This window comes from Paramisgurnus dabryanus, chromosome 10 (genome assembly GCF_030506205.2).
Source record: "Paramisgurnus dabryanus chromosome 10, PD_genome_1.1, whole genome shotgun sequence".
Classification (NCBI taxonomy): domain Eukaryota; kingdom Metazoa; phylum Chordata; class Actinopteri; order Cypriniformes; family Cobitidae; genus Paramisgurnus; species Paramisgurnus dabryanus.
The window spans coordinates 36,762,230-36,906,249 of NC_133346.1; the positions used below are offsets into that span (position 1 = coordinate 36,762,230).

General features: G+C 38.4%; 3 protein-coding genes across 3 annotated transcripts; 2 read left to right on the forward strand and 1 right to left on the reverse strand.

The window, feature by feature from the left end:
- The first annotated feature begins 28,344 nt into the window (after positions 1-28,344).
- Positions 28,345-83,770, forward strand: LOC135718173 (N-acylneuraminate cytidylyltransferase B-like). Its single transcript, XM_065240443.2, has 9 exons — positions 28,345-28,403; positions 31,553-31,756; positions 55,871-56,013; positions 56,121-56,276; positions 56,743-56,876; positions 71,892-71,986; positions 72,087-72,258; positions 78,368-78,527; positions 83,083-83,770. Exons 1-9 carry the CDS (start codon positions 28,360-28,362, stop codon positions 83,295-83,297), a joined length of 1,323 nt encoding a protein of 440 aa, XP_065096515.2. The 5' UTR covers positions 28,345-28,359; the 3' UTR covers positions 83,298-83,770.
- A 34,991-nt stretch (positions 83,771-118,761) lies between these two features.
- Positions 118,762-121,548, forward strand: LOC135718325 (uncharacterized). Its single transcript, XM_065240671.1, has 4 exons — positions 118,762-118,843; positions 119,503-119,810; positions 120,117-120,287; positions 120,521-121,548. The coding sequence occupies exons 2-4, from the start codon at positions 119,516-119,518 to the stop codon at positions 121,546-121,548; spliced, it is 1,494 nt and encodes a 497-aa protein (XP_065096743.1). The 5' UTR covers positions 118,762-118,843; positions 119,503-119,515.
- Positions 121,549-122,538: 990 nt separating this feature from the next.
- Positions 122,539-124,249, reverse strand: LOC135718324 (uncharacterized). Its single transcript, XM_065240670.1, has 3 exons — positions 123,939-124,249; positions 123,730-123,838; positions 122,539-123,473 (listed from the first exon to the last, which is right to left on the reverse strand). Exons 1-3 carry the CDS (start codon positions 124,092-124,094, stop codon positions 122,539-122,541), a joined length of 1,200 nt encoding a protein of 399 aa, XP_065096742.1. The 5' UTR covers positions 124,095-124,249.
- Between the last annotated feature and the right edge of the window lie 19,771 nt (positions 124,250-144,020).

Consider the following 144,020-nt stretch of genomic DNA (forward strand, 5'->3'; position numbering starts at 1 on the left):
AACATGATGGGCATTTTGTTCTCTCTCCCTCAGTGAAGTCCTTTCAGAAACACGTCAGAAAAATTAACTGTAACTTAACGAATACTTGTCATATAAACAAAAGATAAATGTCTACATAATGCTTGGAATGTCTCCTTTTAAATGATGTAAGTGAAATCGAAAATATATTTGATTATAATATTGTAATTAGTTGTTTACTGTATTAGAAGAGGGCGATGTACCGTCTTTCTTCTGTTGCTTCATTATCTATAATGAGCCACGCCCCGCTCCATTGAAGAGAAGAGCAGAGATCATCCATATTCATTAGTCAACCCCACAGTCAATGGACATTCCGTCTCTGCAGCCATTCACTGCTGTGTTGAGTTTTAATCCGAGTGCTGGAAACATGACATGTACTTGTTTACTCGTGACTGTAACTAAAGTTATCTCCAGACGCGAGTGTGACTCGATCGACGTCCAAACGCACACACAAACACACAATGCCTCATATTTGAAGCGCTTTGTGGTATCATTATAAAATATGTGATTGCACACATCACATACTTGTTTACTCGCGCCTAAATCTCCAGACAGACGCGAGTGTGTGTGCTTCATCAGTGTGACGGGATCGATGTCCAAACTCACACACAAACACGCGATGCAGACCTGCCAACCTGTATGCATTTTGCGTAGCAGGTACTCATTTTGACCTCAAAGTACAGTGGTACAATTTGTCACTCTAAACTACGCAAAAACCTGATGACGCCCTTTGCCGTGCGAAGTACTCAAAAGAAGCAACAGAAAAAAGAAAAATATGTCCAATCATAGCACTGGGCTCATCCACCACATAGAAAGTGCGTATGATTGACAAGTCGTATGGCCAATCAGTAACAAGAGTCTGCTATCGATGGAATCACAAAATCCAGCGTGATCTCCTCCCTCCACCCGCAGTTTCTGACCATCTTTTTCAACGGAGAGTCAAGACGTCTGACCCGCTAAGGTAAACTGGTCAAGGTGGATGTGCAAATAATGAAATAATGCATCAGCTTAATCCTATGAAGTCGACGGTCGAGCGGGCTCCATTTCATAACGTGCACTTGACCGCAAGATGCGCTAACATTACTTCTGATTTGTAAATGGGCATCATTTATAATTGAGCGCTTACGAAAAAGTACAATGATTTTACCATGGGAAGAGCATCCAGTTTTAGTCAAATAAAAACGGAAAGTTCACTCTCAGTGAAGGGAATCTGACATCCGAGTGAAGCGGATTAAATGCGTTCTGAAATAACGCGCTCTTGATAATTGTCAATAAAATAAAACGTCATATACAAACCAACCACATCAAATAAAGTTTTATATGGAGAATATCTCGTGTCTCGAGCGCCCACGTGATAGGTGCCTATGCCGTACTGTACTGTACTGTAAACAAAGCTACAATAAATTACAGACAAACATACAGTTAACAGCACTACTGTCACAGTTATGGTTGAATTTAAAGCAGTGTTAACTCTAAAATACTGTCTTAAAGGTATAGTTAACTTAAAACATGTAAGTCATAGTTTACATAACAGAACAGACCATCCAAACATTTATGAGTTTCTTTATTGTGTGATACACAAGTTATTTTAAAGAGTGTTGATAACCACAGTGTCTGGTCCCCACTCCATTGTATTTTTTGCTAGTCAGGGGAAAATATTTTTTTTGTGTGTGTGTTTCACTCAAGAAAGAAATCATGAAGGTTAGACACAATATAAGGTTGAGTAAATGATAACAGAATGTCATTTGTGGGTTAACCATCTCCCACTATTTAACAGTAATATCACTTTTAACAGTGTTTGTGCAGACATGCTAAACTTTGGAGAATACAGTATTTAACATTAATAATGTTATTAATCACCATGTATGGCAAATTTAGTTAAACATGATTTTATTCACATTTATAATTATTTTTAAAGCAAATTATGGCAGGATGGGGAAAAAAGTGAGTGCAATGTGCAGCATGTTACCTTGAAAGTTACCAAGAGGTGTGTGTGTGTGTGTGCATGTGCGCGTGCATGTGTTAAATTATATGTTAAAAACCCGTGTTCTGTCCTTTCGGCCGATGCTTCTGTACTCAAAAAATTTTTTCCACGGTTGCCAGGTCTGGCGATGCCTCATATTTGACGCGCTTTGTGGTATTCTTATAAAAGATGCAACTGTGTGTGCTTCGTCTTTGTGACGCGATGTCCAAATGCACACACAAACACACGATGCCTCATTTGACGTGCTTTTTGGTATTCTTATAAAAGATGATTGCAAACATAACAACTACTTGGTTACTCTCGCCTGTAAATAAAAGTTATCTCCATGCGCTAATGTTTTCTTTGTGCTTCCGTCAGACGCGATCAACGGCCAAACGCACACACAAACACACAATGCCTCATATTTGACACACTTTGTCTTAAGACGCATCTAAACACAGCTAAAACCCAGTTTACTCGCGAATATCTCTGCACAGTAAGTTTATTTAACGCAGGATCGTGCATGGGAAGGCATTTCTTTTGTGTTGCTTTCACAAACACACACGTAACAATAATGGCGTCTTCACATTCCTGCCTAAAGGCTCATTATGCAGCTCATTATGCAATTGTTTTCCACTCCTTCCAGCCTCCTTGCATATTGCCTTCCTATCCAAAACGTGACTTTGAAATTGTAAATCAATATACTGTGTTATGTGAATGAGTAAGCAGAATGATTTTCACATCATTTTAAAGAAAAAACTCTAGACTACTGGATCCTGTTTTGAAAAGTCTTGGGAAAACATGTTTAGAATGAGTTTTGTGAAGTTATATCAGTCACTTAAATTTTTTTCTTTTTCAAAAACCACGCATAAACATTTTTCTCTCAAAAATACAAACATACATGTTAATCATATAATATAGTAGCCCAGTTTGTGCTGAATGCAGTGTTATAAGACTTTTGCCATTATATTGTTTTTAAGCAACTGAAAAAAGCACAAATGTCAGTGCAGGTCAAAACTTCTCCAGGGCCCTAAAAACCCCTTAGACCCCAGAGGCTTAAGTATGAATGGAATGCTAACAACTCTGTCTCCGAACCAGTCCATATCATGATAATGTCATCTATATATGAAGAGTTTGGTTCCAAAACGCAATAAACGCCATTTTTGAAAAAAATGAGTTACTGCCAAAATCAGTATTATATCAGGTCAGTAGTTAAAAGTAAATAATTAATTTTACGCAAAATCCAATACCCGCCGTGATATTCTGTCATCTTTTCTCCCTTTGTTCCCAAAATGCGACAAACGCCACTCCTCCTTTTTTACAGAACGCAATAAATCCATTCCTGATATTACAGCGGACCATTCACGCAATGTAAACAAACATGGCGGCGCGCTGAGTACACGGAATCCTAATTTTCCTCATCTACTTTGTACTTCGTGATCAACAAACAAAACAAAATAATACTTTAATAGCATTGCTAAACCTGTGATGGTTTTCTGTGACGGGAAAGAAACGTAAGCCATCAACATCTAATAATTTCCGCGAGAGGCACTCGGCTGCTTGTTCTCCAGACAGCATCAAGCTTCTCATGCTAAAACATTGACCCCAGAGGATCTTATGAAAACTTTACATTATTTTACTCAAAGTCAACGAAAATCGAGCGGGACCAAAACATTTTTAAATGTAAAAAGACGACGTCAAATATAACCGCAGCAATGTGTTCTTAATATAACAAAGTAAGTGTTTTGGTTAATGCCATTTATGTTTATTTTTTAATCATTGTATACCACTAGTCAACTAAATAAATATAAAATGGTAAAGATGAATGCACATTTATACATTGATTTAATAGATTTATAGCATTTTGAAATAAAAAACTGTCATGGATTTATTGCATTTTGTGGAAAAAATAATTAGTTTTTATAATAAATCTTTGAAAATCAAGTTATGGATTTGAATTTCTTATGTTTTTATAACCTAAAGATGCTATGTGAAAGTTTGTAACAGAAAATAGTGGTTTTCATCTTGTCACTTTCTTGGTATAGAAAACACGTTTTTACCGAAATTTGTCAAAATGGATTTATTGCGTTTTGGAACCAAACTCTTCATATCTTCCCCACCACCTCACATACTTTAAATATGGATTTCAATCTGAAATTTCTTTTCCCATAGTCCCAAATACAAATTACAGATGTGGCCTTTAAAAATGCGCGTTTTCTCCCGCGGCATTCGCCAAATCGTCTCGCGGAGTCACGCAGAATTCTGCAAGTGTTTTCGGGGGGGCTACTTTCCCTTTTCCCTTAATGTGTTTCGCTTCACAGAAAATCCACCAGGTGGCGCATAAAAAACTACATTTTTATATGCGTTGTCATTGCGGTTGTTTCCAGAAGTTAATAAGGGCATTGCTGAATATTTAACATTTCTATTAAAACAGCAAAAGACGTCAACCCCTTCTTGCCAGCATAACAGCGCATACAACTATTAAGGTGACTGTACGTGCAATGCGCATTTATACTAAGTGCAACAGAGAATTTAGTGTGAGCCTAATACACGTAACTCTATTTACAATGAATATCTTAATTATTTGTGTTGTCTAATTTTTTGACACCGTTTCATTGTTTGTTCATAATATTAATAATTATGTCCGTTTTTCTTAAAGTATTAAAAGTATTAATATTTTAAAGAGATTAATGTGGTATAAAAAATACATGTTTTAAAGTTAAAAATGTTGTAAAAATATATAAGTATTCTTATATATTAAGAACAATAATATGACACATGTATATAGCGCTTAAATCAGGGCTCTGAACCGGTTCAAGGAACGAAAACGAAAACCGGAAACGAACGAAATTTTAACAGGAAAGAAAACGAAAACAAAATCAATTTTAATTGTTCTGAACAGAAACGTTTATTTAAAATTACCATTAACGGGTTAAAAACGTTATTTTATCGTTTTCTTTAATATTGTACTTTATCAGTGACCAATCATGAATTGAACAGTACAACATGTGACTTTGAAGCATCAAGCGTGAGTGACTTTGACACATAGCGTGAGTGAAATGCCCGCGCCGCAGTCATCGAGTCTCCGGCCCGATAGCATTTGTCTTAAATAACCACAAAGCTACCCATCAAATGTTCAGAGGTATGTTTAAGTTAAAACTTACTTGGAAATATGAAGATACAAACTGTAACTCAAAAAAGCCAGGGGACTTATACCACTGTCAATTACTTTTAAGATGGGTCGCCACCAAGAAATTCCTTTTCGTTATTATTTTTCTTACGACAAGCTGTCTTAACAAGTCTGTCTGCAATATTGAAGGATGTGGGGAAGGGGTACAGTAGCCGGGAATCACTGAGGTAACTTACAGAGGCACATTTAACGTAAACATCCAGCAGAGTATGCTGCGGTTTCAACCAGTAAAAGACCGGCATAAAACGGGTCGTTTTTTTCAGCTGTTTATACTTAAAATTAATGCAGGTATTTCTTTTGTGGTTTTAACAATTAATGAAATGTTGAAGTTTAGTTATATCATGTGTTATGTTATAATTTTTGTGTGAAAATTAGTCCGTATGCATGCATTTGTTAAAGTATAGCCTGAATTTAAATAACGTTATTAACCGGTATTTTTTCTAAGTAAACCGTTTTCGGAACGTAAATGTTCAATGAGGAACGCAAAAACGGAAACGTTAAAATATCGATTCTGCTCGGAGTGAAACGATTGATAAATTTTTTCATTTTTAAGCCCTGGCTAAAATGCTTTACAGATGGAAAGAGGAATTCTTCTCAACCACCACCAATAAAGTTTAAAAATTATTCTTTAGAAAAACGGCGTTTAAACCCACGCAGAGCGAACAAGAAAAAATAGGCCTATGCTTTCATACTGTACAGTGGGCATATGATATCTTTATTTAGTTGTACATATTTATATTTATAATACCTTTAATAATACCTTTCTTGCGCATATAGGCAGTCAGTGTTATGACTTTTTTATCCTTTCAGCCCTAATTCATAACTGTAAAAATATTCAGTGGCTTTGTAAATATCACTAAAATAATGGATTAAAATAACTTTATAAAATGTCTTAATGTCACTTATGTATTTTTTAGTTGGTCAAACCAAAATAAATTAATAGAAATAGAACAGACATTTTAATTTAAAATGTACATATATTATAGGCGTATACTACCTCTAATAAAATAGGGAACAGAGAAACTGCGCCTATATAGACAAACACACCGCGTCTCCTTCCAGGGCCGGGTATCCCAAAAGCATCGTAAGGCTTAGTAGATCGCAAAAACGATCGTACGAATCATCTCAGAATTACGGGCCGTTTCCCAAAAGCTTCGTAACTTAAGTAGCACTTGAAAATCATCGTAGATCTACGAGTGCTCTGGAGTAATCGTTAATTCATAAGTGTATCATAAGACAACAGAGTTACAAGGTCAACTGCAGGACAACCAGCAAATTGCACTCCTGCAATGACGATAATGTAATGTTTTAAATGTATGCTATATTTATTTATGGGGTTCTTCTTTGTTTATTTTATATTAAATATATAATATAATATATAAAAAATTCAAATGGGAAATCACATTTAAACGACTAAACATAAATTAATAAAGAAGAAAAACGTATTTGGTACAAGTTGGTAAAAGTTTTTTTTTTTTTGTATTTTGGTAAAAGTTGGTACTAGCAAATTGATAAATGGTTCCTACCGATTGCTGCTATAATTCATCTAAACAAAAATTTTGAAGGGAAATGGCATCTAATTAAAGAAACCAAATAAATATTTACAGTATATATTATACACCTTTCAGCTTTGTTTGAATTGACAAGCATTTTATTCGCCACTGTCAACATATTTTGTGATTGATTTACTGATTTACTACAGAAAATTGTTGTCAGAAGCAAAGCTATTGTACTAAGCATCTTTATACGTATGTTTTAAAGTTTAAAATGTTGTAAAAAATATATTAGTATTCTTTTATATTAAGAATAACAATATGATACATTTACATTGCACTAAAATGCAATATAAATTATTATACAAAATAAATTATTCTCAACCACCACCAATAAAGTTTAAACATTATTCTTTAGAAAAAAAAGGGGTTTAAACCTGTGGAGCGAACAAGAAAACATATGTGACCCGTCACGGAAACCAGGGACTCAAGTCGGCAGCACAAGTTTCGAGAAAATGAGAAACAAAGTTTTTTTTTCGAAATTTGTGATTTTCGTTTTATTGCAGAATCTGTTAGTTGAGATCACGAAGAAGCCTCTCCATGTTTGAGATAGCAGTTTTTGTATATTTAAAAGCGTACATTTTGCGGTTAAAATAGGCTTGTTTTTCCGGAGATTCTAGCGTGCAGCGGGGGGCGTCATTGTCTGTGTGTATATTTACATACTGTATAAGCTTGTGTTTTCGCCTCCGCCCCAAAGGGAACAGCGTGACTACTAAATAAGGATAGTTCGCCCAAAAATGAAAATAATGTAAGTAATGACTGACCCTTATGTCGTTCTAAACTCGGAAGACCTCCGTTCATCTTCGGAACACAGTTTAAGATGTTTTATCGTTAGATTTAGTCCGAGAGCTTTCCCCTTCATTGAAAATCTATGTATGGTTTCCATGTCCAGAAAGTTAATAAAAACATCATCAAAGTAGTCCATGTGACATCAGTGGGTCAGTAAGATTGTGTTGATGCATCGAAAATACAGTTTGGTCCAAAAATAGCAGAATTACGACTTTATTCAGCATTGTCTTCTCTTCCGGCTCGAGCGTGAAGTCACGTGACTGTAGTGACGCGCTGCCCTGTTCCTCAGACATGTTTGCTAAGTTTTTTTTTTTTTTCAAACTTATAGCCTGCGTCTCCCCAGACTGTAAAGCTCGGGCGCACAAAACAAAAGAAAAATAAAAGAAGCTGGGGCAGAACAAATAACAGTCAGCCGCATCGTACGTCAGCCGCGTCACTGACTTTATGCGGCGCCGCAGTCGGAAGACGTCAAAGTACCGCGAGAGCTCTTCAAGAAATCTTACGGAGTAGTTTAATTTCGACTCGCTCTCGCGGTACTTTGACGTCATCTGTATGTCAGTTCTTGCAGCGCAGCATGAGTCCAAACACACAGAAGTTACACAGATATCGTTGTATTCTTCATATAATTGGCTACATGTTTTGTCTATCAATATTTTCCATGAAGTCATTGGCTGATGGAGGAACGAGCGAGCCATTGGTAACCTCTCTAAAGGATGTCACGTTTTCGACGGCGCTGTTTGGATGATCTATTATACTACTTCCCTATTTTAAATACAAACTTTGAAGGCAGGTTCATGTGTTTAACGGAGTGTAAGCTCATATACCCTTACATGTTACGATTTAAATAGTCTTCAGATTATATATTATATTGTATTACCAGACATTCATGCAAAATCTGATGTAAACAATCTATATTTCACGGATTATACGCATTTGTGGACAAATATGGTCATTGGATAATCTGAAACAGACTGGATTCGACTTGTGATCCCCACAAAGGTAAAAGAGTCATGTTTATTTTTGCGGGTTGTCATTTGGTCATAAAATACTACATATGATGCTAGAACATCTCAAAAAGGGTTTTACAGGGGGCATGGCTTAGCTAAATGAGATGTAAATGAGCCCTATTGTCTCCCCCAGCTGAAAAGAAGAGTCCCTTTCGTCTCGATTTTCTCAGTTTGAGTATTTCTGAGTTCCTATATTCAAATGGCCACAACTTCTCCAAATCTTATCAGATTTCCATGTGTTACACATCGTTGGAAAGCTTAGAAACTGCACTTTCTGAATCTGTGAATAACTCAAAATGCCCAGATCCGACTTGTGTCCCTACTTTCCGTGACTGGTCACATATGCTTACATGCTCATTCGGCACATGATATCTTTTTTATTTAGTTTTACAGTTTTAAAAGTGGCAAAAAAGTTCTTAAGATCCAATGAATACTGGTTTTGTAAAATGTATATAACTGCAGATGATAGCAGATTTTATTCAGTTCACCTACTAAGAAATAGGAGAAGTGATGATTTGTGATTGATTGGGGTTAATAGAATGACTGCCACACTCAAAATACACCAAACCAAATGAGCACTTTATATTAAACTAAAGCAATACAAGCAATGTGCAAGTCATGACCATATAACTTTATTTTGTATATAAATATATTATTGTTAATAGACGTCAAATATCCGTTGATTTTTATATTTTTATTAAAAAGTGTCACAGCAAACATCACGCAGGCTTCTACTACTTACAAACATGCACACACGGGTAAGGGTTAATAAATCTTCCGTTTTCTGAGGGTATCTGCGTGCGTGGGATCCGGGCAGGTATCCTGTTCCTTTTTTAAGTACAAATATTTTGCACAATTTATATATTACTTATGAATATTTAAGGAAATTATTTTTGACACACGTAGGTTATTACGTGTATTTTGGATTTAAATTTCTTTACTGTCTGTGCCTACCCATCCGTGGCCTCATCCGAGCGCACTTTCTTTGCCTTGCGTCTTTTGAAGACATGGGTACGCAGCACCATGACCCAGAAAAGACTCGCATACCTTTCGCTGATGCCCACACAGAAATACTGAACTCCCTGGACATTCGTCCCCTAGCTCATGAGAGACTTTGGACTCTCTATTATACAACCGGCGCAATGGGCGACACGAGTGTCTTTTTTAAGAGCGCGTTGATAATATGCGTATTAACGGAATGACAATGCGGGTTTGTTTATCACATACATGTAAAAAAACGCTTTTTAATATGAAAAATTAAAGGATTAAAATGTAACAGATTATTATTGAGTCTCTTGGACATAAATGATGACCAATTATGAGATGTTAGAAAGCTTAAAGAGCTGCTTCATCTGTAGCTAAGTAAATAAATGCTTTGCCTTAAACAAATGCATCTACTTTTAAATGTTTTTTAAATGCTACCCAATGGATTTATTGTATATAATGACTCTGGACCTGTGCATATGGTGAGATGAGAAAACATTTTAAGTAATGCTTTAAAAAAAAAACATTTTGCTGTCCAAGTGCTGAAATGGCTCTCTGCACGTTTGTAAATTTTTTATCTTTTGTTTGTAACAAATAAAGTATTTTTACAGTACAAACCTTATATAAAGCCTAATATATTCTAAAAAAAAATTATTATACACCATGTATTTCTTTATAAAAGTATACAATATCAGAACTAAACCCATCATTATTTTTGTTCAAATTATGAATTATTTATAAGTTTAAAAAAAGACAGTAATAGTTCTATTTAGTAAAAAAAAGATCTATATAAAAATATACTAGGTATGTTAATGTGAGAATATTTTACCACTGTTAATCGACGTGTGATCCTAACTTAAAAACGAAAGTAAAATATGTTCGTCCGCATGGACATTGAAAATTGTGAAGTTTAATTAATATAATATGTTGTTATAATATTATATGTTGTATGTAAATATATTGTATGTATGTATATCTGAAGTTGTAACGAAAGTAATTCCCCCTGGGATAAGTATTTTTGCTTCTGATTAATAGCGCATATTCATCTGAGAACTGATGATGTCTGTGTGTTTCAGACCCTGGCTGTGTGCACTGAGGTGTATATGACAATAAAGTAGTAAATCTCAATGTATTTATTTTTTAAATATATTTTAAATAGGCCTATAGGCTCATAGGTTTTTTGTTTAAAAATTTCACAGCACCCCCTGTTCAAAAGACTTCCAGCGGCCCTGCCTTGACGCTTTGTGTGTTCGACTTCAAATGGTGCGGTGCTGACTGATCGGCGTATGACATCAGAGTACCACGAGAGCAAAGGTAAAGTCGGAACATTTGTGACATTTCGACTTGCTCTTGCGGTACTGATGTCTTCGTTGCCGATCTGTCTGCGCAGCGCCACATAGAAACGCCCTTTGACTCTTTAACGCAAAGTACCAGCAACATGAGAAGTGGTGGCATGCAAAAGAAAGTGAAGGTACGCAGTACGCTAAACTATAAAGCACTGGTTTAGTTATTTACATTGTGTGTTGCTCTTTCACCATTGTGCACCCGCGCTGTAGTCTGTAAACAATGGCCGTTTCTCAATACCAAGTAGGGGAGAGTGGGGCAAAGTGAACCAGTGGGTAAGTTGACCCACCCCCTTTATCTAGGCAACCATACAGATTTGTAGCCGTGTGACCACAAATACAGGTAGCAACCATAATTTCTATTTGGCTATGTTAAAGAGAAAGACAAATAAAAAGAGTTATGATTAAAGTATGATTTTTTTAACAAAAAAACAGTTTTTATCCTATCAAAGTAAAATTTATACATACCAGGTATAATGGCTGTTATGTCAAAGTAGATTTATCCACGTCTAAATATTTATACCATAAATATTGGTGATAGGCTAATGTATAAAACCATGTGAATGATTTAGCTAAAGATTAGCCTGAAGTACTAAGCTAGGCAGTTTCCCAAAACGGTGGCTGTGGGGCAAAGTGAACCAGATGGGGTAAACTGAACGAGGGGTTCAACCCCACCATGAGGCACTGAAACCATTGAATATGTTTCATTAAAAAAATATTTATGTGTAGTTTCGCACAACTGATTTGTTCATTTTTAAACATTTTAGAAAACATATCATGCTAAGACATTACAATATTAATTAATTTTTATTTTATGCATTTGGCGTTTTGCAGGTCTATACTGAAAAAAACAAACTTACCACTCAGAAACGTCCATTGACAATCTCCAAACAATAAGTTGTTCCTCAAAATCTGTAGGCTATTTTCATCTGATACAGACTCAAACATGAGTGGATGACATCAGAGTACCGCGAGAGCGATTTAAAACCAACCTCCTCCGCTTTATTTCTCACGGTACACTGATGTCATCTGCTTGTCGGCTCTTGCGGTGCTGCGTAAAGTTGACCACACCTAAAAAATGTACTGCTAAACTCGACAGAAATGCTCTGTATATACCAGCACCTCCTTTATTAATTGTATAGCAGGAAAAGTTCAATTTTACTTCTCAGCGTGAAAAAACCTTACGAGGTTTGGCGTGTGAACTGACAGAAAGGCGTGTGTCTCATGGCGAATGCGAGACTTGAGAGCCCAGGTTATATCAACATATGCCAAATTAAGTTACCCGATATCCACTTAATTTTATAAGTTATCAATATTCATTTAAAATAACATACAGCGTATAGTAGACCTAGATTTGCTTAAATTGCATTTTAACAAAGGAACTGCAAGGGTTGGAATTAAAACCCAACACGCTGATGAAAACTGGATAAACCGGTTTTCTTTTGATTCCCTGATGATGAGGTGATCGATTAGCATTGGGGGTTGGAAAAGAATTTGCAGACCTAGGGGTGGGTGGTTTTTGATTTCTTGACTCTGTGTCACTGGTAGCTGCTAAAATAGCAGCTAAACCTTGTAGAATTAATTACATTTTGGAATTAACTTCCTTCATGTCGTTTTATGTATACACTGTAAAAAATATTTTCTGAATTTGTAAGTAAATTTGGCATTAAATATGTTTTACAATCAATTGGTTTACAAACTCTGGGATGTTTGTGATTATCATCATTCAGAAAAGTGGTGCTTGTGTTTAGACTTGTGTTTTACGTGATTAACTCTTTCACCGCCAGCGTTTTTAAAAAAAGTTGCCAGCCAGCGCCAGCGTTTTTCACGATTTTCACCAAAGTTTAATGCCTTCCAGAAAATGTTCTTCTTTAAATATATAAACATACAATATACCAAATGAAAGAACAGACCCTCTGCTTTCAAACAAAAAAAAACCGTTTCATCCTTCCTTTAGTGGTTCTTTTGCAATCAGCTTTTGAATATGGGTAGGTTTTTGCAAAAACACCATATTTTGAGCAAAAAGCAATGATAATTCCATTTTTATTACGGACTTTTCATAGAGATCCCATTCAGAGCGATCTTTAAAACAGACACGGACATGCAGCAGCTTGCCATAGGGCAATACTTCCGGTTTTAAAAAGTTGCGGAAGGGCGCCACCTGGTGGATAATAGCGGTATTGTGGAAAGACGGAAAATCTCGTCATTGGCGGGGAAGCGTTTTCTCTTAATTGACGAGATATCTCGTCAATGGCGGGGAAAGAGTTAAATCAGAAAGATAGTTTCCTAGATTTTTTTTAAGTAGCCTAAATCCTACTCCAATTTATTTCAGTGTAGGTTTCTAATTTTATCGGCTTTCTTTTGCTTTTCAAAGGGCCGTCTACCTTTGCTACCGCCAGTGCTTTAAGTGGGCCGGTAGGCGCCAGTACTCAGTACCGCCACTTCCAAATATAGCTCTTGAGCGTACCACCACCTCTCCCTGCGCCCAGAACTTACTTTTAGCGTACCGGAACGCTCATTTGCACATCTGTTTAAATCAGAGGCTTAATTTAATCCTTTGGCTGCGCTGCCGCTTTTCAAAGCGCCCTTCACAATGCACGCTTCCAAATTCGTCCCACCGAGAGCAGAGACTACATTACCCATACAGCTTTAAGTTTTACAAGTTAAAAACGCCTGCGTAGCTTTTGCTGCTGTCAATAGGCTTGTTCAACTTCATGCGGCGTCGCAAGAATCGACAGCCAGAAGACGTCACAGTATCGCGAGAGCGAGGCGAAATATGATTTCTTGAATCATTCTCGCGGTACTCTGACGTCATCCGGCTGTCGGTTCTTGCGGCTCTCTAACAAGCAAAGTGTTAACAACGTGGTTTGGAGAGGTGTGTGAAACGCGCAACCATAGCTGCTCTGTTAAAATGAAAATACAATGAACACTTAATATGCCCTCCTGGTTTTAGACTCCGAGGAGTAAAAGAACAAGGTCAGAATCAGAGGACTCGCTGGCTGACATCGCACCAAGCTAGAATGATATCGCTGCAGGTCAGATGCAAGCTTTTTCCAATACCCATTTGAAAGTACGTGACAATCTCTGCTGTCGCAGCTGTCAGCTTGGTTCCCCTCGACGCAACTTCGGATTTCCTCAGACGATGTGCAGTGTAAAAACATTATTGAAATTGTATTATACATACTTGCTAAACTACGAAATTTCAATGAATTTGAACGACGCGCACAGGAGTTTTACCACCCGCAAAATGAAAAACAATGGGACAAAATAAAGTGATGACTTTCCAGTTTCAAATGGCCAATATTTTGTTATTCTTGAACCCATAGACATGGTCTTGGTGTCCAGTACGGCTGTCAAATTTTAATTCGAATTTCAAATATTCGTCGAGTGTAAAAAAATATGCATATTCGAACGTAAAACTTTGCATCCGAATTTTACCTGTGTCAGGAAGCCCATCCAACGTGATGATGACGTAACTGACGCGATTGTTATACAGAGCGCGGCTCAGCCAACTATGCGGAGCAAGCCAGCGTTATTCATTTGAAAAATAGCAAGTAAAGACAGTGGGGATTACGAGTCGGACAGAATACATATTAAAAGGGCTGTGTGATGCTGCTTTTGTTTTTGGAGCATCAACTGGAATTCAACCGCAAAGTGAAACTAACTGAGATGAATTATTGTCGTCTGCTTCTAAATGCAGTTTTAAAGTTTAAAATAACTGATCAACACGAAAGTGCCATAATACAGCTGCTTGTTTTGCAACATTAAAACCATATGTGCATCTACATAGTCCACACCGCATATGAGAGAGTTGCAATGTAAAGCCGCGGTGGCTTTATTTTAACTGACTGGAAACTTGACTTTCACCTGGACATTTGATATGCAAGTTTTTCATCAACATTATCTGCGTGAAATATAAACATGATGATCATCTGCCAACTCGACTGTTTCAGCACGTCCTCTATTAATTACGGAGATTCTGCTTTATTAACGGCTTTGCTTTGCGCGTAAGTTAAACATTTCTGTTCTGTACTTTATTACTCCCATATATTTCTACATATTTTCAACCAAGGAACACACAAAATATAATATAAGTTGTTGTGAATAGCGTTTAAGCTTGACAAAATTTAAATGACTAATGATCTTTCCCACTTATTTTGGCTTAAATAAAGATTAATTCGTTTTCATACTTTATTAGAAACACGTTAATTTATCTACTTATATAAAATGCCCTATATTAATATGCATTGTCTATGTATGGCATTCGTTTTGTACATTTACAGGTGCACAACTATACTGGTGAATTTTGATTTCATTAGTAGTGTTTATAACATTCGTTTTAACAAAAAATATGCTGTGCATGATTATATTATTGGGGCTTTGTGCTGCGCCCTCTTGTGGGCTTTTAGGAGTATTTTCTCCAAGATAAAGTAGGTCTTTATAATTCGAATATAATTCGAATTTTATTATTTTTCAAGGACGAATTTCGAATGTACTTGTTCAGCCATTTTGACAGCCCTAGTGTCCAGAGAGTATATTTGCCCGACAGCTACAATATGTTATTTAAAAATAAATTACAACATTATTGAGAAATGAGTGTTTGCAGAATATATATATTTGAAAATGCTTATCAGTACTTTTTTGTTTCTTCAACTTTAAAGATGAATATTCTCCTTTAGAGATGGGAAATTTTCAGCAATAGCACATTATATTCAAAATTTTGAGCTCATAAAAAAGATTTTTCGCTTATTTAAATTACTTTTTTATGTTTTTAGGCGCGTTTAGTTTTGGTGCAATTTCACCAAGCTTATAATTAGGAAATACACACAACACGCTTAACGTATATTTTCTATATGTTACAAATGTTGTAAAAAATACGTATTCTTATATAATAAGAAAAACAATATGATACATTTATATTGCGCTCAAAATGATTTAGAAATGGAAAGAGGAATTCTTCTCAACTACCACCAATAAAGTTTTCAAATTCTTTTTTAGAAAAACGGCATTTAAACCCACGTGGACCGAACAACAAAACGTATGCTTACATACAGTCCGTGTATGATATCTTTTTTATTTAGTTTTACATATTTTTATTTATATGCATTTAATAATAGTCTACCGTAAGGTCATAATGTACACACTGTTAAAAATTATTCAGTGGCTATGTAAATATAAATGATTAAAGTAACTTAATAAAATCTCTTAATGCAGTTATGCGATTTTTTTTAGTTGGAAAAAATTACTAAAACAGAACAGATATTTTGTGTAAAATGTACATATATTATTTGATGTATACGTCTTAATAATATACACTGCAAAAACATGACTTTCTTACTTAGCATTTTTGTCTTGTTTTCAGTAGAATTATCTAAATATTCTTAAATTAAGAAGCTTTTTCTTGATAAGCAAAATTACCTAAGTAAATATGTCTAGTTTTAAGACAAATAATATACAATTTAAGTGAAATTGCCTTTTTACAACAAGCAAAATTATCTGCCAATGGGGTGAGAAAAAAAATTGTGAAATAAGATTTTGTTTTTCTTAAACACTTAATTCAAGTAAAATTTTCTCACCCCATTGGCAGATATTTTTGCTTGTTTTAAGCACAAATTCCCTTAAATTTTATGTTTTTGTCTAAAAATTAGTATTATTTTCTTAGGTTATTTTTCTCATCAAGAAAATACATCTTGATTCAAGAATTTTTAGATATTTCTACTGAAAACAAGACAAAAATACTAAGTAAGAAAGTCATTTTTTGCAGTGTAAGTATTACATTTACAGATTATTTTAATCAATATGTTTAAGAAGGTCAGAGTTATATATTTAAGTTTTTAAAACTATAATAATGGCATATGAATTATTATTATTTATTTTACGTCTAACTTGAAGTATGATTTACTTATATTTTCACATTGATATTATTTGATTAAATGTAGGCAAAAAATAAACTAATAATAAGTAGAACAAATGTCAATTTTAAACAATCACATTCAATCACATTTTGCCGATGACAAACACCTCAGAAACTTCTCAAATTTATGAATATTTACAATCACAATATGATTTTATTTCCTTACTACAAAAGTATAACATATTATACAAATTCTCAGTGAAATTTATTAAACACCATTGCATACTTTTTATCGTGTTTCATACCATGTAAAGGGAAACATGATAATATAAAAAGTAGCCTACTGTTCAGTAATGAAGAAAAGCGCAACACAACCATGTTAAAGCTATTAAAACGTTCAGATGCAAAAATGAACTAAATGTAAAATTAGATAAACTAGTTAATGATATTGCGTAAATGCTCTCAGTCTCTTCAAAGGTCTTCGCGAATTATTTTGTTATAAGAATCGATTATCATACATCACGTCTCTTCTACTGTAAATACAAGGAAAAAATAAGACAAATGATGCGCGTTTGAGTCGGATTTTTATGAAGAATATGTGACTGTTTATGTAACTGGCAAAAGAAAACTTCGCCAACGAAATATTTGCCAAAAAGCATGCATTTGTATAACATCAAAGTCTATCGCCTAAACATCGATAATCCATGTCATGTTACTTCAATATCATACAGTATATGCTCAGCATGAAGTCGAGCACACAAATTGTCGTCAGTATGGCCTACATGAAACCTCTACAGGTTTTTGTATTTCCTGCGTCCCCCACCAAACCCCCCTTCTGCGGGATCTCGCAGAATTTCGGAAGTGCTCGCGGCATTCTGCTCTCAGAGACGCGCATTTTTAAAGGCCACATCTGTAGCATAGTTTGGTGCGAAACATGCACCCATAGCTGTACCTTTAATTTGTTTATAAAAATTCTCTTTTGTTGTTATTCAATGTCCATTCTGCTAGTTGTACAATAAAACATGCAGGTGGCATTTCGGTAGGTAATCTCATATTCAAGTAGTAAGCTAATGCTTCCAGCCCATCTTTATGATCTATATTTGTATATAGCGATTCCACATCCATAGTCACCAATAAAGATGTTTCAATAGTTTCCATTTCTTTAATAATATTCAATACATGGGTTGTATCTTGAATAAATGAAGGTAGTTCACTAACCAATGGTTTAATAAAAAAAATCAACATATTTTGAAGCCGGCTCTGTATTAGACTCATTACGACTAATAATAGGTCTACCTGGTGGGTTTTCTAGATTCTTATGTATTTTGGGGAGCATATAAAAAGTAGGGATTCTAGGATCTTTACAATACAGAAAATCATATTCATTATTTGAAATCCATCCCTCATCTTTAGCATGTGATGAAATATCTTTCAATTCATTTTTAATACTTTCTATTGGATTCAATTTCAGACGTTGGTAGTACTCACAATTCTGTAATTGTTGCAAAGCTTCTTCTACGTACTGATCTCTGCCCCATACCACCACTGCACCTCCCTTGTCCGCTCTTTTTATTACAAGATCATCGTTTTTAGAAATCCAGTCCAAAGCTTCTACTTCATCTTTATGAAGATTGTATTGTTTTCTTCTTTTTGAAACGAAGATCTTATCAATGTCATACTTTACTTTTTTGTAGAATGAATTCAACGTTGGATTAGATACACTTGGCATAAATGTTAACTTAGGTTTAAAAGTTGACATCTTCTTATCTTAGGTGCGGGAAGCTGTTTCAGATGTATAGTACCAAGCTTTTAATTGAAGACTTCGATGAAACTTAAATAAGTCCACTTTAGTCTGGAATTCTTTAGGTGTATTTATAGGGGCATGGGTCAGGCCTTTTGATAAAACTGAAATGCAACTTGTCGGTAGAGTGACGTTTGAAATATTGATCACTTAATTTCCCTGGTTTCGGCTCCTCGTGTATCTGCCTTGAGCCGGGAATCTTGGTCGATTTACTTCTTCCTCGTCTCGTTTTCCGCTTTCTTGTCTTTTGTATCTCCGATTCATTCTGGACCTGTTTTCTAAAAAATCTCTTCTCGGTGAAGTGTCCGTTGCTGAAACATCTTCGTCACTACTCGGTAAGTTAAAAGACACTGATCTTTTTTTTTATATATCTTCACATCTCTTTGTAACCATGTATATACCTTTTGCTCTTTATAATCTTTTTCATCTCTTCTAAACTTTGCCAACTTCTCTTGCTTGAGCTTTTTGGATAGTTGTTCTAAATCTTCTTTAAGTTTTTTCTCAAACTGAGGAAGCATTTCATGCCCATCTAGCAACATCACTTCTTTGATTTTTACAATCTGTTTTTGCATTTCTGTCTTCTGTTTTTTTTTTTTGCTTCTTCAATTAATAACAGCATAAGGTCCTGGGAGCATTTATTTAATATTGCTTCCCACTTTTTCTAAAATCTGTTTCTCCATGACCAAACAAAGGGAATTTTTTAATTCTGAGTCCTCTTGGAATCATGTTTTCTCTCCAATAATCAGATAATGTATCAATATGAAGATGTAATCTCAGTTCTTTTTCCGAATGTCTTTTAAATTCTTGACTCAGTTTTTTAAAATCTGCATGCTGCAGTCCATGGTCTTCACTCAATAGTGTGTCTGTGACAATAATCTTCTCACCTTGTTCTTTAGAGTAGGAAAAATGACTCGTCGTCATCTTACTGGTGAAGAATTATATCAATCTCCAAAAGAACGTACTTGACGGAGCAACTTCTGCACATAACAATCCCTTATCGTCCTTATTTCATCAAAACAAAGAAATGCAAACGAAGTTCTGCATGGGGTGTAAAAAGCTCTTCTCGGTGCTCTTTGGATGCAAGGGATAATTATAATCAATTTATAAGAAAAATCCAAGGCACTCGAATGGTGTAGAAATAGTTAAAAAGCCTTTATTTCACATGGCTTAATATTTAAAAACAGGTGACAAATTCGTGAAAAGCTGTTCAACGACTCTAGTTCAACTTCTAGAATTTTTTTAATGGGGTGGCCAAAGCTACTTTAGGGGGTCCATAGTCTATAAAAGAAATTGACGTGTAACCATGTATCAAGAAAGCATAAATGAATCTTTTGATCGCATTATAAACATAATATGGGTGAATTTTAAATTTTTCTACTGTATTTCTTACATCTGATTTACTGTCTGTTAAAGGGATTCACACAAAAATGAAAATTCTGTCATCATTTACTCACCCTTATGTTGTTCTAAACCTGTATATTATTTTAATAAACACAAAAAAGATATTTTGATAAATGATGGTAAGCACACAATTAATTAATTTGGTATATCCATTGAATTCCATCATGTTGTTTTTATTCCTACTATGGAAGTCAATGGTAACAGCTGTGTGCATACCATTATTTATCAAAATATCTTCTTTTGTGTTCATCAGAAAAAAGAAATTCGTACAGGTTTAGAACAACATAAGGATGTAAAAATTATGACAGAATTTTCATTTTGTGAACTATCCCTTTAATGAAGCAAAAGATCAGGAAATCTAAACTCCATGATAGACCTTAAACTTACTTCAAAGAGCAGAGCTCAACACAAAGGATGTTTGGATTAATCTTTTTTTACGAAGATACAGAAGATGCAAAAGTTGCCTTTTTTCTTTTGATATTTAATTAACTTTAATGACAGAGAGACTTCAACAGGTTAGGCTATGACCGAATGCAATTAAATGTTTATTCGTTTAAGACGTACAGTAACCAAATGTTTAGTATTGAAATCACCAAGACTTTTTTGACATACAGTATGAGCATTTGTCCGTTTAAGCCAAAAAGACGTGAAAATGAAGTCGTTTGCTCGTTCAAGTTCAATGTGGCAATCCAGTCGAATTAACAATCATACAGTAGCCTATAAAGATCACGTCAAGAATGAAAACATGGTGCTGGGTTTTGTTGTAAAAAGAATTGGCAAACTTAGACTTTATTCAGTCCACAAGAAAATTACCACACTTCCAGCATATACTGTGAAATCATGTAGTATTAGCAATGCACGACTTCACTTACATCATTTTAAAGAGATTCCAAACATTATGTAGACATGACATTTATCTTCTGATGGTATGATGGTAGGCGTTTTTAAAAAGACGTCAGTGATGGAGAGATAACATAACGTGCATCATGTATATTTTCTTAATTTTTTGAAAAGCACAACATTCAGTTTTTATAGACACACAAAATATGACACTTTAATGTTTTAAATGATGTATAAATCATATCTGTATGTCCAAAATCAGCAGAGTAATCCAAGTCTCTTTGCGCAGTGATTGAAAAATAAAGAGTTTGCGCCGCGACCGCAGGGAGGGTTAATATTCATAATTTTTGTTTTTAACAATGTGCTGCGCTGCCGCACGTCGAAAATAAACATAGCGATTAAGTGAAAGTAGCGCATTAAATTTGGGGTGGCACACGGGGTGGCCAGTGACATGTCAAGGGTGTCCAGTGCCACCCTGGACACCCATCTGGCTCCGCCACTGCTGATGGAGGAACGAGTGAGTGATTGGTTACATCACTAAAGGACTTCACGTTTTCGACGGCGCTGTTTGGATTATCTATTATACTACCTCTCTATTTTAAATACAAACTTTGAAGGCAGGTTCATGTGTTTAACGGAACGTAAATTACCGGAGTGTAATTTCATATACTTACATGTTACATGTAAATAGTCCTCAGATTGTATATTATATTGTATTACCAGACGTTCATGTGAAATCTGATGTTAACAATAGACTATATATCCATATTTCACGGATTTTATACGCATTTGTGGACAAAAATGGTAATTGGATAATTCACACATCTGAAACAGACTGGATTCAACTTGTGATCCCCACAAATGTAAAAAGAGTCATGTTTATTTTTGCATGTTGTCATTTGGACATCTGTCATAAAATACTACATATTATGCTAGAACATCTGTATCTCAAAACGGCTTTACAGGGGGTATGGCTTAGCTAAATGAGATGTAAATGAGCCCTATTGTCTCCCCCAGATGGAAAGAAGAGCCCCTTTCGTCTCGATTTTCTTGGTTTGAGTATTTCTGAGTTCCTATATTCAAATGGCCACAACTTCTCAAAATCTTATCAGATTTCCATGTGTTACACATCGTTGGAAAGCTTAGAAACTGCACTTTCAGAATCTGTGAATAACTCAAAATGTCCCAGATCCGACTTGTGTCACTACTTTCTGTGACTGGTCACATATCTGCCAAATACTACTGTAATTAAATGTGAATAGTGCTTTCTGCTACATCTAGTATCATTTTAAATGTTAAAATCAATAATTTAAAATGATTTACAAGTTACAGGAAACATTAGTAAATATTAATCATGACAGGGTTTAGGAGAACGTATAATAGGTACATTTGATCAACTAAGTATGCTAAATATTTGTTCTTAATTGCGTAAAACTGTCATAGTAAAAAAGCTTTAGTGTGCAGATGGTTATTTTGGGAATTATGCGCTTGACCGGACTTTTTATGCACATTCCAGGTGCAGAATTGATGCGCCTAAGTCATATACTTGGCTTTCTGGTCGTTTGTGGGCTTTCTGGGTGCAGAATTGATGCCCTTGAATTATCCTCTCATGGGATTCCTCGCACCGCAATGAAAAGTTCATAACTGTTTAAACACAAAGAGAAAAGATGCCCCGTTTGCTAATCACAAAGTGAATTGCATTCATCCAACTGCTTACTGAGACTTTATAAATCAGATCTTTAAAGGAACACGCCCAGATTTTGGGAATTTAGCTTATTCACCATATCCCCTAAAGTTAGATAAGTCCATACATACCTTTCTCATCTCCGTGCATGCTGTAACTCTGTCTGACGCAGCACCTGCTAGCTTAGCTTAGCACAAAGTCTGGAAGTGAATGGCTCCAGCTAGCAAACTGCTCCCAATAAGTGACAAAATAACGCGAACATGAGACACAGCGATCTTTTAACAATATACATACTGGAAACTATATTCTCAGAAGACGAAGCACCGCTACATGGGCGGAGTGATTTGCTCGCAGCACTGTTAAAAGATCGCTGTGTCTCATATCACCTTGTTATTTGTACACGGTGTGATTATACAAATCACAACACATAAATAGGAAAATGTTTGCGTTATTTTGTCACTTATTGGGAGCAGTTTGCTAGCTGGAGCCATTCACTTCCAGACTTTGTGCTAAGCTAAGCTAGCGGGGGCTGCGTCAGACAGAGTTACAGCGCGCACGGAGATGAGAAAGGTATGTATGGACTTATCTAACTCTGGGGGATACGGTGAATAAGCTAAATTCCCAAAATCTGGGCGTGTTCCTTTAAAATAGCCTACAGTTATCTTGTGTGTGTGTGTGTGAATGATGCGTTTCATCCGTCCGCTTCACCAGTGGATTATTAAAGGTGCTCTAAGCAAATTCACGTGTTTTAGACATCTCCTCACTATCTGCTTGCTGCCTGTCCATTGATCAAACTGTAAAAAAACAGGATCTTTGTAGACAGCCCAGGTTCCACAAACTGCTATAAAAACACAGTGGCCAAACCTAGCACCACGAAACAAAACAAAGTTTTCCAGCCAATAAACGACAAAAAGGATTTGGGGGTGGGGGTTGGTTCATGAAAGCACGGAAGGGAGGAGGAGGGGGAGTAGTAAGCTACGCTCCGTTTGTTTGAAAACAGTTCAAACATCAACAAAAAGTGACGTCTCACAGATTCGCTTAGGCAAGGCTGTAGGCGGAGGTTATTATGCAAAGTGTTGGTATTACGAGGATAAAGTCAGGAAGGAGATTCAATCCATATGACGACTCGTTTCAGCGATTCAGAGTCGACTCCCTACTTTAGAAGCCAATAACTTCATTAATCATTCACTTTTTGGTGTAACTACTTTGCACATTGTTTACATTGATGAACAGCTACATGACACACTGCAATACAGGTCATTTTCTATCTGTGTGGCTCTTTAAGGGCGGTTTCACATTTGGTGTGATTGCCTGGTCCGAACCCGGGTTTGATTGCTCACCCCTCCCCATGCCCCCCATGGACTGTGTTCACATATTATTTTTGCATCCGAACCGCAGTACGCTTGCATCATCAAGCTGCAGCCGGCGCGTTTTCATGTTGCTTGGCAACCGCTGTAAACGAGAAGACAACAAGCGTGATTGACGATCTGCAAGCAGAGAGATGATTTCTGAATGCCTCCGCAAAAATTGACGTCGGCGGACAGCCCGTTGTCATCGAAACGACTTTAGTATGTTTGGGGCAGACAGACGCAAGTGCGTTTCTGTTTTATTTCTTTGAAAATAAAACCCCAGGTTTGAAAAATAAGAACAAAAGTCAAGTAAGCATTCTATGCATTTTGGTGTTAAGGAAAGTGCACACACACAAACACACAGGTCTGTTCTGATGGGACATTCCATATATTACGTAATTAACAGCGGTTCTCTTCCGCGATTTGGTACGATTACGCTCACATCAGCAGCGAACCGATCTGGAGTTCACATGAACCGGACCCCAGACCACCCTTTTTAAGCTGACTCGAGTACGTTTCGCGGGTGCGCACCCGAGTTCGGAAGACAGCGTTCACATCATCCAAATGTACCGAACTCTGATGTCAATCGAACCCGGGTGGGCACCAAAAGTGCTAATGTGAAAACGCCCTAAGGCTACTGCTCATTTAATGCTTTTCACTTCATCTGAAACCGTCTTTTACAGACTTTAATTTAACCCTCTGGGGTCTAAGGTGTTTTTAGGGCCCTGGGGAAGTTTTGACATGCACTGACATTTGTGCTTTTTTCAGTTGTTTAAAAACATATTAATGGCAAAAGTCTCATAACACTGTGTTCAGCACAAACTGGGCTACAATATCATATAATCAACATGTATGTAAATGGTTGTATTTTTAAGAGGAAAATGTTTATGTCACTGATATAACTCCACAAAACTCATTCTAAACATGTTTTCCCAAGACTTTTCTAAACAGGATCTAGTAGTCTAGAGTTTTATCTTCTAAATTATGTGAAAATCATTCTGCCTACTCATTCACATAAAACAATACATTGATTTACAATTTCTAAGACACTTTTGCTTGGGAAAGATTGTATGCGTGGAGGCGGGAAAGCTCCAGAATAATCAGTGATTGACAGCTGAGAAACAAAATGTTGAGTTGAATAATGAGCCACATAATGAGCCTTCTAGGAATGTGACTTTATCTGTAGTAAAACCATGATAAGGTTCACTTTTCAATATAATGTAAATACACACACACACACACACACACACACACACACACACACACACACACATATATATTTCTATTGAAATATTTTCTATTAATTTCACAAATATAAGTTACCTTTTAAAAACATAGTAGCCTAATCATGGTAAAGATACTGTTTGGCCATCGTAAAATGAACACAGGGTTAGTGTTTGGTTGGCCAGCGAGAGGTTTACTTTTGTGCAGTAAAAAGCTCAAAAGAACAACTGCCTATTGTTGTCTGGACTCTTATTTGTGTTTTTGTAATCATTATAGTAGAAACACAACAAGGGATACGCGTGTTAAACTTATCAATGTTTGTTTACAGCCGCCGCCATTACCTCACGTGTTAATCATGAAAGCAGTGAATGTGTGCACATGCGAGTGATCCTGTGTTTAATAAACTTGCTGTGCGGAGATATGCGCTTAGACGCAACTAAATAAGGATTGTACTGTTTGCAATCACGTATTTTATAAGAATACCAAAAAGCGCGTCGAGTTTCCTGACTCATGGATCTGTGTATGTGCGTTCCCATCGCGTGATGTGTTTGACGGAAGAACAAAGAAAACACTCGCGTCTGGAGATTCTGATCTTCCTGCTTCGCTAGTGTTCGGACGCTCTTGCTTACTGCTCTGCCCTTTGCTCTATCGCTTTTTATATTTTATCTTATAATTTTAACTTCAGCAAATCAGCATAGTGCTCAAACAACAAAGCTTGGCATCAACGTTAAACTTTTGGGACTGGAGGATTACAAAAAAGTGGAATTTTTCATCTGTCTAGCCTCCCACCGCCATCAGCTTACATTCCAGAAGGAAAAACACAGCTGCCTCCATTCAAAAGGATAAGAAAAAGAAATGCTTCATCAAAAATCTACTTGCTGCACAAACTGCCACAGACTTTTACAAAGGATTGCTGATCTTGAAACAAAGTTACTTACAGGACTACAAAACCAGACGGAACACACAACAGACCTTCGTCATCATGGACGCCCTCAGCATACAGCCGGTGAGTCCCATGAATGTAATGATCAACACACTAATCAATGGTACAAACAGGGAGCAAGACCCAAAATCACTCGAGAAATCAGACTGTCACGAGCATCACATTTTGCCGCAGTAGCTTCCTCTACCCCAGATAAAGCTATGACAAGGATTGAAAACACTGACTTTCTTCCACCACCTATACATCTTGAGAACAGATTTGAAATATTAATGAATATGAGTGAGGAATCTCCAAATGTGATAAATGTGATTGAACACCGATCAAATCAGCCAGCAGCTAACACTGATGCTAACCGCCACTCAAGATCGAGCAGACAGCGGCACTCAGCGCAGAGCGCATCCGAGCCCAGAAATCTGATATTGGGCGACTCACTTATCAGAAACATTATCAACAGGGACTCAACTACGTGCTGCCTTCCACAAGCAACTGTTTCTGATGTAAACTGTGTGTGAACTTCAAAACATTCTGATGAAACATAAGACTGTAAATCGAGTTGTCATTCATGTTGGGAAGAATGATATTCACAAAGAGCAATCTGAACTCCTTAAGAGAGATTTCAACAAACTTTTTTAAACACTCAGAACAGTGAAAGTTCAGCCGTTCATTAGTGGACCACTTCCAGCTTGAGGAACAAATAGGTTTTCACGGTTGCTTGGACTTAATACATGGCTGCAAAAAACCTGCAACATTAAGGGACTGAACTTTATCAACAACTTCAATCTTTTCTGGAGTCAGAGACAACTATTTAAACAGGATGGCATCCACCCACACAGACTGGGTGCAAGAGTGCTAAAGGACAATATCTACTTCTCCCTTCATCATCCTTCATCAGTGTGTGCCAATCCACTCAACCTGAATGGCACACACACACACCTGGACAGAGTATGAATGACCAAAGGACTTCTCTTCAGCACCTTAATGGACATGACGTCGACATATCTCACAAGGACAGAGATAACACCACGCAGCCACAACAACCGCTGCTCATGGACACAATCTCAGCTGAGTCCTGCCCACAGAGCTCACCACAGTCAGACTGTTTCAGATTAGAACAGCACCCAAGGACGACTTTCTGGAAAACAGCCAGGGAAACCAGGACAACATATCACAGCCTCCGGTCACATCAGAGCAACAGGACTCCTCACTAGATATGTCATTCCTCTCTCCAGCATCCCCGCTTTTGACCTTCTCCGGAAAAATGGAGGAACTGGTTTATGCTGGAACTAAACTATCCCACTCTATTGCTGCGAGCCCCCAGCTTTCGACCAGAAAACGGCAAGCCCCACACCCACCAAAACCAGTGGGCCCAGCTCCCCTCCTCGTCCTGTGAGAGCTCTTCGGTCTCAGACACAACGCCAAGACACACACCCTCCTCCATCTACTGTAGGTGAACCAAAAACAACTGATAACGGCTCTCAGTGATGTGTGTCGAGTTTCTGCTATGAAAATACTAATACTTTCAATTGTATACATAAAAAGCAGGAACTCAGTGTGCCTATATCTTTCTCTATTTCTGTTTTAGTACATGATAGAAAGCCTAAGGCTGTATCAAACCGTTTGGCAAATCAATCTAATCTGCTTCCTGTGACATATCAAACTAAGATCTCTGTTAGGGAAAAAATTAGTACTGTTAAGTTAGCACTTTTACACATCTGTTCACTTAAAAATAAATCACTTCTAGTCAGCGACTAAATAACCACAAACAACCTGGATTTTATGTTTCTAAATGAAACATGGCTAGAAGAAAGCTTCAGTGCAACAGTCCTTAATAAAACAGCCCCTCCTAACTTTACTTTTATGAGTGTCTGCAGAACTGCTAGGAGAGGTGAAGGTGTAGCTGCTCTTTTCAGTGCTCCAACAGTAGTCACATTCAAATCCAGACTCAAAACACATCTGTTTAGCTATGCGTTTACTGAATGAGCACTATGCTGCGTCCAAACTGATTGCACTATATTTTATATGCACTATTTTAATTCTTTTTATTTCTCTTGTTTTTATTCTTATTTTTATTTTAACAGTTTTATACTTGTATTCCTGTTTTATTCTTTTCACACATTTAAACAGTTTTTATTAAAATCACATTTATTTTCTCTTAATTGATATTTTTTGTTTTCTCATTTCTATGTAAAGCACTTTGAATGACCTCTGTGTATGAAATGTGCTATACAAATAAACTTGCCTTGCCTTGCCTTGACACACATACGCAAGTAAATAAGGATTAAGATGTCATGTTTGATGCACTCGGATGAAACAACTCAGCATAACAAGGAATAGAGAGACTGGGTTGAGGATTGCGTATCCATTGACTGCAGGAGGCATGAGTTATGCATATGGATGTTTCTGCTCGTTCACTTCAATGGCGCGGGGGTGTGGCGATCTCATCTCATTACAGATAAACAGGTAACAGAAGAAAGATGGTACCTCTCCTCTTTCTCATACAGTTTACACCGAATGACAATATCTGTTTTCAATCTCACTTACATCATTTAAAAGTAGACATTCCAAGCATTATGTAGACATTTATCTTTTATTTCTATGACATGTATTCTTTAAGCTACAGTTTATTTTTCTGACGCGTTTCTGAAAGGACTTCACTGAGGGAGAGAGAACAAAACGCGCATCATGTTTATTTTATTAATTTTGCGAAAAGCACAACATTTTGTTTTTATTGGGAGTGGACAGAAAAAATCTAGACACTTTAACGTTTTAAATGATGTATAAATCATATCTGTATGTCAAAAATCAGCAGAGTAATTTAAGTCTCTTTGCGGAGTGATTGAAAAATAAAGGGTTTGCGGCGCCTGCGCCGCAGTCGACCCCATAGTGTTAAAATAAACACGAAAATTAATTTGTATGTATTTCTCATTGTTTTGGCAATTCAGATCGCATACTAACATAATATTTAGAGTTTTAACGTTGGTTTGTCTATTTTTGTTCACCCGCTTACGTGTTATTTACATGTGTTTCTCCACTGCATCAGCGCGCATCAGGAGAAATTTGTTAGCTGTTATCGTTATATAGCTGAGCTGAGTTTATTTTGTTAACACAGCTAAATGAGTATTTTATTACTCAAAATCAATGTCCTCGTTGGTGTCAGTCAGATGACCTCTGCCAATGATCTGGCTTTTCTTTGAAGCTTAGAATTTCTTCTCTTTATTTCCATTGAACGGGTAAGTCAAAGAAGGCTTCCATCTCTTTCAGCCACATTGAAAACTATAATTGCAGAGAGGAACATACGGCTACCATAGTTGCAACACGCACTTGGAAATGCGAGGCTCTCACTTGGTGTTTCGAGTCTGTTTACATGAAGTTAGCATACTTTATGTCAAGTCCTTAAACTTTTAACTTTACTTGGGGTATAACCTTTGCTATAATATAATTTCTGTAAGATCAAACAGTACTAAATTCGTACTAACGACCAACTTGAAACATCAATGATTTGACTCAGCCTTCATTTAGCGCAGGGTTTTAACGCCATTAAAATGCCCATGGATGTAACCAGCTATAAGCCCAACGTGTTCCAGAAACGCCCGCAGCAAAGGTGAAACTATACCGCAAGATTTGCGTTGGGTCCTGCGGGAGCCCAAACCCATTGCAGCCCTCTAGTTTATACTAAGCTTGCATAATGATACTAGCATTAAGGTTTTGCGATGAATTCCGACTGCTTGACCTCGACTAAAGTATGTTATCCTATCCACAATGTCATAAAAAAGTTTGCTCACAATCTGTTGTATTTTAATAACACCATTTGTAAACTTTACTTAGTGGCAGTTTATTGTTTTGAAAAGGCGTGTCCTGTCGTAATATGTACATCAGCTTCTGCTTTTTCACTTCAGTCTCACAGTGATGGAGGGCAACAGGCAGTGGCGGTCCTGGCTAGATTTACGCCCTGGGCGAACCATCCCTTCGCCGCCCCCAGAAACATTTTTTACCCCCAAATCCCGCCACCAACATGTATTATTTTATTATATATAATCTTAAATACAAAAAGGTAACAAGAACAGAGAAAAACAAGATAAATAAATGTAATAAAGTTTATAAACACACACACACACACACACACACAATCCTCATCAGACTACACAACCATATCTGTTGGCCATGGCTGCTGTGGAAGTATCTGACTCCTCATTTTTGCCAGTGGGTGCTCTAATTCCAAAATATTTCAGAAGTGCCCCTGAATTTACAATTAAGATACAATATGTAAGTTAGATACACTTACATCACACATGCATCAGTTACCCAATTAAAATGACCATAACACATATTTTATAAGTTTATAGGATGTTAACAAATGCTAAGCATACACTACAAATTATTTAAAAAGTTATATCACTGTGTAGCTTACAAAATGGCATGTCAATTTATATTAGAAGTTATTTAAGTTTGCATATAGCGTATATAGCAATAAAAAAGGACACAGTCAGGAGGTCTGTGTGAGTTTGCACTTGTTGTGTTGCAAACACAGACTAGACTGTGTGTTGCCTATGGGTGAATTTAGTTGCATGACATGGTGCCTCAATTCTAATAGTTGCTAGTTCAGCAAAACTAAAACCAAAAAAACCAGTCGTGTTCTGTGGCTAATAGCAACATATTAGCAATAGGGTGAGGCTAATATAAATAACGTTAGCCCATTTCCTACGTCGTCACTTATAGAAATCGGCATACCTTTATATTTATAATTTTTCCTCATCTTCTTTTCTTCTTTTTCTGATCTGGGCAACTTATGGCTTCTTTGGTCTTTTAATTCGATGGCATGATGATGATGAAGACTCGACATCATTAACTTTGCATTACATTTTGCCAACAACAACGTCCGTTCGCCCGTCAATCAACCGGTGTCACGTGACGTGAGTCACGTAGATGACTCTACAGATTTTTTTTTCACAAAATCCAATTGATAACATGTTCGTAGGTATATGGGTCTATGTTCATTTTAGGAATGAAAAATACAATTTATTTGGAAGCAGACGCAGCAGTTTGTGTTGTGTGGCCTCTGGCCTGGGATCAGTCTATCCCTCGCTCGCCCCCTATAAGGTGAGCGAGCGATTTGCAGTCACAAGTTGGCCCGCCCCTTTCTCCTGTTCCTTTTCTGACACACACACAACCTGTGTATATGACTCTCAGCACTAACTTGACATGGAAATGAGCGTTAGTCTAAAAAAACGCTTTGATGTTTTTTTGTTTTTTTTTGAATGCGCTTGTGCGCCCTCACATAGATTGCGCCCTGGGCGTTCGCCCACATTGCCCATAGCAAAAACCGGCCCTGGCAACAGGTGTCAATCCAGGTGTCTGTGACTCGTCCTTCAAACACCCACACCAGGCGGCTTTGATTCTGGCACGCGGTGGCAGTAAAGGAATCGCACTGAAGAACATCAAGGTTCCGCCTGGAGTTCCTCTCATCGGACGGGTCGTGAGAGCTGCTTTGCTCACAATCTGTTGTGTACCTTAATAACACCCTTTGTACACTTTACTTAGTGTCAGTTTCTTGTTTTGAAAAGGTGTGTCCATTTGTAATATGTACATCAGCTTCTGCTTTTTCACTTCAGTCTCACAGTGATGGAGGGCAACAGGTGTGCGCACGTCAATCCAGGTGTCTGTGACCCGTCCTTCAAACACCCACACCGGGCGGCTTTGATTCTGGCACGCGGTGGCAGTAAAGGAATCCCACTGAAGAACATCAAGGTTCTGGCTGGAGTTCCTCTCATCGGATGGGTCGTGAGAGCTGCTTTGGATTCAGACGTCATTGACAGGCAACTATATTTCAAATGTTTAAATTGATTTCAAATTACTCAATTCGTGTTTTTAATGTGACGTATTTTTATAGTGCTTCGATATAACACTTTAAAAGTCACGTTCTTTCTGATCCCATTTTTTGAACCCTAGTTAGTGTGTAATGTTGCTTAGGGATAAGGGAGTACAGCATTATCTGTATCTGTTAACCACATGAATTATCTGTATCTGTACTCGGAGTGGGTGGGGCCTAACCTGGAAATAGGTGGAGTTTGTCTTGAAATGGGCGGGGCTTTAACCGGTATGTTATTTTAAGCATGCAATTGATATATGTTGATCAGAAATTGTTATATTTTTATATTTAACAGGACAGCATCAGGATTGAGCTTTAGATCAATGGTTTTGATCACGATAGCAAACAAACTATATTACAGAAGTTTTGCAACAATGAAAACAAAACAATGCAGTGCTGCAGTATGCAATTATGAAGTAAAATGTAATGAACAACATAACTTTCTTTTTTAACTTTTAAGTTCTTATGATCACACCAGCTGTGTGTGTGTGTGTGAGTGTGTGTGTGTGTGTGTGTGTGTGTGTTTGAGAGAGAGAGAGAGAGAGAGAGTAAGTAAGAGGAAGAGCAAGAGAGAGAGAGAGAAAGAATGTGTGTGTATGTAGCTTAATTAATTTGTAATATATATCACTAGCTTACTACCTTTATTTTTTATGAAATACAGCAAAAACTTGTCAGACACTCAAGTGTCTGGTTACTGGTTAGAGACAGCTAAAGGTTTAAAAAATAAAATCTGACAGGCAGAGACGCAATGCGAGTCGCATTCTACCAAGCAAGCACCACATCTGAACGAACCCATGTTTACTAGAACTCTACTGGTTAGTAAGTACGTATTATTAATGTTACAACTTGAAGTAAAAAGCTGAAGAAACCCTAAACGTTAACGAAAAAGATCAGCAAATCCGAGTGACTGAGGGAGAGACTGAGAGCTGTTCTGTGTGTGAGTGAGCAGAGCGGGACACAGCAACACAATACATCTGTATGTGTGTAGGGGAGGGGCACTTTTACTACTAGCCTATCACAGAAAGCTGAAACAGTCAGCTACCCAATGATGATTTTGATTTAATCCAAGCACAGATATAGACTTGTATTACTCGTATAGTACTCGTACTCGGCAGAAGTGCTTATACTCGTTTCAGCCGAGTATCCGGTACGGATAAAGCTCATCTCTTGTTACTACAATAACATAAATTATACATGTAAAATGATAAAGCTCAAAGTTCATTGCCAGGCGATATATTTTCTTTAACAGAATTTGCCTTTCAAAGCCTACAGTGAACGGCCGGTTTGAACTACAGCCCTCTACTTCCTGCTTTAATGACGTCACTAGAACAGTTTTTTGACTAATCTCCGCCCACAGGAATATGTCAGTCGCCAGCTAAGCTAACGACAAGCTAAGCTGCTATCGAATCACAACACACTAAACAAGCTACACAATCAGAACTTAAAAAGTATTTCTGAAGGAGGGACTTAATAGAACAAAGACAGTGAAAACAGAACTAGATAAGTAAATTGTGTGAAAAATGCCGCATTTTTTTTACAAGTGAAACATGAACACGTTATATTGCGCACTGAAAACACAATCAAAGCTTCTAAAATGCAGAAAGAACAGGACCTTTAAATAATATGTGACCCGTCACCAGTGCTTTAAGTGGCCCAAAAGAGGTGCCGGTACTCTCTCTCTCTCTCTCTCTCTCTCTCTATATTGTAAGGGGGTGAAATTTATGTGCCCCCATCCATCCGTTTGGCCCAATGGCGAAGTCCAAACCGCATGGGAAGGATTGATAGCGCGTTCGGTCTTTTCCGAAGCTTTGCAGATGATGTTTTGGCGTTACGTAATTTAGGTATATTTATCTCTAATCTGACTCCAAAGACAAAGATTTAGTTTATATTATATTACAAATTTGATTGATTATTACTTTTAAAGCTTACAGAATTTAGATGGATGTTTGTTTATTTATTCTGATAAAGCTCTGGTATTACACTCGTTCATTCGGTTCTCACAGTCGCACATGATCCTAGTATGGGCCTCATAATTAATATACTGGTCAACGGTCATAAGCAAATCAGTGTTGGTCGCTGCCAGAGGTTGGACTATACGCTTAAGCGGCCGCTTTCTGCGTGCTCAACTTTAAACATACTTTATTTAGTCCCCTTAGAGGTGACACTTAATTATTACAATTATTATTTCTAATCAAGATTAATGAATAGAATAACATTGAAATAAACAGAGGTTGAGGCTGACCCTACTTAGAGTAATCAGAAATGTTACTCTAAACGGAAACACAGCCTCCACGCTTCTAAGTACACTTAAACTAACGCCAATTGCTATTCGTATCTCACAAATCCTCAGCTGATGTATTATTCACTATCTAACTGGGATTGGGCCGATCCTAGCCTGATTTCAGTCCTTACGGTAACTACGGATACAACGATATTACTTGCAGTGTCAACATTTACCGAGCAACACAGAATAAAATCAAATATAACAATTTATTAACCAGGTAGGTAAAACATAATTCAGAAGCCAATTCACATTCCAATTCAAATACGAGAAAACAAATATAATCAAATGAGAATAATGCATACCTGGCAAGTGATGAATATCTGGTTACAGATTTCTCAAAGTAAAATAAAATACATGATGCTGTATCAAAGATACAGCATCATGGGGGTGAACTTCCATGAACAGAAAGATCCACTGAACCATTTTACATCATTCCCTTAAATATCCAGAGAGACAAAGCATATAGGAGTTTGCTACTGATTGGTTGTTGTAAAATTCAGGGGTGTTGCCTAATATACATACAGTGGGTGATTGGTCAACATCTCTAAGGTAGGAGTTGTCTCCCAACATTAGGTTAAGTTTACTTGTTTATTGTCACAGATTAACATTGAATCCTGTTGTTGTATGGAGATGTTGTGTTTGAAAATCAAGTGTAACTCTCCAGGGAGTCTCCTGTATTCGAGATAAAGTTCTGGTTCCCGAGAGGGGTGTTTTGGGGGTCTTGGTCCCCTGCCGTGAGTCCTGGAGGAAAACTTGTTGTGTTGCAAAAAAGTTCTCTTTTGATGTCCTTGCTGCCTCAGGCACCTACAGGGCACACACACTGCACTCTCGGGCATCCATGCTGTGTTCCCAGGAAGGGCTGACCTTTTGGTCAGGATCAATCAAAATTCTTACAATATATATATATATAATTTTTTTTTTTTTTTTTTTTTGCTGACTCGACTCCTATATTGAAGGGGTTTTATATTCAGCAGTCAACAGACGACCTTGTAAAAAATAATAAATCCTTTTATAAGTTTGTGGATTTGCTTGAGCTAGAAATAGCCACTGAACAAAAATAAAATGTGCAAAAGGATTTTGAAAAAATACCATTAGAAAGAGCTACTGTAGAGCTTTTGAACATAAATAAAATGTGCAAAAGGTAGATATGTGATTAACATTTTCAGCATGGTTAAATGCTAAAACTAGTTGTTCAGATAGAAAGAGCTTAATTTTTTTTAAAAATGACACCAAGACCATGTCTATGGGTTCAAGAATAACAAAATACTGGCCATTTGAAACTCGAAAGTCATTTATTTTGTCCCATTGTTTTCCATTTTGCGGGTGGTAAAACTACTGTGTACGTCGTTCAAATTCATTGAAATTTCGTTCACTTGTAGTTTAGCAATTAAACTAAATGTATATTACAATTTCAAGAATGTTTTCTGCACATCGCCTGAGGAAATCCGAAGTTGCGTCGAGGGGAACCAAACTGACAGCCGCGACAGCGGAGATTATCACGTACCTACAAGGCTTGCGTCTGAACTGCAGCTATCATTCTGGCTTGGTGGGATGTCAGCGAGTCCTCTGATTCTGACTGTGTTCTTTTACTAGTTAGAGTCTAAAACAAGGAGGGCATATTAAGTGTTCATTGTATTTTCATTTTAACCGAGCAGCTGGTTGCGCGTTTCAAACACCTCTCCAGGGCACGTTGACACTGACTGACGGACGCATGCGCTTTTAACTTGTAAACGCAAGGGTGTATGGGGAATGTAGTCTCTGCTCTCGGTGGGATGAATGGACTCTATGCACGCTTAACTTCCGCGTTTGACTCAAGGCTGCTCTTCAGTTTCCGGTACGGGAGATTTAAAGCGGAGTGACGGCAGAATCGCTAAATTTACTCGTTGTTTGCTGGATTTACCCAAATTTACAGCCTGTGATGTGTGAAGAATTGTCCAGATGTGCAAACTCGAGAAAGGTTGCAAGTCGTCTTATCTCTGTAATCATTATGATATGTTCATCATACTAGCAGAGCTTACATTGTGCTGTTTTTATGATTCAGGATTAATGTCTTTGTAATGTTATCTTAAAGTGTCAGGTAAATTAAAAGACGTAAATGAAATCTCACTGCTATATGAGGAAAAAGCAACACGAACTGCAGCAGGACTTATATTAAATGTGACGTTTAATACCTTTTTTTTTGTATATTCACGTCGATTGTCAAAACATTTTTACTTGGATATTTTTGAGTCATATCTTGGAACTTTATAGGATATAAATAACAACGCAAAAAGAACTATTGACTATGGTAAAGTCCATTTAAGAAATCTATTCCATAATTTGTTTATTTCTTGTGCTGTTTGTTTATTTTAATACCCCGTGTATTTAGTTTGTGTGTGTGTTTTATTTTTCTCTGAAGTTATTCTTGTTGTCATTGATATGAATTTTCTATTTGTCTTTTGCATTTGTTATTAATAAAGCATAAATGCGCAAAATACACGTTTTTTACTGTTCTAACATTTTGCTTGTATAACCACAGATGTTATCTTCGCTAGTACTGATGATAACAATTATACAAAATTCATAAGTATATCAACAACAGATGAATAGCACTGTTATCAGTGCAATTTCTTTCTAAAACTAGTGTTAATGCAGATACAGGGTAGCAGTGTAGAAGTTGTCATGCTTGAGTCTAATGCTGTAAACACTATGACACACACCAGTGGTGGCTAGAAGTTCGGTTCTCCCGTCTATAAAAATATACTTTCATACGTTTAAATGTCATTATGGTATTAAATGTGAAGTATAAGTTATTTCTATGTAAATTAAACAACCATCAACAAAATTTGCAGTGTTATTTTGGCTATTTTGGCAACCAACGTTCCTGAATATCATTGAGCTCTATGACTGGCGGAAGTAGTCCAGCATCCTGAGATTTCACCGGAAATACGTCAAGCACCGCCGTGCATAGAGTCCATTAGGAAGCGTACATTAAGGGCGCTCTGAAAAGCCGCAGCGCAGCAAAGGATTAAATTAAACCTCTGATTTTTATACAGATGTGCAAATGAGCGTTCCGGTACGCTAAAAGCACGTTCTGGGCGCACGGAGAGGTGGTGGTACGCTCAAGAGCTATTTTTAGAAGTGGCGGTACTGAGTACCGGGGCGTTCCGGCCCACTTAAAGCACTGCCCGTCACGGAAACCAGTGACACAAGTCAGCAGAACAAGTTTCGAGAAAATGAGAAACAAAGTTTTTTTTTGTGATTTTCGTTTTATTGCAGAATCTGTTAGTTGAGATCATGAAGAAGCCTCTCCATGTTTGAGATAGCAGTTTTTGTATATTTAAAAGCGTACATTTTGCGGTTGAAATCGGCTTGTTTTTCCGGAGATTCTACATACTGTATAAGCTTGTGTTTTTGCCTCTGCCCCCAAAGGGAACAGCATGACTACTGAATAAGGATAGTTCGCCCAAAAAAATAATGTATGAAAATAATGTCATTAATGACTCACCCTTATGTCGTTCTAAATTTGGAAGACCTACGTTCATCATTGGAACACAGTTTAAGATGTTTTAACGTTAGATTTAGTCCGAGAGCTTTTGTCCCAACCATTGAAAATCTATGTACGGTTTCCATGTCCAGAAAGTTAATAAAAACATCATCAAAGTAGTCCATGTGACATCAGTGGGTCAGTAAGAATGTGTTGAAACATCAAAAATACATTTTGGTCCAAAAATGGCAAGAATTACGACTTTATTCAGCATTGTCTTCTCTTCCGGCTGGAGCGTGAAGTCACGTGACTGTAGTGACGCGGCTGCCCTGTTCCTCAGACATGTTTAATAAGTTTTTTTTTTTAAACTTATAGCGTGCGTCTCCCCAGACGAAGCTCGGGCGCACAAAACAAAAGTAAATGAAAAGAAGCTGGGGCGGAACAAATAACAGTCAGCCGCATCGTACGTCAGCTGCGTCACTGACTTTATGCAGCGCCGCAGTCGGGTGACGTCAAAGTAACGCGAGAGCTCTTCAAGAAATCTTACGGAGTAGTTTAATTTCGACTCGCTCTAGTGGTATTTTGACGTCATCTCTCTGTCAGTTCTTGAAGCGCAGCATGAGTCCAAACACACAAAAATACTTTAATGTCTGGGTTTATTTTGGGGTAATGAGATTTATTGTATACTGTATAAATAATTTTGCTGACATACAGTTTTATGTAGGCTTAATAAGATATTTTTTACAGTATAGATAGTTTGTATTAATTTTAGGTTTATTTGATAATGTAATTACATTTTTTATAGATATTAAATTATGCTGCTTAGAATTTAGAATATTTAGAGTTGGCTGATTAAACCAATAATATTAAAACTTTTAGCTGGATTTTGGCTTATTGAACCAACTAAATGGTATTAATATAGTGCTTTTTACTATTGTTTATTCTTCCAAAGCCTATGGAAGGTTTTTTCTGCCATGTTTAAGTTAATTAAAAGTTAAATTAATTAAAAGTTAAATTAAATAATTTTATTTTAATTTTCAAGGTAATAATGCACCTTCCATGCCAAATTGAAAAATAAAAAGTAATTGATGATTTGACATTCCAGTTTCACTACAATCTTGAGGCAAAAAGACCAATATTTTATGCAAATGTTCTCTTAATTCAGTGGTTCTCAATCCTGGTCCTGGAGCCCCACTGCTCTCCACATTTTGTATGTCTCTCTTATCTGATGGACAATAAGATCTTTGCTAATGAGCTGATGATTTGAATCAGCTGTGTTAAACAAGGGAGACATACAAAATGTGCAGAGCAGTGGGGCTCCAGGACCAGGATTGAGAACCACTGTCTTAATTGATGAGATTACTTGTTCATGGCGGGGATAAGTTAATAATCATACACTTATGTGCAATGATGTTTATTGTAATCAATGGCTGCCAGCAATGTCCGAGTCTTGTATACAAACAGTGAGTAGGCCATGCGCTTTGCTGCATACATCAAAATGTGATTTTGGAAAGACTCCAAATCAGATGTGGTCCTGTGTGGGTGGGAGAGATGGATAATTACAACAACACTGGTGGTAATACATGTATTATTTTTGTCTTATATTTTTACATAATAATAAATGAAATCCACATTACAGATTACCTTGAAGTAAGGTCAACTATGCTGCATTTGAAACATGACAAACACTTGAGTGAGGAATACTGGAATTTCAAAAAGAACTTGGGTGAACACAATCATGTCTTACAGATATTTAACTGAAGTTTATGAATTTCTTCACCAAGGTCAGCCATCTCTTCTCAAAGACAACAGCAGTAAGTGCCTTGTGAGCAGCCAAACCTATAGTCATAACCCATTCAGTAAAACACATGCATTCACATACAGTGTTGAATTCTGCACCAGTATTGTTTGAAATAACCTTGTATGATCCAAGGTTTGTCCTGGCTGTCTTCGTCCAGTGGCTCATGTTCGCAGCAACTGGTTGCCCAGTAGTGTTCATTGCAGACATGGTGAAGTACACCAACCACATCATCTGCATAAAAGAAAAGTTATACAGTGAATGGAGCCACAAACATGCTCTGCTAGCATATGAACTAAACTGTCATAATCAACGGAATTAATTTTCATTAACCATAACTTGAACTGCTCCTCTGTGTCAGCATGCTTACTGCAGTACCAAAAGTGGTTGACTATGTCCTTGATCCATGGCTGAATACCAGTCTGACTTTTCACGGTCCCAGCCTGATCAAGGTACACAATAGCTAGCATCTTTAAACAACACCAAGACAACATATAGAAACTGGTCACATGTCTTTAAATGTACTGATGCATACCCGTCGAAGATTCTTGCTCAGGCTCTTGGCTGCATGCCAAATATCTAATGAGTGCTGAATACCCCACGCTTTATATTTGCCATGCTCCGGATCTATAATGAACAGAGACCATGGAAACAATGTAAACAAAAATTATGTTTTTAATTTCTTTTTACGTATTGTTTTTTAAAAATGACGCCCTGTGGGAACAGCAATCAAACTTGAACTTGGGACAGTCTATAGGCTTTATGACTTCAGCGTAACCAAAAGTTCTCCTTACTCAGTAATGCTGTGATTTGTGGGTGGGCATCAGTTACCAATTCCTTTATAGAAAGCTCTGGAAGTAGCGCATCCATTGTGCGAACAAAGCACTCCTTCTCCATGATGACTGAGTTTTTATTTGTTTCGCGTTTATCTACGGAAACAATGTGGACCACATCTCTGGAGTCTTGTTCAATTGTGGTGTATGTGCAGAACTGGGCACAATGACCTGAGGAAAAAGCACAACTGTCAGCATATAACTTGTGCACATTATTACAGAGGCTGTCAGAATAACAGTCAATGAGAAAAGAAGCTATGAGCTATCAATCATGCTCAGGAGAGAGCAGCAGACATAATTTACACATCCAAATTTCTAACCACAGGAAAAATCTAATTTAGATTATGCAATTCACAAAGGGAGGTGTGAGATACAATGGACATATTTTTTGATTGTTAACAATGAGGGTTACACCTTCTACCAGGCAAAATTTTATGCTAAAATAACAGTTTGACAGTCTCTGTGCACGGTGATGCTATTTCAGTCTAAAGGCATCATCAACATAAAATCAAAAATATTAGAAGACAATGATAAAGCAGTACAACAGTACATATATACAAATCTAAATCTCAATTTTGACAGTATGCATACAGAACTTACCAGGAGAATACATTCTGCCATCACCTATTGCAAACAGACATTATAAGCATTAGAATCACAGATTCCAGCGTACAATCATAGCACATAATACAGACTTATCAGTGTAAAAGATGGTCAAACATGTAAGACTGTTCCTAACCCAGGAGAACAACATGGTCCTTCTGCGGTAAACGGTCTATGACTTCTGCTCTAGTTTTATCCCAATTCTCCTGCACGGCTCTATGCAGTAAGCAACCTGGATTCTGTAGAACGTGGTTTCGGTAACCATACCCATCGACATAAACTTGAAGAGTAGGGCTACTTTTCTGTAGTTGTTCCCGGAGAAAAAGAATGTTGGCAGACAGCATAAAGTCACGGCCCTGCATCCCGAATTTCAAGGTTGGCTGTGAATTCCATTTCCATATGGAGTGACCGAAGGGGCATAACTAATGTAAAGAAATGGCAATGTTATTTGAGAAACAATACAAACATACATACAATAGTGACAATAATAGCCCCCTTTTGAAAAGCCAATCCAAGATAACCTTACCCATTCTAAAACTACTCCTGTCCCACGTGTTCTCATGGAAACTTGAAAAGGTTGTGCACCAGAGCATGCTATGCCTAGCACTCTGTCTGCAAAGGTGCACTTTTGCACTGGTAGTTTCAAGTGCATGGCGAGATCAATCAGATTGTTGTTATATGTTATGCTGGCAGTTTTACCGACCAGATCATCCTCAGAGAGTACTCTGCGAGCATGTGCGGCATACTCTGATTCAGGAGCAGGAGGGTCCGGTATGTCAATGTCTATTACGGCCTCATCCACACTGATTTCAGCCAGGTCATTTGCCTTTTCTCCAACCATTCTGAAGAGTTGAATATGCATATTGATAATTTTTAAACAAAATACTTCACATGAAGAATTACATGAGTACATATTCTAAAAATAATGTTGTAGTGCAGTTTAGAAAGAAGCTGCGCTTTACGGCCGACAAATGTAGCTCAACTTCCACCCAAAATTTATTAAAAAAATGCAAACATACCGTAAATGAAGAGAAGGGACAAAATCCTCATCCGAACTGTCTTCCTCCAACCCCAAGAGACTTGGATCTGCCCCAAATTCATCAAACGCAATGCTATTCAAACAACACATACAGATATTTCAGAAAGAGGTCAATGGAAGTAAAAGTCAAAGACTAATGGACTGCACATACATGGTATTCCTAAAATCATTGGCCCCCTCTTGATCTGAAGCCTCGTGGTGGTGTTCTTCAATGATCATAGAGTGCATGCTGCAAGCAGAAAAATAGAGACTCCAAAACATAAGCCAACAGCCACAAAAAAGCAGATCAAGAAAACCTCTATGAAAACAATAAACCATACTATCATATGGCGGTGAACTTCACCTCGTTTCCAAATCGCCAACTTCTCCCTCTCTAAACAACGGCTGCACACAAAGCTTAGGAAGATATACAGGAACATCCCTGAAATGTAAAACAGTGCAGAAGTAACTGGAACTACAAAATGACAGGCAGGACTAATAAAGCCTGGAAAAGAAAACTTACTGGTCTCAATCAGAGTCTTCTGTGATACTGGAAACGGGTGGTTTTGGTAGTCTGGAGTGTGTCTTCCTTTGTGTGGATGTTACCTGCCAGCGCTTGTAACTAGAAAAAAATACGACATCATTTTTGCAACATTTCTAACAGAACATTGTAAAATTGTATGCATATTGGCAATTGTTGTGGAATGCTTTGAAATTAGGCAATATTTGTCTGTTGACTACACTTGTGTGTCTATTGACTACACATTGATGTGTGTGTTTGGAGGGTGGGAGGGGGTTGGGTTGTCACTAACAGTAACTTGGTCAGCCCACGTAATTTTTATATTTACAAACAAGACGGTCACGGAAAATAGTTTGAGTTTAGGCTTCATTGTAATTAACGAGGGATTGTAACATACAGAATGCGATCGGTGAGCCATCGGCTTCTACACTATGTAGCGCACTGCAAACAAGCTACACCTGCGCCAAATAAAAGCAAAGTAGCACCTGGATGCAATGTGCAAGCTAAATTAGCCACATAGCAGGGCAGCATCCAGCTATATAAAGCCAAAATCTCCCCTAGCCACTTAACGTGCTGAGAACTGCGACAATCATAGAAAATCTTAGAATACATCTTTTTACCAACCAAACACTATGACGCGCGGCAACACAAAAAATAAAAGAGGTGTAAGAACTGACTACCTATAAAACTATACCCATGTTTGCTACCAAACAAATGATCTCTGCTAGCCACCTAGCTACCCCGTAATATACATTTATAGAAATACCAAAAAACTTCATCGACCGTTTCTGGAAATACAGTAAACAACACATTTACAGATTATAATGAAAGTACAACCATACACAAAATAAAAAATAAAATTGTTACTTATGCGAGGTTTGCTTCTGACATGGAGTCTTCATTGTCTTTTAACTCTCGCCATTCAGAAAACGCTTAACCAATATTTATACGTGTTCGAGCCCTCGCTCGGTCTGAAGCTCTTTTCTTTTTCTTGGACTCTTCAGTCAAGGGTTTTCGCTGCTTCTTCCCCGGCTCTGCCATTTGAAACAATCACTAGCCGCGTTCCGTGTTTCTCTCCACCACCTCAAAGAGTATAGAAGCACCGCCTCCTCTGGCTCTGTGTTGTTTGCCGTAAAGTGATCCTGCTTCTCGCGATATCTGAGACTTTGCGAGACTAAAGGACACCGGGTCGGATACAGCGAACTTGCAAGTGGGGTATTCTGCCTACAGATGGTAGGGGCGGGCGAGAGAGTCTTCATTCGTCATGTAATGAGTCGTGTAACCATATACCGACTTTCGAAGACGATTTATTAAATTAAAATCCTGCCTTGTGTCCCTTTAAGTCAGACTTATTGTCAGTCGATTCGGTTCCATTAAGCAAACTTGAAAAAGTTGGAACTCAGTCACTATGGCAACTTATGCTTGGAAACTAGCCTGGTCCGGGGAAGGCTAGTCTCAGCCTCAGACGCCACGCCCACAGACTGTTGGCTAAACATCTTATGTTTTTCGTACACTTTTCTGGAAACCCTGCGAGAATTTTGAAGTCGTTTTGATTAGTTGAAATAAACCAGATTTCCAGGAGAAGCGAGTGTCGCGTTTAGTTTTGGTCCCTGGATAACAAAGCTCTGACGTTCCATTGAGGAAGAGAATCAGTCGTGTTCACGTGGATAACCACCACCAGTTATCATGATCAGCTAAACATTGGATTCTCAAAAATATGCAAAGTTCGCGACATAGACTCTCTAAAAGACGTCCAAGAGTTTTGCTTGAGGTAGTTAGTGGAATCAAAAAGTTTGGTTCTCCTGAATTGCTTGTAGGTGTTAAACAGTGGAGAGATATGCTTCAAACAGACGTTTAACGGGAGCGTCTTATTGGTGTGGCTGTTGATGAAGTGCATAACGTTGTTCTATGGTGAGTAATGTTGTTTATTTAGATGCTATTCGGTTGCGGCTGGTTATTTTAATAACTGACTTGTTACAAGCCGGCTCGTTATTGTGGGGAGTCCGAGACGTGATGCTAGACGAAACAAACTGTGATTGGTTGTTTGACATGTCGGTCAAACAGCTCGTGGGCGGCCTTTGTCCAGAAAAAGCAGCGAAAAACACCAGACCTTCAGTATAAACATTAATTACATCTAGATCCTCAGAACTAGAGTAATTCACAGCACTCTCGGTTAAAACGGGTGAAGCCGACTCACGGGCACCCGTTGAAACACGAGCTTGCGGGTTTGTTTGATTAAACAAAACCATCGAGAGCGGAGCATTTGAATGACATTTTCTCCCTAGGGGAAAGCGTGCGTGTAGTCCGCACCAAACACACACACACAAAGCTTGTGCTATCCCCGTCAATAATAATCTAGGACAGGGGGTAACACACTTCTAAATTCCTTTCTCTATCCATGTTTTCCTAGTTTTTTAAACTAATCTAATCTAATCTCACTAGATATAGAATTAGACACATTCACACAAGCGTTCGCTGAAAATAGCAAAAGCTGTTTGACCTACATTATCTCCGCCTATTTATAGCCTCGGGTTGCAACGTCACATGACGTCATCTGCCGGCGTCTATATATAGACCTAGTTTGAAAGAATATTCATGTGCGTCACGCTGCATAGCGTTCCCCATAATGTCATTACGACACAGTGTCAAGTATCCCTTGAAAGGGAATTCCTAGTTCCACAGCAAATGTTCTTTCATGCAAGTAAGATGGAAAACAGAGAAAATGAAAGCATGATGAGCCGCTTGTCTTGATTAGTCTTTGACGGAGATTAAAATACTACGAGCTGTGGGAGTCAAAGTTTTTGGGCTATTTGACTATTTTAAGCGAGTCTTTTGAGTAAGACGAGGAAGAAAAACGCCGAAACCTATGCAGAGCTGGGGCAGTTCCTGGATGACAAAAGTTTGTCGCTGGTTATGAGGGAACCAGCAATTTCATAATCGATTTGTTGTGTCGTTCAAACGGAAATGTTTGAGTATGAAAAAACTGTTTAACGCGGAGCAAAGTGAACACACTCGGTATCTCACGTGCACTGATTCCCCAGGGTCTTAATGCCCATAAGGCTTTTGCATGTGCACTTTTCTAATGTCTGGCTACGTGAGACTAGGGGCAAGCTAACTGTCAGGCTAAGCCTCAGTTGTTGTTTAACTAGATTTCCACTAACACTGAGCTGTAAATACTATGATATTATCACTGACTCTCTTTTATTTGACCACTATCAGTGTAAAACATAACTTAATTTAAAAACAAAATTGAACACAATTTGTTACAATAATAATTAATACAATAAATAGACATGTAAAAAAAAATGTTGTATCTAAATCCATATAATTACAGTGTATTGACATACAATTCAAAAGAAATGCTGATTGTCTGTCATGTAATTTAAATATACACACAAGTCAAGTACAGTCATTTAATTGTTTTATTTTTTTATTGGTGCAGTTGAGTGTTGTCTCTTTAGTCAAGGCAAGTTATTTTAAGGATCTACAGTAGCTTATTGTATCTTTCTCCAATTGTTACATTTCCAGTTCCAACTTTTTCATATGTAAATAGGGAGGAATTGTACAATGTCTTTGTTATCTGCATTTTGTAGGAACAGAAAGTGTAATTATTTGATGGTACTGTATGCACTTGGCATTTTGTTTTAAGTATCATTGTTCTGCAAACAATATATGTCGGTAAATTCACACTATGGGCACCTCACCACACAAGTAGGGCTTCAGACTTATAATATGCTTATACCGCAGGCCTCTCTTCAACTAAGCCTTACCCTAAAACCACTGATGAAACTTTATCTATCAACACTTTAACACAGAGAATAAACCAGTGGTTTAAAATTTCTCATACTCCCATGGTTTAACATAATGAATTGTGGCATTATAACTCACACATAATTTGCCCTCACTATAAAATAGAAATGTTACGTATAACATGTCATGTAGTAGTGATTGGTCAAGAATATGTTTAACATATCAACCTTTTACACAGTCATTCCTTGTACTACTGTAGATGATGTGAATTCAGAGCTGTCCACCCACCATTCGATCAGTGACCTCTTGATTTTTTTATAAGGCACACAGTTGATCTCAGTGCCAGTCAACTTCAGTCTTCTTTGGCAACTAGCATCATGAAATTAGACATTTCTAACAGTTGATTATGCTTTAATGCTTATGTAGACTACTTACCATTATAAACAATATGTTTATATTTATGTTTTATTTTCACCTGTTTCTTTTTTGTCAACTCAAATTGCTGCTTTTTAATGTGCCCCCACACAAAGTACTTTTTTTAATCATTCCTTAGCTAAATATAGGTTACACAGTTTATTATAAATAATAAAAAAGTGAAGGGCAGTATGCACTGACATTTGTGCTTTTTTCAGTTGCTTAAAAACATATTAATGGCAAAAGTCTCATAACACTGTGTTCTGCACAAACTGGGCTTCAATATCATATAATCAACATGTATGTACATGTTTGTATTTTTGAGAGAAAAATGTTTATGCGTGGTTTTTGAAAAAGCAAAATTTTTAAGTCACTGATATAAGTCCACAAAACTAATTCTAAACATGCTTTCCCAAGACTTTTCAAAACAGGATCTAGTAGTCTAGAGTTTTTTTCTTCAAAATGATGTGAAAATCATTCGGCCTACTCATTCACATAAAGCAATATATTGATTTACAATTTCTAAGACACTTTTGCTTGGGAAAGGCTGTATGCGTGGAGGCGGGAAAGCTCCTGAATAATCAGTGATTGACAGCTGAAAGACAAAAGAGTTGCATAATGAGCCACATAATGAGCCTTGTGGGGATGTTCAACAGGAATGTAACTTTCTCTGTAGTAAAACCATGATAAGGTTTACTTTTCATTATAATGTAAATACACACACACACACACACACACACACACACACACACACAATATATATTACCTCACATGTTGATAATGAATGCAGTGAACGTGTGCACATGCGAGTGATCCTGTGTTTAATAAACTTGCTGTGCGGAGATATGCGCTTTGACGCAACTAAATAAGGATTGTACTGTTTGCAATCGCATATTTTATAAGAATACCAAAAAGCGCGTAGAGTTTCCTGACTCGTGTGTTTGTGTATGTGCGTTCCAATCGCGTCAACTGTTTGACGGAAGAACAAAGAAAACACTCGCGTCTGGAGACACTGACACACATACGCAAGTAAATAAGGATTTAGATGTCACGTTTGGTGCAATTGGATGAAACAACAAGGAATGGAGAGACTGGATTGTGGATTTCGTATCCATTGACTGCAGGAGGCACGAGTCATGCATATGGATGTTTTTGCTCGTTCACTTCAATGGCGCGGGGGTGTGGCGATCTCATCTCATTACAGTTAAACAGGTAACAGGAGAAAGACTGTACCTCTCCTCCATCTCATACAGTTTACACCGAATGACAATATCTGTTTTCAATCTCACTTACATCATTTAAAATGAGACATTCCAAGCATTATGTAGACATGTATCTTTTGTTTCTATGAGAAGTATTTGTTAAGTTACAGTTAACACTCTGGGGTCGACGGCGGCGCGGGCGCCGCAAACTCTTTATTTTTGAATCACTCCGCAAAGAGACTTAAATTACTCTGCTGATTTTTGACATACAGATATGATTTATACATCATTTAAAACGTTAAAGTGTCTAGTTTTTTTCTGTCCACTCCCAATAAAAACAGAATGTTGTGCTTTTCACAAAATTAAGAAAATAAACATGATGCGCGTTTTGTTCTCTCTCCCTCAGTGAAGTCCTTTCAGAAACGCGTCAGAAAAATAAACTGTAACTTAACAAATACTTGTCGTAGAAACAAAAGATAAATGTCTACATAATGCTTGGAATGTCTCCTTTTAAATGATGTAAGTGAGATTGAAAACCGATACTAGACTACTAGATCCTGTTTTGAAAAGTCTTGGGAAAACATGTTTAGAAATAGTTTTGTGGAGTTAATCAGTGACTTAAAAATTTAGCTTTTTCAAAAACCATGCATAAACATTTTTCTCTCAAAAATACAAACATGTATATACATGTTGATTATATGATATTGTAGCCCAGTTTGTGATGAACACAGTGTTATGAGACTTTTGCCATTAATATGTTTTTAAGCAACTGAAAAAAGCACAAATGTAGTGCATGTAAAAACTTCCCCAGGGCCCTAAAAACCCCTTAGACCCCAGAGGGTTAATTTTTCTGACGCGTTTCTGAAAGGACTTCACTGAGGGAGAGAGAACAAAATGCGCATCATGTTTATTTTCTTAATTTTGCTAAAAGCACAACATTCTGTTTATATTGGGAGTGGACAGAAAAAAACTAGACACATAAACGTTTTAAATGATGTATAAATCATATCTGTATGTCAAAAATCAGCAGAGTAATTTAAGTCTCTTTGCGGAGTGATTGAAAAATAAAGAGTTTGCGGCGCCTGCGTCGACCCCAGAGTGTTAAATTTAGTTGCTGCATGAAAGTATTTAGTCCGTATGACTTCCCAGCCTTTTATATGGTTTTGTTTACTGCAACAGTATTATCATTTTTAGTCAATAGTTCTGTATACATTTATACATTCTTTATACATTTCTATTACAAATCACAGCTCTCTCTTTAACCTTTCTCGATTTGATACACACTCGACCCCTAGGGCTGCTCAAGAATAGCGTGCACACGCAATTATGTTGACTTCACGAGCCTCGTTCAAATTAGTAGGACTGCTTAAACCTCAACTAATCGTTATGGAACTAATTTAAGCGGGACTGATACATTTGGTTAATTCAAGTCAGGTTTTTAATTTTAAGGCACAGAGTTACAAACACAAAGACCTTAAATAGGGGAGAACTAATGAATACAACAGGTGACATGGATCAAACAATGAGGATGACAAGGGAGCGAGGTAAAAGTGACAAGACACCGGGAGCATGTGGTCTAGTAAAACCAATACTCCGACCACGTGATCTCACACAGAACATGGGCATGTCATGATCCTGCCACAAGACTAGATTAAACAAAGAATAAGCTGGCAGAATCATGACAATATTTGGGAGCAGGAACAAAGAGAGGTGGTTAGAAGGACCCAGGTGGGGCAACGATGTGACTTTGTAGGCATCAGTCACATTAGTATATCCATGGTCCAAAGTTTTATGCCCCCTTGTAGTGCAGGAGACATTTTGGTTAAATTTAGCAACCCAGTCTCACCCCATGGCGTCAATATTTGACGACACTTGACCATGCGTCAATATGTTGACGCGGAGGGTATACCTTTCGCGTCACTTTTTGACGAACTGGGGACTTCAATACTATCAGGTACGCGAAATTCTCTTTCCTATTTTCTTACCATTTTCTACCATTTTTGCGTCGGTTTAGGGTTAGATTTACATAATGACATCCCTACCCAAACCTATCCCTAACCCCAATGTCAGTTGACAACTGTTTAATTTCGCGTACCTAATAGTATTGAAGTCCCCAGTTCGTCAAAAAGTGACGCGAAAGGTATACCCTCCGCGTCAACATATTGACGCATGGTCAAGTGTCGTCAAATATTGACGCCATGGGTGTGAGACTGTGTTGAATTTAGGGAGAACAGATCTGAAAGTGCAGTGATTAAAGTCCCCAGCAACAATAAAGGCCCCATCCGGGAGCAAGGTTTGTAATTTTCTAATAGCAGCCCAAAGCTCTTTTATAGCCACATTAGCATTAGCGTCCGGCAGTACATAAACTGCTGCAGGAACAACGCAGGTAAACTCACGTGGTCGGTAGAATAGAATTTGAAAATCAGGAACTCCAAATCAGCAGAGCTGTGGGTACCTACAGTGACAGAGTCTATACAACATGATTTGTTTACATAAATGCATACTCCACCACCTTTGTTTTTACCAGTAGCTGCTTAGCAACTTTGTCAACCCTGTAGAAGGAGCGGCCCTCCATATTCACTATGCTGTTTGGAAAATTGTTGCAGAGCCATGTTTCAGTGTAGAACATAACATTGCAGTCCATAAGCCATTTCTGTGTGAGGGTCCAGATCTTTAGTTCATCCGTCATGTTCATCAGAGACCGTACGTTGGCAAGGAAGATGCTGAGCAAAGCTGGTTGATGTGAGTTTAGCCTAAGCTTAGGACCCAGTGCGAGTGATCTGCTTGTCCGTGGTGATTTCAGTAACTCCAGGGGAAGTTCGTTAAAGTCAAAAGGATGATCCAAAACTATGGCACACCCTTTCTTGATGTCCAAAAGTGACTGTTTACTGTAGCTGTAGAAGGAAATAACCAGGTAAATTAACACTAATTTCTGAAATCTGGTAAGACACTGAGCCTCGCGATATACACACCGCCATTTTCCACGGGTTAATGTGCTTATAGTTAACGTGCTTACAGTTAATTATAGCTTTTGTCACTATTATTGCGTGAGCATTAATAAAATGCCTTTTAAAAATGTATTTGTTGGTTCTTTTATCATGGTTGCCTTTTAATTTTAATATTGGCAGTCTTCTCTCAAGATAATGAAATGTCAAATCATCAGTTGCTTTTTATTTTTCAATTTGGCAAGGAAGATGCATTTTCACCTTGAAAATTTTAATGAAAATAAAGGTGCTGGTAATATAATTAGAATATCATCAAAAAGTTGATTTATTTAACTAATTCCATTCAAAAACTGAAACTTTTATATTATATAAGATTGTGTATCTTACATAACTAGATTGAGAGGCCATTAAAAGGCCTTTCCGGGTTTTTGAGTTAATTTACTGATTAGAGGATTTTCCTTAGTTGTCAGTTATAATCATCAAAACTATAACAATTAAACATTTGAAATATGTGTAATGTGTGTAATGAATGAATATAATATACAAGTTTCAATTTTTGAATGGAATTCAAAAAACTTTTTGATGATATTCTAATTATATGACCAGCACCTGTAAAATATTTGCATTTAAAGGTGGTGTGAGTAAATAATAAAGGTAAAGAAATCCAGTTCATTATGTAAGGTCTTTATACACCACTGATAAAACAGTTATGACACATCATATCACATTTCTTTCAAGAGATCAAAGAAAGTGTCTTGTGTCTTAACTTTAAGAGACTTTCTCCTCACTGCTCTTGAAACTAAAAATCATGGATTTGATCAACTGGTCTCTCAACGCAATTGACACCATATTCTCGACGAGAAGCTTGGGTTCGGGGGAACCTGTCTGCCCTGCCGGAACGTTCGCAGCTGGCTACACAATGGACGCATGGGAGAGGTGGCAGGTCGTGTGTCTGGCGGCTCTTTCCGTGGAGGACATTGAAGATATCTATCTATTCGGAACCATGATAACATGGGGTTTGCTGACTGGATTATGCTTTGCCCTGGTTTATCGAGAAATTAGGAAGATGGTGACAGCTACCTAAAGCTAAAAAAAGCTGCCCGGGATGATTGAAGCAGTGGACAGAGCGGTCAGCATTCAGGCTGGGACTATTAACCGCATTTTGGATAATAACTTGGAAATGACCCGCCATATGGATAACATCAAGGAGATGCTCACGGATTTGAAAAAGGTGATGGACCAGAATGGACTAAGAGAGTAGTCGTGTAAAGGAATGCGGCTACTCGCCCCAAGACCAAATAATTCCAATCTTATCTGCTTTCGGCCCCCCTTATTCAGCACTGGCCTCGGCCAAGGTCGCTGCTAGAACAACAACTCCCCCGGAAGAGCACTGCAGCGAGACGCTCTTGCATTCCCTTCCCCGTCTCCCACAGACACCTGATGATTGTTGACTCTGTTTGGACCTAATCAAGGTTGTCTCCACAGCAATCTGCTATTTTAACGCTTTAACATCCGGCGGACTGAGGCACCGAGATTTGGATGCCAAGCGAAGCGACTCTCTCAAGGCCCACACACACACGAACTCTTACACACAGACACACACACATATGCAATCACCAACCAGTACCCAAATCCCTAGCCTTTGCCGCTTTGTAACCCCCAGCCGGACAGGCGGGACTGTGACCAGCGCCCTATGGCTACAGGACCGGATGGCTGCTTGCCTGCGCTGGGCTATCTCAAACCCCCACTCCCCCCTATCGTGTTGCAAGTGGTGTGTTGTTTGTGTTGCAAGTGGTGTGTTGTTTATGTTGTAAGGTATACTGACTATGTGTTTATGTTGCTGAGGTATTTTTTTCCTTGTTCCCAAACTGTACTCCTTTTGGAGCATAGTCTGAGGGTTTGTTTTTTTGTCCTCCCATACCTCATGTAATGCTGTACTTCTTCTTAATGCTCTGTCGACCTGTTCTGTCTACCCCCTTGTTTTTGTGTATTGTATGTATGGACAGGTTGATGGCTGTAATTTCGTTGTACTTGTACAATGACAAATAAAGCTTTAGCATTGCTACTTTACCATTTAATATTCAATTTTGGCAGATATTTTGCGGTTTTAATTTTAATTTTATCATTTAATGAATGAATTAAAAATGTACATAAAAAAACCTTCTATACAAAGAAAACAGAAAACCCAGAAAAGAAAAACAACAACAACAAAAGCATATAAAACAAATAAGATAATAATATACTGTATGTTCCTTTTGAGGGAACTCAATGCTGCATCATGAAATGACACTTGGGGAATGTCACAAGAGTTTGTGCATCCAAATAATTTATTAAAGAAACCATGGGCTCTATCTTACACCCGGCGCAATAGAGCGCATGTGTCTTTCGCTAGTTTTCACCCTGCGCAATTATCATTTTCACGTTTAGCGCCACGTTGTTTAAATAGCAAATGCATTTGTGCCCCCTATGGTGGGCCAGAGCACTGCAATAGTTTAGCTCCAACCCTGATCAAACACACCTTAGCAAGCTAATCAAGGTCTTCATGATCACTAGACAATCACAGGAGGTTAAGTTTGATTAGGGTTGGAGCTAAACTATGCAGTGCTCTGGCCCTCCAGGGTAAGATTTGAATAGTACTGGACTACGCCATTGACCAACAAAAACTTGGTCTAAAGTTAATGTGCGCCAATATGCGCCTATAAACAGGGCGACAACATGGGTTTGCTTATTACATACATGCTTTAAAACAGAAAAATTAAAGGATTGAACATAAAAGATTATTATTTAGTCTCTTGAACATAAATGAGGACCGATGATGAGACGTTAGAAGGCGTAAGGAGTTGCTTTACCTGTAGCCTGGTAAGTAAATAAATGCTTTGCTTTAAACAAATGCATCTGTTTTTAAATGTTTTTTTAAAATGCTACCTAAACAGATTTATTGTATATGATGACTCTGTACCTGTGGATATGGTGGGATGAGAAACATTTTTAAGTAATGCTTTAAAAAAAACTGACGCTGACCGAGTGCTGAAACGTGTGGAGAGCCACTTGTAAATTCTTTATCTCCTGTTTGTTACAAATAAAGTATTTTTTCAGTACAAACCTTTTCTTACATACTTGTAAATTAATTTTGATGATATTGGATAGCCATACATTTAAAGCAATTAAGAGCCTGCTTTTTTACTTCCATGACTAAAAGAAAACGGGTTTTAAGGGTTTTAATAAAAAAAAACAATTTCAATACAAGTGAAAAACAACACAATTATTTAACATTAATCTTAAACTGTGGATCTTCTTCCTCCACTTAGTTTTTCAGTTTACAAAGTCCGTCATCTAAATAGGGATTAAACATAGAGCCAGTGCAACTGGCTTTTAAAGGGGATGAGAGCTGAGACTCTCATTGGTTTATTGCACGTTACGCCCAAAATACTCCCATTGCTCATAAAAAAAATAAGACCAACCCTTTTCGACCATGCGCTTGGCGCATAAACCATTTTTCCCGTCGTTAAATTAGCAAAAGTGGATTCGGACACGCCAATTTAGATGTTGCGCTGTGCGCTTTAGACAATGCGCTTGGATCGTTAAAATAGGGCCCTATATCATCCATCAAATTAGATGAAAGCGATTTCTTACAAAATGAGTTCAATCTCAAAACTGGAGGCTTCCTTTCTTTCCTGATTTCCTTTCTTTCCTGATGCTTATTATGCAAATCATGTAAAAGGCCATTCTCAAGTGCCCAAGTTTACACAAGCACTTCATCAAGTTTTTAAAACATAATAGGCTATAAAGAGAATAGTTATGGGATGTTGCCACAAGTGGAAGATTCTCTTACTTCATATTATCTCTCATCCCTGAAGCCTCCAACTAAGCAGCTCCTTATAGCAGCCTTGGGGGTTAGAACAGCAGCCACAGATTAATGATGTAAAACTGACCTTGAATGGTAATTACAGCTAACTCTAAGGCTGCCGCTAAGAGGCCCTGGTGGTCAGTCAGGGCTCTAAAAGGTGCGCCCCTCCAGGGGACAGAGCAAATCTGCGCCCCCAAGGAGCCCACAGAAAATCAATGCATTAACCCTGCCGTTAATGACGCCTTGGGGCATGTTGACTTACAGCAGCATTTCTTAAAGTGTGGGGTGGGCCTCACTGGTCAGGAATGGGAGCATTACAAGTTTGGTGTGACAAACAGGAGGAAATTTTGGCAATTTTTGTTCCCATTAGGGCTGTGACGGTTGTCATAACCACCGCACAACCTCGGTGGTGAAGTGCAACCTGTGGTGGTGTGCACGTCACAAACTATGAAAAATATAAAGTACAATCTCGCCCAGGAAGATTATCAAGTTGATGTGAATGCAAATGGCCTGCAGACTCAGAGTTAGTGCGCTATTTGCAAGGGGAGCCAACTGAAATCAGTAGGTATGTTTACATGCAGCTAGGGCTGAAAATTACAACTATTTTTTATATTGACTAATCTATCGACTAATTTATAGATAAATCGATTATTCTAACGACTAATTTACCACCAAAAATAAACAAACATTCAACAGGGCTCAACGCAAATAATTTTTTATACTGGCCCGGTCGGGCCACTGGTTCAGGTTTTCACTTGCCCTGACAAAATTTTCACTGGCCCCAGTAAAAAATGTCAGTGTTACATACTTAAAAATAATAATTCAAAAGTCAAATAATTGTGTACATATACAACAGATATGTTCCAACGAAAAAAGGCTCCCAACTTTTCTGCTTTATCTGTAAACTGACAGCAAACTGTGCAAAATATTGAATTGTTTATTTCGTCGTGTTTTATCTAAGTAAATGTCTGCTTCCAAGATAAATAATAATACATTGAGGAAAACATATTTTAGTGACTGAGGGTGAAGCACTGGCCCGATAGGGCAAGTTACAACACTTTTTACTGGCCCGAACGTTATCACCACATACTGATGGTTCCTGTTTTAACATTAATGAAAATGTGAGAATTCACAATGGGACAGACACAATCCTCGTGGCATAGTGAGCATTCGTTCCCCAAAGTGTCTTTTCATGATACAACATTGAGTTCCCTTGAAAGGGAATGTCTCTGTTATGACTGTAGCCTCTGTTCCCTGAGATAGCAGCATCTCATTTTCAGTTGTAACTGAGACGTTTTGTGTTGTTTGTCTGACAGTTAATTGCTCTGGCTTAAAAACAGTACAGTTTCAGTAATTAAATGGCTGATGTGATGTTTGGCAGTGTTTGGGTGTCTACTGATCACGATGAGATTGAACGTGTTGCTAGAATCTGGGGAGCAAAAGTTCATCGGCGCAGTCCTGAAGTTTCCAGAGACTCCTCCAGCTCACTGGAGACCATCCAAGAGTTCATCCGGCTAAGACCTGGTGAAAATACCCTTTTCTCTACATACCTAATACTTTTAGCATAAGGACTTTATCATGAAAGTCTGATGAATGAGTTACATATTCATTTTATTTTTATATTTTTATAGAGGTGGACATTGTTTGTCATATTCAGGCAACCTCTCCATGTCTGCACCCGTATCATATCAGAGAAGCTCTGCAGATGATCACTGAACAGGGTTATGAATATGTGTTCTCAGCAGTACGCAGACATCAGTTTCGCTGGAGTGAAGTAAACAAGAAAGGTAAACAAAATATTTAAAATACTAATTATTTTTGTTATTACAATGCAGTTAGTGATGTCTAATTGTGAGATTCTATTTGTCATATTAAATCACTTGAATGTAATGTGTTTCAGAAAGATTTATTAATCTTATGTGCTAAACATAAAGTTGCCCAAACTCTTTGGGGCGGTTTCCCGGACAGGGATTAGACTAGTCCTAGACTTAAACAAAGAGCTCTCCAAACTGAAAACAACTTGCACTGACATATCTTAAAATACCTCTGTCCCGTTTGTTTTACCTCAAAATGCACACAGGTAATGTTTTTAGTAAGGCATGTTTGTTAAAACTAGTTATATTTCCTAATTAAACTAAGGCCTAGTCCTGGATTAAGCTAATCCTGGTCCGGGAAACCGCCCCTTTATAGCTTTTGTCAAAAACTTCTGTTCAGAAACATAAAAAAAATCACCTTTTCTTTGATTGTTATTAGAGGGTAAAAGCACGTCTCCCATCAACATCGACCCAGCATACAGACCACGACGTCAAGACTGGGCCGGAGAGCTCTATGAAAATGGATCTTTCTACTTTTACACGAGAGAAGTTCTGGAAAGAAGCCTTCATCAGGTAAAAACGTCTCAGCCTAGGCCCTCCCAGATTGACAGCTTGCTAGGCTTGTTGCAGTAGATGGTGTAACAGGTGATACATGGTGCTTTAGCCCTGGTAAGGCAAGGCAAGGCAAGTTTATTTGTATAGCACATTTCATACACAAAGATCATTCAAAGTGCTTTACATAGAAATGAGAAAACAAAAATCAAAGATACATGAATTTAAAATATCAATTAAAAGAAAATAAATGTGATTTTAATAAAAACTGTTTAAATGTGTGAAAAAGAATAAAACAGGAAAAGTATAAAACAGTTAAAAATAAGAATAAAAACAAGAGAAATAGAAAATAATTAAAATAGTGCATATATAATATAGTGCAATCAGTTCGGACGCAGCATAGTGCTCATTCAGTAAATGCATAGCTAAACAGATGTGTTTTGAGTCTGGATTTGAATGTGACTACTGTTGGAGCACATCTGATCTCTTCTGGAAGCTGGTTCCAGCTGCGACTGGCATAATAGCTAAAAGCTGACTCTCCTTGCTTTGAGTGAACCCTTGGTATTTCTAGCTGATGTGATCCTAATGATCTGAGTGATCTGTTGGGTTTATATTCAATGAGCATATCAGTAATGTATTGAGGTCCTAGTCCACTGAGTGATTTATATACCATTAATAATACTTTAAAATCAATCCTAAATGTAACTGGTAGCCAGTGTAGAGACCTGAGGACTGGTGTGATATGTTCATATTTTCTGGTTCTGCTCAGAATCCTGGCAGCAGCGTTCTGAATGAGCTGGAGCTGTCTAATGGTCTTTTTGGGAAGGCCAGTGAGGAGGCCATTACAATAATCCACCCTGCTGGTGATGAAAGCATGCACAAGTTTCTCTAAGTCTTGTCTGGAAACAAAGCATCTAATTCTTGCGATATTTTTGAGATGATAGTGTGCTGATTTAGTTATTGCTTTGACATGACTACTGAAACAAAGGTCAGACTCAAGAATCACACCAAGATTCCTGACTTGATTTTTAGTTGTTTGACCCCTAGCGTCAAGGTATGCATTCACCTTGAGCACTTCATCTTTGTTTCCAAACGCAATGACTTCAGTTTTCTCTTTGTTTAACTGAAGAAAGTTTTGGCACATCCAACTGTCAACTTCATCAATGCATTTGCACAGGGAGTCAATGGGGCTGTAGTCATTAGGGGATAGAGCTAAGTAGATCTGAGTGTCATCTGCATAACTGTGATAGGCAATTTGGTTCTCTCTCATTATTTGGCTTAGTGGGAGCATATACAGGTTGAACAGGAGTGGCGCTAGAATTGAGCCTTGCGGGACTCCGCATGTCATGGATGTCCACTCAGATTTATGGCCACCTATACTTACATAATAACCTCTCCCTTCTAAGTATGACGTGATCGACAGTGTCAAAAGCAGCACTTAGGTCGAGTAGCACCAGCACTGATAGTTTGCCTGTGTCTGTATTGAGGCGAATATCATTTATTATCTTTATGAGCGCTGTCTCTGTACTGTGGTGTGGTCGGAAACCAGATTGAAAAATGTCAAAGTAACCATTAGAAATTAAGAATTTGTTCAGCTGATTGAAAACAACTTTTTCAATGATCTTGCCTATGAAAGGAAGATTTGAGATTGGTCAGTAGTTGCTCAATACAGTGTTATCCAGGTTGCTCTTTTTCAGGAGGGGCTTAACAACTGCAGTTTTAAGGGACTTTGGAAAAGTCCCGGAGATAAGTGATGAATTTACCACTTTTAGGAGATCTGCTTCTAAACAGTTAAAGACACTTTTGAAAAAAGATGTTGGGAGTGTGTCAAGGGCGCAGGTTGATGTTTTAAGATGCTGTACTGTTTTTTCCAAAATTTTACCATCAACTGCTTCGAAATCAGACATCGTAACTACTTTCTGATGTTGTGGTCTGATTTGTCTGACCCCGGCGCAGCTCAAGGATGTGCTGATCACCTTTCTGATATTATTGATTTTCTCAGAGAAGAAGTTAACAAACTCACTACATTTGCTGTCTAAGAGCATTTCACTTGGAATGTGACTTGGGGGGGTTGTTAGTCTCTCTATAGTAGCAAAAAGAGTGCGTGTGTTATTTATGTTTTTGTTTATAATATTTGAAAAGAAGGTCTGTCTAGCTTTGCCTAGTTCCACACTAAAAGCACGAAGGCTGTCTTTATAGATATTATAATGGACTACAAGTTTTGTCTTCCGCCACATGCGCTCAGCTTTTCTGCATTGTCTCTTCATATTCTGCACCGCTGTTGAGTTTCTCCAAGGTGATTTTTGCCTGCCATTCTTCTTCCTGACTTTTACAGGAGCAATATCATCGATTGCACTCTTAACTTTCGAATTAAAGGAATCAAGGAGAAAATCAACAGAGTCTGCAGATATGCTTGGTGTTAAAGATATAGCCTTCATAAATAGCACACTGGTGTTCTCATTTAAGGATCTCTTTTTGACAGACACAGATTTAGTTTCAATAGTAGGAGAGATTAATATATCAAAGAAAAGACAGAAATGATCAGACAGTGCTACATCCTTAATAACAATTGATGAAATGTTTACACCCTTACTGATAATTAAATCTAGAGTGTGTCCACGATTGTGTGTGGGTCCATGTACATGTTGAGTCAGATCAAAAGTATTTAAAACAGCTGTGACATCTTTTGTCATACTGCTTTCTGGCTTATCTATGTGAATGTTAAAATCTCCAGCAATAGCAAAACAGTCAAACTCTGAGGAAATCATTGATAACAGTTCTGTAAAGTCCTCAACAAATGCTGGAGAGTATTTTGGGGGCCTGTAAATAATGATCAGTAGAATGCGTGGGTTACCTTTCAACACAATACCTAGATGTTCAAAAGACGGGTAATTCCCAAAGGACACTTGCTTACATTGATAGACATCTTTAAAAAGAGCAGCTAGACCTCCACCTCTCCTGGCAGTTCTGCAGACACTCATAAAAGTAAAGTTAGGAGGGGTTTCATTAAGGACTGTTGCACTGTAGCTTTCTTCTAGCCATGTTTCATTTAGAAACATAAAATCCAGGTTGTTTGTGGCTATTAAATCGCTGACTAGAAGTGATTTGTTTTTAAGTGAACAGATATTTAAAAGTGCTAACTTAACAGTACAATTTTTTTCCCTAACAGAGATCTTAGTTTGACAAGTCCCAGGCAGCAGATAAGATTGATTTGCCACACGATTTGATCTAGCCTTACACTTTCTATCATGTACTAAAACAGAAATAGAGAAAGATATAGGCACACTGAGTTCCTGCTTTTGTAAACATTTGATAAAAGTATTAGTATTTTCATAGCAGGAACTCGACACACATCACTGAGAACCATTATCAGTTGTTTTCGGTTCACCTACAGTAGATGGAGGAGGGTGTGTGGCTTGGCTTTGTGTCTGAGACCGAAGAGCTCTCACAGGACGAGGAGGGGGAACTGGGCCCACTGGCTTTGGTGGTTTTGGGGCTTGCCGTTTTCTGGTTGAAAGCTGGGGGCTTGCAGCACTAGAGTGGGATAGTTTAGTTCCAGCATAAACCAGTTCCTCCATTTTTCCAGAGAATGTCAAAAGCGGGGATGCTGGAGAGAGGAATGACATATCTAGTGAGGAGTCCTGTTGCTCTGATGTGACCGGAGGCTGTGATATGTTGTCCTGGTTTCCCTGGCAGTTTTCCAGAAAGTCGTCCTTGGGTGCTGAATCTTGGAGCCGTTCTAATCTGACACACTCTGACTGTGGTGAGCTCTGTGGGCATGACTCAGCTGAGATTGTGTCCATGAGCAGTGGTTGTGGTGGCTGCGTAGTGTTATCTCTGTCCTTGTGGGATCTGTCAACGTCATGTCCATTCAGGTGCTGGAGAGAAGTCCTGTGGTCATTCATACTCTGTCCAGGTGTGTGTGTGCCGTTCAGGTTGAGTGGATTGGCACACACTGCTGAAGGATGATGAAGGGAGAAATAGATATTGTCCTTTAGCACTCTTGCACCCAGTCTGTTTGGGTGGATGCCATCCTGTTTAAATAGTTGTATCTGACTCCAGATTAGATTGAAGTTGTTGATAAAGTTCAGTCCTTTTATGTTGCAGGTTTTTTGCAGCCATGTATTAAGTCCAAGCAAACGTGAAAACCTATTTGTTCCTCTTGCTGGAAGTGGTCCACTGATGAACGGCTGAACTTTCACTGTTCTGAGTGTTTCAAATAGTTTTTTGAAATCCCTCTTAAGGAGTTCAGATTGCTCTTTGTGAATATCATTCTTCCCCACATGAATGACAACTCGATTTACAGTCTTATGTTTCATCAGAATGTTCTTAAGTTCCCTGTTTACATCAGAAACGGTTGCTTGTGGAAGGCAGCATTTAGTTGAGTCCCTGTTGATAATATTTCTGATAATTGAGTCACCCAATATCAGAGTTCTGGGCTCGGATGCGCTCTGCGCTGAGGGCCAGCTGTCTGCTCGATCTTGAGCGGCAGTTAGCAACAGTGTTAGCTGCTGGCTGATTTGATCTGTGTTCAGTCACATTTATCACATTTGGGGATTCCTCACTCATATTCATTAATACTTCAAATCTGTTCTCAAGATGTATAGGTGGTGGTAGAAAGTCAGTGTTTGCAATCCTTGTCATAGCTGTATCTGGGGTAGAGGAAGCTACTGCGGCAAAATGTGATGCTCGTGACAGTCTGATTTCTCGAGTGATTTTGGGTCTTGCTCCCTGTTTGTACCATTGATTAGTGTGTTGATCATTAGATTCATTGGACTCACCGGCTGTATGCTGAGGGCGTCCATGATGACGAAGCTCTGTTGTGTGTTCCGTCTGGTTTTGTAGTCCTGTAAGTAACTTTGTTTCAAGAACAGCAATCCTTTGTAAAAGTCTGTGGCAGTTTGTGCAGCAAGTAGATTTTTGATGAAGCATTTCTTTTTCTTATCCTTTTGAATGAAGGCAGCTGTGTTTTTCCTTCTGGAATGTAAGCTGATGGCGGTGGGAGGCTAGACGGATGAAAAATTCCACTTTTTTGTAATCCTCCAGTCCCGAAAGTTTGTAAATTAACGTTGATGCCAAGCTTTGTTGTTTCAGCACTATGCTGATTTGCTGAAGTTAAAATTATAAGATAAAATATAAAAAGCGATAGAGCAAAGCGCAGAGCAGTAAGCAAAAGCGTCCGAACAGTAGCAGAGCAGGAAGTAGATATCACTGGGTTTGTCACACGCTGATTAACCGGTGGGAAAATTCTGTCACCGCAACATCCCTACAGCTTGCCCACCCAGTCAGATCCCCCAGTCATATCCATGGAATACATTATGATTAATGATACTTTTTTACATTTAACAATTCTTCAATAATTAATTAAATTTGAATTGTTTTGTCATATATTAGAACTCTCCTAATATTAATAAGAATTAGTTATATTATACTCCAGTAATATTATGCTTTTCTTCATGCCAATATTTCTGTTTTAAGTAGCGCTCTATTAAATAAAATGGCTAAACAGCTACCAATAAGAGAGAGAGTGAGATCACAAACACGTTTTTGGCTCTGATTCTTGTCTGCCTTTGACCTTGGTCATGAGCTGTTCGTGACTTGCTCTTCGCGTTTGCTCTTGGACTGCTTTGCTCTCGTACTGCATACCCTAAAAGTGCTCATATTCATTTGAAATGAAACCTCAATATATAATAAATTAGTTGTAAATTAAATAGGCCTATCTTTAAATACTAATACAAAAAGAAAACAATACAGTGTCTTGGATAGGCTTACATTATTTACTCTAACTATCTGAGGATATATTACTTTTATAGTACTAAGAGGTACTCTTGTTGGTCTGACCAATCGGAGGCGGAGCTCCCGGACTGTTTTGAGACTGTGGATTGGGATGTGTTCAGGGAAGCGACTGCTGATATTCATGAATATACTGACGTTGTGATGTGTTTTATACAGAAAAGTTTTGAAGACATCGTCCCTACAAGAACTATTTGTGTGTTTCCTAATCAGAAAGCATGGCTTAATCGTTCTGTAAGACTAGCCCTTGTTGCAAGAGACAAAGTCTTTTTTCTCTGGGGACCTGGAGGAAAAGAAAATTGCACAATATAATCTCCGTAAAACAATTAAGCTGGCAAAGAGGGAATATAAGGAAGAAATTAAAAACAGCTGAGCGATAACGATTCCCGCAGGGTTTGGCAGGGGATACATTCTATATCCGATTTGAAGACTAGACCTAGTTATACAACTAATGTCTCGCATACACTGCCAGATGAACTGAATCTTTTTTATGCTCGGTTTGAAGAAACACACATGACCCTTCAGGAAAGCACTGTAAGCAGTCCTGTAAGCAGTATGTATTCTTATAATATTACATCGGATAATATTCACATAAAAGAGGGCGATGAGCGACGTGTGTTTGAACGGGTGAATATCCGAAAAGCTGCAGGACCGGATGGGATTCCCGGTCATCTGATTAGAACTTGTGCAATACAACTTGCAGGTGTGTTCGCAGATATTTATAACTGCTGTCTGTCTCTTTTTGTATTTCCCTCCTGTTTTAAATCATCTGAAATAGTGCCAATTCCTAAGAAGAGTAAAATTGTGTGCTTAAATGATTGGCGGCCTATTGCCCTTACCCCGATAGTGAGCAAATGCTTTGAACAGTTTATAAGAGATTACATAAACAATCTTGTCCCAAAAACTATGGATCGGTATCAGTTTGCCTATCGGGAAAACAGATCTACGGAGGATGCTGTATCTACAGTACTTCATAACAGACTTGCACATTTGGAAAAAGAGAACTCTTATGCCAGAATTCTCTTTACTGATTATAGCTCAACATTCAATACAATAATTCCCGCAAGACTGGTCGAAAAACTCAGGAACCTTTGCACTCCACAGGACCTTTGCAATCTCATTTTGGACTTTTTAAGTAATCGTCGTCAGGTGGTCAGGATGGGGTCTATCATCTCTGCCCCTCTGACTGTGAGTATCGGAGCTCCTCAAGGATGTGTGCTTAGTCCTCTGCTTTATTCTCTGTACACATATGATTGCACACCATTACACTTATCTAATCTTATTATTAAGTACGCTGATGATACCACGGTAGTGGGTCTGATTAGAGATGATAATGAGTTGTTGTACAGGGAAGAAGTGGAGAATTTAGTACAATGGGGTCAGGATAACAATCTGTCACTAAACGTGGAAAAAACAAAAGAATTAGTGGTGGACTACAGGAAGAGGAAAAGAGCAGAAATGACTCATCTGATGATTCATGGTTGTGCAGTAGAATGGGTGAGCAGTTTTAAGTTCTTGGGGGTTAACATTACCAATAACCTCACTTGGGACCTACACACTACGGGAATAGTGGGGAAGGCCCAGCAACGCCTATTCCATCTTAGACGGTTGAGGAAATTTGGCATGGGCACAAATGTTCTCTGTGCTTTTTATAGGGGTGCAATTGAAAGTATCCTAACAGGGGCCATTACTTCTTGGTATGGCAACTGCACGGCAAACAGCCGCAGAGCACTACAAAAAGTGGTTAAGACTTCTCAGAGAATATGCAGCTGTGAGCTTGTAACTATAGCAGACCTGTATCAAGAGAGGTGTAGGAAAAAGGCCCAAAGGATTGTTAAGGACCCTAGCCACCCTAATTGTTACCTCTTCCAGCTGCTTCCCTCGGGCAAGCGATACTGTAGTCTGCAAGCAAAAACTTGCAGACTCAGAGACTCATTCTTTCATCAAGCTATTAGGTTTCTTAATGATAGACTGTATTTTGTATTATTTATATGGTAATGTAATGTATTGTGTTTTATATTGTGTTATTATTGTATTTATTATTATTGTATTTACTATTGTTGTTGAGTGTGTGTGTGTGTGTGGGGATGTGCTTTTTAGGGCTGTCTTTTAATATTTGGAACTGTTGTTGGTCAAAAGAGGTGTGGTAGACCTAAGATTTTTGCCCTTGCATTGTAAGTAAATATGATATGCAACTTTAATAAACTGAACTTTTCTTGGGCGCAATGTACATGCAACAGCCAACAAAGACTTTCGCTTAATTCAAAACAAAATGTAATGTTTTTTATTGCCAAAAACACAGTATTGTCAGGAATGGTGGTGGATGAACCCAAGTGCAGACAGCTCTCAACTCAAAAGACTTTTATTATAGAACAAAAAATCCCTCGAGGGGGTGAACAAGGCAAGACTGAAATAATAGCAAACATGACAAAACTAAAAGACTCCTGAAAATGACATATGCAAACACATACAATGATACCACAAAGACAAGAGACACAATGGCATTTAAAAGAGGAAACTAATCATACATAATTAGGAAACAGGAGGGTAAGGTTAAGACTAAAGACAGGAGAGCACGTGCCACACATAACACATAGGTCACGTGACTCTCTAGACAAACACAGAACACTTATATGAGGGTGTCAGGATCCTGGTACTAGAAACAAGACTAAACACATATAAATGACATTCAGGATCCTGACACTACCCCTCCTTTAAGGGATGCCACACGGCATCCCAACACAACAGTACATGACAAAACAATAAACAAAGTCCAATGGCCAGAAGGCCGACAGTGCCCAATGTCCGGACCCCCGAAAACAGAAGGCGGGACAGACGGTCTCCGCCCAGGAAGTGGGCCCGGAACCCAGCACCGCTCGGCTCGCCGACCTCAAACAGGACACAGGACATGCCGTACAGGAACTTCCCGCGAATCTCACCATCCTGGCACTTATCCGCGGGGCTCACCGACCAGCACACTCCCGTGGGGCTCGTCGATCCGGATCTGTCCCGCGGAGCTCCCCGAACAGGAACACTCCCGCGAAGCTCGTCGGCCAGTAGCCCTACCGAAGACCCCACCGATCAGGAACACACCCGCGGGGCTCACTGCACGGCCACAGGAACACAACTCCACAGACAACAGCAGGACGGGGCAGGACTGGACAGACAGCAGGACAAGGCAGGACTGGATGGACAGGAACACTTGACGGAGACTGACTAAACGAGGTAAACAAAACCAAAACAGAGCTGTCTGCTGGGTTCAAGAATGGTGGTATCATCTGTCAGGAATGGTGGTGGATGAACCCAAGTGCAGACAGCTCTCAACTCAAAAGACTTTTATTATAGAACAAAAAATCCCTCGACGGGGTGAACAAGGCAAGACTGAAATAATAGCAAACATGACAAAACTAAAAGACTCCTTAAAATGACATATGCAAACACATACAATGATACCACAAAGACAAGAGACACAATGGCATTTAAATAGGGGAACTAATTAGGGGACAACAACAAACAGGTGAGGAAACTAATCATACATAATTAGGAAACAGGAGGGTAAGGTTAAGACTAAAGACAGGAGAGCACGTGCCACACATAACATATAGGTCACATGACTCTCCAGACAAACACAGAACACTTATATGAGGGTGTCAGGATCCTGGTACTAGAAACAAGACTAAACACATATAATGACATTCAGGATCCTGACAATAGCCATATTTTCTGGTATTTTGGAGATTAATTTAACTCAAATATGAATGTAGGAAACTTTATATGTGGGTATACTGTATGTGTATTTACAAACCCTTTATACATTTACAACCCTTTATTCTTTTGTGTCCGTTTTACAGAAAAAATGCCAAAGCTTTCAGTTTGTCATCCAGGAGTTATTTATTTTGTATATGAGAGATGACATAGCAACAGATGCAAGAGCAGGAGATGAAACGAAGATGATTATGATGAGACGACAGGAGCCATGGATGTTGAAATGCGACGGGAGGAGATGTCTTAAAATACACCTGTTTGTGCACTGATATAAACTTCAAATGTAAATAAAGTACCGCGCTATTATTGCTATGGCTGCTTGTCAGTTTACTATTATTGCTTAATAAGGATCACATCCTAATGAAACAGAAATTATAAGATACAAAAAAATGGTAAATATAATCATCATTAACTTAACCACTGTAACATAGCTTTTTAAATACTTGTGTATATTCAAAGTTGATCCAAGCCACTTTTCTAATGATTTCTCAAACATTTTGATTTTTGAGATGCAAGTAAATTTATTTTCAGTCCTATTCAGATATCCGAGGCAGGTCTTAGACAAAAGTATTTATTGATTGACACATTACTGAAATAGCTATTAGACAGTTACCTTGTGTTTCATGTGATGCTCAAATATTTACATTTTCATGATTAAAAATATCACACCTCTTATAATGTGTAAGTATGTTTACATCGCCATAGAACTATAATTACAAACCTAACATTACATATTTACAATAACATGTGCATACCTGTATTTTAAACATAAAAAAATAAGATTATTATGTGTCATTATGTTCTTTAAAGTATTGTGTATAGGTAGACACTTTGTGTGAATTACTTAGTAAAGTTTACTGCTTATTGATCTGATATTTTCTCGTTGTGAGATCGCTCGTGTGCAGCCAATATAAACTTCAAGAGTAACGCCGCGGGTGGAGCAAACATCTCTATCTCTTCATCTTGGCTTTCACCGTGCAAACAGCCGCCTCAGTTATTTTCATTATGTTTGTTGTATGATGATGATGAGGTGATCTAACTCCCGTCTCCTGTCAGATTGAAGTGACTTCCTCAAGGTAAAACAGGCGGAGTTGTGTGACGTTAGATCCAAGTAGGCGTATTAAGGGTGGGGTTTTCTGAAGCGCTGCCGCACTATTGGCCTGACACTGCGAACGCATCTTGATTTTGGCTACGCAGCTGGAGGTCGGAGGCTATTGGCTCCGTGAGGCCCGTTTGAAGCCCTGGCTCACACAGGCCAGATAGTGCAATAGCGGCTATGGACTGCAGAGGCTTAAAGGGAGCGTCCTGAAGGACCTTCAGCACCATGGACAGGTCCCAGGGCGGAATAGAAGGGGGTTGCGAGGGACTTAACTGTCACGCACCCCTTAAAAACCTAATAACCAGGTTGTGCCAAACCACTGACCTACCGTTTATTGGGGTATGGTGAGCGGATATCAAAGCAATATCTACTTTAATGGATGAGGGTGACAGTCTACCGTCCAACCGATGCTGAAGATACAAAAGCACGACACTGATCGGGCATTCTCACAGGTTTTCTTAATAAAAAGAACACCACTCAACGAACAGGTTCCATTTTCGTTTATAACAATAGAAATATGTGGTGAATCACTCAGAACTCCTGCATCCCATCCAGAGACCACACATTGAGGTTTCATAGGTCGGTATGTGGGTGCTTTAATGTGCCCCCTCCTTGAAAAGTCTTGCCTTTGAACGCATGTGCCCCCTCCCGCCGTCTTGCCTTTGAACGTATTCAAGCAAGCCAGTATTGACTGTAAAAGTGCTTCTGTTAGACATGCCGTTAGTTCAACCGAGTCCAGTTCCAGATCCTCTGCACTGGGCAAAGTTTGCTCTTTTCCCAGTTGACCCGAAGACCCAATAAGCGAGATGCCTAAGCAATAAACCTCTGTGTTCGCAAAGCATCTGCTGAGAGTGAGCTACTATAAGCTAATTGTTGCATAATGCGAACACGGCTTTCTCTCAGGGGTTTAAAGCCCCCTCCACAGGGAGAGAGAGACAGCCGAATGGTAAGACTTTGTACTGATATGCCAGCCCCTCGAAAGTAAAATTCAAGAAATGGACTGTGTCAAGGGAGAATCAAGACATGAAAGTATGCGTCCCTCAGGTCTATGGCTGCAAACCTTGGGGACGGATGCATTGGAAAATGCTCTTATGCGTCAACATCCTGGACAGCATTTTGTAAATCCAAGATCGGTCGTAACCCGATGCATTTCTTGGGGACTATGAAGTAAGGGCAGTAACACCCTGACCTCATCTCAGCTGTGACAGAGTCTTCATCAAGACCTTCATCTTTAAAAAGACACAAATTCAACTTGCTCTTTTTAGGGAAATTACTCTTTAATGCTGTGCTGAGTTGATGAAGCATACAGGGGAGTGGCAACGCACACACTTAACTCAAGTTCAAAGACTGAGAGAAATGAATAGGTCAAAATCCGCGACCCTCCACTGTGGTACTGTCTGTCCAACCAACTTCAACACGATGTGAACATCGCTAAGGGTATATGCAGGAATTATAGAGATAAATTTACTACCTTTTACTACCTTTTTACCACCTCCAAAATATTTTTAATACAAACATGACATCAAGCAGCAATCCATTTTTAGGGGTGGGGGAGGGGTATGCAAAGCACCACTTACTACTTACTAGGGATGTGCATTTATGTCATTTTTTCATTTCGATTAATCCATAGGTCTGAAGAACGAGTACTCGATTAACTGGGGGTGGGGCAATCAAAGGGGCGTACACGTCATGGTGAAAATTAAATTTTTTTTTATTAAAAACACTCAAATAAAACTTAATTTTGAAGAAACTATGACAGAACAATGAACACATACAAGATTTTTAATTAATTAAATGTTTTTAACAGGAAAAGCTGCGTGATGAAGTGAAACTATGGGGTTAATAAACACAAACCGAAGCGCTTTCTATATGACACACTCTGCGTAATATTAAAGGTAGGGTAACACATTTTGAAAAATGCTAACGGTAGCCGCCTAGCAATGAAATCCCGATCCCACCCTCAAGTCAAATCGCCATCCAAAGTCACGCCTCTTTCCAAACACATGAACACGCACAGATCAGACGGTCACGTCTCATGTCTCATTCACCAGTGAGAAAACTTTGCAGTACAAAGTGAATAACACTTCCAAAATAACCAACATAAACAACTGGTTTACATCAGAATTAGTTTAAGCACACGTTCGATTGTGTAGACGTAGTAACTATATCGTTATGCTAATCCGGAAAACGAACACATAAGCAAACAACGTTTCATCAAAGTAGAATATCTGAATCCATCTCAATACAAACATATCGCGTACCTACCTTACCAAAATAAACAGTGCAACGACCCTTTCAGACCCTTTGACTCCTGTAGCTGTTTGCATCTCGCGGTAAAGTTACCGATGTTAATTTGGGTTTTTGATCTTGCTGATCCAGGCAGTTTTTGCTGTTGTTGTTATAAAAGATGCATTTAGTTTTGTTGCTCCTGTGTAGGTTGTCAATTCAGCAGAAAAGTTTGCTGTTCTCGCTGTTTACAGACAGAGCGCACGTGAACGTGCTGATGACGTATGGTATCTGCGTGGACTTGCTGCGCGGTGGGAATTCAAATTACGCTTACGTATGAGGGACATAAAAGGAAACATCCGTTCGGACTGAAATCTATGATTTGTTGAACATTTTTTGGTCCTACGCCTTTCACAGATGACATAAATTTTTACAAATACATTTAAACAACTTAACACAGTGATTGCTATCAGAATGTGAGGAGGCTTTTAACCAGCATAACTAAAAATGTTTCAGGATCAAATCTGTTACCCTACCTTTAAGCCTTTATACAACATAAATGTACAACGTGCATATATCTGCATAAAATGCAAGACTTCAACTAAGTTTTCAACTAAGTTATCTAAAAAAAAAAAAGTTTAACTACCTTAGTGGATGTGCATCATAAACAGCGCACTTTTTAACACGTCCAGTCTTTGCTATCATTTCAGCGATTAGCTGTGTTGTGTCGTCCTCTTACCTCAGTCAAGATGTTATGTTATGGCTCTCTGGTATCTCTTTTGATGTTTAAATATGAGATGATTACCCATTGAACTTTTGACGATGCTGTACATTTTGCACCTGACTGACTGTATTTCCGAAAATCACGGCATCCTTTTAAACCATAGTGCCTCAGTGATGTGAGGTGTGGCCGGCTTCACGGGATCGGCGGGCTGCCGCGAATTGCGCGGACCGGCGATTTGCTGCGGCGAGGTCACGCGGAATTATCTGTTTGTTTTTTAATCACGCATGGTAATGTTACTGATGTCATACGCCGGTCTGCATAGCTCGACACATCATCAAACACGCATCTCCAGACCCAGTCTTTACTACACAGGCGCTTGTAATGCTAACCAGACATCCAAATGCCGCCATATCCACAATAAATAAACCCACATGATCATCGTTTTCGTGATCGATCATCGATGCCATGTTCGAGTTCTCGAGCAATCCTATACAACTGATATAAAATCACAGTTTATATATCAATTATAATTTTAGCATTTCATTTTTAAATCAACTTTGAAACTGTTAACATTAGTTAATGCACCTCAAACTAACATCAATTACTGTAATGACATAAACAAGAATGAATAAATGCTTATAAACAATATATACAATACCTAAAAAAACCTTTTTGTAAAGTTGTAACGTTCTCTACTACTACTAATAAACTACAATGATGATGACGAGGAGATAAGATTCTTAATATAAACACTCAGGAGCTTTATTTAATACACACAACGGTGACGAGCAACTTCTTCACAGGAACGTACATTTATTCACATTCATTTAACGACTGACAAGGGAAAGACACATGAGGGTAGAATATAAAGGGTAGGTGACTAATTAAACACAGGTGTAAGAACTTAACTATAATGAAACACAGGTGTGGCTAATAATGATAAAATGAGATAACAAATGAACTAAACAAGATGCGGACACGGGTCTCAAACCGCGAGACTAACGATCATTGTCTGATACTTGGTGAATGACAGAAGCTGACATGCACTGTTTGCGCATACTTTTATACATTCCAGTATTCGTTGCACTCGTGACGTTGATCTCTTTTCGCCAGTAAGATGGACTCGTTTCAAAATTATTCGGATAGACAAATGCTGGTCGTGTTCCTGTGTAGCTCAGTGGTAGAGCATTGCATCAGCAATGCAAAAGGTCATGGCTTAAACCCAGGGAACACACAAACTGATAAAAATACCTTGTATACCTTGTAATGCACTGTAAGTTGCTTTGGGTAAAAGTGTGTGCCAAATGCATAAATGTAAATGTTCCCAAAGTGTTATTTTATGACACAACACAGAGTTTTCTCGAAAGTGAACCCTCCTCATAAAATTTTTCTATCTACGATATTGATTTGTTTTTTCACTTTGTTGTAGATGAATAAGAGGGCCTACTATGAGATGCTCCCAGAACACAGTGTTGACATTGATGTGGATATAGATTGGCCGGTGGCTGAGCAAAGAGTTTTGAGGTAAACTTTCTTAATTGACAATACTAATCTTCATTATGTAACTTAAGTCTGTTTATATTTCACTGCTTGTGTTCTTTATAATGCTTCTGTTTTAATGCAGGTTTGGATATTTTGGAGGAAAAAAGAAAACAGAGGTTAGGTTCTTTTTGTGCAGAGTATCTGGCTGTCTGACAAACGGACAGTTATACATGTCTGTTTCAGGAGAGCAGTTTGTTGCCATCAATGGCCGAGACCTGGCGGGCATTCGAATGCTGCAGAAGGAAGACATCAAGGTACAGCTGGGCTTGAGAAACGGAAAGAATATAATATCTCAAATGTTTAATTGTACTTTTAAATATTTTTATAAACATATCTTTCCTGATGGCTCAATACATGCATTGGTTTTGTTTAAATGAGTCATTTGTTGGCACTATCTTACTAAACGACTGCATATATATGAATATTTTACATATATATTCTCACCTGAAATAATCTTAAAACTACACTTTGTGTCAAAGAAATGGTAATATTAAGAAACTGCTATTCCGTCGATTGAGTTATTAGGACATTGCTTAAATATATAGCTCAAATTGAGTAAACTTACCAGATTGACCTCCTCACTCACTTTCTTCCACACAATATTTTTAATTCCTGTGTTTGTAAAAGTACGAAGATGTCTCGAACAGTGACAATCATTGTCCTCGATTGTTTTTTTTTCTGCCTCTGCTTACTTTCGGTAATCATATCACTACTAGAGCAAGCTCCTGATTGGTTAACGCAACGCAAATATCTGCCAAATATCCACAAATTTTTCAACTCAGCCAAATCACGAGTCAATGCTTGAAACGCTCAATTTGTGCCTACTCGTTTGCGCATATCACGTCTCAAGATGTCTAATCATGTTTTTGCATTGACTTAATATGTAAATCACTCTGCATAAAGGAGGATTTCACCCGTGGTAACATTCATCTTTATTAAAAGTGGATCATATTTGTAGTTGAAATGTAACATACATTTAGAATTTGGTGCCTATTTGACCGAGAAAAGGGGTGTTTGTAGTCTCACTCCCTCTACAAAGATATAGGACTTCCTTCTTTCAATGATGCAAAATTATGATTTTTACATCATTGAAAGAAGGAAGTCCAACACTGAAATCCATAATTCTCCTGTCTCAGGGGAAACAGAGGGAATGATGCATGACCATTCAAAAACATGACTGGGTTTCTAACTATACAAAGCTTAATGCAAATGGGTGAAGTTTCCCTTTAACACAATTTCACTGCGATTTTTAAGTCAGTTCTTAGGAAAAATAACCATGGCTTTATTACAGCGAAAGTGTAGTAGTCCTAACCATGTCTGTTGACTGACTTTTCCATGACAACTCTGCATACCCCTACTGTTACAGGATTGAATATTCACTGTGCCCTTCTAAATTGTCGATCCATCTCAGACAAAGGCACCTATATGAATGAGCTAATAGTTGACCACAAATTTTATATGTTATTTCTCACGGAGATCTGGCAGGTACCAGATGATTTTATCCATCTGAATCGGCTTAACCTTATTGGATATCGCGTATTTCAGGACTTATCCTAATTTACAGACCACCTAAACAACAAGCTGACTTTCTCTCAGAGCTCAGTGAACTACTAACTCAAGCATGTGCTGTGTCACCTAAAGTTATTCTTCTTGGAGATTTCAACATTAATGTTGATACTGTTTGCCCTGCTACTACTCAGCTAAATGCTGTACTTGACTGTTTTGACCTTGTCCAGCATATTAATTTTCCAACCCATACACATGGTCACACGCTTGATCTAGTTTGTACTTCAGGATTGAATTATGTCTCTGCTGACAGTTTGATTTTACATGTATCATGTTAACCCAGTTAACCCCACCAAAAATCAAACCATATGTTATTGACATTTGAATATGGTTGACACTGCTTCCTTTTGTAAGTCTGTTGCTTCCTCTGCTATTATAGTCTGCTGAAAATATGGTTTGACCCCAAAATATTCTAACAAAAGGTTTCGTCAGCCATTAAGTCAAATGAAGGTGGTGGGGGGCGGTTAAAGGTTCAAGTTATATTTAAAAATATAAGTTTTTAAAGTTATGTTTTAGGCCTTTTGTTAAACAGTGATAGAGGAGAGGACAGGAAAGTATAGGGAGGAGAGATGGTATGGGATCGGCAAATGACCACAAGCCAGAAATCGAACTTGGGTCGCCGAAAGTGCGAAAGCACCACATGTTAGAGTGCTGCCCACTACACCATCGGCTCTGACGGAAAAACTAATCTTGCATTTAGTGATGATGCTGGCAATGACGCTTCTCCCAGACCAATTAGTTATCTATAGTGTTTTCAAGTTACGTTTTAGCATCAGCTCAGTTGCTTGGAACCTTAACCGAGGTTGTACTAAAAAAGTATAGTGTACTACGTACTGTACCCAGTGAAAAAGCCCCCAAAAGTGAGGTTGAAGCTTCCTCCTGTTCAGGAACCAGTTCATAAATTTCCATCAACCAATCTGGGTGGGTGTGTGTGGTTTAAGTAGTCAAGGATGTATTTTGTTTGAGCAAAATGGAATACACTGTGCTGCCAACAACATTTCAATGAGGCAAGCAATATCAAATGTCAGTATTCTCTTCCACCATCTTCTTAATTGCTAACAATTGTGAATTTAGTTTTGTTAGGTTAAGTTTAATGCCACTTTTATACTCAAAAACATCTATAGAGGATGCATTACATATGTAATACCTTATTCAAATTTAAATAAATAACCATTTTAGAGGGCTCACACACAGGCCTCTGTTCGGGCAAATTCAGAGTTGTTTACGATCAAAGTTACACAACTCCAATTTAAGTTATTTTTTGATGTAATACATTTTACATTGAATGTCAAGTCTGTGTTTTTTTCTACATAGTTTATATCTCTGGTTTACCCAAAAAAATATAAAACCTTACAGTAATCTCACAAAATCATGTATTCCATAAGTATGTTATCATGTCAGTGCAATAAAAACAAGTCAAATGGATTCATAGACCCATAATTCATGGGGTTAGATCTTGGCTAGGTCAAATAATGAAGGAGTTAGGATATTTTAGGGGCTTCCTGCCTGTCTTGGACGCCATCTTGAAAATTACACCTTTCTAGTGGTCAAACTTTAGTAAACTTTTAGTATGTTATTTAGGACACCTAATACTACAAAAAAGCTGAGAATTTTTTCATATATACAGCCCCCTATTACTGATTTGTTAAATTTCACATGCCCATCTATGATTTATTACAAATATTGCTGTACTGTAGAAAAATTGTTGGATGAGTTTGCTCCAATTAAGATTAGGTCTGTTCCCCTGTCTCATTCCTCACCGTGGTTCAACGCAGAATTTCAAGGTTTGGAAGTGAAATGTAGACAATGTGAACGGCATTTTAGGAGAACTGGCCTAACTGTCCATTTCACTATGATTGCTGAATGCCTTCAGCAATGTAAACTGGCCTTAAATTTAGCGCGCTCCTCCCACATCGCCAATATAATCAACAAGGTGAACAACAGGCCCAAAATGTTATACAGCATGATTGATTAACTGACTCATGCACCAAAACACAGCTATAGTGACTTTGAATTTATTGACATGTGCTGCACTTTCCTGAACCATTTCCAGGGTAAGCTAGATACACTGTATGCGACTTTTGGTGAAGAAACAATTACCAATGTGCAAATGGATTCTAAATCTACCAATTGTATGACAACACTAACCTTTACTAATTCCTCATTAATTAAATTAATGAGGAATTAATTAAAGATTTTTTAAATACTTAAAAAGATTAATCTGGACCCTACAGATTTATCCAACTACTGCCCTATTTCCAACTTGCCATTTATTTAAAAAATCATGGAAAAGGCTGTGGCCTCTCAGCTGCAATCATTCCTAGCTGGCAATAGTCTGTATGATAATTTTCAATCTGGCTTCCGCCAACAGCATAGCACAGAGACTGCACTGGTAAAAGCTGTCAATGATCTTTTACTCTTTGGGGACTCAAGCAGTCTCTCTATACTCCTGTAAAATCAGTCTCTCTAAAACACGTAAAATCTTCACTCTCTTCTTGTGTTAATGAGTTAAAACTGTGGCTACACTCAAACTTTCTTAACCTGAATTTGGGTAAAACTGATATTCTGATAACTGGTCCTCCCATCTCTAACAAAAAAAAATCGCTACTTCACTTCAGTACTATTATTATTATATTAGTACCCAATAGTTTACTTTTAACAAAGAGGCGGAGGCTAAATGAAAATCCACATGCGGTTGTTTATTAAAGGAAGTTGTAACACACAGGTATTAAAAGCCGAGCAGAGAGATCAAATCACAGTAGCAGTCCAATTCGTCAACATACAAGGGGCTGATTCAAAAGGCAGTCAAGAGTAAACAGTCCGATCAGGCAGAATTGACAAGATTTAAAGATTTTGTTTGGATTTGGAGTATTACTTATTGCATTGTTTGTAACTAAGTTGAAGACCGCCATGCACTCTATCTTAGACTATGCCCCTAATATAGTCTGTAATGGAGGTCTACATATTACATTATTTAAATAAGAAAATACAATCGAATAACTCCATGTAACTTCATGTACTCCTTTCTAAATTATATTTGAAAACTGCCATGCTTTTGTTATTCTTTCCATTTCTGGGATGGTCCTCAAATGGTTTAAATCATACCTAAAAGGGAGAGGTTACTATGTGAACATGGGTAACCATAAATCTGAGTGGACATCCATGACATGTGGAGTCCCACAGGGTTCAATTCTTGCACCGCTTCTGTTTAATTTGTATATGCTCCCACTTGGTCAAATAATGAGAGAGAACCAAATTTCTTACCACAGCTATGCAGATGACACCCAGATATACTTAGCCCTGTCACCCAATGACTACAGCCCCATTGACTCTCTATGTAAATCATTGATAAAATTAACTGTTGGATGCGTCAAAACTTCCTCCAGTTAAACAAAGAGAAAACTGAAGTCATTGTATTTGGAAATAAAGATGAAACTCTCAAGGTTAACACATACCTTGACTCTAGGGGTCTAAAGACTCAAAATAAAGTCAGAAATCTTGGTGTAATTTTAGAGTCTGACCTTAATTTCAGTAGTCACGTGAAAGCGATAAGCAAATCTGCTTACTACCATCTCAGAAATATTGCCAGAATTAGTTGTTTTGTCTCAAGACAGGACTGTTCATGCTTTCATCACAAGCAGGGTGGATTATTGTAATGGACTCCTTACTGGTAACCTCCAAAAAGACCACAAGACAGCTGCAGCTCATACAAAACGCTGCTCCCAGAATTCTGACCAGAACCAAAAAATCTGAGCACATTACTCCAGTCCTCAGGTCCTTACACTGGCTTCCTGTTACATTTAGTATAGATTTTAAATTAAAGTATTGTTACTCGTTTATAAATCACTTCATGGCTTAGGACCCAAATACATGACAGATATGCTACATGAATATAAACCTAACAGATTACTCGGATCATTAGGATCCGGTCAGTTAGAAATGCCAAGGGTTCACTCAAAACAAGGTGCGTCAGCATTTAGTTATTATGCCACCTGTAGCTGGAATCAGCTTCCAGTAGAGATCAGATGTGCTTCAACAGTAAACACTTTTAAATCTAGATTAAAAACACATCTGTTTGACTCTGCATTTACTGAATGAGCACTGTGCTGCTTCACACTTTTAACTCACTTTTAACTCAAGTCACTTTTACTTCTGTTTTGATCTTCTTAAATTTTTTTACTGTTTTTATTAAAATCACAATTATTTTCTTTAATTGTTATTTTAAATTCTCACATATCTTTGTTTTTATTGTGATTTTATCATGTATCTCTTATTTTTACATTTTCTTTTTTCTCTTTTATATATTGTTTTCTCATTTCTATGTAAAGCACTTTGTATGACCTCTGTGTACGAAATGTGCTATACAAATAAACTTGCCTTGCCTTCTGCTTTTCAATTTCCTGTAAAGCTGCTAAGGGACAATGAACAATTGTGACAAGCGCTATATAAATAAAATTAAATTGAAAAAACGTGATGCTAATGAATGTCATTCTGCATTGTTTGTGTCATGCATCTATGTGTTAATGTCATCATTTATATTTATGGATTTGGCAGAAGCTTTTTGCAGGTAACACACTTAAAGGATGTTGCACGTCACTTTATTTGATCAAAACCAATTTATTTTTAGGACAAACACTGTGGTAAACATTAGATGATCATCATGTAACTGCTTAACATATTTTGGTGGGGTTATTGTTATAAAATAATTATCTCCAGAACAAACAGTCACTAAGCTTCTAATTTCTAACGTCCCCAAATGTGAAAGTGAGGTGATGTTCTTCTTTCTTATTACTGTAGGTGATTCTTATATCCAGTGTGAATGAGACGGTGTCCAAGTCTCTGCTGAAAACCATTTCCCAGCAGACAGGTTGTGACATCAAACTGGAGATTGAGAAGACAGGTCTGGAGTGTCTGATGAAAGAGACAAACATGAAAAAGGAAGAGGTGGCCTTTATGGGTGAGAATATCATACTGATGGCTTTAAGTAATGACCTCACTGTTTTGGATTTGGGTTCAAAGATTGCGGTCGCAGAGTGGCACCATCTCAGCTAAAAAAATTCTACAATGCTTGCTTTGTAAGAAAATGCCCCACTTTAAACCCACCAATATAAATATCATGAGAATAGAATATTAATCAATAACAATCTCCCCCTTTATCTGATCTTGATTGAAAATACACAAAGTAACATAAAATCATTTCTATATTTACTCTCAGTACAGTGCAGTTCTAAAGACATGATGCAGAAATTTTCAGCCCAGTTTCACCAATGCTAGTTTCAAAACAGAAATCATTTGAGTATTCCTGACTTCAATTTTCGCTTAATCTATATTGCTTAAAGGACACAATAAACAGTAACTGCTGTTTTTTATGGTTCTGTTTGTTGACAGTCACATCAGCCATGAGTTGTTGTTTACATTAACCCTTAGTGATTGACTGTGGCACAGTTTTTTTAATCACTAAAAGATATTTAAAATACTCTTTGATTGTATACATTTTGTTTTTAATGGCGTGGACACAATAAAAGCTAGACACTTTAAAGTTTTGTATCTTTATGTACACAATCAAAGAGTAAATTAAGAAAATAAACATGATGCACGGTCTGTTTTCTCGCACCAGGGTTTTTTACACTAGGCCTGGCAAACTCGATTCCTTTTAAGGATCCGGGTTATTGTGAGTCACTCACTAAAGTGATCCGGGTTGTGTGAGTCATAGGGGTTGAACCAACTAGTCGTCTAGTCAACTAGTCGACCTTAATGCAATGTCGTGACGCTTTAAGCCTGAGGTCGACTAGTCGCGTTGATCACACAGACAGTGGACTAAACGCTACTACAGCTAGTCATCTCTTTCTTTCCAAGATCTTTTTGTGTGAAGTGAAAAAAACCCTCACACTCAGTTTTTCATAACTGGCCTGTTTGTACTTAATAAACCAATAAAAAACATTTGGTGCAGGTCACTGTATTTGGTTTCGCACGCTCACAAGGTTTGCGAAAAGTAAATGCTACAGGCTATTTAAAAAAAAAAAATTAATAATAGATAAATTCCTTTATTCGAATAGTAAATAAAATACAGCAATAAAATAATTAAAATTAAAGTCTCTCCTGGTTGTGTTCCAAATTATTAACATTTATGTCTTTTAGGCTAACAGTAAAGTGCAGAGTAAGTTTTGTTTCTGTAAATCCTCAGACATTATTTTTAACACTTAATTAAGTTTTGCTTTGTAGAAAGCATTTCTTTTAAGTGAATTTCGTTTTGTATAAATTGTATCTTAATTTTAATAAATGTTTCATCAACCAATTGCATGTATTTAATAAATAAGCAAATATAGCAGAGAATATAATAACCGGTCCGTGCATAAAGGCGCCGGCACGGCGCGTTCACTTGCATTGCATTGTTAACTAGAACGCACCTCATCATAAATAAATAAAACTTAGGCCTATATGCCTCATACATTAGCATTAAATATATTTGCTGTATTTCTAGAGCAGACAAGGGCTTTCAGACCTGCCTTAGCCGGTGCGTCTTTTACGCATTCTGAAGGTGCCCGTTTTATCGTGTTGCAGTCTATTAGGCAACTTTTCGCATAAGATGGGTTTAGATTTGGAAATACATGACATCTACATTTCAGTGGTAACAGATAAGGTGATGATGATCATCCTCTGTCTTTATTATTGTTAGCAGCACTACCTCAAACTAAAGCGCAGTCTCTTCGGAGCTGTCATTTTCTTAAATGAGCCGCGGCAATTTTCAAATGAGCTTCACAAACGACCTTGTACCTAAACTATTTCGAAACTAAGCAGCCATTTGTCCTCCGATTCGGCGCCGCGTTTGTGGGACTCATGTTCCGCGCTGTAGGGGATTTAAAAAAGTGTGTGTGAGCCGGAGGCAGAGCGCAGAGAGATGCGACAGAGTTGCGAAATTGCAGGCGCGGCTCGAAATGGCTGTTATTTCAAACAGCGTAGCATATTTTAAACCAGCTAATGAGGCTCGGTGGCCGGTCAAGAAAATTTTTAGTTTTCGCCATCCCTAGTTAACATTAAGTTGCAACATAGGAGCTGTATAATTTTAGCATTGTTATGCCGACATGCATCGATTAAAAAATGCTCTACAACTGGACTTATTGTTGCATTGTTACGTTAAGTTGCAACATATGAGCTGTATAATTTTTTTAATTTAAGTTGCAACATAAGCTGTATAATCAGCATCTGTATTAATGTTCTGTTAATAAATTGTGGCATGTTGCAAAGCAGTCCCATCTCTTGTGTTTTGTATGATTGACATCAACGACTAGTTGATGTTGACTCGACTTTGATGTCATAACAGTCGACTTTAAATAATTTGAAGTCGTTCAACCCCTAGTGAGTCACTTGAGTCAGTATTGTTAAATTGCCAAGGAAACTCAGTACAGACCCACTTGTAACCGGCTGATCCACGCGAGTCGACATTCTCAGAGATTGCAGACTCGCAGACCATGGACATGAGACTCGCTCTACAGATCCACTAACCAGCTGATCAGCCAGTAAGTGGATCTATAGAGCGACTGAAGTCTAAATCTGACTGAAGTCAAATCCATAACAAAAGCCTTTCACTTCTGAAATAACATGCTTATAGGTTTTAGGTCTGGTGTGTATGGTTGACCATTTAAAAAATAAGCCTAATAACAATAGCATAATAATATAGAGAAAATATAGAAAAAAACTGTCCTGCTTATGTAGCCCCCAGAGCCGGAGAGACAGTTCGTGCGGATCAGCCGGTTACGAGTTGAGTGATTCTCGAGTCAGAGCAGATTCGCAGGTCTCTCGAGTTTGCAATGTTTCCAGCGCTGAGTGAGAATCTCGGGTCAGTTCTTGCGCAGATCAGCCAGTTACGAATGGATCTGTAGTGCGAGCAAAGTCTCATCAATAATGTTGAAAGAGGTTTGTGTGTGTGGTGGCGCTGTTTATGGTTTTACATTGAATTGTAGTAGGACTCAACTAATCTGGGTTAATGACACTGAGTTAATTTAAAGATCCGGGTTAAAGATCCGAGTGAGTCACGACTCAAACAGGTCTATTTTACACCTGGTCACTTCATGCATTTTCTCTGATCAGAAAGCTATCCGATCATAAAAGACCTGGTGAAAAATGCCCTCCTAAATGTTTTCGAGACAGATTTTATTCTGATTGCTCAAACCACTTCAAGAGGTCATCTGGGACGCATTCCAGATGAAAATAGACAAGTGTAAATACATCTGGTTGGTCAAGCCACATTTTTCAGCACTTTACTCCTTGCAAGGTAGCCAGAAGAGAGACAAACAAACAAAGACGACACGCTTAATGCTTATGGAGCAACAGCAGATAAAAAAGCTTTCTAGAACCAATAAAAGAGTCCAATGACATACTCAAATGATATTTAACCAAGAAATGAAACTTCAACGCTTTTCCCTGTCATGGACCTGTACATTAAATCATTGTGCCGTCTCACTCCTGCTACTCTGTACTGCGCGCTCCAGCTCATGCGAGCAAGGAGACGTGCATTCCCTGCCCAACATACAGTGCAATATACAGTAAGTGTTGTCTTTTGTTGCATAAATGTCATTTAATGTTTTTTAAGGCTGAGAAATGAATAGTGTGTTTGCATTTTGTGCGGGAGTAGAAGATCGGAATGATATTCGCTTTGCCAAGACTCATTTATGTGGCCGAATGTAAATGGAACAGTTTTAACAAATCAGAGAGCTATCCAATCAGAGAAAACAAATGAAGTTACCAGGTGTAAAAAGGCACTTTGTAAAGTTCAGAAATGTGTCACAAAATTAACTTAGCAAATACTTATCATACAAACAAAAGACAAATGTCTACATAATGCTTGGAATGTCTATTTTCTAATGATATAAGTGGAATCAAAAACAAAAATTCTGATTCAGTGTAAACTGTATGAGAAGGAGGAGAGGTACTGTCTTTCCCCTGTTACTTCATTACCCTTTAATCAGTTGAGATCACTATACCCTGCGCCATTTAAGTAAAAAAGTTTGGAAGATCCATATGCATAGCTCACGCCCAACAGTCAATGGGCACTCAATGCCTTATGCAGTTTTTTCAGTGCTGTGCAACCATGTTGCTTTATTTTGGTGCAGCAAACCAGACATCTAAAGCCTTTTTTACTTGTGTCTGTCTCCTCACTGCAAGTTCATTGCCGCATAGCCACAGGTCTCTCTAATCACATGGCTACATGCTTCCAAAAACACATGAGGCATCTATATTTGACACGCTTTTTGAAATTCTTATAAATGACGCGACTTGAAATGAGTCAGCAATCCAGACATCTAAAACGTATTTACTCACGTCTGTCTACATACTGCAAGTACATTGCTTGCATAGTCGTTCAATTAAAATATTCTTCCATTTGAAATATACACATTGTAGAAAGTATTAGGGCAGGTTAAAACTTTTCCATGGCTCCAAAACTCCTTAGACCCTCTGAGGGTTAAAGCATTTAAAAAGCAACCATTTAAAAAAAATAACATTTTTTTCTGTAGGTGCAGAATGTGAAGATGTGGAGATCATGACCCAGGTGGGGCTGAATGCTGTACCTCCTGATGCACCTGTGTCACACCTTATGGCAGCTGACTTCACCTGTCAAAGGCCAGCGGGTCATGGGGTTGTTTTTGAGTTTGCTCAGTACATCCTGCAAATGAAGAAAAAGACAGAGTCGCAACACAGCCAAGAAAGCATTGACAGGATTAACTTCTAACCATAAAGGGGGTTTCCCAGACAGGGCTTATCTTAGTCCCAGACTAAAATGCATGTTTGAGCTACTTTAATTTCAAAACACCTTGTACTGACATATTTTAATACATACCAGTGCCATTTGTCTCAAGATGTACACCAGAATAGTTTATTGTAAGGTTTGTTTGTAGCCTAGTCCTGGATTATTCCGAACCCTGTCCTGGAAACCGCCCCTTAAAAGGTTAAATGCAGAAGTTATATTTCGAGTATGCATTCAGTACTTTAGTGTTTCACATATGTATACACTGCTAAGGGTATAAATGGAAATAAAATACAAAATACTGTGTGGAAAATTATTGAAATTTTTTTAGTATTTTGTTGTTTGAAAATACAGAAAAATATAGCTGCAAGCAGCGATATGGGGCCAAGCAACAATGGTCCTGCAACACACCATGAAGCCAAAAGGACATGCAATTGAAGAATGCAATGTAGCAGATATGTATGGAAACGTACAGGACTCGAAAATGCACATATTGAATAAATGAAAATTTTGAAGTATAATATTTATTTGCATGCTTAAAGAAGGACCGATTAGTCCAATGGTGACCTAGAAAACAATTGAACCACCAAAGCATCATACTTGTTACACATGAGACTTAAACCAAAAGAGCACAAACAAAATAATACCATAATAAAATAAAATACAAATAATGAATTGAAGCTTTTGACTCTAAAGTAAGAGACTTTAATTGCTGCCCTACCCAGGATTTGAACCCACGATGAACTCACTCATTTGGTTGAGCTACAGGGGAGACATACTTACACACAGCTGCTGAAGTGACAATGTGTATGCTCAAGTTTGGAGAGATTTTTTCTCAAGAACAGAATATTTTTCTAAATCCCCTGTAGGTAGTCAAACCTCTTCGAACATTTGACTCTGCATGAAAAAAATTGTCAATTATTTTTATTGCTGCCCTACTCTGGATTTGAACCTATGACCTCTGGATTTCATGCCAATCACGCATTTGGTTGAGCTACTGGGAAAGCACACATTACCCCATCAAATGTTCTCGGTAGAATTTTAGTTGATTAAATGGTTCAAAAGTTATTCCTGATTGAAAAATGTATTACTTTTGAACAAAGATAAATATAAAAAATTCTGTTTGGTCATTTCTATGCGGCTCAGTCCAAAGAAAATCTGAGCCAAATTGTGTAACAATTCAACAAAGACTGCAGAAGTAGTAGCAAAAAAAAACTGAATAAAGTACTTATCAAAATGGCCGCTACTGCATTTTTGAACTGGGGGTGATGCTTGGCCACCATATTATTGCAAGTAGTGCAGAACATGGAAAACAGACAGGTTGAGAATAATAGGTGAGAATAAACTCAAAACAAAATCTTAATTGAAAAACGTTGATCAGACGGGATTCAAACCCTCAACCTCTGAGTTTCCATGCATGTGATTTATTAGACTGCGCTACACAGTTGGTGTAGTTTGCTGAGGTTTTTGGAGCTGCAAGCATTCAAATGGACATGACATTGCAGAGCAGAAATAACAAAATTACAATTTATATGAGAATCGGACAGTTTAAGTGAGAAGAGTTACAATTTAGGTCAAGAAAAACATTTTGTATAGTAATGCACAACATGTTATAATACAGTCATGATAATTGAATATGACAAACAGACAATGTCACAAGGACAGTCAACTTTGGACAAGTATTTCTCAGGAAGGACAGAGAATATCAAAAATGTGTTTGTTCATTTCTGTGCAGATTGCTCCAAAGATTATGTGAGCAGAGCCTGGCATAAAATAGACAAAATTTGCAAAAGTAGTAGTGATAAAACTACTTCATATATGCTTTGAAAAAAGACATGAACAGAATGTTGGAAACTGACAAATGAGATATTGTTGCAATCAACATAAACCAGTGAATAAAAATTCACAAAGAAAATGATATCAGACAAAGTTTTCAGAGGGTATAGGCTGTTTTATATAATTTATAAACCCTATGTGGCGCTGTTTTCAGATTACCCAGGTACCTTCAGGACATCATAGTGATGCTCCCTACCGATTTTTGTGCCGATACATCATATAGATTAATAGTTATCACAGTTTATGACAAAATTCAAAATGGTGGACATGCGGTTTGGTAATTTCCGGCATAATATATATCGAAAGATTTGTCATGAGCCAATGAATCCATAGACACCAAGATCATAATTTTCTATCAAACATTTCAATAGTTATGAGCAAAAAAATGGTATGTTACCCCAGTTCATGATCCTCATGAAGGGTACCAAGTTTCATTTCAATTGATCGAAGAATGACCAAGAGAGAATGACTCAGAACAAATTTTGGGTCGACATCGATAAATGTACGCATTTATTACTTTTGAACAAAGATAAAAATCAAAATTCTGGTTGGTCATTTCTCTGCGGCTTGGATTATCTGTGCCAAATTGCGTAACAATGCAACGAAGTAGTAGGGAAAAACAAAATACTGTACTTTTCAAAATGGCCGCTACTGTAATGGGTGGAGTCTTAATATAAGGGGTTCATTGTAATGAGCGTGAGAAGAGTAATCAGATGTACTAGGTAGAGTTTTTGTTGATCAAATTATTCTACAGTTATAACCATTTGAATATTGAATTTTTGAAGTGCTGGTGGCGCTATAGAGTTTATGCAAGAGACCCCATAGTTGGTCACGACTATTTAGGACCACCACTACAAGTGTGCCAAATTTCATAATTTTCCTATGTACGGTTCATAGGGCTGCCATAGACTCCCTTTGGGGAATAATAATAATATTAATAATAATAAGAAGAAAACCATCAAACACAATAGGGGCCTGCTGCCCTGCGGGCTTGGCCCCTAATAAATGTGAAATTGACCATGACATCCTTGCCTCATTCCAGAAAAGTCACAGATCCAATTTTGTACAGCTGCAGCTCACGTGAATGTTGGGATAAGTGTTGTGCCTGATGAACAGGTTGACTGGCACAAAGTATTTTATGTATTTTGAAAGTACAAAAATACTCAAATCCTAAATGTACATGCATCTGAAAAAACTGCCCATCTATGGCTAAGAGTGCTTTGATACACAGAATCTGTGCAGCTGTAAAAGTTGTTATATCATGAATAAAACACAGCTATTGACCATTCAGAATCAAGGACTGGGAGTAACAATAAGGTGTATTCTAAGTAGGGTTGCCAACTTTCCCGTATTAGCCGGGACGTCCTGAATTTTTTCCCCTACTATGCTGATCTAACCAGTGGTTAATACAACAGCCTTGTTCGACTTCATGTGGCACCACAACCGAGAGGCAGATAACATCAAAATCCCACAAGAGCGATTCTAGAAATCATAAAGAGGAGACCACTATCGAAATGCTGTCGCGGTACTTTGATTTCATCCACCTGTCAGTCCTTGCGGCGCCACAAGCAGCAACAGCAGCAGTGCTGATCACGACACTTGATAATGATCTCCAACACCTTTCATCCAATCACAGACCCCCTCAAGCACAATCAGCATATGTTTAAGAGGCTCAAATAAAAAGATTTCATGTTTTCTTTTTTTATATAGTGTGTTATTTAGCTGTTTGTACATGTATTAGATCTGCATAGTTATAAAGTTTGGTCTCAGCACTGTCCGAAAAAAAGGTACAAAATTGTACCTCTTTCTGTCACTGGGCTGGTACCCTCAAAGGTACCTTTTTGTACCTTTATGTGTATACAACACATTAAAATGTTGTACATTTTGAAGTTCACAATTATACCCTATTGTTTACCTTAAGGAACAATTTTGTACCAGGTAAATTTTAGGGGTACAAAACAGTTAACTACTGTACTTTTAAAGGTATACAGCATTGTATTATGTTTAGTATGTACCTGTAAAGGTACAAAACAGTACCTTAGGGTTAGGCATGGGCCGATTACCGGTTTCAAGGTATACCGAGGTTTAAAACAGTCAAGGTTTCAAAACCACTAAAATGTTCTGTGATACCGTCTCCAAGGTATGAGCTGTGTTTATACAAAATTCATTAAATCATGAAGTCATGTGATTGATTTGATGTTTACATTTAATATATATTACGAAAATATTATATATGTTTTGAAAGCATATTATAATTTAAAGGCTTTATTGTACCTGGCATTTGAAAATAACACATTTTAGTGTTGCAATGGTAATACCGCAACACCGTGAAACCGTGGTATTTTTGCTAAAGGTTATCATACCGCCAGAATCTTATACCGGCCCATGCCTACTTAGGGTACCACCCCAGTGACAGAAAAGGTACAGTTTTAAACCTTTTTTTCTGACAGTGAATTGTGAAGAGATCGCTGATCCAGACCTGCCTAAAACGCCTCAATCTGAAAAGCCCCAAGGCATTTCCACTTTTACTAGTACATTACAGCTCTTCTGATTCACAGACTGTGTGTTTTAATTAAAGTTTTTGATGTTGACTCTAAAAAAAACTACAGCTCACAGAATCTGTCAGTTTAGTTTGTCACACGTAAGATTAACAAGAAGGGGATACACTTTTTTAGGTTATGCATGAAAAGAGCTGTATTCAACAAACATCCCCGCTGAAAAAAACAGCATACCAGCAAGACCAGCATATGTTGTGTTTTGGTGCTGGTTTGCTAGTGAACACCAGCTAAACCAGCATCAAACCAGCACCAGCATTAGCACCAGCTAAACCAGCACCAAACCAGCATTAGCACCAGCTAAACCAGCATTAGCACCAGCATCCCATGCTGGTCATACCAGCATATGTTGTGTTTTGGTGCTGGTATGCTGGTGACCACCAGCTAAACCACCTTAGACCAGCATAATTCCCATGCTGGTCCATGCTGGTTTGATGCTGGTTTTTTCAGCAGGGATGGGTATGGGAAAAATTTATATTTACTGGATGTATGAGGCAGAGTGATTGGAAAGGTAACATGTAAAAGTAATTTACATGAAACAACCAGACACCTTATGTATGTGGATCTATAAAGGAATTGATGAAAACTCCTAGGAGTCCTCACAGCTAGTTGTGAGGAGTAATAGCTGTAAGGTATGAAGGGCTTTCATATGGTAATTACGGAAGCTGAGAAAGGCCATAGACTTTTATTTATTTGTTTATTTATTTAATTTTTTTAAGCACTGTTATCTTGTGATAACGACTTATTAATTCGTTATCTTGACATCATAAAGTTTGTTTTCTCGAGATAACTACATAATTACTTCGTTATAACAGCATAACAAATATTGTTGCATCGAGATAACAAATTAATTTATAATGTGTTCATCTTGAATTCAAACAAAGTTAATGCGCTCGCGCTGCCACCACAGACGGCTTCTTAGCGCCACTGGCTGGCTGCAACAAGCTTTATCTACCGGTAAGTTGTGGGATCCATTTGTACACTTTTATTTGTTAGTTGACTGGGTTTGTGAAACGTGATTAAACGTTTATTAATTAATTTGTCTGGGTTTGTTTAGGGCAGGGGTGTCAAACTCATTTTAGGCTGAGGGCCGGATGGTAAATAACGCCATGAAGTGCGGGCCGGATAATTTTTTTAACCTTAGTGTGCTGATAATTGTGTTAAAATTAACTAAACAAACCAATTAATTAGTTTGTTTAGCAAGAAAACCAGAGAAACACACAGCTCTGTGAAAACTACATTTCATAAGGTCACACTACTTCTGTATATTATACACACAAATTTACATCTGAACAAAACCCACTGGCCTTATAGGTTGAAAAGCTTTAATTTAACTTCTTTTGCCTTAATGCCAAAATTATTTATAAATCATTCACTTTTTTTTGAATATATTTGTAATGAGAACAGTCATTTAGAAAATGCTAGATGGGGCAGTGGCCCAAACCAAAAATGGCACTATGGGGGGTGGTTCTATTATTATGGTTTTAATAAAGTATTATAATATTATGTGTTATATTACTAGCATCAACTTAGACAAGTGATTATAATGGGAAATATAATAAGAATTAAAGTGTGACAATCTGCTAAATATTCAATATGATTTACCTGCTGGCTTGATGGAGCTTCGAATCCATGTTTGCAATGTTGAACTGCTGCTAAAAGCCTCTCTTTCCGTTCTCTGTTGTTATTTTGTGAAGGCATTGGTGTTTTTTGTATTTTTTTGTCTACAAAGTGTGCCAACAACAGCAAATTTAGTGTTTATATTAACTTAGATCTGATCGGGAACATTAAATCGATTAGACAAGCATTGTAACGTTAATAAGAATGTGGATATTTTGTTTTTGTTAGCTTGCTAGTTGTTAGCACTTTTAGAACACTGACAGCAAATCATTACCGGAAGAAATACATAAACATACTAACAAATTACTAATTCTGCGGTTTAACAACTTATATAATGTAATGAATCTACCTGTTAATGCAACGAACTTCGGAAACTGTCGTCTTTGCTCTCCAGGCAGAGAGTGGACACAGAGATGCTGCGGAGCGGGCGAGAAAACACGAAGTGGATTACCAGAATCGGTGGATCTTTAGCGGAGCGGTAACAATAAAACGGCAAGATTTTTGGGCACCGTGTTTAGTCTATATTCCGCGTTTTGCTGCTTTCGGCAAGTCTCTCATATTAAAAACGAACTAGACACCCGCCTAAAAGGGTTTTTAAAATATGTATTTAATATTTAATAATACTGTATAAATCATCACGCGGGCCGGATTGGACACCTTTGCGGGCCGTATCCGGCCCGCGGGCCGCATGTTTGACACCCCTGGTTTAGGGGCTAAGTAGATATGAGGCTGACAAACTCATATCTCTCCGGCTGTTTCAGCTAAGGTAAAGTAACTGTAGCTAGGCTAATGTTAATTTAGCAATGTAATGTGAAACGTAATTAAACGTTTATTAATTTATTTAATAGTGCTTTGATATGTGTCGTTTTTATTATTATGGTTTGTTGCACAGCAGTACAATATGGTATATGTCGAACGTCACGTGACCAAACCGGAAAACAGGCTTGATTGCTTCTGGTTGCCGGTATCGTCAAGCTTTATTACAGACTCAAAGTCCAGATAAAACAAAAGACTAATACAGACAAGACATTAAGACAAGATAAACAACCCACAACATCCAGCACACACACCATAAATTGCTACAGAATACAACAATACCAATGTCTCCATAGCTTTGACTGATATCATGTAGTACTAACACTTATAATTTGATAGACCCATAATAATCTCATTTTTAGAATCATTTACAGGGCAGATAAATCTATACATGTGATTTCGTAACAGTGCTTTAAAAGTAATTACGCACAAACTTTTCACATGCACTATGCCATCTAAGTAAAATTCTTATTGCATCAGTATACGCTACCTGCAGCTTCTGTAAACTTGATTCTATAGTTAAACAACAGGTGAGCAGTATAAAGTGTTGAACAAAATGCTTTAAAAACTGACACCTTCACCTTATCTGAAAAGAAACTAAACTTATGTAAAAGTATATTTGCCTGCATATACATCATACACCGTTGTCTTTCTATATCATCATCATCTGTCATGCGTTCTGTGATAAAATGACCAAAGTATTTTACTTTCACAAGACACAGTAAGACTCTTATTAGACAACTTAAAGCAACACTATGTAGTTTTTCAACCTTTAAATAATGTCTCTAAAATTATTTCAGTGATAGAACAACTTTCAACTGGACAAATTCTACTGCTGCTGCAACCTGAGCAGCCTCCTAGCTGCTACAAGCACACTCTGAAAGTCGAGGTGGAGGGTAGAGCACACAGCCCCGCCCCTCCCCCTGCCTGCAAAAGAGTGTCTGATACCAGGCACTGTTGCACTTTTCAACCACATGGGGGAGCCGTAAGTCAATTTTACATGGAAACTACATAGTGTTGCTTTAAAGACTGGAAATGTTAAACTTTTATTCTCATTAGTTCTGCAAATCATAACCACACTCTTATCAGGATTATATAAAATATCATGTTCAAGACCATGCTGTTGAAGACCAGCACTGCTAGGACTAAACACCACAAGATCATCTGCATACATAATATGATGCATCACAAGAATATTCCCAATCATATCCCCAATTTTATAAGAATTCAAACATTCAGATAGAAGCATCATTGGTAAAATAATTATTACAAACGTGTTAAAATGATTGTGTGTTGTTAGCAGTGATACAACAGTCACTGGACGCGTAAGTTTTGTTGGGAGCCCAACTAAAATGCCAACTAAGTTAATGTTTTCTTGCACTAGAGCAGACATTTTAACACAAAACTATCTCAAAATGCTGTGATTATAGTAGTACACAGTCTTAAATGAATATAAGAAGTTGAGAAATCAAATGTGTGCGTAACAATATATTGAATCCATGCACTTAAAGTGGCAGTACTCAAAAAAATTATTTGTTGTTAACTATTGGGTTCTGTCCAATACTTACCCAGTCATGGGTTAAAAACAACCCAGCATCGAGATAATGCCGCTTCGGCACTGTGGCTCATGCCGAGCCCCTTTGCCTGTGGAAGACCTACACACCGAGTCCGAGCTCACCGAGGCGGGCAGCGCCCACTGCGAGCTCCTTCCTATCACGGTGCTGCGCTCCCACCTCAATGTCTTCAAAAGGAAGGCTTCCCGTGCTCTCCCGCCTAAACAGCAGCGGAGCCGTGAAGTCGAGAGGCGCCCTGAGACCGAGTCCACGCCGGCTCATCCCCGCGTGCTCCATCTCCCCACCGTCGTCCTGTCACCTTTGTCCATGAGGACCAACGCCCCCTGCCGAGTGCTAGCGGCATGGTTTCCTTTGAGCCCGGTGACACCGTGGAGATGATGTCATCCTCTAGGAGCTAGAGGATTGGGGCGGCTTCGGATGACGACGCCCACGCCGCTGCAGAACCCACCGAGTCGCGTCCTCACGACTCTGAGCTCATCCGCATCCTGACACAAGCTACAGCGGAGCTCAATATTCAGTGGTCGCTGCCGTCAGAGCCTCAACTCAGCTGTCTGGATGAGTGGTTCCTGCAGCTCGGGCGACATTAACCATCCCGCCAGCGGCAGGTGCCGTTCTTCCCGGAGGTTCACCAGGAGCAGGCTGTGGGAAGAGCCATGGCTAGCCTGGTTGTTCTGGAGAGACATCTGTGGCTGAACTTGACGGAGATCAAGGACACGGATCGGGTTGCCCTTCTTGACTCGCCCGTGTCGCCGTTGGGGCTCTTCGGCTCTGCTGTGGAGGGGTTTACCCAGCGCTTCACTGAGGCACAGAAATCGTCGCAGGCTATGCGGCATTTCCTACCAAAATTATCTGCCTCAGCGTCTGAGACCGGCCGCACAAAACCGCCGCCAGCTCAGTGCCCCGCATGCAGATACTCAGGGAAGAGGTGTGTTCTTTATTACTAAAAGACGCGATAGAGGTGGCGGATCAAAGCGAATCAGGCTTTTACTGTCTTTATTTTCTTGTTCCATAGAAAGATGGTGGCCTCAGACCGATATTGGATCTACACGTTTCGAATCGCGCTCTTGTCAAACGGCCATTCAAAATGCTTACAGCCAGACAAAACATGGCGTTAATTCGACCGGGCGATTGGTTCATATCAGTGGATCTGAAAGACGCTTACTTTCACATTCTGATAGCACCTCGTCACAGGCCGTTTCTAAGATTCGCGTTCGACGGGACAGCATACTAATACAAAGTTCTACCCTTCGGATTATCTTTGGCACCATGTCGAAATGTTACAAAATGGTCCGACTTTACCTTTACATTCGTGGTACTCTGATGTCATACGCCGATCAGTCCAGTGCCGCACCATAAAAAGTCGAACACACAAAGCATCAAAGTCTGGAGGAAAAGCAGATCTGCCCGGATCCCACACACGCAGAGACCCTCATAAAACGGCAGATTTATTAAACCTCACCCGCGTGTGCATGTTTGTAAGTAGTAGAAGCCTGCATGATGTTTGCTGTGACAGTTTTTAATAAAAAGAGAAAAAAAATCAATTGATATTTGACGTCTATAAACAATAATATATTTATATACAAAATAAAGTTATAAGGTCATGACTAGCACATTGCTTGTATTGCTTTAGTTTAATATAAAGTGCTCATTTGGTTTGGTGTATTTTGAGTGTGGCAGTCATTCTATTAGCCCCAATCAATCACAAATCATCACTTCTCCTATTTCTAAGTAGGTGAACTAAATCAAATCTGCTGTCATCTGCAGTTATATACATTTTACAGAGACCAGTATTCATTAGATTTTAAGAACTTTTTTGCCACTTTTAAAACTGTAAAACTAAATTAAAAAGATATCATATGCCAAATGAGCAGCATATGTTTTCTTGTTCGCTCCACGGGTTTAAACGCCGTCATTTTTTAAAGAAAAATGTTTAAACTTTATTGGTGGTGGTTGAGAATTCCTCTTTCCATACAGATGTGGCCTTTAAAAACGCGCGTTTTCTCCCGCGGCATTCGCCAAATCGTCTCGCGGAGTGACGCAGAATTCTGCAAGTGTTTTCGGGGGGGCTGCTTTCCCTTTTCCCTTAATGTGTTTCGCTTCACAGAAAATCCACCAGGTGTCGCATGAAAAACTAAATTTTTATATGCGTTGTCATTGCGGTTGTTTCCAGAAGTTAATAAGGGCATTGCTGAATATTTAATATTTCTATTAAAACAGCAAAGTGACGTCAACCCCTTCTTGCCAGCATAATAGCGCATACATCTATTAAGATGACTGTACGTGCAATGGGCATTTATACTAAGTGCAACAAAGAATTTAGTGTGAGCCTAATACACTTAACTCTATTTACAATGAATATCTTAATTATTTGTGTTGTCGAATTTTGACACCGTTTCATTGTTTGTTCATAATATTAATAATTATGTCTGTTTTTCTAAAAGTATTAATATTTTAAAGAGATTCATGTGGTATAAAAATACATGTTTTAAAGTTAAAAATGTTGTAAAAATATATTAGTATTATTGTTCTTAATATATTAAGAACCATAATATGACACATGTATATTGCGCTAAAATGCTATACATATGGAAAGATGAATTCTTCTCAACCACCACCAATAAATTTAAAAAAATATTCTTTAGAAAAATGGCGTTTAAACCCACGCAGAGCAAACAAGAAAACATGGGCCTGTGCTTACATACTGTACAGTGGGCATATGATATCTTTATTTAGTTTTACATATTTAAAACTTTAATAATACATTTCTTGCGCATATAGGCAGTCAGTGCTATGATTTTTTTAAATCCTTTCAGCCGTTATTCATAACAATAAAAATATTATTCAGTGGCTTTGTAAATATATTACTAAAATAATGGATTAAAGTAACTTTATAAAATCTCTTAATGTCACTTATGTATTTTTTAGTTGGTCAAAACAAAATAAATGGCTAGAAATAGAACAGACATTTTAATTAAAAATGTACATATATTATAGGCGTATATTATCCTTGTTATTATTGTCCTTCCAGATATCTTATCTCAGACGTTCGCAGTCAACACTTTTAAAACTTTTTTATATAAAATCTAATTTATAAATTAAAAAACTAAGTTTTAAGTTAAGACAATAATAAATATGTTTATTTTTATTGAAAGAAAAACGTAGAAAATGTTATTATGGGTATAGTTGATGCAAATAAAGTGTGCAGTATACAAAAAATGCAAACAAATTATTTCTAAAAGTGGCAAGATTTTAAAAAGATAAAGGTGGTATAAAGAAAGACATGAGAAAAGTAGAGGTATGCAAAAGAGCACAGTTTAGTTATTGTTAATTAAAGCGGTTTTATACACCTTTGTTTGAATTGACAAGCATTTTATTCGCCACTTTCAACACATTTTGTGATTCATTTACTGATTTATTACAGAAAATTGTTGTCAGAAGCAAAGCTATTGTACAAAGCATCTTTATATGTATGTTTTAAAGTTAAAAATGTTGTAAAAAATATATTAGTATTCTTTTATATTAAGAATAACAATATGATACATTTATATTGCGCTAAAATGCAATATACATTATTCTGCAAGCAATATAAATTATTCTCAACCACCACCAATAAAGTGTAAACATTATTCTTTAGAAAAAAAACGGCGTTTAAACCCGTGTTGCGTGGAGCGAACAAGAAAACATATGCTTACATGCTCATTCGGCATATGATATCTTTTTTATTTAGTTTTACAGTTTTAAAAGTGGCAAAAGTTCTTAAAATCTAATGAATACTGGTTTTGTAAAATGTATATAACTGCAGATGCGTGCGTGGGATCCGGGCAGGTATCATTTTCCTCCAGACCTTGACGCATGGTCGCGAGAAGGCGAGAAATATATTTTTTTTAAGTGATAAAATTTTTTGCACAATTGATATATTACTTATGAATATTTTAGGAAATTATTTTTGACACACGTAGGTTATTACGTGTATTTTGGATTTTAATTTCATTACTGTGCCTATCCGTGGCCTCATCCGAGCGCACTTTCTTTGCCTTGCGTCTTTTGAAGACATTGGTATGCAGCACCATGACCCAGAAAAGACTCACACACCTTTCCCTGATGCATGCCCACACAGAAATACTGAACTCCCTGGACATTCGTCCTCTAGCTCATGAGAGACTTTGGAATCTCTATTATACAACCGGCGCAATTCGCGAGGCGAGTTTTTTCTGCTCGAGTAAAGAGCGCGTTGATAATATGCGTATTAACGGAATGACAACGCGGGTTTGTTTATTACATGGATGCGCAGCAGCACAAAAACGCTTTTTAATATGAAAAATTAAAGGATTAAAATGTAACAGATTATTATTGAGTCTCTTGGACATAAATGATGACCAATTATGAGACGTTAGAAGGCGCAAAGAGCTGCTTCATCTGTAGCTAAGTAAATAAATGCTTTGCTTTAAACAAATGCATCTACTTTTAAATGTTTTTTTTTAAATGCTACCCAACGGATTTATTGTATATAATGACTCTGCACCTGTAGATATGGTGAGATGAGAAAACATTTTAAGTAATGCTTTTAAAAAAAACATTTCGCTGTCCAAGTGCTGAAATGGCTCTCCACACGTTTGTAAATTCTTTATCTTTTGTTTGTAACAAATAAAGTGTTTTTACAGTACAAACCTTATATAAAGCCTATTCTAAAAATGTAATTATACACCATGTTCCCTTTCAAGGGATACTTGACGCTGTGTCATGTAATGACATTATGGGGAACGCTATGCAGCGTGACGCGCGTGAATATTGTGTCAACTAGGTCTATATATAGACGCCGGCGGATGACGTCAAGAGTGACGTGGCAACGCGAGGCTATAACTAGGCGGAAATAATATAGGTCAAACAGCTTCTGCTATTTCAGCGAACGCTTGTGTGAATGTGAATGTGTCTAAATCTATATCTAGTGAGATTAGATTAGATTAGTTTAAAAAACTAGGGAAACATGGATAAGAGAAAGGGAATTAGAAGTGTGTTACCCCCTGTCCTAGATTATTATTGACGGGGATAGCACGAGCTTTGTGTGTGTGTGTTTGGTGCGGACTACACGCACGCTTTCCCCCGAGGGGGAGGCGTGCGGGCATTGTGAGAAAATACCATTCAAATGCTCCGCTCTCGATGGGTTTTCGCAAGCGTGGTTCAATGGGTGCCCGTGAGCGGCTTCACCCGTTTATCCGCGAGTGTTGTGAATTACTCTAGTTCTGAGGATCTAGATGTAATTAATGTTTATACAGAAAACAAACCCCGCAAGCCTTGTGGTTTAACGGGTGCCCGTGAGCGGCTTCACCCGTTTTACCCGCGAGTGTTGTGAATTACTCTAGTTCTGAGGATCTAGATGTAATTAATGTTTATACAGAAAACACAAAGCTTACTGATTTATACCCTTTCTCCATGTTACGAAGAACTATTATGTTGTGACCCGATCGGCTGTAACAATCTAATATTGACTTTACTGACCAGCACAAAGTGAAGGCTGCCAGTGAACTTGACGAAAGAGGTTTAACTTTCTTCCCTGATTTACACTGATAAGTTTTTAAACGGAAGACCATGCAGATATGCAGACTCCTCTCATTTATTGTTAAACACATCAGCGAGTTTCTTAACCCTTTTTGGGGGTTTTTTAAATAATGCAGATACGGCAAATGCCCGTATTGAAAGTATCTCGCGGTTTATTTGTTGCGAGAGACAGCAACAATATAAATGGATTAACAAGTTTATATGGTCGCGCTGGAGCATGCCTTCGCAATATTGGCATTCTTCACGCATATCAAGCAGATATTGTATGAATTAAAGGGTGAACCTGAATCCTGTAATATTAGATGAGCTCAGGAGAGCGGCGGAGCTTTCTCTCCGTGCTACTAAAGAAACGGGTTTTTCCTCGTCGCAGTTTCCCCCGAGAATCTGCATCTAAACAGTATTAATCAACATACAGATAACAAAAACAGAGTGTTGTCTCTCGTGCCCCCCCTCTCCCTCAGAGAGCTTGGGGGACGAAACAACAACCCGCAACCAGAGAGGCATATAAGGCTGATCTGAGAGCAGTCATTGTCTCAAAATCATAAGGCTGCGTTAAAGGGGACCTGTCGTTCACAAGTGGCCTCTTAGGGCACTTTTCATAGAGCACAGATAAAACCTGTGCCCGATGTGCCCTCACATACAAAATAGTTTGTTAACCCCTTATGTTCCGTCTTCATTAAAGAAGACCTAATTTTTGTCTCCATTAAAAAAGACATATAAAACAGAACAATAGGGTTTTTCTTAGTAGCTCAGCTGTGCCCTGCCGGTCCTCCGCTTCAGGGCAGTGAGCATTCTGGAGTCAATCTCCTTTTTAGTGTTTAGTGCATTTTTCCATGAGTGGAGAAAATTAAAAAATGTCACAAAATGGCTGCTAGAGGTTATAGAGAAAGGCTACATAATTCAGTTTGTTTCCCATCCTCCCAGGTTCGGAGGGGTTTTACCCACCGAGGTGGGCCCCGGAAAAAGACCACCTTATTAAAGGAATAGGTCATTGCTTTATAGCCATTATTTTATTGTACCAAAGAAGGATGGAGGGCTGAGGCCTATTTAGATCGATCTCTGAAGAGATAAAAATTCTAAAACTGACAATTCCTTTTATTGTGGCGTTAATCAGGTCTGAGGACTGGTTCGTCATGATACATTTTAAGGACCCCTATGTCCATATATCTATCCTCCTGCAGCATCTGGAAATCCCAGGTTTGCTTTCGGGGGCAAACCATACCAATATCGGGTTCTGCCGTTCAGAGTAGTTCTTTCACAGCGCATAATGCATGGATTTAACCCTTGCTCCTCTGAGACTTCAAGGGATCCAAATACTTAATTACATAGACTATTGGCTTGTGTTAGTCCAGTCTCGAGACATGGCAGTTCGGCATCGAGATGTCGTCCTTGCCCATATGAAGCGCCTAGGGCTACGGAACAACGCCAAAAAGGGCATTTTAACCCACTAGCAGAAAATATTATTTCTTTGGGTAACTTGGGACTCAGTGAGGATGTAGGCACGTATGTCTCCTACACACACAGAGTCGATCCTGGCATCAGTGTCTAGGATCAGATAAGGCCAATTTTACACCGTAAAGCACTTTCTAGAGTGTTAGGTCCGTTGGCGGCAGCATCTAGTATTAGGGAGGCCTGAGGTCGCGCCCTCTATACAGACTGGCGCATCAGGTTCTCCTTTGGTCTCACGGGAAATTTTTTGTCATTCAGACATCCCCAGGGTCCAGAATGTGAGAGCAGACACCCTGTCGAGGCAGGGGCTGAGGTTGTAAAGCCCATACTATTCGAAAGATTATGGTTTAAAATGGAGATTACTCCAGATTTAAGATCCACTATTTCTGTTTTTATGCTCCTATTACTAAGGGCTCTTTTTAGTGTTTCGAAAGCCCTTTTCATGGCCTCTTTCAAACACATTTGACTTATGTGCAGATACATTTCTGTCACTGAAGTTAGCCTTTTTATTAGCCATCATAGTTCAACAGGTGCCCGCAAGTTGGCTTCATCCGTTTTAACCGTGAGGGCTGTGAATTACTCTAGTTCTGAGGATCTAGATGTAATTAATGTTTATACATAAAACACAAATGAGCTCCACACGAAATTAAAACTATTTTAAATGGAGACTATTCACTACTCGGTTTAGTGACAAAAATTTATTTCCAAACTGCCCAGTGGCTTCAGTTCTGGAATTTTTACAAAATCGGTTTTCATCCGGTTTATATCCATTTACTACCAGAGTATAGGCTGCGGCTATCTCTGTGTCTATGCTCCTATTTCTAAGGGTTCTATCTGTAGTGCTTCGAAAGCCCTTCTCATGGCCTCTTTCGAACACATTTGACTCATGTACAGATACATTTCTGTCACTGAAGTTAGCCTTTTTTATTAGCCATCATGGTTCAACGGGTGCCCGCGAATCGGCTTCACCCGTTTTAACTGTGAGGGCTGTGAATTACTCTAGTTCTGAGGATCTAGATGTAATTAATGTTTATACAGAAAAACACAAATGAGGTCCAGATGAAATTAAGGCTATTTTAAATGGAGGCTATTCACTACTCGGGGTAGTGACAAACATTTACTTCCAAACTGCCCATTGGCTTCAGTTCTGGAATTTTTACAATACCGTTTTTTCATCCGGTTTATATCCATTTACTACTAGAGTATAGGCTGCGGCTATCTCTGTTTTTATGCTCTTATTACTAAGGGCTCTATCTGTAGTTGTTTCGAAAGCCCTTCTCATGGCCTCTTTCGAACACATTGATTCATGTACAGATAAAGTTCTGTCACTGAAGTTAGCCTTTTTATTAGCCATCACTTCTCTGAGGAGAGTGAGTGACTTCTTATTCATGCCTGGAGTTCGCTTCAGACGAATTAAGGCTATTTTAACTACCTGGTGTAGTGACGACATATTTAGTTCCAAACTGCCCAGTGGCTTCAGTTCTGGAATTTTTACAATACCGGTTTTTTATCCGGTTTATACCCAGAGTATATGCTGAGGCTATCTCTGGTTTCACACTCGTATCCCTGAGGGCTCTATGGGTAGTAGCATCACTTCTCTGAGGAGAGTGAGTGACTAACAAGCTTATCAGCTGCTTCTTCATACCTGGAGTTTCGCTCCAGGCGACATTTAAGGCTGTTTTAAATGGAGATTATTCACTACTGTGTAGTGACAAACATTTACTTCCAAACTGCCCACTGGCTTCAGTTCTGGAATTTTTACAATACCGGGTTTTCATCCGGTTTATATCCATTTACTATCGGAGTATATGCTGCGGCTATCTCTGCCTTCACGCCTTATTGGGTGGTACATTTAGGATGAGGCCTCCTGCTCAAATCAGAGTTCCAGTATGGGACCTGGCAGTAGTTCTGAAAGGGGTTCTTTATGGCACCTTTCGAACCCATTAACTTGTGTACAGTTAAGTTTCTGTCACTGGAGTTAGCCTTTTTATTAGCCATCACTTCTCTGAGGAGAGTGAGTGACTTCTTATTCATGCCTGGAGTTCGCTTCAGACGAATTAAGGCTATTTTAACTACCTGGTGTAGTGACGACATATTTAGTTCCAAACTGCCCAGTGGCTTCAGTTCTGGAATTTTTACAATACCGGTTTTTTATCCGGTTTATACCCAGAGTATATGCTGAGGCTATCTCTGGTTTCACACTCGTATCCCTGAGGGCTCTATGGGTAGTAGCATCACTTCTCTGAGGAGAGTGAGTGACTAACAAGCTTATCAGCTGCTTCTTCATACCTGGAGTTTCGCTCCAGGCGACATTTAAGGCTGTTTTAAATGGAGATTATTCACTACTGTGTAGTGACAAACATTTACTTCCAAACTGCCCACTGGCTTCAGTTCTGGAATTTTTACAATACCGGGTTTTCATCCGGTTTATATCCATTTACTATCGGAGTATATGCTGCGGCTATCTCTGCCTTCACGCCTTATTGGGTGGTACATTTAGGATGAGGCCTCCTGCTCAAATCAGAGTTCCAGTATGGGACCTGGCAGTAGTTCTGAAAGGGGTTCTTTATGGCAGTGGTTCCCAACCTTTTTTGCCCTAAGTACCCCCACAGCCCTATCAGTAAGGCTCAAGTACCCCTTCATCGAAACTAAACCTAAGTTGTGTTTTAAAGACAAACAATTAGTAATATTTATTAATTTTAAACATTAAAGTAAAAAGCACTGACTGATGAAGCATGTTTATTTCAACAAACCACTATCATTGCGATCAGTGTTTGCATTTTATCAGCTCATTTGCATTTTAAAAGACACACCCCAAAACGGCACATTTTACTCAGCCCTACAAAATGGCAATTTTGACATGCTATAATTAATTATCTGTAGGGTGTTTTGAGATAAAACTTCACATATGGACTCTGGGAACGCCAAAGACTTATTTTACAAATTAAAAAATTTCATCATATGACCCCTTTAAGGGCCAGATTTACTAACAGCTTGCGCAAACCATCATTTTGGCGTTAAATAACGACTGAACTTACTAAAGACACGCAGTAGATATTTAGCTCTGAAAAGGTGTTATTTTTGCGACCTTATTGCATCTGCATTTGTGGAAGTTTTCCTTTTGAAGCAACATTAATGCGAGGAGAGTATTACATTTTGCCAGAGGAACATACTTTAAAAAAATATATATAGTTTGCCAAGCCATGCTATGTTTAATTTGCTGGAGAAAATAGGAGGATAAGTCACGAGGAGAAGTCAAATCAGGTATTTCAAAACTTCTTTTACCCTTCATCTTTCGTCCTCCGGTTCTTACTTTCACTTAGCTGGAATTTCACACTCCGCAGTCCGCATTTTCATTGCGATGTCCTGCCGAGTTCTCTTATTTGCCACCCTGTACTAATTTGCGCTGCTCTAATGGATTGCAATGGTCATTATAGAAATGTGGTAATGTCATTATTCTGCCTGTGTATTTTATTTGCGCCTTTGTAGTAAATCACACGCAAATTATCCACTCCGACGCTTATTTGGAATTGAGCTCTCACGTCCTTTTTAGTAAATGCCCTAAATTTACTAAAATCTCAATTTAAGTTACTGATAATTAAAGTGTGCAAATATTATTCTGTTCAAATATAAAGAGAAACAAAATGTGTTAAGACATTCTCTATAAATACAAAATACATCATATGGGACAATATATGTTAGCCAAAAACAATGCAAACGTTTTTTTGCATAATTTGAAAATGTAATGGCAGCGGGAATGAATATTATAGCATTATTTGAACATTATTTATAATTTATAAACTTTGTGTCTTTAGAAACTATTCAGGTTCATTGAAAATAGTCAGATCGTTCTTGAGTTGGACATCGCTATTGCGTTTTGGATCATGCAGCGCATTTACTCTTGACGGCTAATTATATTAATGATAAGATTATAATTACAAAGTTGTCCTTTTCACAATGCTTTCCTCACAAAAATCAATCTTAGGTAAATGACTGGACAAACGAAAGACATTTTTATTAAAAGTAAATGAGATCAAAGCAAAATGTAAATCTTTTCGCGTACCCCTTGGAAACTCTTCACGTACCCCCTGGGGTACGCGTACCCCGGGTTGGGAATCACTGCTTTATGGCACCTTTCGAACCCATTAACTTGTGTACAGTTAAGTTTCTGTCACTGGAGTTAGCCTTTTTATTAGCCATCACTTCTCCGAGGAGAGTGGGCAACTTCCAAGCTTATCAGCTTCTTCTCTATCCTGGAGTTTGCTTCAGGACATATTAAGGCTATTTGCACCCAAGACCGGGTTATGTTCCCAAGGTTCCTAGCAATGTGGCTAGAACATTGGTCTTTCAGGCTTTTTCATCCTCCTCCTCAAGAGTCGGCGGATCAACAGAGGCTACATCTTCTATGCCCTGAGGGGTTTTTAGAGGTTTACATTAATAGATCTTCCACCTTAGAAGATCCGACCAACCTTTGGTCTGTGTTTGGTTCTCCAAGAGAGAACATTCTTCCTCTAAACAAACAATCAATAATTGATTGTGGAGGCTATTTTTATAGCGTATGAGGTGCACATTATGTTTTCACCTCTGCGAAAATTAGGGCACACTCGACTAGGAGTATGGCGTCTTATCTGGCCCCTTTGTCAGGGACCTCCATGCTTTGTGGTGTGGCGGGATAATCTCCCCCACACATTTTTATGAGGTATTATGTTTTTAGACCTCCCTTTTCTACCGGGATCTCAGGTCTTTATGTCTTAAGTTGTGCGTAGACACCTTCACACTTACAGACAGTCACAATTAATTATGGCGTAGTGGGTATCTCGTTCCCCATAATGTCATTACATGACACAGCGTCAAGTATCCCTTGAAAGGGAACGTCAAGTTACGACTGTAACCGTGGTTCCCTGAGATAGGGAACGAGACGCTGTGTCCCTTTGCCATAACTCCTTGTGCCTGTAGCATTCGCTTTAATTTTAACAGAAGCTGTTTGACCTATATTATTTCCGCCTAGTTATAGCCTCGCATTGCCACGTCACTCTTGACGTCATCCGCCGGCGTTTATATATAGACCTAGTTGACACAATATTCACGCGCGTCACGCTGCATAGCGTTCCCCATAATGTCATTACTGACACAGCGTCTCGTTCCCTATCTCAGGGAACCACGGTTACAGTCGTAACCTGACGTTTTTCTTTATAAAAGTATACAATATCAGAACTAAACCCATTATTATTTTTGTTCAAATTATGAATTATTTATAAGTTTAAAAAAGACAGTAATAGTACTATTTAGTAAAAAAAGATCTATATAAAAATATACTAGGTATGTTAATGTGAGAATATTTTACATCTGTTAATCGACGTGTAATCTTAACTTAAAAACGAAAGTAAAATATGTTCGTCCGCATGGACATTGAAAACTGTGAAGTTTAATTAATATTATATGTTGTTATAATATTATATGTTGTATGTAAATTGTAACGAAAGTAATTCCCCCTGGTATAAGTATTTTTGCTTCTGATTAATAGCGCATATTCATCTGAGAACTGATGATGTCTGTGTGTTTCAGACCCTGGCTGTGTGCCCTGAAGTGTATATGACAATAAAGTAGTAAATCTCAATGTATTTATTTTTAAAATGTATTTTAAATAGGCCTATAGGCTCATAGGTTTTTTGAGCTTTTCAAAGCGCCCTTCACAATGCAAGCTACCTAATTCGTCCCACCGAGAGCAGAGACTACATTACCCATACACCTTTGAGTTTTACAAGTTAAAAGCGCATGCGTAGCTTTTGCTGCTGTCAATAGGCTTGTTTGACTTCATGCGGCGCCCCGAGAATCGACAGCCGGAAGACGTCACAGTATCGCGAGAGCGAGGCGAAATATGATTTCTTGAATCATTCTCGCGGTACTCTGACGTCATCCGGCTGTCGGTTCTTGCGGCGCCGCATGAAGTCGAACAAGCATTGTGTTAACAACGTGGTTTGGAGAGGTGTGTGAAACGCGCAACCATAGCTGCTCTGTTAAAATGAAAATACAATGAATACTTAATATGCCCTCCTGGTTTTAGACTCTGAGGAGTAAAAGAACAAGGTCAGAATCAGAGGACTCTCGCTGGCTGACATCCAGTGTTGGGAACGTTACTTAAAAAAAGTAATTAGTTATAGTTACTCACTACTTGTTCCAAAAAGTAACTGAGTTAGTAACTGAATTACTCTATAATAAAAGTAACTCGTTACCAGGGAAAGTAACTATTTGCGTTACGGTTAAAAAAAAGTTGCTATATGTCAAAGAATTTGTATTTTTGTTTAGCAGTTTTCACATGTCAGTTGAAATGAGTAGAACAGACAGGTGTTGATACATAACTTTCCATATTTATTGCACGTCAACAGACAGCAAGAGTTTTATCCTACACTTCAAGTATTATCTTTGTAAGAAAAGTAAACAAGTTACACCATATAAAGTGCATTTAACTTCAGCAAACTAAATTAAATCAAACTCTCTCAACCTGAGACAACTGGTCAAGTAAACAACCTGTACTTCCAAGTGTTTTGTTCACAAAAAGTTAACTTTTAAACAACAAAAAGTGTGTTTGCTCTGTAGTCGTATTCTTAATTAAATAAATCAAACTCCAAATGTCAGACAACTGGTCTGGTAGACATTCTGTACTTCAGGTATTTTCTTTAAAAGTAAACAGTTAAATAATATACAGTAAAGTGTGTTTGCAATAACTGTAGCAAATTAAATAAATCAAACTAACAACCTGAAATAAATAGTCTGGAAGACATAGGCTGCTGTATTTCGTTTTCTTCATTAAAAAAGTAAACAGTTTAACAATATGATTCATTAAATTAGAGTTGCTTACAACGGATGTCGACAAAGTCTTCGCTCCCGGACATAATGTACACATTACATGCACATTTATGCCAACTTTTCATAGCATTGCTCCTCCTGACTCGCCATATCTCTTCTGCTACCGCGAATCTCTGTTTAGCTGTTGCGTGTGTGTGGGTAAATTCCAAATGCCGTTTGTGCGCCCTTGAAGGGCACTTCGTGAAGGGGATGTAAAATCCAAATAAACAGAAAAAGACGCTGTATTTTATCACCAAGTGTATTTTAATTAGCCACACTATGAGACAACATTGCGCAACTTTCTCTAGAGTTTATACATCAAGAGATTTGATCTTCGAAGGGAATAGGGCATAGTGATCATCACTTTCGGTTGGAATTCGCCCTGTGTGTGTGTCGCCGCAGGCACGTGCGCTGGCATATGTATAACAACACTGGCTCTGATTGGCTACCATGAAACACATTACTCTGCCTTAGCCAATCATAATCGCTTATCTCGTAATTAACCTACCTCCTCACTAGCTATGTGAGCCAGGGTTGCGTTTGCATCACACAGTTTATCAAGTCAGTGCATAGTAACGCACCGCATTTAACGTCCGGTAACGTTAACGGCGTTGTAACGGCGGGAAAAGTAATTAATTAGATTAGCCCGTTACTGAAAAATGAACGTCGTTACGTAACGCCGTTATTTTAAACGGCGTTATTCCAAACACTGCTGACATCCCACCAAGCCAGAATGATATCGCTGCAGGTACCCTTTTGTAGGTACGTGACAATCTCTGCTGTCGCGGCTGTCAGCTTGGTTCCCCTCGACGCAACTTCGGATTTCCTCAGACGATGTGCAGTGTAAAAACATTATTGAAATTGTATTATACATACTTCCTAAACTACAAGTGAACGAAATTTCAATGAATTTGAACGACGCGCACAGGAGTTTTATCACCCGCAAAATGGAAAACAATGGGACAAAATAAAGTGATGACTTTCGAGTTTCAAATGGCCAATATTTTGTTATTCTTGAACCCATAGACATGGTCTTGGTGTCCAGAGAGTATCTTTGCCCGACAGCGACAATATGTTATTAAAAAATAAATTTCATCATTATGGATAAATGAGTGCTTGCAGAATATATATATTTGAGAATGCTTATCAGTACTTTTTTGTTTCTTTAACTTTAAAGATGAATATTCTCCTTTAGAGATGGGCAATTTTCAGCAATAGCACATTATATTCAACATTTTGAGCTCATAAAAAATATTTTTCGCTTATTTAAATGACTTTTTTATGTTTTTATGCACGTTTAGTTTTGGTGCAATTTCATCAAAAGCTTGTAATTAGGAAATACACACAACATGCTTAACGTATATTTTCTATATGTTAAAAATGTTGTAAAAATTGCGTATTCTTATATAATAAGAATAACAATATGATATATTTATATTGCGCTCAAAATTATTTAGAAATGGAAAAAGGAATTCTTCTCAACTACCACCAATAAAGTTTTAAAATTCTTCTTTAGAAAAACCGCATTTAAACCCACGTGCACCGAACAAGAAAACGTATGCTTACATACAGTCCGTGTATGATATATTTTTTTATTTAGTTTTACATATTTTTACTTATATGCATTTAATAATAGTCTACCGTAAGGTCATAATGTACACACTGTTAAAAATGATTCAGTGGCTTTGTAAATATCTCTAAAATAAATGATTAAAGTAACTTAATAAAATCTCTTAATGCAGTTATGCGATTTTTTTAGTTGGAAAATAAATTACTTAAAATAGAACAGATATTTTGTGTAAAATGTACATATATTATTTGATGTATACGCCTTAATAATATAAGTATTACATTTACAGATTATTTTAGTCAATATATTTAAAAAGGTCAGAGTAATATATTTAAGTTTTTAAAACTGTAATAATTGCATATTTCAAATTATTATTATTTCTATTTGACATCAAAAATTTGTAAGTTTTTCGCCTAACTTGAAGTATGATTTACTTATATTTTCACATTGATATTATTTGAGTAAATGTAGGCAAAAAATAAATTAATAATAAGTAGAAAAAATGTCAATTTTAAACAATCACATAGCCAACGGTTTTTAATCAGCAACAAAGAAACTGCGCATTTTGCCGACGACAAACACCTCAGAAACTCCTCCAATTTATGAATATTTACACTCACAATATGATTTTATTTCCTTAGTACAAAAGTATAACATATTATACAAATTCTCAGTGAAATGTATTAAACACCATTGCATACTTTTTATCATGTTTCATACCATGTATTTTTTTTTTTTTTTTTGCCCAGCCACCACCCCCCCGACTTCGGAGGACAACTTTATTTTTATTCATATGAAGGTTTGACAAACACATATATTGATTTAAAAAAAACACAGGTGAAAAAAAAAAAGAAACCAACTCCGAATGTCATATACATAGGATAGAAACAAGAGAAGGAGCGAAAAATAGGAATTTGGGGGGTACACACCAGCTAGGTACACATATACAGACAGACAGACAGACATAGATAGACAGACAGACAGAGAGAGGCAGAGATAGACAAACATACAGAGACAGACTTACAGAAACATACAGACAAACAGGCGAGGATTTATGCGTGTAGGATTGGTATAACTGTGCGTGTGTCTATTAGGTGTTGTTGGGGAATGAAGATAGAGGTGGTTAGAGTGAAGGGTGGGATGGGGGTTGATGGGAATGTACTTGGTTCACATTAACTGATGAATTTGTAGAAAAGCTATGAAAGGTTTCCAGGTTTCTTTAAAGGCAGATATATCATTGTTTTTATGCGCTATGGTTTCTTCAGTCAAAATGAGTTCTGTGATTAGGTTAGTCCAATGGTTGATATGACAAGATGATTTAGATTTCCAGTTTTGAAAGACTATTTTCTTAGCGACAGCTAGAGAGACAAGGACTGGGGTTTTATATTTGGGAGGGATGGGTGTATCAGAAATAACTCCTAGAAGACAGAGTGTAGGAGACAGTGGGACTCTGCAGTCCAGAATTGAAGACAGTGTGTTGGTTACTGTAGTCCAGAGGGAGTGAACGGGCTGGCAGAACCAGGTTGCATGGAGGTAGGTGTCTGTGTTGCCAGAGGTGCACTGTGAGCAGGTATCTGTGTCAGATAGTCTCATTTTAAATAGTTTGCTCTGAGTAATGTGGGTTCTGTGGATGGTTTTATATTGTATGAGTTGTAGATTGGTGTTGGTGGTCATGTTGAAGATGTTTCCACAGATCTGTGTCCATAAATCCGGGTCTGAAGGTAGCGTGAGGTCATTATTCCATTTTTCCTTAGGCAGGCTAATTGTGGGATTAGATGAAGTGATGAGTCTATAAAGTTTAGATATGAGTTTTCTTGGGTGGTTGGCTAGTTCCATTAACTGTTCACTAGTTCTAGAAGGCTGTAAAGTATTAGTTAAGGTTATTTTGCTTTTGAGTAAAGATTTAAGCTGTTGGTAGTGGAGAAATTGGTCTCTCTCGATCTCAAATTTCTGGATAATTGAGGTGAAAGGCATAAATTTGTGGTTTTCAAATATGTGGTGAAGATGGGTGATGCCCTTTTGCTGCCATTTAGGAAAGTGGATCGGTTCATTGTGAAGACGGAAGTCAGGGTTGTGCCAAATTGGGGTGTATCTACATGGTGCTAATAGTGATTTTGTAATTTTATTGGTTTTCCACCAAGCTGCCAGAGTTGTTGATATTGTAATGTTATTATAAAGCTCTAGTTTTTTGATTGACTGTGGTAAGAAGGGGAGGTCTGCAATTGAGTTCGGGGAGCACAGATGTTGCTCAAGATCCAGCCATGCGTTGGAGTATGTATGTGGTTGAGTCCATTTGTATAAGTACTGTAGTTGGTTTGCCAGGAAGTAGTGCAAGAAATTTGGTGCTTCAAGTCCGCCTAACTGTTTTGAGTTTTGGAGTGTTGTAAGTGCTATTCTCGGTTTTTTATCTTTCCAGTAGAATTGAGTGGTGAGAGAGTCTAGTTTTTTGAACCAATGGTCTGTTGGAGTAGTCGGAATCATTGAGAATAGATAATTAATCTGTGGGAGAGTCTTCATTTTTACTGTTGCAATACGGCCTATGAGTGTAAGTGGGAGCTTGTTCCATCGTTTATAATCATCTTCTATTCTCTTGAGTAGTGGTGCATAATTGAGGTTGTATAATTCTGTCATCTTGGGTGAGATTGAGATACCTAAGTACTTAATGTTGCCTATATTGAGGGGGAGGGAAGGATCATGAGTTGCTGAGTCCACACCATCTCCTGATAGTGGAAGTATGGTTGATTTGTTCCAATTGATTGTATAATGAGAGACTTTGGAGAATTTATTAATGACATTGAATGTTTCGCTGAGTGATTGGGATGGAGTTTGTAAGTATAACAATAAATCATCTGCATATAGACTAATTTTGTGTTGAGATTTATTGACTTGGATTCCTTTAATTTTTTTATTTTGGCGTATTGCTACTGCAAGTGGTTCTATGAATAGGGCAAAAAGAGATGGAGAGAGTGGAAATCCTTGTCTAGTTCCTTGGTGCAAGGTGAAGCTTGGTGAAGTGATCCCATTTGTGATGACTGTTGCCTTAGGGGAAGTGTATAGGGTAGTAATACATTGTATAAATGACTTTCCAAAACCAAATTTACGGAGGGTGGTGAATAAGAATGTCCAATTGACCTTGTCGAATGCTTTTTCTGCGTCTAGTGATGCAATTATGGTTTTCTGTGGCTGTCTTTGTGCAATGTTGATAAGATTGAAAAGTCTGCGAATATTATCTGTTGCATTTCGGTTCTTGATGAAGCCTGTCTGGTCTGGGTGAATTAGTGAATGCATAACTGTTTCAATCCTTGTTGCTAGAGTCTTTGTAATAATTTTCAGGTCAGTATTAATTAAAGATAGTGGACGGTAGCTAGAGGGATATATTGGGTCTTTGTTTGGTTTCAGGAAGACAGTGATGAGTGCTGTATTCATATGTATGGGAATGGTAGATGTAGTTTGAATTTCGGTGAGTAATCTATTAAAAGTTGGTGATAAAATATCCCAAAAGTGTTTGTAGAATTCTGCTGGTAGTCCATCGGGTCCAGGTGATTTGTTATTTGGCATGCTTTGTAATGCTTTGCGGAGTTCTTCGGAGGTGATGGGTTGTTCTAAAAAATTTGATTCTTCTGTGGTTAATGAGGGAAGGTCCAGGGTGTTGAGAAAGGATTCAATTTCAGGCTGTAGAGGTTGAGTGTCAGGAGAATACAAACAGCTTTTTCATATTTGAGTTGTTGTATACAGAACTGAGTTTTTTTATTTATGATATTATCCAATTGGGTCCTTAGTTGCTTTATTTCAGTTTGTGCTTCTTCAGATGGGGTGGTAGATTGTTGATTACTTAGCTGTTTAATTTTCTGCTCAATGGTGTTTTCCAATAGTTGATGCTGTTTTTTCTTGTGCGATGAATATGATATAATGATGCCTCTCATGACTGCTTTGCCTGATTCCCAAAGTGTTGATGGTGAGATTTCTGATGAGTCATTGATTTCCAGAAAGGATGCCCACTCTCTTTTTATAAGGGTGTTAAAGTTGAGGTCTTCTAGGAGAGAGGTGTTGAAGCGCCATCTTGTGGAGGTTTTCTTCTGTACTGGGATGTTTAATGTTAAAGATACAGGGGCGTGGTCACTGATAATAATTGAATGTATAGTGTTTTCTGATATCTGTTGAATTAGTGAGTTGCTAACAAGAAAGAAATCTATTCTAGAGGAAGAGCGATGTGCTGAAGAAACATGGGAATATTCTCTTAGTAGTGGGTTCCTTGCTCTCCAGCTATCGCTAAGGCCATAGTCCATTATGTATTGTTTAATTACTTCTGTAGAGTGACCGGTTCGTGCCTTGCTGTGGTTGTGTGTACGGTCAAGTGATGGATTGAGAACAGTATTAAAATCTCCAGCTACTATGAGATTTGTGGTATTATATAGCAAAGAAAAAATGTTATGAAAGAAAAGTGGGTCATCAGTGTTTGGAGCGTATATGTTTGCCAGTGTAAAAGTTAAGTGATTAATAGATATATTGATGATAATGAATCTTCCTTCTGGATCTGAGATTGAGGAATTGAGAGTGAAGCTGATGTTTTTGTTTATCAAGATGGAAACGCCTCTTTGTTTACTGTTATATGTGGATGAAAACATTTTATCGAATTGTTTGAAATGAATGTGTTGTAGTTCCTTATCTATTAAATGTGTTTCTTGTAAAAAGCAAATATCTGCCTTTAATTTAACAAGGTGGTTGATTACTTTAATTCTCTTAGAGGTAGTATGAAAGCCACGTACATTCCATGTTATTAGATTAAGTGTTTGCATGACTAAAAGTAAGTAGTGTATAGAATGTGTTATTTTTACCTAAAGTAGGTAACCATGATATAGAGGTGGTGGGGGGTTTCCCAGGCTGGATTAGACAAACGCAAAACACAGATGGACATTATAGATGTATAAACACTACACTGAACATAGACAGACAGGACACATTTACAAATGCCACACACAATTATACATTCTGACCATGTCAGCGGAAAATAGAAAGAGTAAAGAGTAACAAAAAAAGAAACAAAAAATACATAGAGATAATGACACAATGCATATGATGCTTGATGCAGATATAACATTGTAGCAGTAAATAAGAAGAGAAGAGAGAAAAAATAGCAACAACAACAAAAATAAAGGAGACCTCAGGGTGCATAATAAGAGTCCATTGATAACTATTGGCGTGGAAAATTAGATTTATAACAGGTTTTATCTATAAGGTAATGTAAAATGCATTATGGAACAGTCAGTGTTTAGATGAGCAGTGATAATTTGGTTAGACTATAGCCACGTAGTGATGTTTGGATCGCGATAGAGTTTCCCGTTCACGTACAGTTTGTCTACCGATAATGTAGCTCGTTTCCCTTCTTCGCGGAACTGTTTCATTATCGGCAATAGTTTTCGTCTGCGGTCTTGAATTTGTTTGGGAAACTGATCGTACATCGCATATGTTGTGTTCTTCAGTCGATTTCCTCTGCTTTTAACGAGTTCTTTGTGTTTGTAGTGTTCAAATTTAGCAATTATTGGAGGTGGTTTTTTGGGGTCTTTGGACGGTAGACGGTGAACTCGGTGAAACGTTATCTCCTCAACGTTGCTGCAGGCAGTTTAAGAGAGTCCTGCATGAACTGTTTTATTGCCTTCTCTGGATCGTCGGGTGTGTTTTGTGGAGGTATGTTTATTCCTGAAAATATCAGATTATCGCGCATGCTGCGACACTGAATGTCCAATATGGTTTCTTGCATAATTTGATTTTCGTTGGAGAGTTTTGTGACTTGAGTGGTGAGATGTGATACAGTTGCTTTTAGTTCGGCGTTTTCTTGCATTAAAGTTTCGATTTGCGATTGAGAAAATTCGACACTAGCTTTCAGATCACGGATATCTGTATGCAGAAGTTCGAGTATGGCAAGTTTGGAATTTATGGATGCGAGTACACTGACCTCGACTGTGACTTCCTCGTCTGTTTCGGTTGATGAGTCCCGTTTTCGTATTTTCTTGTTTGGTTCTGACATGGTGTCCAAATTGTAGAAATAGCTGTCGATGAAGTTGAGCAGGTTGTCCGAGTCTTGACAAGGTTGGTTATCCAGTGTAGCTAAAGTTGTTTTGATAAATGAAGTCGTAATCCAATGTTTGTTTGTTTGTGTTTAGCACGCTGCCATGTTGGATCTCACCCACAGTCTCGCGATACTCTCAGTCACGGTGCATTACTCTCCCCGTCAGTATCCTTACCTTACCAATGTGTAAGTACAGTCTTACCAATGTGTAAGTACAGTGTTTCATACCATGTAAAGGGAAACATGATAATATAAAAAGTAGCCTACTGTTCAGTAATGCAGAAAAGCGCAACACAACCATGTTAAAGCTATTAAAACGTTCAGATGCAAAAATGAACTAAATGTAAAATTAGATAAACTAGTTAATGATATTGCGTAAATGCGCTCGGTCTCTTCAAAGGTCTTCGCGAATTATTTTGTTATAAGACTCGATTATCATACATCACGTCTCTTCTACTGTAAGTACACGGAAAAAATAAGACAAATGATGCGCGTTTGAGTCGGATTTTTATGAAGAATATGTGACTGTTTATGTAACTGGCAAAAGAAAACTTCGCCAACAAAATGTTTGCCAAAAAGCATGCATTTGTATGACATCAAAGTCTATCGCCTAAACATTGATAATCCGTGTCATGTTACTTCAATATCATACAGTATACGCTAAGCATGAAGTCGTGCACACACATTGTCGTCAGTATGGCCTACATGAAACACGCCTGCCCTCTACAGGTTTTTATATTTCCTGCGTCCCCCACCGAACCCCCCTTTTGCGGGATCTCGCAGAATTTCGGAAGTCTCCGCGGCATTCTGCTCTCAGAGACGCGCATTTTTAAAGGCCACATCTGTATATAAAGCATTTTAACGCAATATAAATGTATCATATTGTTGTTCTTAATATATAAGAATACTAATATATTTTTTACAACATTTTTAACTTTAAAACATAACCCGCAGTTTTGCAGATAGTAATCAATACACCAAAAAAACATGATTACTACACTTTTACTACAATAAAACCATGGTTAATTTTCGTAAGGGTCTCTGTTGCACTTTAGTATAAATGGGCATTGCACGTCTTATTAGTTGTATGCGCTGTAATGCTGGCAAGAAGGAAACCTCACTTTGCTGTTTTAATGGGGACAGAGAATGAAAAACCATTTTTACCATGTCTTTGTTGAATAATGGTAGTCTACCCGCATTCACGAACATACGAAAAGTGCTAGACATGCTAAACATCTCAGTCTCATAGAAATTCCTCTTTTAGAAATGTCAGCCAGAAAACGGCCCAATCTGAAAAACTGATGCTTATGACATCACATGCATCTAACTGCCCCTCCACTTTAAACTAATTGGCTACATTTTTTGAGTGGCAGCAAAGTCGGCCAATCAGTAATGAGATTGCAAGTAAAGCCAGTAGGGGGAGCCAAATAGGTGCAAAACCACTTGTTTAAAATCCCCCACCCTAATAGAGCTATCTGAGAGAGGTTTTTAGGAAGCTTCTAAGGCATTACAGACCTAAACAAAAAAATTTTGTCTACATGTCACATCACAGAACAAGGATAAATACTCTGTTCAATCATTCTATGTCACCTTTAATACAAATGTTAAATATTCAGCAATGCCCTTATTAAATTCTGGAAACAACCGCAATGACAAAGCATAAACATTTAGTTTTTTATGCGCCACCTGGTGGATATTCTGTGAAGCGAAACACTTTAAGGGAAAAGAGAAAGTAGCCCCCCTGAAAGCACTTCCAGAATTCTGCAAGACGAATTGGCAAATGCCGCGGGAGAAAACGCGCGTTTTTAAAGGCCACATCTGTAGCGACGATTCTCTCAGACAAATCAGTTATCTACAGTGTTTTTACATCACGTTTTAGCATCAGCTCTGCTTGTTTGGAACCTCAATGTATGGTGTACTATGTTCTGTACCCAGTGAAAAAGCCCCCCAAAAGGTGAGCTGACTTGACCCGTGGGGTACCACTGTGGCTCTCCTGATTTTGCCAAGTGGTTGATGTCCTCAGGGCAGAGATGCTCACAAGTCTCTGAGCTCGAGTCCAAGTCAAGTCTCAAGTCTTTGGGATTGAGTCCAAGTAAAGTCTCAAGTCTTTGAGCTTGAGTCCAAGTCAAGTCTCAAGTCTCCGGGCTAGAGTCCAAGTCAAGTCTCAAGTCTCGTTGTAACAAATAAAACTCCAATAACAAATAAAGAAATTACAAACATATATAAAAAGAACAAAGTTGCACATTAAGTAAGGTTTCTCTCTTCATGTCTCGTCCTCAACCCCGAGGACAATGAGACAAACAGACCCAGTTCCGGTAAATGTGAAAGGCGGCACACCTCTGATCTACTGGCTGTCCTTTAATGTGATGCCCAGCTGATGCCTGACCAACGACCACCGGCAGAACCAGCTTAAAGCAACACCAAAGAGTTTTTTTTACCTTAAAATAACGTTTCCAAAAAAGTTTCAGTGGTTCATCCACTCAAAACAGGGTGAATGGCACTTTCACATCCGCTTTGCAGCCCTCTATCGGCCAAAACCGCACTAAAGAAGTTTCCAACCGTCGGTTAGTGGTCCTGTAGTTTAAGTGAAAACTACAAAAACTTGCTTTACGGCAGACCTACAATCCAATCAGAGCCAGCTATGCTGCAGTATTTACGACAGGGCTAATGACCAATTACACTTCTAACCTGTAGCGGGAGCAAAGAGCAGGAACTCTTTAGTGTTGCTTTAATCTCCGCTTAATCTCCTTATCCGTTTCAATGTATGTATATATACCCCCCCTCAAAGTGATCAGTGCTACTACACTAGTGGCAAGACGGATCACAAAACTTATCACGGATCCGTGGTTTGATTAAAGTCTACTTTGGCTGGCTCTGATACAACTGCCTCGCAGCTTCTCTGTATTCACCACTCTGCAGACTTGCTCAATGTCCCACCCACGGCGCTATCTGATTGGTTACAGACCCGGTTACACCTCACGAATAATAGCCTATCAACACTTGCGAGATGGTTATGGAGCTGTGTGTTGAAACGATGGAAGGAAGCATATTCAGCTGCATATTAATAAAGCGGGAATAACCATAACAATCTGATTATCTGTTTATGATGACAAGCAGAGTTAGTGTCCCAGTCACACCACTGAAAATAGCCTAAGTTACACATGATAACTGCCGATGAGGTGTTTAGCAAGACGCGAGCGCGTCCAGTTTGCGCAAATGAGGCTAAGTGACTAACACATAATGCATCTGTCTTTTCTATCATTTCACTGTAGCTCAGCATTGCGTTGTAAAGTAAATGTTTAAAAGCAGCAGTAAAGCTGTTTCTACTGTAAGTAATAGTTTAACTCTGCATTCAATACATTGTTCATATTTATGTTTAAGTTGACACTACGTTGTGCCATATAGTTTTGCCATTCAAGATTTAATTCTTGCGTGTTTTTTTGTTGTGCATGATCACAGTTCATATGTGTGGGGAAAGATAAGCTATTAGAGTAAAAATATTGCGTTAGGCTGCTTCACGAGTTAATAAAATTGTTAAAATTAAAATAATGATGCTTTTTAAAAGTTGTTTTCGTTGTCAGATTGTTTTTGTTTGTTTAGTGCTGTGTAAGCAGAGTTAATAATAATAAATAATAGAAAGATTTATTTAAAAAAAAGGAAAATGGTCAAAACTGGAAGTGGATTAAAACTGGTTAGGGCTATTTTGTTATCTTTTGGTGTTGGTATTTGTTTTTTTTGTTTGTTTTTTTATGTCATGTCGGTGAGGCCATCTAATATCTAATTTCTTATTTGTGAATGCTTTAAAATAAGAATGGGGTAGGAGTCTATAAGAATTTTTTTCTTCATCCTACTCCTGTTCTTCTTGTCATGGAATGTATTTTTGTTGTGTTTATTGGATTGTTGTTTGTGGTTTCTTGTGTTGCATTACCATAAAAAGAAAAATAAATAAATAAAATGAAATGAAAAAGAAACAAATGAAAAATAAGAAAAAAAGATTTTACAATTCCTGCAAATGCAGTGATGAGTTCATGTTCTCATGATTTATTTTTATGAATTAAAATGTTTTGAAATGTGCTGTGGACAGAGACGCATTATGTCAATAAGCTCATAATTTGTGCTAAAATAGTCTAAATGTTTAGTTTTAAAAACATTTTTAAAAGCTGGTTATATTTTGATGTTTCTGCGCAAGTTCAGCAGACAGTGAGGTTTGGGTTTGTACCGATCAGAACTCGTGAGCGGAGAGCGCATTAAATCGGAATATTAGAAATATTTTAATTAGAAATATATATAAAAAAATTATAATAATGGATTTTTGTTAGGTCGTACAATGATTACCAAATTTATTTCTCTCTCATATTGCTCTTCATAACCACTAAAAACAGTCAAAAAAGTTAAAACTAGTGGTGGGTACAAAATGACTCATGACGAAATATGGTGGGTACCCACCGTCGCCAAAATCGACGCCTATGAAAACACCCCCCCTCTGTTTTTTTCACAAATCACACACTGTATATATATCTCCCAAGGGTTTTTCCCTCCTAGGACTTTTTTTACTTCCCCGGCTAAAAACTCCGGGGGTGTTTTTTTTCCTAGGGGGTTTTTCAACCCAGGGAGGCAGCCTTCTTGGGCTTAATTTAGCACCCTCTTCTATACACTTACATTAGTAATACGCTCGCTTATAATGTTGATTCATAGTCACAGCAAATTTAGCTGCTTGTGCTATCGTGTATTATGTTGTACTATCTGTCGATTTTCTGTGCTTTTCACTGCTTCTATTAATGTAAAGCTGCTTTGAAACAATCACCAATTGTGAAAAGCGCTATATAAATAAAATTGAATTGAAAAATTAAAATTAGCATAAGGTACAGAAATCGAATTAAATGAATTATAACACTGTCTTTATTGTGCGAATTAAATATTATTATTATTATTTTAGAGCAACAGAAGTGATTTTCTTTTTGTCTTGGGTTGTTTGATTAACATTAATAACATAGACTTAAGTAGGTTAATTGAGGTTACTGTCTCTTTAAGAACACAAAAGCACATACTGGTTTCTGACTGGTTTCTTAACTCTTTCACCGCCAGCGTTTTTTTAAAAAGTTGCCAGCCAGCGGCAGAGTTTTTCATGATTTTCACCAAAGTTTAATGCCTTCCAGAAAATGTTCTTCTTTAAATATATAAACATGCAATATACCAAATGAAAGAACAGACCCTCTGCCTTAAACAAAAAAAACCGTTTCATCCTACCTTGAGTGGTTCTTTTGTAATCAGCTTTTGAATATGGGTAGGTTTCTGCAAAAACACCACATTTTGAGCAAAAAGCAGAGATAATTCCACTTTTGTGACGGACTTTTCATAGAGATCCCATTCAGAGCGATCTTTAAAACAGACACGGACATGCAGCTGCTTGCCATAGGGCATTACTTCCGGGTTTAAAAAGTTGCGGAAGGGCCACCTAGTGGATAATAGCGGTATTGCGGAAAGACGGAAAATCTCGTCATTGGCGGGGAAGCGTTTTCTCTTAATAGGCCCTTTTCACAACTACGTCACTTCCGCTTTTCAGCGCAGCCGGGTAATGTAACTTCCGTGTTAGACGACATTGGGGGAGAGTCTACTAACAGCTCGAAATATCGACAAAAAATGTACGTTTATTCATCCTTATGTATTTATTATCGTGTTCTTGTGGTAACTGTATAACTTATTTTGTAAGTTATCAATACATAACTACGTTTAACAGTTGGAAAAGTAGGTAAATGGGTAACGTTTGCAATAACAAGCAACACGGAAAAGTTATATGAATGCATCGTAACGTCTTAACATTACTTAACTCGTTGCCTTTTATATTGAAATGTGATTACTTTCTTTTTAAAATAATGTTGTTTATAATAGCTTGATAGATTCAGTCACTTAAAGTGCTACAACAATTCTAAGTTATATATTGATGCTATTGCCCTTACCTTTCTGTGTCCATCTGTAAACAGCAGCAGTACACACGCATGTCCTAGTCATTAAGATGCTGTCGTAGTGTTCCTTAGATGCTATGTTCATTGTGTAAATATTATGTCTTTATATTAAAAGATTAAAATAAGGTAAAATTTGAATTTGACAGAAGTTAAAATTACCTGGGTTGCATGCTAAAGGAAAAGGCGGAAAACATGTTAACTATGAACGCGAAATCGTAAAGTTTAAGATAATAATATTTACGTATTTACAGGTTAAATTGATTCTTTTAATAATGTTAATGACCATTTCAGCAGATGTGATTCATCATTACTTTCTTCCTGTCTCCATCTTTCAACAGTATCATAACACGCATGGCACAGTCATCATGTAAATGTTATTGTAGTGTTCCCTGTTGTTCAAACAACAAAAAGAAGTTTCCTTATCTGAGTTTCCACGACTTTCCAGTGGACGAAGAAATACGTTCCCGTTGGGTTAGGGCGATAAGAAGAGATGAGGGACTTGGTTTTAAAATACTTCGAGGGAGCACCTATGTATGTAGCCAACACTTTGCCCCAGAGGATACATACACAACACCCAGCAGTGGACGAACCAGGATAAAAAAGGGAGCAGTGCCATCTAGATTTCCCTGGAATGACTGGGGTAAAGGTATGACAGTATTAAGTTTGGTAGTACATTAACAAAAAATCATAAGTTATTACAATGTAAAATTGCCATGCTTTACAGTTAATTATGCTTGTATAAATAAAATACATGATAATAGTACTGAACCTGTTTTACAGCTTATTAGTCCATATAAAAAGAAGTAATACATCATCCTGTTGCCATTCACATTGCAAATTATTATTGCATTTGTGGTGGTATTATACATTTTGTTTACTCTTTGAGGTTCTGATTATTGATTACCATATATTTAGAATGACATTCATGTGTGTCTATCTTTCACATCTTCAGGAAAAGGGTCACAAGCTCGGCAGTCAGTTTACCAGAGAGCAAGGAAACGTTTAAGGCCTGCTGTCCTTGATGAATCTCAGGAGATGCTTGTTCCAGGAGACATCACAGAGGAGGCCCTGCCTGTGGGTGGAGTGACAAAAGATCATGACTATGCCTACCATCCTTCTCCTGGTTAGTACTACAAAAAAACAGAGTAACAGGTTTTTCTTTGTGGCAATAATTTTTTTAACTATAGGGTTTGTAGGATTCAGAGCAGCTGTGCTTAATGTTAAAAGTTTTGATGCTTATTTATGAAAACCTCAAGTATTACTGGAAGCTCAATTACTCTGAACAGAACCCCAATATATGATGATGATTGAGAACGACTACAGATATTACATTGTAAACTTTTGCTTTCTTTTAAGGTAAACTGGATGGCGCTGCACAGAGAATCCAAGAGTTGGAGCTTCAGGTTTTGTCACTAGAGCTTGAAATCCAGCAGCTGACCGTTAAGAAGCAGCAGCCTCTGATTTTCAAGTTCTGCGTCACAGATGAGGACTTTCGTTACTACACTAGGTTCAGCTCAAAGGAGGTTTTCACTGTGTTTTGGGAGTCAGTTTACCCCTCTGCTTCACGCCTTTTGTACTGGTCCAAGGCACAACGAACAGCACAAGAGACACCTAGCCCTCAGCGAAAACTTCAGCTCATTGATGAACTGTTCATGTTTCTCTGTCGTGTTGCAGCCGGGCTTCAGGAGAAAACCTTGTCGTCCATCTTTGAGGTCAGCTTGTCTACAGTTAGCCGCATCATCTTAACATGGACAAGCTACCTTTACCAGGTTCTTGGCTCGCTACCATTGTGGATGACAAGAGAGCAAGTGCAGGCCACAATGCCTGACAAGTTCAAGCTCTACTGCCCTCAGCTGAGAGTGATAATCGACTGCACCGAGATTCGTTGTGAAACAGCATCTTCTCTTTTGCTACAGTCAGAAACTTTTTCCAACTACAAAAATCACACCACCTTTAAAGGTCTAATTGGCATTGCACCATGTGGGGTTATCACATTTATATCAAAATTGTACACAGGCTCCATCTCGGATATAGAAATAACTCGGCAGTCACAGATCTTACAGTTACTTCAACCAGGAGATGGAGTAATGGCTGACAAGGTGTTCCAAATTGAGAAGATGCTGTCAGAGGTGGGGGCAACACTAATCATCCCTCCACTGAAGAAATCTAACCAGCTCAGCATGGAGGATACCCAGAAGACCCAGGCTATTGCCCGTCTTAGAATTTTAGTTGAGAGGGCCATATGTAGGGTGAAGGAGTATCATATTTGGGATGGACATGTTCCTCTTTCTATGGTAGGCTCAGTCAATCAGCTGTGGGCCATCTGTTGCATGTGGTGCAACTATCAGGGACCTCTTGATATCAAAGGGGACAAACCCATCTGAAAAGGTTCCTTTTCTAAAGGGATAGTTCACCCAGAATTGGCCAGAAATTAAAATTTTGTCATTTATTCACTCTCATGTTGTTACAAACCTGTATAAATTTCTTTGTTCTGATGAACACAAAGGGAGATATTTTAGAGAAATGTTTGTAACCAAACTATTTGTGGACCTCATTTTTTTCCATAGCATTCTTTTTCCTACTATGGAAGTAAATGGGGTCTACAAACGGTTTGATTACAAACATTTCTGAAAATATCTTTGTGTTCATCAGAACAAAGAATAGAGGTTTGCAACAACATGAGCGTGAGTAAATGACAGAACTATCGCTTTAAAGCAGTGTTCTTCACATCCAACCCTGGGGAGCTGTTGCCCTGCAGAGTTTAGCTTGATTAAGGTTGGAGCTAAACTTTGCAGAGCACCAGCTCTCCAGGGTTAGATGTGAAGAACACTGCTTTAAAGAGTTAGTATTTCACACTGTGCAGATGAACTGTATATACAAGGGCTGTGTATAATATTTTTACATTTGTTAATTTTGTATTACGTTAGTCCTCAGAATATTTGTTGAATGTTTCAGTGTTTTCTAATAAACAATGTTGTGAGACATTATGTAAAAAGTTTATCCTGAGTAAAATGCTTTTCCCCTTACACATTAAAAGAACAAGAATATTTTTGAAACTTGACTTTAATTTAGACATTTGGTAATAGTCTATAAGTGAGGTAAAGAAACAAATCAAAAGCTTACACAGCAGCTAATATACAAACACAATATACAAACAACAACAAGGTTACAGTAGTTTTATGCAACCATGGAACATAAGAGAAGCATATAGGCTTTTTTTGTCAGTGGTCCCTATTTATATTTACCTAAAATGCAAAATTGTAAATTGAAAAAGTCTTTACAACAGGAATCACAGATGTTTACATCTATTTACATTATTTACACACACTATTTACATATTTTTTTACAAACTACTTACTTTTTAAAATTATGCCTCAACGTAATAATACATCCATGTAGATGCTGTAATAAAAATAATCCAGTTTATTTCGCAATGAGTTTATAACCTCCTCATCTCTAAAGATTCTTTCAATTGTAAAATCAGTGTTGGTATCTGTTATGAAATCACACCACATTAGTCCACTTAATGCCAGCTGGCCTTGAACCTGATAGTAGTACTTATGATTTTTCTTAAGGCAGGCCTGGCCGTGAACTTTGAAGAGGTGTTTTACTTGAGAAACATTGTCAACATCGCAACTCTTTACCTCTGCCAATCCAAATGGCATTGTTTCTCTTGGGTCGTAGACTTTAGCATCAGGGCTAGCTGCAAGGTGAGGTGCATCTGGGTGGATGATTATTCCACACTGCATCACAGAGATATTACAATAATCTGAGTATTGCCTCAGTATTTCAGGTTCCAAGTCCAGCCCTCTTTTCATAGCAGCTGTTTGGGGACTTCCTCTAAGAATGTGAGCAGCTAAGGATTTGGCAGTAGACTCCCCGCGGACATGGTAGATTTCACCAAATCTACTGGCTGTCAGTCGGGGTTTCCGGACCTTGGTCCACAACTGGCATTCAGACTGCTTTCGGGTTTCTGCCTCAATAGCAGCAGAGATTTCCCTCGACACCTTAAGGCTTTCTAAGTGGCATTGTTGCTTATAGTTGGACTGAAAATTGTAATGAAATTTAAAATTGTAACCTTCAACAGGCAGTTGAGGAAATTCAGGGGCAGGAGCATGTTTTATAATGTCTCTACTGATTTCAAGAGGGCACTGGTAGGAGAGCACAGACCCAAATGGCACAGGGCCAAACTTAGAGTCCACAAGATTAAGGTCCTGAAGTCCGTGCAGTATTTTGCAAATGCCTGGTTGTGGGCGTTTTTCTTGCAGCTTCTCAACACTGGCCATGATGTTAGGATCTGGAAGAGGTCCTGATAAAAAGGTGAGATATGTCAAGTTTAATTTACTTATGTCAACCATCCTTTCATTTTTTAGCAGACACCAATACTTGTCACCTCTCTATAAATACACATTAAAGCATTTTAAGCTTCTGCAAACCTTTATATAAATTTTTACAATTTGTAGAATACATCAACTAAAGGCTTGCATAAAAAGTAAATATACTAATGATTGCTTTGTTACTAATTATACATTAAAGTATTTGGACAGGTGTTTATTCAGACTTACCACTATATGCTCTGTACAGTGTACATTTCACACCAGTTCGGGCACGATCCTGGGATTTTGGTACTGGTTTACACACTACCATGCAGTTTGTTGACTCAGGTGCAATTCCCTGTAATAATATACTGATGATTAACTATTAACTGATAAAAGTCATTACAAGCTGCTAGACCAACATCATTCATTACATGTAATGAATATTAATGATTTACCTGTGTCCTAGGACGGTGCCATGTCTGCAGTGAGCTAGTGCATGACAGTGGCAATGGCACTGTCTTGAACCCCATGGTACTGTAATGAGCACTTTGAAACAGTAGTGCTACGATGTGGTTGCACAGTGCTTTCCCAGCACAACAGGTACATGACATGCCGTTCAGTACCACAGGAACCTCTCTAGCGTGAAATGTAACCTGATTATAGAAACATGAAATAAGTTTTTGCTGCACACAATTTTACATTTCATTGTAATAATTGAACAAACTGAAGGATTAAAGTAAGTGGATAAGCTTTGAACACAAACTTTCTTTTGACTTCTCACACAAAGTATTTCTCTATTTACTTTCCTCAAACAACCCTATTCTGTTTCTTATGGAGCTACAAAGTTATTGACATCAGACTGAAAAACACACCACAATGGAACGTTGTGGAATACTGCAAAAGGCTCTGCAACCGCAGCACAACATGAACATCAGAAAAACCTGAAGGTGATGAGCCTCCTCATTTTTCCTCATGGACCTGTGACAACGTCCTCTCACTGTCACCTCATCAACAACTACATTCGAAACTATTCCAATGCAATGTTATTTGAAAGAGCACAACATTAACCAGGAGCAAGTTACTGACGTTTACTTAACAATTAACAATCTTTAACTAACATCAGTGTAATGTAAACACGAGAGCAACGATAGTTTACGGGACGTACAACTAATAAGACAAAGCTAACGTTAGCCTCCGCTAACGTAAGCCAGGATGGACAATACAAAAATGCTTACCTTCATAATCAAACAGGTACTGCTCAATAAAGAATTTGTATCCTTTATCAAGTTTAGAACGTGTCGTAAGTGAAAATATGTCTGCAAGTCGCTGCACATCATCCAAACGTATTTTTGGCAGATGTAATAGGGACTGAGTAAACTCCATCATAGCGTTCCACTGTACAGGCGGGCTGCTGCCGGAAGTAGAAATACCCTGCTTTGATTCAAGATGGCGGGTGAGTGACGTCATGTGAAAAGAGCCTATTGATGAGATATCTCGTCAATGGCGGTGAAAGAGTTAAGACATTAACAAATGTTTTTATTAGAAAAAGAATAATGTGAGATCATTTTGTGTGTATGTGCCCTGTCAAGAAAAGAAAGATTTTATGCTGGATTAGTTTTTGAAACACTTCTCTCCATGTGCACTACTCAGGGCACTTAAACGCGTGGTGAGGGCGAATCCCAAACAGCGCTTCAGGAAGAAGATACCGCATAAACATCGCTTCACATAAAAACGTTACGTTGTTTTTCATTGCTCTATTCTGCAAATGTATGTTAATGGACTACATATGACACACAGTAGCGCAACTCTGAAACTGACTTGAGCTGGACCGGACACATTTAATCGCATGTGCGTACAGAAATATGCTCACTTTTGCGCCTTTTTGCGGTTAAATTGTTTAACCATTTAAACATTTGCAAGCCTTAGCAATACGTTAATGATAAACTTTCCATATTTAAATTGCATATTAATCCGCGAATGGCGTGCGAGGTGAACCGCGGGTCCGTCACAGCTTCCGATGAATGGCACAGCAGTGGCTGGTGCAGTTGACATGTATGTTCGCTAATGGAACAGATAAGTCACGTGTTACGTCGTGGGCAGGTTGTAGGTAACGGAGGTAAGGGAACCCCGTGGGTTCGTGTCAAAAACTCCATTCGTAAAATTTGACAGTGTCAGGATATTGGCTGCGAGGGATCGTATACCTTATTTGTCAGCCCTGTCCCCATTAACTTAATGACCGAGCGGCACTCTACCGTAACCCTGCCCCCCTCCCTGACCATATCCATAGGGGCCGTACGGACGCCTATAGTACCCCCCCACCCCCCATGACACAAAACCACTATTTGTCCATTTGCCCATTATTTGTGCGGATTTAATGTCCGACCCCTTCCAACACTCGGACACGCCCCCCGGACACGCCCCCCAATGACACGAACCCACTATTTGTACATTTGCCCATTATTTGTGCGGGATGACCCCCCGACCCCCCCCCCATGACACGGACCCACTATTTGTACATTTGCCCATTATTTGTGCGGGATGACCCCCCTGACCCCACCTGACACCCCCCCATGACACGGACCCACTATTTGTACATTTGCCCATTATTTGTGCGGGATGACCCCACCTGACCCCCCCCAATGACATGGACCCACTATTTGTACATTTGCCCATTATGTGTGCGGAACGTCCACCCAGACCCCCCCCGACCTTCCCCCAATGACACAGACCCATTATTTGTACGTTTGCAAATTAAGTGTATGGAAGGCACACCCTCCCGGACCCCCCAACGCCACGGACCCATTATTTGTATATTTGCAGACTACTTTTTGGGGAATCGTCCAAACCCCCAACGGACGTCACAGGCCCGGCTTTCGTCCCTGCACAAGCCCTGTGGCCTGTGACCCTATTTTTAAGGTTTACGCCAGGGCCTAGCGCGTGCGCCTTACGCCGCCGATTTCCGCGACCTTACGACATTTCCGAGCCTCGTGGGAGACCTGACAGTTTCATGCTATCAGCCGATGGTTCGTGCCAAAAATCGGCACGCTCTATGTCGGAGTTCTCCCGAGACGGACCCCCGAAGCACGAGCTGCTGCGGCGTTCCTGAAAAAATAGATAAAAAAAAGCTACGAAAACTCGAGGCCTGAGGCCTATGTGAAATATAATGGGGGAATTTGATGTTTTCGGACGGCAGCTAAATTTTTTGTTTCGCGCCACGACGCCCGTCTTTGGATATGTCATAGAGGGGCTCTCGGTGAGCCAGGGCCGCGAATTTGGGGCCCTTCCGGGGCCCTTCGGTGAGGCTGCGAAAATCTTCAATTTTTCACGTTTTTTGTATGGGACGCGAAAATTTGGCACCAGGAAACAAGTTTTCTAAGCGTTTCAGACGACGCTGATTCACCTGGTAAAATTTCTGTGAGAAGGATTTTTGAGTTTGGACTTTTGTGTTTTTTTGTGAAAAAGGGTGAGAAAAAGCCATATTTGGTGCTTTATTCCTTGGCCCAGCAAGCTTTCCAACGAGCTTAAGGTCGAGGGTGTGCCACTCTCGGGGCCGGAGATATGAGCATTTGAATGTAAAAGTTCATTTTTTGTATCTCCGAAAGGGGAGGTCCTAGAGACTCGGGGGCCTTTTGAAGGGCTCAGAGAGACCTTTCGATCGACACCAGCCTTGAGTCTCTAAGACGTTCCGTCGCCGAGATATAGTTTTTCGTTTTTGAAAATGTATGAAAAAGGCTTATATTCATGGCTCTATGTCTCGACCGAGGAAGGTCTTAGACACTCGAGTGAGGGTTCGTCGGAAAGGCCCGCACTAGTACTTTCCAACGAGTTTGAGGGCGTAGCCCAATCGGGGGCGGAGCTACGGTCATTTGAACCGTTGAAAAAAAAAAGATTTGACTTAAGAGTTTTTTTGTGTTTGAAAACATGTGAAATAGGCTATAGTGTAGTGCTCTTTTTCTCAGCCGAGCAAGGTCCGAGACACTTGAGCTTGGGTTCGTTGGAAAGGACCTTTACGAGGAGTCCAAGTATGCAGGCGTGTCCCTCTCGTGGGCGGAGCTACAGGCATCTGAATACGAGGACAAATTCATTATATCTTTGGAAGGGGAGGTCCTAGAGACTGGGGGGTTGGGTCGATGTGAATGGGGCGACAACACCACCCCCACGTCTCTGCGTCATTCTCGGCCCGAAATAGTATTTTTTTTCTTAAAATGTCACATATGGGCTCTTTAACGGTTTAGCCTCAAATGTTTTTGCTAGAGAAGGGGCCCAAAGTTTGGGGCTCTTTTTCTCGGCCTGTGAGAGTTGGAGAGACTCGAGTGAGGGTTCGTAAATTCGAGGGCGTGACCCGCTTCACTTTTCAGTCTAAATTGGAAGCAGTGCTTCGCCCCTTTTGCCAGGACTATATAACCCCGTCCCTCTGGAGCTCCCCCATTCTTCAATTTATTATCGAGCAAAGATGACGTCGGATTGCCCTATATGTAAAAAGCAGTATTCGCAGCTGAGTCAGCAACTTAAGGTGACTCATGCAGTGCGCAACCTGGAAGAGAGACGACTCCTTCTCGCGCTCGAGTCTGGCAGGGTCAATGTCCGTAAAGGACGTTGCCCTGTCCCGGGATGCGAGAAGGAGGTCATGCGAATGGACCGGCACCTGTGGGGGCACACTGAGCTGACGGCAAAGGCTCGCCGGTCGGCCTTCGCCCAATGCAAGAGAGATCGGATTGTCTCCCAGCTGTCCGCCCTCAGAGCGACCAACCCGCCGGTGGCCATGGTCTCCACCCTCGACCTGCAGGTGGAAGGAGAGCAGGCCGAGGGCAGAGCATCAAACCCCCCCGGCGAGGAAGAGGAGCCGCGGGACTGCCGTTCCGAGGCGTGCAGGAGGCGCAGGGTATGCCACAAGAGGCAGGTGGCCGACTTGAACACGCAGATAGATACCCTCTCCTCCGCCTTGCAAGAGGTGAAAAGCCTTCGGGGAAGCTGAGGGTGGTGACGAAAAAGCTCCTGGACGCTCTGCGAGAGCCTGACGAGGAGCAGGCGCCCTTGTCACCGCCCTCAGCTTCTCCAGCGGGCACGCTCTTCCTCCGCCGTCGCCTGGGAGACGGAAGGCGAGCGGGAAGAGATGCCCCACTTCCCGGACCACAAGACCGTTCTGAGTGAGTGTCGGTCCTTCTTTCCAGCAGAATCCACCCGTTGATTGTCAATAATGCTAACGTTTGTCTCTTTCTCTCTCTCCCTCTCCAGACGATCTCCTGGAGGCGTTCCGGAGGTACCAGGAAAGCTCCGAACCCTCCAGGAAGTTGAAGGAGAACGTGGGGTCAAAATCTACAGAATCCGGTCCTTCCTCGCCTTCATGGCGAAGGGGAAGAGCGGTCTTTCGTCCCTCACGTTCATGAACGATCACGAAAAGATCAGGAAGTGAGTTTCGCTCCCTTTTTACGCTGTTGTTTTGACGTCGGCTTTACTGACGTTAGGGTTGTAACGGTATGAAATTTTCACGGTATGATAATCGTCTCAGAAACTATCACGGTGTTCGTAGTTTCACGGTATATGTTATAAAATTATTATTAGTATTATAATCATCAGCTATAATGACCCTTCAATGAATGAAAACCTAAAAAAAACCTTTAGAAAAAAAGAAAATAAAGCTGCATCACTCATTTGAACAAAATAATAAATAAGTTATTTCTCTTTAGATTTCGCCTATGTAAAATCAACTTAAAATTGACTTGTTATATAAATCACTTAAATGTGCTTTAGTGTTTTAAGAGAATGAAACGGAGAGGTTACCAGCGTTCACATGTAAACAAAACAGACATGAGCGCTTATAAACAGCGCTTTATCAGGCATTATACTGAGATTAAACAACAAGAAAATGCCATCAAGACCTTTCTGAAGACAGTTCACTTCAGAGGTGCATTTATATAACAGCTTTGTGTCCGAAGATAGGCCGAAAATTAAACACACATCAGTTTCCGATTTATGGCCGATTTTCATGACTGGATTTTGGGATTCCCTCTGCATCACGGAAATAATACTGCTTTAAATCTAAACACACCTTTATCTGTACAGAGGGATGTGTTTGCGAATATGGTAGCACATGTTCGACTTATTTTCTCCTTTTGCAGCCACTCTTCGTCCACATTTCTTGCAAACTGGATATCCATCTTATGGCCGTCAAGTCGGACAGCACGGGCTCCTACCTCATAAACGTGAGCGTTTTCCTTAGCGCAGATCTGAAATGCTCACGCCTTTCGAACGTCTCGCTCACTAACTCTCTTCTCCGTGTTTTCACAGATCTCGCTCCACAAGACCAACCAGGCCTTTTGCCCGGCGCAGCTATCCCTAACGAAGGAGGAGTACCACTGGTTCCGGAGGTTCCTGGCGCTGCGAGTAAACCTGGTGGGCGGGCCGGAGGCGGTCTACTTTTTCTACACCTCGACACCCAACCCCTGTAAGAACTTGAATAATTACTTCCAGGGAGCTTGGGTGTCGATGGGACTCCCCGGCAAGCCCACCTTCACCGACATAAGCACCTCCATCGCCACCCACATAAGTGCAGAACCCGTTTGCTATCGTCGATTTTGAAATCGTACGCCTTCTCGCGACTTACCAGTCTCGAAGGGGTCGCCGGTGAGGAGACCTAGTCCATCCTATCAATTGTCCGGATAAACCAAAGCAAGTCGTGCTCGGGCTAAGGTGCAGCGGGCACTCAGAGACATGAGAAGATCAATATGTCAATATGTTATATTAATTTGTTATATTTTTGTTAATCAGTTCTATTAATGTGTTTCAAATGTCAATCAGTTCTATTAATATGTTTTAAATACCAATCAGTTCTATTAATATTTTTAAATAGCAATCAGTTCTATTAATGTTTTAAATACCAATCAGTTCCATTAATATGTTTTAAATACCAATCAGCTCTATTAATAAGTTTTAAATGATTTTAATGTTCATGTGTTGTTTTAATAAAGTTTTATAATGTGTTTGGTTGTTTCTCTATATTTTTAATTGCATGGTAAATAACATGCAATACCCCTGTTTAACAACACAGGTGAGAAAGATTTTGGAGTGAAAAAATGCAAAACTTTAGGGCTCTGTATCTCAGCTAGGAGGGTCACAGACTCTTGCAAGCGGGTTCGTTGGAAAGCCCCGGACCAGGCCTTTCCAACGAGTTCAAGTTCGAGGGTGTTGCCGCTCTCGGGGGCGGAGCTACGGGTGTTTGAATATAAAAGCTATTTTTTATATCTCCGGAAGGGGAGGTCCTAGAGACTCAAGGGTGGGGGTGTTTTGTAGGTGGCGGAGAGAGCTTTCGAACGACACCAACCATGAGTCTCTACGACGTTCCTAGGCCGAGATAGTGTTTTACCCTTTTTAAAAATTTGTGGAAAACGCTTGTATTCAGAGCTAAGTTTCTTGGCAGGAGAAGGTCATAGAGACTCGAGTGGGGGTTCGTTGGAAAGGCCAAATGAGCCCAAAGTCTAGGTGATAGGCCAATCAGGGGCGGAGATACGGTCATTTGAATATGTGTAAAAAATGCTTGGACAGAGTTTTTTTTTATTGAAAACATGTGAAATATGCTAAAGTGTAGTGCTCTTTTTCTCAGCCAAGCAAGGTCCGAGACACTTGAGCTTGGGTTCGTTGGAAAGCCCTGGACCAGTACTTTCCAAGAGCGCCAAGGTCGAGGTCCTCTTTGGGGCGAAGCTACGTGCATTCAAATTGGGAGAAAAGGCCTAAAATCATTGCCGAGATAAAAAATTCCCGGATTTACTTCAAAGTGCTTGGGCGTGAAGAGGGAGTCGGGCCATGCGTGGAAATGCACGTCTCGGGGCGGTGACTCGTTGTGGGGCGGAGCTACAGCTCTGACACGTGTCACCGATTCCATAAAAAAAACGTGTGTTCGTGTACATGTCTTACGTGCGCGCAAGTGACCTTGAACCTATCTGTGCTTCGTCCGTGTTGTGGGAATGCGGTCTAAATCACTGAGGCTATAAAGGAACAAATTGACATGGACCCATTATTCGTCCATTGGCAGACTATTTACATGCAAGTCTATCTCGGCACAGGAACGAGCTAGGAGGGTGGGACCTGCGCTCCTGTCTTAATCTAGGCACGCTCTACGCGTTGTTCGAGTTTGGTGAAGTTGTCGAGCGAGGTCAAAAATTTGGTCAAAAAAAAAACGAAACGTACCCCTTACGTCGTTTTTTGGGACAAAATTGAAATTTGTAAAAATGCAAAAGTTTAGGGCTCTATATCTCGGCCCAGTAAGGTCGTAGAGACTCAAGTGAGGGTTCGTTCGTTGGAAAGCCCCGGTCCAGACCTTTCCAACGAGCCCAAGTTCGATGGCGTGGCCCTCTCTGGGGCGGAGCTACTGGCTTTTTAATTTAAAAACTCGTTTTTTATATCTCCAGAAGGGGAGGTCCTAGAGACTTGGGTGTGGGGGCGTTTTGAGCGTTCGAAAGACACCGGCCACGAGTCTCTACGCGACTGCACTTTTGATCCTCTGGAGTCTCGTCGATTTCTGCCGCGTCGCCCTGATCGAGACGAGGTAACTTTCGAGACCATGCGACAAAGTTTGAAAATAACGGGCAAATGTACGAATAACGGCTTCGTGTCATTTGGGGGGGGGGGTCGGCAAGGCCCCCCCATGAAATAATGGGCAAATGTACGAATAACGGCTTTGTGTCATTTGGGGGCATGTCAGTAAGGACCCCATTCAAATAATGGGCGAAAGGACGAATAAAGGGCCCGTGGACGGCAGGTGGGGGCCGGGAGGCGTGGTGAGGCGCCAATGGGCAAGTGTCAAGATAGTGGGTCCAGGGCCCCGTGTAAAAACCCGACTGCCCATCTCTGCCTCTTGGCAACATTATGTTGACCCTGGGACAACATTTCAATCAAACAATCAGATTTAAGAAATAAGTTTACAGTTTGTTTTTAGTTTAAGCTTACAAACAGGATTAGCTGTTTCTAGACCAGGGGTCGGTAAGTAACTTTGGCCGCGGGCCAATTTTTTTGTACCCAGTAGATGGCGGGCCAGCTGAATTTTTTTTACATTTTGAATTTAATCTGATCTTTTCTCAAGCAACATTGTTTTAATTTCCTATTTAAAAGACAAAAGACGGCCTTAAAATTTGCTTAAAACATGGTTGTTCTGCTGTTTCTTTGTCTGTTTGCACCCGCAATAGGCCTATAATCATGGAATATGATGGGTCCGTGTATCATTCGTTCAATCGTTTTTTTTCAAATTAAAAACAAAAATAAAAAATAAAAAAACCTATTATTTATTCCTGAACTTAACACCTTTATAGGCATATATCAATGAAATCATTTTAAGCAGATCAAGTACTATAGTGGTAACATTTTACAGGCATTTATGCTCCCATGAAAGTCTCTTACAGTCCCGCTTTTGAACTTTATTCCTTTTTTAATTATAATTTATTCGGGACACACACATACACACCTAAGGTTTAAGAAGGTCTGCGCGGGACTGTTTTTTTTTCCGTCCAGCTCCCACAAGTTTCTATTCAGCAACGCTTAAAATACACTCTGTGTACACACGCTTTATTTCCCGACCTGATCGGGTCCACAAAACCTAAATCTCATTTCCAGAATCTCAAATTCAAATGTCTCTAACTGAAAGAGAGAGATTAAGTAGCCTATAACAATTATAAATGCTATACAAAAATTGTGTTTGTGTCAATATAAATATTATTTTAACATTGTACTGTCAGCAGAGAAAAAATGTCACAGAAAAAATAATGAAATATAAATAACATAAATTAAATAGGACAAAGCCTATCACTCAAATTTCTAACCAACATAAACGGAAACCATATTGCCCTACTGACAAATGAATTAAGCTATTTTCTGCCAAACTATTTCAAACTACTTGCACAAAAATAATGTTGTTGGCTGACAATGGTTTCAGTACCAAACAGCTCCTAAAGCTGTACAGGTGGTCAGAATGAAGTGCGGATACGCTGTCACCGGAGGGCTATTGTCAGTCAGACCACACGCTCCGTCCAAAGTATAGGTACCCCAGAGTTCCGCTACCGTCTTTATACTTTAAAATTTCATCATGCGCCACATGAATCCTTTTGGGCGTTTCATACAGTATGCAGCGGGGAAATCGCCGCGCGGCTACGGCTTTTCTCAAGTAGGCTAGTGGAAGAGTTTTGTGCAGCATTTGGTGCAAATATGTTTTATCAGGTAATACATATTATTTATTACGAATAAATATTATTCGTTATAATATACATATTATTTATTACGAATAAATAATAATGAAAAAAGTTCAAAAGTCGGACTGTAAGCGAATAAAATTGGTGCATGGTTGCTATTCAAACCATTATTAAAACGGCTGTAATCTGTTAACACAATAGTACCTGATCTGTTTAAAATTATTTCATTGGTATATGTCTGCTAAGGTGTTAAATAAAAATTTGTCTTAACCCGTTTCATTATTTTTTTCTATTTTTGATCTGAGCGCACAATCAGAAAATCGGAAAACGAGTCGTTTGGCCTATTTGTTTTTTTCATTTTAGTTCAGAAAATAAATAATAGAGAAACAAGTCGTTTTTCTTTATTTTCTTTTTGGTTTAAATTTGAAAAAACGAATGAAGGAATGATAGGAGCCATATTTGTAAACTGTTATTGTAAAATAAAAATAGTCTAATAAAAAAACGGACTTCCAAAATAATCCGGCGGGCCAGAAAATATTGCTGGCGGGCCATTCTTGGCCCGCGGGCCGCCTGTTGCCGACCCCTGTTCTAGACCATTGTTTTTCACTTATCTTGTCCCTCTGATTTTAGGGTTTGGTTATGGTTAGGGTTGGGGGTGGGTTTAGGTTTAATTTAGAAAAATGTTGTCCTTGGGTCAACACAATATGTTACCCTGAGGACATCAACCACTTGGCAAAATAAGTTTGAGCGTACTACTGTATGCAAATGAAAAGCTTCATACTGGTCAGGAACCAGTTGTCCACCAGTTTCCATCCCTAGATCTTGGTGGAGGTGTGTGGTCTAAGTAGTCAAGGATGTATTTTGTTTGAGCAAAATGGAATAAACTGTGCTGCCAACAACATTTCAATGAGATAAGCAATATCAAGTGTCAGTATTCTCTTCCACCATCTTCTTAATTGCTAACAATAATGAATTTAGTTTTGTTAGGTTTGGTATAATGGCACTTTTATCCTCAAAAACATCTATAGAGGATCCATTACATATGCAATACCTTATTCAAATTGAAATGAGTGACCATTTTAGAGGGCTCACACACAGGCCTCTGTTTGGGCTAATTCAGAGTTGTTTATGATCAAAGTTACACAACTCCTATTTAAGTAATTTTTGGTGCAATAAATTTTACAATTAAATTAAACCCAGCAATTAATTTTTTTTAGGGTTTGGTGTTTTTTATATGCAGCTGCCTACCTCCCTTATACTTATTAACTAGAGTAAAGAAACTGTTTACTAATTTTATTTGGCAAAACAAACGCCCCCCGCACTGCGGCTATTTCTATTATACCTATAAACGTCCAAATATCCAGTGGTATTATTTGGCAGCTCAACTGCGCACAATCAGGTTTTATTTTTCATCTGTAAGCGCATATATCTGTACTCAGCAGACCTCAAAGACCTAAAGAAAAACTCAGCCAACCCTATTGAATTGAACATGGCAGAGGTGGGGACAAGTCACACATGGTCAAGTCCAATCAAGTCTCAAGTCTTAATCCATCAATTCTCAAGTCAAGTCTCAAGTAGGGCTGGGACAAAAAATCTATTCTTAGATGCATCATAATGTGACGTTATCAAAACCAAAAGCTTGAGAGAGCGTGCACTGCATGAGCAGAACCTACAGCGAAGCTTACACGAGCAGTAGAGAAAGAAATAAAATCTAGAACAGCCTTGTTTGACTAATTCTAAACTGCATGAAAACAAAATGCACTTTGGGATAATCTTTCTCTGCCCTTTCTCTGTTCAGTGAGTGGCAGGGAGAAACAGTGGATTTATTTTACTGACTGTGCTAATAGCGTTTCCCTAAACCATCCGCTGACTGTTTAGATAGAACATGAATATAATCAGAGGCGTCATGCCCATTCAAACTGAGGGGGCACCTGCCCCCTTGGTTTTTTTGAGCCAATGGATTTTGCATCCAACCTCAAAATCAAATAAGCGTCCATTAATCTGTTATTTGACTTTTAATCTGTTAATATGCACAATATTATACATTCTGTGCTGCATCCTTGTCACTTTTCGGAGATTTTCGCCGTTTTGATAGTGTTTTGATCATGTTACATTACTTTTATTCTGGCGGCAGCTGGCGCTGCAGTCAGAGCGCAGTCGCAGACGTCATCAGTGTCTGGGCGCGCTCACGAGCTCTCTGCTGTTGCTGGCTTGCTGCTGCATTTGGCTATCTGAGGAATTAAAACGTGTTAGAAACGCTCACAACATTTCCAAACCCCAGTACGGTAATGTGCAGTTAACCTTCTCTGTGTAGAAAATGTATGGTTTTAAATGTGACCGTCTCAACGTTATATTAGCAGAGATTCATCTTCTTGGCACAGCGCCAAAGTTCGCCAAAGTTCACGCAGGCGCGGAATCTCACATGCTCACATGAGGTAAAATTTAATGCAAAAATCCGTTCCTCTAATAATTTTATCTAAACATATTTTTTAAAATCATTATTGAACATTAAAATCAATCACGTGGCTATAGCTTATGTCATTTTCGTTGTTTATATACTTTATGGATTTAAAATTACATTAATTTTATATGATAATGTAGTTGTTGTGCAAAATGCATTAATGACACAATTAAACAAGCCATTAAGACTTAAATAAAACATGCCGTTTCAGATGTGAATATGATGCAAATGTGTCATTATTCCGATTGAATAGTATATGATATGAAAGTTAGTCATCACTTTTATTTTGGAGGTTTTTGCATGAAAGCAGGGGTTTTCCGATTGTTAGAAATGTAAGTGCCATGGAAAAGACTGAAAGCTCTATAATATTTCGTTTGATGTCTGTGTATGCACAAATTTCTGTGAGCTGTTGACACTGTGCCCCCTTAAAAAAAATTGGTGCATGACGCCCCTGAATATACTTCTGTAAAAATCTGCACATAGTTTGTTATTCAGTCGCTGGGTGCGCTACATTATATAAATACAGTAATACTGCCAAAATCACTGTGTATAATGATGATGCTAGACACTTAACGTTAGTCAGTTCGTGGAAGTTAATGCTGGTTAACATATAGAATTAATATGTCACGTTTAATTACTATGTTTTAGTGGTCTTAATGTCTTAATGTCTTACAACAGAAACAGAATATATTTATATAAGAATGAAATTATTGATCACTTAGTTGCATTAAAGTACAGTTTATGACAGTTCAGAGACTAGTAGCAAAAGCGCAAACACTACACTGGCTTTGAGAGCAAATCTGACATAATGATGTCACAAATATGCTAATTAGTACATCAGAGATCGATTCTGAATCGGTGTTCGAATTATGTCAAAGCTTATGGGGGGTCCCCTACCTAAGCCCCACCCCCTGGCAAAGCCCCACCCCCCTCATTATAAGGTCGCTGTGATTTGACAAAGTAAGATGTGATCCAGGATCAACAATCATCTGATCCTGGTTTTAATCAAAGAAACCCCAAATTACCCTCAACTCAAACCCTAAATGTTTTTTACCCCTCAAATTAGTGTGAAACACTGCAAGGCCAGAAATTTTAAACAGAATAGGGGTGAAATATGGTGGACCTAAATGCCTACTCTCAAATTACATAATTTTACTATATAGTATTGGTTAAATGGATTACATTGCGTTGTAAAATCATAAATCGAATAATTTTCGGATCAGCAAAACTGGGGATGGGAAAATAAAATAAGAACAAATCAAGAAATGATGAGCATATAAAAATAGAAAAGAACAAAGTTACAAATAAAGTAAGATCTAACAGTAGCATTAAGGTACATAAATAGAATCAAATAAGCATTAACACTGTCTTCTTTATTATATAAATTAAATATAATTAATCTTTTTAAAGATACAGAAGTTATTTTCCTTTGTTTTCTGTTGTTTAATTAATATGAATGATACAAACATAAGCAGATAAGAACTGCTACTTTCAGACCAACACAAAGATTTGACTTCTTTCTGAACTGTTTGCACTCACTTTAAGACATAACTGAATGTTTTTATGAGAATATAGGTGCCAAGACTGTTGTATTTCAAAATAATTTTGTGTTTGCATGCTTTTGAATCGCGCGTCTCCGTGCGTCCGCTGATTAGTGTGCGTCCATTTGAGTATGTGTGCGCGTCATTGCCTGTGCAAACACACAACAGCTCACTTTAACATCTTGCGCTCAAATTGTTTAAAATCGCTTGCATGTTAACATTTGCAAGGTTTTAAACCACACATGCAAAAAATAAGCTTTCTATAAATAGTTATTTATTTCTGAATGATGCGTATTTGAGTGATTAGTATTAAAGAGAGTATCATTTATTATCATTTATGCGTGATTTCTTCTGCTTTCCCAATAAAATATTTGTGTTTCTTTTGACTTGCTGGACCAGCTGTCAGTTTGAGTGTGTAACCTCGCCACTGTTATGAAATAATAGTTTGAGAAGAAAAAAAACCCTAACCCTAAAGATTACTAAACATTCTTACCGTCACTGAGGTGAATATAATCCACATGACACGCAGAAACATAACTCGTCTGTCAATTCCTCCAGAAAACAGCGGGAGGCGCACTTGCGAGTTTATATTTATTTCAGACAGAAATCATTTGAATTAGTTTAGAGCGAAATTGGGACAAATAACGGACAGCAGCCTATCGCTTTGTGACAGCGCAACATGAGAATTTTAGATTCATGTAGTATTTTAATTTGAATAAAAACCAGGGGACCCCCCTAATTTATATTTTTGTAGTTTATGAGGGGTTCTTCGAGGCTTATAGCAGGTCCGGGACCCCCCAGACCCCCTTCAATTCGAACACTGTTCTGAATCGATTAATGAGGGTCCAAGGGATTCCCACCCCTAGTCTCATGTCATAGTTCAGATAAATCAAGCAATCAAGTCAAGGGTTCACCCTAAGCAAGTCAAGTCGAGTCAAGTCACAGTACTAAAATAAATAGGGGTACAGAATTAGCATTAGGTGCAGAAATGGAATCAAATGAATAATAACACTGTCTTTATTGTATGAATTAAATATAATTGTTTTTTTTAGAGCTACAGCATTGATTTTCTCTTTGTCTTGGGTTGTTTAAAATTTAGATGACTCATTGTTTACGACAATATTGGCTGTGACTTGACAAACCCTTCAATAAACACTGCTCTGCCCCTTAAATACTTAAACATTAGCTTTAGTACGTGTACTGTTTGTTGAATAAAGAAAATGCTGTACACACACAAAGAAGCTGTTTGTTTTACCTTGTTATACAAACACACAAGTTTTTGACAAACATGGATCTTGAAAGATAAGCAGCCAGAACAACTTTAAAATATATTTCGTTATTAAGCAAAGTGCCCTGCATGTTAATCTAATGCCAAATTTAAACTATATAATATCATTTAAATAACAGTTATTCCCAAGACCATTTTATGTAAATACAGGGATCACTAGCCTAAATCACCCGCTCTAGCTAGCCTAGAACCAATTATAACGGCTGTGCAGCACATGTTCAGTGTTTTCTTATTAAACATTTTTAGAATTGTAATTTAAATAATTTAAATTTTTGGGTGAACAATCCCTTTAAAGTGCCCTATTTTCACACACTAGTTTTGTACATAATCCCAGATAGCAGACGGAGTCAGCCCGAATGTGGCCTCATGATGGCACTGCTGGCGTGCTGCCAGCAACGTCATGCAACATGTCAGCCAAGTATGGGCCAGGCACTGATCCATGATGGCAGATAACATTTGGGCCAGTTGTGGGTGGGAGGTATGTGGCCCAGATAAGTGTAGTGATTCTGGCCCAGATCAGTCTAGTGATTGTAAGCCACATTTGAAATACTGTGATTAACAATAAATAATTATAAGAATTGAAGGATTTTCAGGCTATCTTAATCTTAATGTTAATTTAACCTTTATTAAATAAAATGTTAGTTTTGTATTAAAAGAAGCTAATATATTTGGACATATTTGTCTACATTTTAATCACATAAACATGCCTTCAGATCATGGGTCAAGATTATTTTGTTCAAATGACCCTGAACTTCCAGAATATTTTTTTTCTGAATGTAAAATTTTTGATGACGTTGCTTTGAGCAGCACGCCATGGATTGATTCGATTTAAACTTGCTTTTGCGCGATTTTCATTGTAGCAGGAGTTTAATCCTGCTGAAGATTTCTGACTTCAATAACTGAGTAAAACTATCATTGTGTACAATCAGATGTTAGAAATACACGATATGTTTCACTCTGCTTTTGCCTGCCAAAGTGTTAAAAAAGATCAAATCATTGTGCCAGTTAACCATCGCATTACGTTAAGGATGCGCAGTTTATTTATGCAGTGCAACAAGAACCTACACGCGGATGACATCAAAGTACTGCGAGAGCGACTCGAATGATCATGGGCAGGATTCTGATTTCAAATCGCTCTCGCTGTATTTTAACGTCATCCGTTTGTCAGTTCCTCCAACGCAGCATTACGTCGAACACCTTGTCAAAAATGATTGAGATGGCCAATCAAATCAAAAAAGGAGAGTGCCACTGGCCAATCACATAACAGAAGACGAGCTTTCCTGTTAACGCAAGCCGAGCAGCGGCCAATCAAATTAATCAATAGGCGGGTTTACCGCCAGGAGAAGCAGTTACGCCGCGTCAATCAATCATAACGGACACGGATTTCAAAGGCAGCAGGATGAAAGATAACTAGTAAGTACCTGAACTTAAATATTTAAACTTTTTCAATCATAAACATTTTTTTGTTTAAAACTGGACAGTGGTTTCATTGATTAAGTGAGTAAGAACTGACCATTCCCTAACATTAATTTAGTTACACTAATTGCATTGTTGAATACAAAGGAAAATGGTAAAAATACAAATATTTTGAATATGGAATACTGTGAAATTATTTTCTGTTATTCATCTGCTGTGTTTGCTTAAGGTAAAGAGGTGGGACAAGGATGCTGACAGGACAGGAGGAGGTGACATTCAGGTTAGTGACAGTACATCAGGGCCACCATTTAATTTAATGTTAATTTGTTTGCTTACAAAATCAATACTTGACAAATCTTTACAATTATATTTGCAATGCTGAATTTCTCATAGCTGGATAAAGTATGACAGCAATTGTGAAGACCTTAGACGTCGTGCAGTATATGGTTCTTCTCATAAATTGATGTTTACGCACTCCTCTTTCATTTATATTGATTTGACTTAATTTTCTTGGTAAATAATAATGGGGATATTCCTAATATAATATATTTTAAGTACATGCTTAGAACATATCTCATTTGCTTTGTATCTAAATGAAAAATACGTCTTTAAGGTCTAAGCTATGTTTCATTTTATTTAGACATTCAGCGCAGACATTTTCATCCAAAGCAACTTGAGGAAGAAAACAGAAGCAGTTCATCCTAAAATGTTCATCTTCTAATTCTCTATCTAAATGTTTGTTTTAAAGTATATCATTATGCTTTAAATTACTTTATTATATGGCTTTTGCTTCATAACAATTATTGATTTGTCTGTTTTCTTTTATATAACAGTGGGCTGCTGTAATGTTTACATCTATGGAAAGAGGAGCTGAGAAGAAAAGAGAGGCTGGAAAGCAGTACTTCTTGTTGAGGAGAATCCTGAATAGGAACACTTTCTCATATACACATAGATTATTATTAGTGTTTGATATTTTTTTCATTTTTATGAATTGTATTGTTTTAATTTTTCGTTTTATTTGAAATTACCTAAATTAGATTCATGCTAATACTTTAACTGGAACTTGTATCTTTGCGTAAAGCTGGCTGTAGAGTTGGTTTCACATACACATGAAGTTTCTAAATAACTTAACTAACTTTTAAGTTCAGTTTGGTTTAAACTTGTATTTACCCATGGTAATTCATTTAAATTTAAATTCATGCTAATATATTAATTTCAATGAAAACTTCTGTATTTGTGTATAGCTGGTAATTTGGGCAAACTACATTTCACACACCAATGTAACTGTCACAAAGTTTTTTTTATTATCAGTTTGTTCTAAACTTTTGTTTGTTTACTAAGGATGAAATTGCTTTGTAATTTAAGTTGTTGGTGTTAGATTCATGCCAATAATGTATTTGAACAAACTAGTATTTTTGTTTATTGCTGGCAGTTTATACTAGAAGAGTTTTAACACGTACAATGTTGTAGTGTTATTGACTTGTGTGTTATTGATTAATAAAAGGCAAACAATTTGAAAGTAATTTTTCATGTGATTTATTTATTAATATAATTTGGGCAAGAATAGGCTGAGTTATGGCTCAGTTTTGGAAGTTCTGGTTAAATGCTGGTTTTAATATGGTTGGTCTATGGCTGAGAACTGGTACCGATGTTAGAACCTGTTCTGGCCCAGGTTTGGGCCGATTATGGGCTATTATCTGGCAGACATATGGCCCATGTGTGGCCCTTGTCTGTAATTCAGAACTGGGCCACTGTAGGGCCGTCATTCTTCTTTGTATGTGGGCCGAGGAAAAACTGGTTGTGTGGGCCGGAGCTGGGCCGGAACAAAATTGCTATCTGGGATATACCAAAAATTCTTCTTTAGTACTTAAGATAATCTTAAAAACATAGGTGTCAGGATTTGGGTAAACACAAAACACGAACCCAGATGCGGACGTAACAAAAAAGGAATTTATTACAAAACAGGGGAAAAAACAGGAAAACAAAAACCCACGAGGGGGCAAAACAAGACAAAGGAAGACAACATTAGTTATGGTATAACTAATTAACTATTAGTTAGTATTCACTAGACGAAATGGATTGGTTTTGGGTGTTGACGTTCTGGACATTTTTCTGGGTTGTTTGGAGTGTTCAGGAATTCCCACGCTATCCAACGCTACAATATAGCCGGGAATTGTTGCTCCAATTGCGTGGAAATTATCCAAGGACTGTGGCGAACTCGGACTTGTCCGGATACACAAGGTACGAAAATATGGATTTTAATACAAAGGCGAGGAAGAGGGGGAAGCGCGGTGGAATTCGACTGAAGTTAAAAAAGTTGGGGTTCAAGCGTATCCCATTGCCAAGTATAATTCTCGCGAATGTGCAGTCCTTACGAAGGAAAATAAATGAGCTGCAAGCAAATGTGCGCTGTTTACAGGAGTACAGAGACGTTTGTTTAATTGCACTGACGGAGACCTGGTTAAACGAGAAGGATTGTGATACCGAACTGTTTCTGGACGGGTTTGGTACACCTCTACGGCTGGACCGTGACCTGTCAATCACAGGAAAGTCTCAAGGTGGAGGTGTTTGTTTGTACGTAAACAACCGTTGGGCAAAAACAGTGATTGTGCGTGAGGAAGTGTGCACCGCTGATATAGAACTACTGACTGTGTCTATTAGGCCTTTTTATTTGCCAAGAGAATTTCAGCAACTTTTTATTTCATTGGTATATATTCACCCGAAGTCTGATGTTCAGAAGGCAACGGACATCATTAGTCAGGTAGTACATCGGTATCAGTTGCATTCACCAGATGCTCCTCATCTTATTATGGGTGATTTTAACAAATGTTCTCTGGAAGGCGTTTTAAATTTTCAGCAATATATTGATTGTCCTACACGCCATCAAAAAATACTGGATCTATGTTATGGTTCAATACCAGATGCATATAGATCCTTTTCAAGACCCCCAATTGGGGGCGCAGATCACAATGCAGTCCTTCTGCAACCATGTTATAAACCAGTGTTGCAGAGAGTTACACCTGTTACCAGGTCATTTCAAAGATGGACTGATGAAAACATCTTACAATTACAAGACTGCTTTGATTGCACTGAATGGGACATTTTTAAAAATTCTTGTGTAGATAACGATGAGTTAGCTGATGTTGTGAGTTCATACATTCACTTTTGTGAAGAGTCTGTGATACCTAGGAAAAATGTAAAAATTTATTCAAATAATAAGCCATGGGTGACAAAATCATTGAAACATGTTTTAAATAAGAAGAAACGGGTTTTTTATCAAGGTACAGATTTGGAAAAGTGTCAGATTAACAAGGAAGTTAAAAGGGAAATTAGGAGGGCAAAAAGGAAATATAAGGCATCAGTGGAGGAGAAGTTTATTAAGGGTAATATTCAGTCAGCATGGAGAGGAATAAAGACAATGGCTGGTACAAGTAACAAGGAACCAGTTGGTATTACTCGAATTGAATCTTTGACAGAAAATGGAGGGATAGCAAATGAATTTAATGATTTTTTTAGGCGATTTGATACAAATGATTTTAGTGAAACATGTAAGGACTTTTATTCTAGTTTGAAAACAGAGGAATGTTTGCAGATTGATAAGGCCTCTGTTTATAGAGTTTTGCAAACCACCCCACAAAATAAAAGCCCGGGGCCTG

What these genes read in the sequence shown, in the direction of transcription:
- LOC135718173 (XM_065240443.2), top strand. Translation starts at nt 28,360, where the DNA reads ATGGCGCGGGGGTGTGGCGATCTCATCTCATTACAGATAAACAG. An exon ending in ATCTCATTACAGATAAACAG is followed by an intron (nt 28,404 to 31,552) that starts GTAACAGAAGAA and finishes TTTTCACTTCAG; the next exon opens with TCTCACAGTGATGGAGGGCA. An exon ending in TGCAGAAGGAAGACATCAAG is followed by an intron (nt 72,259 to 78,367) that starts GTACAGCTGGGC and finishes TTATTACTGTAG; the next exon opens with GTGATTCTTATATCCAGTGT.
- LOC135718325 (XM_065240671.1), top strand. Translation starts at nt 119,516, where the DNA reads ATGGCACAGTCATCATGTAAATGTTATTGTAGTGTTCCCTGTTGTTCA. An exon ending in CTGGAATGACTGGGGTAAAG is followed by an intron (nt 119,811 to 120,116) that starts GTATGACAGTAT and finishes TCACATCTTCAG; the next exon opens with GAAAAGGGTCACAAGCTCGG. An exon ending in TGCCTACCATCCTTCTCCTG is followed by an intron (nt 120,288 to 120,520) that starts GTTAGTACTACA and finishes CTTTCTTTTAAG; the next exon opens with GTAAACTGGATGGCGCTGCA.
- LOC135718324 (XM_065240670.1), bottom strand. Translation starts at nt 124,094, where the DNA reads ATGTCATGTACCTGTTGTGCTGGGAAAGCACTGTGCAACCACATCGTA. An exon ending in GGCACCGTCCTAGGACACAG is followed by an intron (nt 123,839 to 123,938) that starts GTAAATCATTAA and finishes ATATTATTACAG; the next exon opens with GGAATTGCACCTGAGTCAAC. An exon ending in ACTGTACAGAGCATATAGTG is followed by an intron (nt 123,474 to 123,729) that starts GTAAGTCTGAAT and finishes CCTTTTTATCAG; the next exon opens with GACCTCTTCCAGATCCTAAC.